Below are 119834 nucleotides of genomic sequence, written 5' to 3'. Positions count from 1 at the left end.
AGGTACCATCACTCCACCACATCTATCGATCTATCTGTATGTGTGTCTGTCTATAAACCTGTCAATCTCTGCTAACTTGAGCACTGTATCTTTGTAGTCTCCCGAGGAGTTTGCTGCTGAGACTGGCTACCACTGTGAAGAGACTAGATTCTTCACGCTTAGCTCTTTGGATGACATTGAGCAAATGGCTGCTAGGCTGATGTTAAGAGACATGGAAGAGCAAAATGAGCTGCAAAACCTGACTGAGCTGGTGAAGAAGATGCTGCAACTAGATGCTCATAAGCGCATCAAACCCGCAGAAGTGCTGCAGCATTCTTTTTTCTGTGCTGACCAGCTAACTGACAGCGAGTAAGTTGTGCATTCAGATGCATCATGCGTAGCTGCGACTGTGTGTGAACTTCAGTGATTTGCTGACTTTGACTGTCCTCCAGTGTCGACTCCTGCTCGTTAATGCAGACCCTGACCACAGAGATTGCTGAGCCACAGATCAGCCTGCAGTGTTCCTCCCCAGACGCAGCAGGAGACCGTGTTGCATCTGAATTAATAACCAACATCAAGAACCAATCAACGTATTATTAATTAATAAATATTTCAATTTAACGTCGTGCATCGATTATTGTCTTTCTTTAGTTCAAAGTCTTATAAATATATGTTCACATAAGACAGCCATTAAGTAACTAACTTGAATATATACCGTATATAATTTACAGTAAATGTATCCTGACATAAAATCAAAAAGCCAGAGAAGATCCTGAACGTTATGCAGTGTGTAACTCTCAGGTAATGCAGAGATCTAAACCTCCATGCAGTATTTCATCTTCACTAAGCTCAGATTTTACTGGATGTTGTCTTGCACATTACCTGCAAAAATGAATGTCATGTTTTGTAAAGTATTTATTCATCCTAATTCTGTCAATTTAGAGTGTTGGAATGATTTCCTAAGTATTGTTTTTGAGTGATTTACAATAAAGACACAAAATGCAGTTTCTTGGGTCAGTCAACAGTGCAACAAGCAGAGTAAACTGGAGACAGGTGCAATAAATATGTGTTTTTGACAAAACTCAGCAGACTATATATTGTGATTTTATTTTGACCACAGGAAGTCAAGTGAAGTCAGTTTTTATTTGTAAAGACCAACATCACAAATTTTCCTCAGTGGGCTTTATAATCTCTACAGCAACACAACATCCTCTATCCTCCCTCTACACCCTCCATTATGGCCAAATTAAAAACCATCTGTCACCTCTATACCGTAGATAAAAATGTTTCTTAAAAATTCTCATTTCATCAAAAATCATTATGGACATGCCTTATTTATTGTATGATACTGAGATTCACAGATGCAGCATCTGCCTCATTAGACTGCACAACATTCATTTCACCAGCAGATGTCAGCCATGTGCACTGTGTTACCTGTGCTGAATCTATTTTCAGTACAACTAATTGAAAAGCCTCAACACCCAAAACCTTTTTACAGTGTTAAAATTCAAGTATATTCACACAGAAAAGTAGTAGTAATAGTAGTAGTAGTTATTATTCAATGTTTTTTTGTGTTTTAAAGAGATCATAATTGAAAATATAGGCATACTTGACAAACAGGCGTGATATAGTAAAATTCTTCTCAATCAATTTGAGAGATTTGAGAATGATTTCTTCCAGTCTGGTGTTTTGATTTTTTGTGGTGAAGCTACCCTTGTTTACATTAGGATATAGTTTCTGATCACTTGTCGCTGTGGAAAATCCTATGAGGGCAAAGCAATTATTAAAGACACAGATGTATGTGAAAGGTACCCTCATATAGTCCATTTCCTTTCCTGTTGGAACTGAGACGTTTTCCTTTCATAGATCTAAGCAGATAACAACTAGGCCTACTTTGAAAAATAAGGAGCATTTTGAATTTATTATAAAACAATTTCACACTATTTCTCTATGTTACATTTTGAAACCTACTTATTATGTGGATATTGACTCCCTTGATGACATCATAAATCATTTAGCATAAGTAGGTGACTGTGTCTGGTCAAACGTAGCTCCCAGATAGACAAAACAAAATATTGAGAGTGGTGTGTTTTTCTCAGGAGAATGTACCCATGACCAAAAGTTTCCTGCTCCAAGAAAAAGATATGCAGGTTGCAGAGCAGTGCAAACTGAATGTGGCTACAAAACAGACTTGCTATTCATGTAGGCCTCTCTATATAAACTGCAGGGATTTACAACCCAGGCAAACGCAATAAACTGTCTGCTGCCTCTGTAACAGAATAGTGCAATGTGTCTATGTGCTTTTTGGTCACAGTAAAGTTCTAATCAGGCTACTTAATGCCCAGTTATTGAACTTTAATCAATCTGTTATCTTTTAACAGTGACATATCCAAGATATGTGACATATCCAAGATATGTCACAGATTCCAGGCTGATCAAATAAAGTCAAGCCCATCAGAATAATATCAGAAGTGAAGAGATTTATGTTAAGAATAGAAGTTTTATTTTAACATACGCTGAAAATCTTCTGGGCTTTTTATTCAGGTAATTTATGACAGATTTTACTTTAAAACTAGGATTATGGATTCAAATGTACACATTTAAGACTGACATGTTTTTTAAGAATCTCATAGTCTGCTGTTCTTGAACTGAGAAGCCCTTGATTCAGCTGCATTTTGCTGGAAGATGCATGGAGAACCCTGTTTCAAATAGTTTTTAAGTCAACAATGTTATTTTAGGATATATAAAATAACATAGGACACAATATGAGAATATTAGCATTGTATTCTCTTTTTTGTTTATTTGTTTTACAAATTCAAATTCCTATAATGTTTTGTGCATGAATTTAGTTAAACAGCCTTTAAAAGTTACAATTAATCTTGATTTGTTACAGTCAACATATTGTCAATTCCTGTCTTAGGGATTTATGTTGAAAGGCTTTACTGCAGGTTCACACTCAGACACCTTGTTGTTAAAGGAGGACTCACAAAATCACCAATACACAGACACACACAGGTTTACTTAAATCACTTTTGGGGTATTTACACAGACTTTCTTGGAGATTTACCCTAACCATAGCCACTACTTGCCTAAACCTAACCTTACCTAACCACTGACTCAAAAGTCAGTCTTTTACCAATCGGAGACATTGCTTTTGTTCCCAATTGCACAAGCCGTCCCCAATCAACAGGTCTTAAGTCTTGCGTGCGTCCCTGAAAGTGACTTAAGTCATAACCCCCCACCACACACACACACACACACACACACACACACACACATAGACGTTTGCGTAGCTATCCTTGTTAGGACATTGCATTGACCTCCATTCATTGTGAACAGCCTAACCCAAACCCTAAACCTAACATTACCCAGGACCTCAAACATGACGTTTTGCCTCATTAGGACAGGTCTTTGGTCCCCGTGAGGAGTGGTCCCGACAAGGTCAGTATTTATACAGGAGAAGGTCCCAATGAGGTAACAAAAACACGCGCGCGCACGCACGCGCGCGCGCACACACACACACACACACACACACACACACACACACACACACACACACACACCAATCACAAGTTACAGCCAACATCACATGGAGAGAGGAGGCGGTTCAACACAGCGGAGCTTCGCCGCAGTTAGAGAGGGGTTTTGGGATTCAGAGAGATAAGGACACTGCAGTGTTTGTGGATTAATTTGTCTCTCTTAAGACTGATCATCGGTCGTTTTTCCGTATCAGGATTTTCTTCGGCTGCAATGTCTCAGGAGACCGCGGCAGGTGTGTATTTTTGTCTGATAACTTGTAACCTTTGAGTAGCTACAATCAAATGACTGTGAATAAATCATGTTTTCCAGCATGTTGAGGACAGTGATAGAGAAGTGTCTGGAGACGGTCTCTGTTTATAATGAATTTCACACGAACTCCGCTCATATTTAGTGTAAAACGTTTCCCTGTTTGCTGACTGACGCCTAGAAAGAAAGTTTTTATTTAAACACAACAGTTGAATACATTGAATACACGAAGCCGGTCTGATGTTCAAAAAGTTTCCTTCGTCTTCTTCGGACCGAGTGGTTACCGCTATCTTGAAGTGACAACCAGTCACAAAAAGTCAGTCAGTTTTATGAAAAAAATGTGTAACTTTGTAGGTTTTATTGATACCGAATTTACCAGTCAACTTAAATGGTCTCATGGTCCTCATAAAGGTTGAACTCGTCGTATATTGAATAGCGATAAGCAAGAAATCGTCCTAATATTGGCTTTTGATGGGAAGTTTCGTGTTCTTTAATTACTTATAGACAGTGATTAAATTTCAAATATGAGACTGCGGAAAATATAAGTTTACATCAGTAGTAACACCAAACATGGCCAAAGAAGTTATAGAGAAAGGAACATTTATTTTTTAAAGTGTGAAATCTGTTATCACAAACTTCAAGTGTAGCTACTAATAAACTAATGATACTAATAAACAAAGTTTCATGTCTTGTTTCATGCCAGGAGTTGCATGTAAGTCACAGCTGAACATACATACTGTGGTGTAGCTGTTTCAGGTCAGCACTCTATAGTATATCACAGTTACATCTCAGGTTATGTTTTGGGTTGTAATTTTTGTTATGACTGTATTAAGATCAAGAGGATACTGAGACTGAATCAGCACTACAGCCTGATGAGATCACCACACACATTGTTCAGAACAGCAGCGCTATAGAGGAGCTGTCCAGCTACACACATTTTCAGCTGATAAAGCCATTCAAACTCCCTGCAGATGCTTTAATGTTAATTTCAAAGGAAATACAGAATCTCATGTACTTGTTGCTAGAGTGTATGTCCTGCTAAACCCCACCTTAGGATGTGTCATAGCTGTGAAACAGTCAGGCATGTTGTGTAATTGCCTTCAGTGTTATGAGTCTTTCTTCTTCTCTGCAGTATCCTTCATCTCTGTTGCGGTGCAGTGTTGGGTCTGAGAACGGAGCTGAACCAAAGGACTACAGGCACCAGGCCTAAGGGCCACTGGACCGAGAAAGCATGCTTGCTGCCATGCTGCGGCAGAGTACTGGTGGAGGATCAGGAGGTGGTGGTGGTGGTGGTGGTGGCAGCAGCAGCAGTGGAGGTGGAACCAAACTCTCTCTAGGTATCTCCCGACTCTCCGGCTCCAGCTTGGGTTCGGCAGGCCCTGCCGGTGTGGGCTCCTGGGTGTCGGGCAGGGCCTCCAAAAGTGGCTCAGTGAGCTCGGACAGCCCTGATATCCCCGCCTCAGACCCAAACTACATTATGCAGCTGGTCAGCGACGTACGCAAGTTTGCTGATGTGCTTCTGCAACTCAAAGAAGTTTTCAACTCCAAAGGTACGTTGGAGAGAAACACTGTCATTGAGGAAAGTTTCAGTGTTCACACTGTTTATTTGTAGCTTGAGCTGGTTTTTTTTTTTTCAACCGAGGACAATAAGTGGGTGGCATAACATGCCCTTTTAACTAAACTAAAGACTTTTTTGAGGTACTGATAATGAGAATTCAGTTGTTAACCTACCTATGTAAATATAGAAGTTATTACAATTCCTTATCATTTATGTTATATTCACAATGCTACTAACTTGAGCAGTATCTGCTGCTTTTTCTCAAAAGTGTCTTTGGAAGTAACCTGTTAATGATTTGTTACCTCAACATTTACCCATTGTGGATGTGGGCTTTTCAATAAGTTACACAAGTATGAATGCTTCCGCCTAACAGCAATGAGATGTTATCGTGTTTCTGTTTCTTGTAATGACATGTACACCGCAGTGTGGTTAAACTCTGCCTCATCTGCACTGTGATTATTATATTTTGGCTCATAAACAAGATGTGCTCTTCCTTTTAAAGTCTGGCAGTGTAGAGGGGAAAAAAAAGTGAATAGTGTAAGCACAGCCAAAGGGATTTATAACGGAATGTAGCTGCCAGTCAACTCTTGTGTACACACTGTTGCTTTCACCACAATGTACACAGTCCCAGGCCTATCTACCTGTTTTGTCCCACCTCTGGCCTTGGCTGTGCGGTCGGTCAACCGGCCTTATCTGTCTTTTTGGTTCTTGCCCCCTGTGCTTCGTTCTGTAAAGTAAAAAAATACAAAATTCCCAAGTCAAACAAGTTATTGCGGTGAGAATTTCGCAGTAAATGGTCAAAGTATTCAGGTCTGCCTAAAAATACTGTGATAATCATCTTTTTGACATTTTGGTGCATGTTTTCTTTACAAATACACCGTGGCCATGTTAAACAACAGCAGAATTCCAGCGGGATCTTTTGATGCCCAAGCTTTTTAGACAGAATAAAACACTCACTAAGCCAATAATTAATAGGTTTCCCTTCGTCAATGATGAAATGAACTATTTCCAAACCATAAGGAAGTGTAGACACAGGGCTGAGATGTACTGCTGTCTGCATGTGTGTGAATGTGTATATTTGTGCAGTTGGTTATGACATTCTTTCCTTGGTGTGTTGAGCGTTTGCTTTTGGATCAGACCCAGATTTGTTAATTCCTGGATCTGATAAGGAAGGTTCCTCGAAATGAGGTGAAGCAGCCATGTGCTGGTGGTGATGGAACCCTTTTTCCTCCCCATTAGCCCTGTGCCATGACACCCAAACTCTGGAAAAAGGAATCCCAGGCTTCTTTTTTTGTTTGTCTGGAGAGGTCAGTAAAGGTGCTTGACCCGGCTGGACAGAGAGCAGGACTTGCAGCAGGCACTTTTCAAGCTTGAGAGACTTTTCGGTGACCTGCCAACATGCCAAAGATCAAAGCAGTAAATCATCACGTGCAATGTGGTTTTGGTCTGTTTAATATCAGATTAAACGTGATCAACATCCGTGTTTTTGCTATGTAACAAGGTTGCATAGCTGTCATACTAGACATTTTACGCTTGCAGCTCGTCATTAAGAAACCGGTTTATAACCTGTGTCCTCTAATAAAATATAATCGCACAGATTGTGAGTAGAAGTAACTCTAAAACCTCAAACCTTAAATGTACTTAAAAAAAACAACAACACACAAAGAACATAACTCAGTGGCTGTCAACCCGAAATGTGCCGCTAATGTAACTGCACACAATTTACAGGTCCAGTAACCACAGGCTCAATTATGCAAATGCAGTCACTGAGATGCCAGCATGTGATTGTCAAGCAGAGTATTCCCATTAGAGAGCTTATTTTGGCTAAATACAGGAAAAGGCAGATTTGGGAAACTGGGTTGATTACAAATTAGAAAACAGACCCGTTCACTGTTGAGGAAAGTAGCAAAGAGACCATTGTGCCTTAAAGTCATTTCAAACTGTGAACTTCTTACCTAATATTCCACTGATCATTAGAAGAATGATATAGATAGATATATGATAGATAAGGCCATTAAAATTGGTCATGTGTCATGCTTTAGATAGAGGAATCAGGGACATTATCTTTTATTATGTTGGTCATATCATGATGGTTTGTGGTCGTCATCAAAAAACATCTTCAAAGTGTCATGGTTGAGGTTTAGCACTCCAGGGCTGTAGCAGAGCGTGCTAACAGATTGTTGGGAATCACTGACTTGTGCTGTGATTGGATGTGATTTAAATCCCTCTCTAATTTATGGCCATATTGTCTCTGCAGCGCATCACAATAGTTCAAACCTCTCATTACCCTGACTACTCACTGAAACCAAAGGGAAGCCTTCTTTTTTTTTTTTTAACCACGCAGAGCAATATTCAGCTTAGGGCCCTGAAGCCTTTGCAACAGTGCCTCAATTCACAGTCAACGATGTGAGTCTGACACCCATTGTCCCAGGAGGTATCTCCAGACTAGCACGCTGTTGCTAACTGGAAGCTTTTGCAGAAATGATACTTTCCCAAGTCAAGAATAGCTGTGGCCTGTGGGATAAGTCCCTGGGGTGTATCTTCAGCCAGTTCCATTAAGCATGTTTTTCATTTTTTTAGCGTGCACATCAACCTTAAATGGTAATTATTGCGTGGTTGTTGTTCAGCTGTGGTTGCAGTCAATGACGCACGCATGGCTGAACTTTGTTTTTTACTAGTGTCTGAGAAGAAATTGTTTATGTGCCTCCATTGTTGTCAGTTCAGTGTTGAGGACCTGTCTGCTCCATAGTGTGACACATATTTACATTCCTTTTTTAAGGTCGCGACCTTGTCCAGTGCCCACTTGTGAAGGACATGTCAGTAATTGGAGGGGATTATTATTTTGAGGTTGGTCCTCACTGGGGTCACAGAGGACGTTTGGAGACCATATGAGCTGTGGAGGTGGTCTCTGTGGCCTTTGTGTTTGATGGTGAATGGGGCCTCTGAAGCTCTCCATCATACTATTAGCGTAACAAACATTTGGCCCCGGCGTGTCTTCATTCAGCAAACAACAGACGCCACACTGTTTTTGAATCAGCTGCTGAGTTTTTTAGAAAGCTCTGGAGAAGATTGTTGTGCATCTCATCGTCTATTTTAGGAGTGAGGGTGCGTTGTTGTGGCTTTCTGTCTGACAAGGACAGGTGTGTCATCAGTGTTTTCATGTTCTGGCTCTGCCAAGCAGAATGATAGCCAATTGTGCACGTCAGCTGCTTAAGAATGAAAACTGCACCAGCAAGCACTTCACTCAGTGTACTTCCCCTCAGTGTAATCTGAACAATTATCAAAATCAGGATCAGTGTCTGGATCAGGCTGTATTGCAATTAAAGAAGATTTGTCTTTTAGTTGAAACAGGTCAGATTTAAGGGATTGTTGTTGGGTTTTTCTGTTTAATAACTTGTTCCCTTTTCAGTATACCTTTAGCAGCTTACCTGTTCATGTATCAAATGGGGCAACCTTTTGTTAATTAGCACCTGCCAGACAGTCTGTTTTTCCCTTGTGTGTCAATTGCTTTTGCATTAATATGTCACCTGGAAAAAAGTAGAGTGTCTGCACACCGGATTATAGCTGCTAAAGTCTTTTTTATCATTGACCGAAAAAGGCAGCCACCATAAATTACACCTTTTCTTTTGATATCTTAAAATTAAGACAAATCTGCATACATAGCACTATTGGTTTCACCCCCCTGCCACCCTTCCTACAGAACAAACACCCACTTGTTGCTTTACGTTCTCTAAATCAGCAATTATGAAACAGACACTGACAAAGTGTGAAATTCAATTGTTGTAAATTGTGTATTTGATCATTTGTTATTTGAGTAAAGTCCTTTGTGTGTGTTTAATGTTAATTTTCAATGCAGCACATGAATGCCAAACTTCAGGTCCATTACAGCTCACTGACAAAGCGCCTCTAGGCCATCCTGCTAGTGGAACCTCACCAATTCTCAAATATTGCGCAATCCCAGACATTCATTCTAGCAGGCATGGCTGTGTATTTAGAATACATCAAAGCTAGGTTTTGTCACACTCCATCATCATTAGTCACTGTTTTAATTTGCCAGTGTTGATGTATGACTCGTATGACTTCCCTCCTTATGTCAGCCCTATATTTTGCTCTGAGTCATAAGCATTGAGTCATAAGTGTCCTCAGTTAATCAGTATAGGTTTTGGAGGCTCTCTTCTCGCTGTGAATGTGTGGTTCTGGGTTTTAATGATTAACAGGTACCTCCTAAAAATGTTCCGCAGGTGTTGAGTAATGTACAGTAAGATACTATACTGCACCTGACCACTCGGTGACTAACAATATTGTGGCAGAGAGCCAATAATGCTCTTGGAGTTTATATTAGTAGAATGTTTGCATTGCATGTTAAAGTGTTTTAGCTTAATTTTTGCACATTTAGTTGAAACATGCTGTAAAGATGTCTTTTTCTCTTTTTATTTTGGAAGCCTCGTAAGTGTTCTGCCATGATGCTAAATCTTTGTGGGAAAGTCGTGCTGGGAAATGCTATTTTAGTGATTTTGTATTCTAAATCACCCCTTGTGAAATACCAGCCTAAAATTAGCCCTACTTGGGCTTTTCACTGACCATTCCAGACTTTCTTAATGGCTGTAACTGCGCTCTGTTTAGACAGTCTATCCCACTGGGTCTGGGATCTGCTTTAAAGCACTGCAAGCTTCTTCTTGCCTCCAAAAAGGTCCTTTTATGGGTCTTTCACTGTTTCCTTATTTAAAGCCACTGTAAATTATCCCAAGCATAAGACAACCAGCCTTCATTACGTTAAAGTTGTCTCTCTTGAAGATCAAGTTACATTCATGCTTTGGGACTCCCTAAATTTAATTTTCCACAGTTCTTGATTTAATCAAAATGTACACTTATCTTGCTACTTAAGCTGCCTAGCAGGATTTATTACATTACCTTAATTGATTTGGGTGATCCTTGTTGAAAAGCACAGCTATTGTTTTAGCATTAACATCAGTTCATGCAGTGCTAGAGTTAGATCTTTGGATTGTTACCCCCTGGGATTAAAGTGCAGAGTTTTGTGACATATGGCATGTCCATTTATCCCCCCCTGTCTTAGGAAACGCAACATGAAATGATGTACAGAGCACCATGGGCTGAAAATCTATCTTCTGGCAATGTGCAATGCGTGCAACCATGGCACGCTGTATACAGGTGGCAAAGCCATGCTAACTTATCAAGTTTAATAGCCCGACTGCACTTGAAGATTTGTAAGTTGTTTTCAAGTTGGAACCCAAGGGAGCTCCCTCTCTGTGTGTCTCTCTCCTTCCTACCCTCTGGAAAGATTTATGGTTATGGGCACTGTTTTTGCTGGGGCAGCTTTGTTCCAGGAGGCTGTCAGTGTCTGCCACACACTTCGATAAACCTCCAGGATTCCCACACTACACATGAGACGCTAAGGACTGTGAACTTTGCTGAAGGGCTGTACTTTAGAAACTCAGTATTGGAGCCTTCTCTGTTTATATTCAGAAGAAAAAGGCTATACAATTATGTCAGAAGAACATTGGTAGTTGCAAACTACCAGATTTTGAGGTTCCAGTGTTTTAAGAACATATCGAGTTACAGTTGATATCTGTTCCTGTCTGTTCTCAGACATGGCAGACAGAAGTACTAATCAAGCTGTTGATATATTTTCTGGTGGCTTGAGCTTTGATACAGCCTCTGCTTGCCAGAACAGAAGACCATATATGAGCAACATGGCTTTTTTTGCTCTGTTATTGGCTGCCCACAGTTGAAGCTCTGTCTAACAGAAAAAGTAATAGGGATATTGAAGATAGTGGTGTGTTGTCCAAACATTTATTCTCTTATAACTGCGAAAGTGGGAACTCTGGATCTTATACCAATATCATATTATGATCTTACCCATATTACTCAGAATAGAGATGGCAGATTAAACCAACACCAATTTGATTGTGTGAACAGAAGACTTCCCCTCATCCTTCTTGGATTAAAGCTTTGAAATAAAGGCAGGTTTATCCTCTGAATAAGCTTAAGTAACCCCTGAATCTGTAGCTTCTATCCCTGCATTGGATTAAAGTAATCTAGAATTAGGCAAGGCAGCATTCATTTGACATCCTGCACTTTTAAACATGTGTGATGCAAGCAATTCATCCATAAATGCAGTTACTTGATTTGCAGATTTTTATGCAATTTCCTTAATTGATTTTTTTGACCATGTTTGTAATTAATAATGTCATCAAGGGCTCATAAAACACAAAATTCATGTTTTTTTCTGGTTGAAAGCTTGACTGGAAAATTGTCATGGGTGACAACAACACAAGTTAATTAGGTAATTAGGTGCTGTATATGAATCATAAATTTGAAAGCTGGAGATCAAAATTGTTGCGCTTCCTCTTGTTCTGCTTGCTGTAAATAAACAACTGGCCATCAAAAGATCATTATAATGATTTTGTTGAAGATACAGGTTTTTCTGGACAACATCAAATATGACATAAACATGCATAGCTCTTAAAACAAAGCCAAACCCATTCTTGTTTGTTTTTGCAAATCCCTATATATCAGGAAGCAAAATAACATTGACTGAACTGATCTCTTGCCCCAACTTTGTGTTTTGTTATATGAGAGCATATCTAGTGAGTTAGAGCATATATAATGAATGATAAGTTCTCTGTAACTCGTTATTGTATTGTGAGTCAACTTTGTGAAGATTTGTGAAGAAGAGTCAGCCATAGTGATCTGGTTAGGTGCTGCAGGTGACAGGTGCTTATTTCAGTTCCAACATGTCATCAAGGTAAGTAATGGCTTTTACCATGCTGTTCTTATCATACTGAAAACAACTTGGACACAACACAGGCTGTGATGGTAGTTACTCATGGTATGGTGCAGATATCCCAGCATCTCTATTAACAAGTCTTGACTGAGACATTGTTTTAAATCCTCACTAATTCTGTAATTGTCAATTTCTTGTCTGCATCATTTGTTTTTGTAATTCACCGTGTATCAGGGGCTATACCCAACATAATTGGCCTTGTTTTTCTGCCATAGCCAACCTTAGGGCATGCTCGCATGTGACTGGGTCAGCCCCATGCTGCGTACAGCTCATAACTTGTTAAAGGCCAATGAAGCTGATGGGAGAGAGAAGGATAACCAGCCGTTGTCTTTGTGTGCAACATTCAGTATGTCTAGGAACTCAGTTGCTGTGCTCAGTGAAAAGAACAGAGGCCCTGTTTGATGTGTAGGTAAACAGACTGAGCGTGAAGCATAGCCAGGACCAATTGGGTTCTGTCCTGTCTTGTGAGACTCAAATTAGGTCCCATTGGGGTGTAGAAGGGCAAAAGAAGAAAGTAAAGCTATTGAGGTGTGATTGAACTCGCCAAAGCTTACAGCACACAAGCAACAATACCTGCATCTCTCTCTTGAATCTGCTTCTCCAAACTGAGAGTGCCCTCCGAGAATAAATACTGTCTTTTCATCTCACCTATTGTTGAGACTGGATTCAGGAGTCTCTAAATGTGCATATTTCATAACAAGCAATGAATAGAGTTGGGGCCCAGTTATGCAGGAGGCCCCTTGGCTTTAAAGTGTGTAGTACCTTTGTCAAGACTGGCAGGTGTAGATCAGCATTGCCTCCACAGCCCTGAATACCTTCACCCCCATGCAAAGCCTGTGTCTGCTCAAGCTGTTAATTGTAACCATGGTAGGAAACAAAACAGTGCCTTGTGCTCACAGAGCACCCTTGTTTTTTTTCTTTTAACTCTTGAGATGTTTTTCTTTACCTCCCAACTGACATATTCTTAAAATACTAGGTATATTTGTCTGCAATTCCCTTTTTTATTATCAGTAATAATCATATGTAAAATTACAGTTGTATACATAAAGAATGCATTTCCCTTAAACCCTTTGATGTTACCCAGAGTTCACAGACACTTGGAATTAGAAAAAGGTTTTATTTAGTACATTTTACTTAATTAAATGCCTTGACAGTAATGAGAGTAACTGTGTTTTGAAGGTCTCTGCAAGCCTCCTGCACAAAGCCCATTCTCTCAGGATTAGGATGCAAGTAAAGCTAAACAGTGTCCTCTTGTTCTCAAAGCTGAGTTTGCCCCCAAAACTTAGCCCCTCACCTCCTAGTTCTGCCCCTTGACAGGTGTACTAAAGGGGCCCATCTTCGCACTTGTTGGACAGATCTCCCAGGTCTCTGGCCTGCTGATGTTCCTTTGCCAACAATACACAATTTGGGGAGCAACTGTAGTCTCTTCAGGATAATGCCTGACCAGCTTGGCTGCCAGCTAGAGGTTGCACGGTGGGGGGATTTGCAGTTTCTCTTAAAGAAAGCATAGTTGGAATGCCAGCCTTCAGAGCTTTGCATCAACAGTAGGCGGTGGTGGTGGTGATGTGGGGGGATATTTAGAGAGAAAGGTTGCCTCTTTCCTCACTGTGACAGACAGCTCCAAAGAGAAATGAAAAAAGGGGAAAAACAAATTCTTCACTCCACACTGGGTATCTCATTTATATGCTAAGAACTAAAGAGAGAAATATCCAAGGGTAAACATGTCTGTTGACTGGAACGAGATCTTGGAACATTTTACCAGTTCATAGTTTAATTGTCAATATCTCATTGGATTTTTATTACCGGAGTTTGCAATATGTGATTATATCTTGTGATCTATTAGTCTATCCTAATGTCAGGCATTTCCTGTCTACAGTCTTCATTGAGCATAATTTTTCATTCTCTTTTGGTATCCTGAGCTAACAGCTAACAAGCTTGACAAAAGCAGTAGCCTGCAGAGTGGAAACATAAAAGCCCCCCACTTGGGTGGAAGGTGCTGTGTGTCTAGCCTAGGGCTCTTTTTTAAATGCTAGTTCTTTGTGCATGCAGTCATGAGAAAAAGAGCTTCAAAGGTGAAGCAACAGGGAATGCCTCACTATAAGCATAGAAGTCCACGAAGGCAAAGTTACCCTGCCTTTTACCAGCTGCATGTAATCTGCTAATCCGTAGAGTGGGCCGCTGGTGGTCTGTCGACAGAGGTGGACCAGGGCCACTGGCCACAGGAAGTATGTTAGGGAGGGGGATATCAAGGGATGTATGGGCCACCCATTGCAGTGACCCTGCCCAAGTGTTAAAGGTTAAGTGGACTCATTTTGCAAGACCCCCTTATAGTTGGGCAAATAGTTCAAATTTGGATTGAAATGATAGGGCATTTTTAGCTTTTGGCATGAATACCCCTTTAAAGATACGACACTGGTGAGAGTGAATTGTGAAAGAATGTGGCATTTCACCCCAGCCAATTAAAGAAGAATCCATTTGAACAAATCAGAGGTTATTGAGTCACACAGTGATTGATTATTAGGCCCACATTTAGTTGCTTTATCTTTTGAGAAGGGGGTGAGTCTCAAAGGATCTCCTTGAAACCTAGCAATACCATAGCCTTTTGATGAATGCACAGTTTCATTGAAACAACTGCCACAACAGAGTCCTAGTTGGTTATTTAGCGGGTGAGTAGCTGGAATGTCCAGCTGTGGTCTGACTCAATAGGACACTTTGAGAGGTTTTGATTGACATTAGTCATGGCTAGCCTGTCCAACATCCTATTTAGCCCCCTTTGCCATGAGCTGCTTCCATTTGATCGGACCTCTGCAGACCCAGTTGTGACATGTTTAGTGATTTCACACTTGCTTTGTGGCAATAAGCACCCCTCCGTTCTCTCAAATGTTGTGAAGCATAAATAATACATTGCTCCCATGATTTGCAATGCATGACTGAGCATAGCTAGGGTCACAGCGAAAGGAATGTTGCCAAGTCATATTGTGTCAGGCCCTAGTGGAAGTTTTGTGCTTCAAAAAGTCATGCCATTGATGCTAAGTCCCAAAAGTGAGAGTTCCCTTATGCTACACGTCAAGAAAAAGCATCAGATCAAATCTTTTTTTTTAGCATTTGCCTTGCATGACAAAAGAATTCTATTTTTCAGGCAAATGTTAAGTATCACAAACCTTTTCACATAAATTGACCTTTGCATCTTAAATATATTGACTCTCCACAAACACCTACCCCCTTCTTTATTTTGTTCTTACCTTGAGTGCAACCAAACTGACACAACTATTAAACTACTTAATGCAAAAAAACCCTTGTTGCACGTACAAGTTTTAAATGTAGATAAACATAAATTCTCTTTGGTTAGGAGGAGAGTCTGAACATTCCTTGCCTGTCCCTGATAACATTTGCCTTGCACAACGTTTGGGTATTGCACGTATTACAAGACGAAATAGAACAAGCTCTCACTGAATCTGTTCAAACATGTTTTGGATGACATCAATGAATGCAACACTACTTTGCTGTGTTATGGCAGGTTACAGGACCTGTAACCTGCCATAACACACCTGTAACTGGAAGGTTACAGGTACGCTAATAGCCAAACTTGACCATGGCATCAACCCTGCAGGTTAACATTAGACTTGAGTAGGGGCTTGGTGGGGTGGGGTACCACGGAAATAATTTCTCCTAAACGCAAAATAGTGATCTAGGGCTAAGGGGTGTAGGAGAACATCACAAATTGAGGAATACTTATTGATAACAGAAAGACAATATTATGACTGCAGGTGTCATGCCCACCATGATTTGCCTCCCAACATACAGCGTGGAGAGTAAGTAATTCAATATTAAATCAACAGTAGTGATGATCTTTCTATATTAGGTCCTTGGGGGCAAAATATTGTCAAATGGGAATCCATGGCCTTATGTTTTTGTAGGTACGTGACATGAGAGGCAGAATGTTTTGGTATTGAGGTGTCATCTCGATGGTGAATGATCCAACAATGTTTTCATTATGGATCCCCCTCCACCCCTCGCTCCTGCAACTCCCGTCCCCGCTCCCAAACAAGAGGCTGGAATGTTGGGTTTCCATGACGCTAATGAAGTAAAAACCTGGCAATGTGTTGCTGGCAGCCTGTGAGCAGCTCCTGATCCGCGGCCTCCTTCTCATCAGGATCAGAGTCTGATCCCCCTGTAGCCTTCATTCACCAGGGCTTATTATGCCCAGGAATGTCTCTCACTCTCTCCTTCTCTCATAACCCCCGCTGAAGCAGAGATGTGGGGTGCAGGGGTAAATTTGGGACAAATCCCAAGGGAGAGTACTACCCCAAATAACACACAACCCCCTTCCTCTTTTTTTCTTCCTCCCATACCCACCAAAACTCCTCCCCTATCACTCCTTACAATCCTCCCACCCCTAACCATCACACATGGACAAAGACACACACAAATACTCCAATCCTTCTCTCCTGTGAAAAGTGAAAAGCTGCCGTTGTGATTTATTGTTCCATAAATGCTTCATGTGGCAGGCCCATGAGGCGACCTGTCCCACTGTTTGCTAGCGGCCCCAGGGACAATAGTGAGTTATCGGCACTCAAACAAGTCCTCACTCAAAATTCTGTGGTCTTCCCTGGGGAAAACAGAATGATCTTCCCAGCAGCTTGTTTGTTTTTTTCCTTGAACAAATATTTGCAAGTTGAAACATCTTCTTCTTCTGTCGTTGCAACTTTTTTCCACAGAATTTTCCTCTCCAGACTTTCCTTCCCGTCTTAAAAATGACAATCTGAAACAAAATGTACTAGTCTGATGTTCCTTTACCAGGCCCTCCCCGGTGGGAACGAGTCCTCTTCTCTTGTCTCGCCCAGAATGGCAGTTGTGGGGTTAAATAATCAGTCTCTGTACATTATCCTGCGTCCTGCTGGGCTGGTGGACGCAACTATAATGTCTTGCTAATTAGCCTCCATTTAGGATGGTCCAATAGGCCACACAACTGCCATTGAAGATTGAAGCCCATGGAGCTTTGCAAAGGAAGACCCTCTGTCTCATGGGCATTCATGGTTTAGGATAGTCCATAATAAACCTCTAGCTTGCCCAAGCTTGATGCCTCTAGGACTCGGGATTCAGTTACCCGGTCATTGAATGGGGTGTATAGCCTGTGTGGGGATGATTTAGGCCATTGTGTGTATTTTGTCATTCAGAGGATAATGTCCATAAATGGGATCTAAACTGACCAAGACCAATTAAGGGCTTAAGGGTTGAAGCAGCTTGTTGTGAACTGTGACCCTTATCAAATCATTGTGGGTTGGGGTCCCCATGTAAGCTTGTGAGAGATAAGGTCTTTGGGAAGACAGTTCTGTTAACTGTAAAGCAAAAATGAATGAAAATTGTTTTTAACATTTTACTAGAGATTTTTTCTAATGTTTTTTAATGTATTTATTTTTTATTTATTTTTTGCATTAACTCAAAATCTTTTTTTTTAAAGCAGACTTCCATTCAAGAATCTACTTGTTTATATAGAGCCAGTAGAAAGGGGGAAAAACTATTCAAAGGTTTGTGAAGGGAATTGAATACAAGAGTACTGTAAGATGTCATACCACCACAAAATCACTTAGCACCATTTCTTTCTTTTACTCATTTTAGTAATTTTTCAAAATGACAAATAATCCAGGCTCCCAACAAAGCAAATGACTTTCACTGCACGTCGGTGTGCATTAATTGTATGGGAGTATTAAGTCTCAGTTTGATGTGTAGTTGTGCCAGAAGCACACCACTGGCCCTTTTCCTGCCTCGTGGGGAGTTGGGCAGCTAAAACAAAAGGAGAAGAGGCTGTTGTCATCAAAAACCACCAGGTTTTCTGTGCAGTAAGGAGCTGTGCGCGACATCTGATGAAGATGGATGAAAATGGTTGCTATGGAGAGGGATAAGACTCTCCAGGTCCTGTGGAGAAGCTTTTGGCCAGCTAGAAGCAACAGGGCATGTTGGCATGGAGTAGTTAATGTTGTCGCGGAACAGTCTTGGATTTCTGCTTGTCTTATGTAATAATGTTGGCAACAGTATAAGTAGCTCATTTTGTGTTTTTACACAATCTGTTTGCTGAGTTTATTTGCTCATGTCCTATTGGATATTTTGGAAGTAATTGTTCACTTGAAATCACCTCTTGACCTCCTTGCAGTGTTATTTTCCAGTCCTTCCCAATCACCACAGGTCTTTTGGTGTATGTTAAGTGGCCATTTGTTGACTGTGCTGATTGGCTGAATTGAAGTTGTCAGTAAAGTGACAGTATATATGGTCCTTTTGGCACATTATGACTGTCATTTCTCATTTATTGAGGGTAAAACAGGAGCTGCCAGAGTCCTATAAGAAAGACATACAGAAACATACAGAGAACACAAGTGTGCTCCTCCCTAGCATGTTTTGTCTTCTGTGTCTTATTTTCAATGCTTCTTACTGGTTGTTTGGTTTTTGTTGTGATGTTGTGACCTGTTAGTCCATGTGAACTTGTCACCTACTAGTCAGTTGGCTGGATTTCCGGGTCAGGCCTCAGCTAGCATTGTCATGGCGGCCATACAGACCCAGCATTATTAGCCCCGCTGGCGGCACTATTTGTCCCACTCCAAAAAAGAGGGCTAACGAATAAAAGAAAAAATGGGAGACAGCTAAAGTCTTTCTGATCCCCCTCTCCATGAAGGGGTAATCCAGGGGTGATCGTCAGCACAAAATGTGGCTTTGACGGCCCCAATCCATTCTGTGTGTGTTTGGGTGTGTGTGTATTTGTTTTTTTATTTTACTGGGAAGTTGTAAGGAGATCTGACGAAGAGACAAGCATTAAAATTAAGTCATTTATACACGTGAGCGAGATGATCACGTTGCAAACATGGTTGCAAACATGACAAGCAATCAACCTGCCAAACCGCCTCCTTTGTTATTTAGTATGATTACAGCCTAGGACTGGAGCATATATTGGTTACAATGCCAATTATGTGTGTGTGTGTGTGTGTGTGTGTGTGTTTTGTATTTGTGTGAGAGAGGGGAGAAGGGACAGAATTATGTCTCCCTCTGCCTCCCAGTTTCTCCCTTATATCAGTCATTTTTGGGAAAGCCACCCACTCTAGCTGAGTCAAAACTGTCACTCTATCCTGTAGTGCTCAGTACATTTCCAATAAGTAGTAAAACACCTTAACCTGAGTTCATGTACTTATTTACAGTTTCTTATTCATGAACTCATTCCTCAACCATGTCAAGAGCTCATAATTAAGATTACTTGATAGCAAAGTGCTTTTTTTATCTTTGTAAATGGTGGTGACTCGCTTTTAGTGAAGTCACATCTCATACACAGGGCCAAACACCTTAGAAACCAGGTTCTCTTTGGTTAACTGACTAGTTAACAGCTAATTGCAAAAAGGGTGCAGTGGGTCATGTTTATTTATGCACTTGGCTGTCAGGTTAGCATCATTTTAGTTCCCTATGTAGGTTTGCTAAGTTGTGTGCAAACCCTCTGTCATCTCTGCTTTACAGCCCAGTTGCCTAGACAGACCATTGACTGCTTTAGTGTTGACCAGAACTGCTGTGAATCGATGGCAGTACTCTGACATGACTGCCATGGTCACCCTTTAGACCAACAAAGCTGGAATGTCATGTAGTAATCCTGTTACCAATGAGGTTGCGCCAGTCATTTTGAAGCAGGGGGATTTTTAAATAGCTGGGTTCTAGGTCTAATCTGCTCAGGATTTACAGCACATGATAAATCGTTAACAAGCCTCAGTCTGGAAATGCAGCAAGTTCCATAATCAGAGCATTTTTTCAGACTGCAGACACAATTCACACCATGGTAGCACATTAAGAACTTGTCATTTTCTAGCCTCTACATAGTTTTTTTTAATAGCAACATGGCTAGTTTGCACCATGACTTGTCATCATTGTGACAGAGGAACACTGGAATGACACCGATCTCTTATCATCTTATTGGTCAAAGGTTAACAAGGCTAATGCATAATGTAAAGGCTGTGAAGAGATCTCACTGCTTGATGTGAAAATGAAGGGTGAGATACAGTATTTAATAGTATACAGTTGAAAATACTGCAGACAGTATTTTCCTATCCAGTAGTCACTTGGTTTACAGGATGTTTGATGTTTTTACAGCCTTTACCAATACTGTAATGTTAAATGGTTGACTGGTAAAAAAAAAACTGAAATGGTAAAAAAAACTTTCCAAAATCCCAATATAACATTATGATTTAAGTAAATTAATACATTTTAAAAAATGGTTTAATTGCCTTTTCTAAAAGTTGTTTGTCGTATTGCAAGTCTATACCATAAACCACATCCATAATAAGTGATATTGAGGGACGTGGCCTAATTATTAATAACTCAAAACCATGAGGCTCCACTAAAACTATCTAATATCACATTGTGAAGGAGGCTACCTGCAGTATATATATGTAGTTCATACACCTAACCAAGAGACTCCTACTATGCAATCTAGGCACACCGTGCTTATTGCAAAGTAGATTCAATGTATTGCTTAGTATACCGACAGTAAACTAAGCAAGTGACAAGTAAAATCAAGGAATCAAAGCATCATGAGGGAAGTTTAGTATACATTATAGTATTTGTCACAATAAAAGTGTCGTTTTAACTTTGCAGAACACCAGGACTGCCTCCATCAGGCGGTCCACGAGCGTCTTGGGGAGCTGCTGCGTGTCCTGAAGGCCATCATCAACAAACACCAGAGCCTCAACTCAGTGGACATCCTCAGTACAGCTGGAACTGTCATTGCCACGGTCAAAGGTGAGTTGTGATGACCAACACATACACACACATAACTCACAGCTTTCCTGTAAAACACCAGCCACTCCTCCACTCTTCCTTTGGTCTGTTTTCTGTCTCTGCTTATCTAATCCCCCCTTCTCCCTTGGCAGTCTTCTCTCCTGGATGCTCACTATTACTATGTCCTTTCTCTCACACTGTCTTTCCAAGTCTTAAAAACAGTTGAAAGAACTTCCCAGGGAATGTTTCTGAGGAGTTTTCTTATAGCTTCAAAGCAATGCAGCTCTTCAGAAGTCATTCATGTGCTTAGAATGCAACAGCGTGTGTTTCAAACCCCATACAGAGAGTAAGAAAATAATATTTGGGAGTCAGATACCTGATTCAAGAGGCAGGGAGAAGCGGGGTATCCTTTGTGCTTTGTCTGCCAGTCCAGAGGGAACTAGACTGAGGAATCCTATTCAATCTCCTATTCTCTGAGATTATGATCTGGCATGCAGGTCAATTCTTAACTTGGCCACCACACAAGAATCCCCTGAGTATACCTTGTCTCAATTTGCATTGCAAAGGGGGGCATAGCTTTTTGAAAAGCCTTCACTTAGTAAGGAATGGTGACATGGTGGACCGAACAAAGCCTGAAGTTGCTCTACATATGAATGTAGCTTACCTTCACTGAAATATTTGGAATGAGTCCACACACACTTGGGTGTGTGCATGCATGTGTGCCATAAACAATTATTAGGTGCATACAAGTTCTGTCTTTCATGCAGTTACTTGACTATTTGTGTGGTATTCAAACATGTTAATGCACAACAGAGACAGCCAGAGAAGGATGTTTTTCAATAAGGAAGCCTTGACAGCTCAATAGTTGTTCTATAGAAGCCTTTTAATTCAGGCTATTAATGCAATTGCATTGATGGATGGAACACTTCTTTAGAATCTCTTATTAATAGTGACTGATTTAAGTACACCAGTGTTGCCTGTGATGAATAGCAATGTAAGAGGTTTAGTATTTATTGTAGTCTTTTCATAAATATGTGCAGGGCAGCATGCTATAACCGCTTTTCTGCCACTAGGTGGCCAAAATTGCTCACATGTTGACCCCCTCACAGTAACAAGGTGATAACAGCTGTACACTTATACCAATATTTTTCACGACCAAAGCACAAAGCTGTTGAGGTTACACATTATAAAGATGTTAATTCCTCTTATGCTAATATTTATGGAGGTGTGTCATTTGACCAGTAGGTTGATTTGTTCTGAATTTTCCTCTTTGAAAAAAGACTAAAACTGTACTGTATGACTGTAAAGATGAGTGAATTTTATATTTTCCAGTGGAGTTTGTATTGTATCTTTACTTCATCACACATGTACAAGTGTTTAAATGAAATAGTTGCTCATAGCGTTTTGTCACTTCTTCCATCTACCATATGTGATGCTGAATATCCACTCGCATGCCTTGCTATGCCTTTGTATTAGTCTTTATTTGAAGAAAAGTTCCTCCCATCCCTGAATTCTGCGTAGGACTTTGCAGCTGATGAGGGTTTCGAGAGTGTTGTGCTTTTCCAGTGAAACAATACCATTTTTCCCCGATGATGTAACTTCCACGTTTGGACCACTGGTTGGGGCCTGAGCGAGCACTGGCATTGTATTCCAGCAAGCCTCAGGATGTCCTGTTGGGGGTAGGGGTTGGACAGAAGAGGAGGAGATGTAACAGCACAAGAGAGTGGCGTGCTTTGAATGGTAGTAGCTAGCTGTTCTGGGCTGACAGAGGCTCCCGGGGCCCCATGGACATTGGGCCACGTCAAAATCCTTTTTTTTTTTTTTCAACATTCTGGCAGAACCTTAAAATTTCCTCTGTCTGAGTCGGGGAAGACAATTTTTGCGATGGATTTATTTCTTTTTCAATTGCTCCTTTTGCTGGATAGAAGAACATATTACTGGACCCCCTAAAGAAACGTAACTTGTCCTGTGGCAAGTTTAAGGTGTTTGGACAGAAAAATCGTGTCTCAATCCCCCACCAAAGTAGTGGTTACAAGTCATTCTATTGGACAGGAGAAATGCTGAAGAAAAGCTTGTTTTGAGGTGGGTAATTTTCCCATATGGAGAACTCTTTCCAAAAAACCTGGATTCAGTAGCTACTTAGGAAGCATTTTAGTATTTGGTAGCCATTGGTAGATGGTTGCTTTGAAACTTTCCAGGGCCTGGCTTTGGTTAAGCCACAACTGTAATCTGTAACGTTTTGGGGCTCATTCCCACTTGTTTTTCATCCATAAATGTCACTGGATAAAGCTCGAAGAAAAGAAAACAAGTGAAGACAGTAGGTTTTCTATTTAAAATGTCTTCTTAGCTTGAGTCTTTGAACTCTAGAAATTGCCATTGTTCCAGTGGAAAGGAAAGACTGAGGAAATCATGGAGGCAGCAGAATGGTCTGTGACATCACTGATTTATTGCTTGGTGTTTGGTCTTATTTTCTGAGCATCTCTTTCCTAGTTTATTTTCTCTCTGCTCAGTCAGGACAGGAAGTTTATTGTGAAGACTGATTACAGCTGTATTTACACTGGTGTTTTTTCCCCTATTCTGTCCTCAATCATCACTGTGTTTAGACTTACAGCAGGAAACTACTGCCTTTCCAGATTACAGCCAAATATATACACCGCTTGCTTATCTTTTCTGATTTAAGGTACAAAGTTGTTTTTGGATGCCTCTGAGGGACTTAACTACCCTGTTTCCATTTTAAACTAGTTGAATCTTGTTGGATATGAAGTGAACTGTTCCCAAGCTCTCATGGGATTTGAGGAGTACTGCATGACTCAAAAGAAATTTTCAGTGGCTCCATACATCATGCAGAGGATGATGAATCATACAATGGAATTCCTGCCTTTAACACAGTAGGATCAGTGGTGCCAGTGCAGGATATCTTCAGTATGCAGGGTTTAGGTTTGCTACCAAAACTTGACTCAACTTGACTCATAACCATTTGACAGGAGTGAACTTTAAGGAGGTGAACGAAGAGAACAAACAGAAGCTTTTTGGGGAGATCTACACCGCTATTGACACATTGGCGTTCACGTTTGGCAATGTGTAAGTATGATGACTTGAGTTATCTAAATTGTTTTAAATAAACCTCTGCACATGTTCTCTCTTCTCTGATCAGTTTCACTCTTTCTCAACCCAGTTGGTTGTTTTCTGTTTCTCTTTTACTTCAGAGTGTCTGACTTCCTTATGGGAGATGTAGAGAATGGATCAGTGTTGGGGCTCCCCCTAACTAAGAGAAGCAGGGTAAGACAAGTGCAATATATATATTCTGTCGCTCTATCAATCCCCCATGAATGAAATGTCTAATTTATTCAGCACAAGTGAGGTATCAAATTGGCAGTTGTTATTCATACCTTTTACTGTTAGGTCATTCACTGTCACATGAACACCAGGATATGGCCTACTGCACCTGAATTGTCAAGCAAAATATATGAGAAATTACCCAGCAGAGTTCAGAGCTCAGAGGGGTTAAGCAAGTGCTTTGCAGCTTGACGCACTTTCCCGAAATGGCCTCCGGTTTTATAACTGGTCTACAGAGGAAGCTGAGGTTCTGATAAGTCTTGTTTGAAGCATGTTAGCAGAGCGTAGCATGCCTTGAGTAGGAAATTCATCCTCCCTATTGTTGATTTTTTTTTTTTCATCTGTCTGTTTTTCAGTCTTTTGAGAACCTCTCAGTGGAATCTGGAGGATCCGGTCCCGAGAAAGATGATCCGCCAGGTAAGACAGATCTCTATAACACCACCAGAGCACAGCTACTGTGCTCTGGTGCTGCTCTGTGAAAGTGTGGGGAGAAACTAATCCTGGTAAATTTGTCGGAAACAAGCTTATTCATAAAGCTTAAACTGGGCTATTGTTGCTGCTTTATTGGTCTGGGTTATGAGGTTTGTTTGTGCTGGGTCAGAGCAGTGTTTGTGGGGTTATTTGGGGTAAGAGCACTGCTAGCTCTCAAATCTTGATGAACACTTATTAATCCATGCAGCAGTAGGTTTCCTGTCAGCATTACTTACCTTCAAATGGTATTAGCCCATATCAAGCTCACCCAAGGTCAATGTGGGCTTTTCATGCTGACTCACAATCACAGATGTTGCTTTACACATTTGTAGTATGTCCAGCAGTGGTGAGAGGTGTGTTGGATGTCATGGCGGTCATGGTTAAACCCATCTTTTACAACCTCCCTTGTGGGATTTCTGTGATTGTCACAGGGCCGTCTCCACCGGTTCGGGTCGAAGAGGTGGACAGGACGCTGCAGCGGCAGGACAGTGGGGTGGAGTCGGCGTTGCTCTATGCCAAGGCCTGGTCAAAGTACACCAAAGAGCTGCTGGCATGGGTGGAGAAGCGTCTCAATATGGGTGAGTTAGGGCAGAGTTAGGAGCCGTGGCGTGGAGTATTTCTGACATGTTGGGAGGCAGCAGCTAAGTAGCACCTGTCACACTGCTGTCATATGTTAACATCATGGACCCTGTATTTAACTTAAGCGCTTAACTACTTGAGTCATACTAAAGACTGGCTAGTCCTGTCAAGGTATCTTTAAAAGATGTTTTCATGTACATGACATGCAAATTGTGGTTCTTAAAAAGCAACGTCTTAAATACTACTTCAAAGTAATTCAAGGTTTTCTTTGTCATGATAAATTAAAATAATGATATTGATGATGGTGATATGATATTGACTGATACTTACTACTTACATACTACTTACTACTAATAAGCAGACTTCACATAAAAATACACCATGAAATCAGACTGGCAGCTGTCAGTTTTACTTTTCATTACATTATACCTACGCAAAGGCCCACTTTCAAGCTGATGTAGGATAAACCTACTAGAAGTATTGTTCATATTCATATTTCCTTCATAGTTTCAGTTTTCATCAGCTTTGTTTATTGGGAAATATTTCTCCAGCTTTTTTGGTTCATTTGGTCTTAAATATAGCTCAAGGCAGCACATTGTGGCTGAACATTTCTTGAATTAGTTTAAATCTTATGTCTTTGATAGCTATACTCTACACATTATGTCTTAGCTAGGGCACAAATGTTAGAAATAATTGGGGCCAATTTCCTTAGACCTTTTATTTAGTCACCTGAGCCGGACTTAAAACAATACAGTCTTATTCAGGCTCAAGGTTGCGTATGCAGTGTGAGAACTTTTGTTCAGCACACTGGTTAATGAATGGTTTCGGTCTAATACTTAGTCACTCAGCCAGTCAACACAGTGACACAAAGCACTCAGTCAAGTTGTACAGTACATGTGTTCTCAGGTAAACAGACATCTTGTTTGTTTAACACATCCACTGTGGGTAATGCTTTATTTACTGATTGAATTTTATAGATTTGTCTCATGACTCAACACTGCATATAATTTAATCAGACAATGCTTAAATGGTTATCTGTTAGCCTTGTATTTAGGAAAGATATAACCGTTAATGTAACATTAAAGGTTCTTCAGCACAATGCAAATACTTCTACATAAAATACTGAAAATTTCCAGGCCTGTAAAGCCATAGAGCACTGTATGAACGTCTCTCTATATGTTGTTAATTGTATGTGTGTCCATTTGCAGATATCGAGTGCGCAAAGAGTTACGCCAAAATGGCAGAATCTGCCAAGACGCTTGCAAGTCAACAGGTAGATTTTGTGCAGACAGTTGCAACTAATTTGATTTGCACTGTCATTAAAATTTTGCTAACACATCTTAGCTGTTAGAGGTTGACATTAAGACTTTCTCCTCCTCCTTCAAGGAATTCATGCCTTTCCGAGAGATCTACATGACTGCTTTCAAAAATGACATTGAATACAGCCAGCTGGTACTTCACACTGCAGCAGTACTCCAAAGCAACAAATTCACGCAGGTAATGCAACAAACCAAGTGATGCTTTTCTGAATTTTGTTTGGGTTGATAATAGTATATTGATAACAACAGGACTTACTGACTGTGTGTGTCGGTGTGTGTATGTGTATGTTATGTTTTTCTTTCCAGCCTCTCCTGGCTAGAAAGAATGAGCTGGACAAACTACGAAAAGAGGTCAAGGAACAGTGGCAGAGAGAGCAAAAGAAAATGGTGAGTTGAAAGTACCTCATATACAGAAAATCATACACCTGTGTTGTTTTGACATTTTTTTATACAGTTTCTACGTTTTTGCACATATGTACAGTATGTGTGGTATTATGTTTATGTCTGTCTGCCTGTGTATGAACCTAATATGCGTTTATCTCCAGCATGAGGCAGACAGTGCTCTGAGGAAGGCTCGGCTGCTGCAGGCTCAGCGGCAGGAGGAGTATGAAAAGGCCAAGGTGTCCACCAGCCGCCTGGAGGAGGAGCAGATTGGAGGAGGAGGGGGAGCAGCGGCGGTTAAACAACTAGAGAAGAGACGCAGGCTGGAGGAGGAGGCCCTGCAGAAGGTACAGCACCTCCTCTGTTGGGCCTTTGGCTCTTTTTATTGTGGTACAATGTAGATTCCTATGGGCCATGAACCCATCTTATAGGCTTTTCCCCATTTTTTTATTCTGCTTATTTGTTGTTTTGTCATTTTTAATTTACATTACATTTATTGAACGACAAATAAAACAACATAGAAAACTGAGGAAAGACAAATGAAAGTATTTTTTTGTTTTGTTTTGATGTTGTCCTCCTGTTCTTCTGTGGTTCTGTTAGCCTCTCCCATCACTCACACTTTATTCCTTTGAACTGGTGATTGTTGGAACTTAAACAGTTGAAACTAAACTTCCATCATATAACCATCGTGATTGAAACAATCAGGATTGAGAAGTATAATGAATTATCTTCCTCTGTTGGCAGGCTGAGGAGGCCAGGGAGCACTGCAAAGCTTGTCAGATTGATGTCAGTGAGAAGAGAGTCGATCTGGTAAACACCAAGAGTGAGATCATCACTCAGCTGCGAGAGATGGTCTCCCAGTGCGACCTCACCCTCAAGGCTGTAAGTTCAGTTTTTTTGTGCTGTAAATTTTTATTTGAAGTTTAGACCAAATGAAATTAAGTTCTACATCTTGGACAGACTGATGTGGAGGCACTAGCTTATAGTTCCTGGCTATTGACTCACCTTTCTCATGTAGAACTAATGCCTCCAGTATCTTACTTAGTTGATTAGTGCTGGAGATGGTCTGCTTCCTACTATTGAAGACTGTCGCTGTAATCTTACAGTGAAATGTGTGGAGACAGTGCAATAGAATAATTTTGTTTTTTCTTGTTTCAGGTGACAGTCAATTGGTTCCAGCTACAGCAGGCCCAGGTTGTATCTCTCCCCGTCAATCACCAGAGTCTGTGTGAAAATGCCAAGCTTTATGAGCCGGGCCAGCGATACATCGACTTTGTCAGGAGTTTGCCCACCGACGGACCTCGCCTGGAGTCCCACTCGTTTGATTCAGCTGTTTCACCAAATACAGGGTGAGACATTGACACACTGCCACTACATGACGCTATCTCTAAAGACACCCATTAGACCAATAGTCAAAAACAAAAACTAAAACATGGTGTTTTTCCACTACTGACAAAAAAAAAATTGAGAACATGGATGTTTTAAATAGTCACAAGTAGGGCTCAAAAGAAAACAGATACTTGATAAAGAATTTATGAACATCCTTATCTTTATGAAAAATCTGAAAAATAAAGGCATGTGCCCAGTAAGGCAACATGCGCTAATCAAACACAACCCGTATCATACAGCTGGTTTCTTACTGTAAATCCACAGCTCATGAACCTTACTGGAATATCACCAAAGTCTGGTGCTTAACATTAAGGGGATTTAACCAGATTTAACTAGGTCAACCTCCTTAATTATCAGTGTTTATGTTTACATTCTCAGATCTTATCAAGGAAATGACAGAGTTATTTTTCCAAGACAGCTGCACAGGGGGCCCTGGGAGGGGTTCACAGTGCCAAGCAAAGTCTGTTTACTATAGTTTCAGTATAGTTTAATTAATTTGAAATTATCAATCACAGTTTAAATGTAAAGAAATTAATATTCTAATGCGAGGTTTCAGTCTCTCCACATGTACAATGTAGACAGTTATACCATAATTTCTATATCAACACTTAAAGCTTGGATCATAGGATTCTGTGGGAATATGAATGTTGAATAAGAATAAACAAGTGGTTATAAATACTATGAAATGGAGTAACTACAGTCTAATACTCTGTGGTGCTATATTGGTGAAAGGTGGGGTGGTCGAGTGAGTGAGGGAGCTTGTTTTGGTAAGTGCAAAACAATTGGGTTAGTCAGAGCTTCCTGCGGAAAAGACTGCAGTCACAGGAGAGAGGAGCTGGGGCTTATCATCAATTTCACTAAACTTTTTTTAAAAGTGACCTTTTCAGTAACTTTTAGACTAAACGCACATTGTTTCTAACTATCGATTAAAAACATGGTTGTCATTCTGTTGTAGATTTGTGCAATTTTTAGTATCCATGTCTTTTTCAATGTTTTCAACCAAAGCTTTGGTTGAAAAAAGTTAGTTTCCTTTTGAGTGAGTTTTGTTGACACAGGTTTGTGGTCACACACACACACACACACACACACACACACACACACACACACACACACACCAGACATGGAAATAAGAGAGTGCTTTGTTCTCACTTCGTTTTCTCCCTCTACTCCCCACCCCCCAACTCTGATCTCTCTGATCAAAAGAATTCAGCTTGGGAGAGAGGAAATGTAACATAGACACACATATGTTTAAATATAGACGGCTGACCTACATACTGTATGTTCTGAGATCCAGTAGGGTACTCGGGTTAGATTTGGTTTTATTGGCTCGTACTTGCAAGTCTGTCTAAATCTGTTAATCATCGTTAAACCCAGATTAAGTGCTCACTTTGATAGTAAGGTGGGGCTGATCTCATGATTTCATGATTATTTAGGGATCTGATTGAAATGCAAATACTGCAGCGCATTGTAGGAATTACAGATATTCACCTAAATTTAAAGTTGTGTGAAGGTTAGACAAGATTCTGACTATTATTGCTCATCTTAAATGTGAATACTGTTAAATTTCAATTTAGTTTATCATTCCACAAATCAGGTATAAATTAGATTGAATAGAAGATTTGTGCTTTTAAAGTTTTTTTATAGTGTGGAGTTTTTCCTTATCTGAATCAAGAGTCTATGGATAGAAGAAGATGTAACAAAATGAACTTGACTGAATTATATTATGATACTCCTGAAAACAAAGAATATTTTCACAAAAACTCACTCATGGTGTCTACTGTAGTTTTCTGAGGTTTGATCAAACTGCCCAGTTATTATCTTTTTACTAAAAGTCTGAAATTGAGTATCGACATCACACTAGATTTTTAGGATATGATTTTATTCAACAGAATCAATGATGTCATCCCTGGAAACTTGCAGAAAACCTCCCTCATCCTGCCAAAATGAAATTTATTGCTGTTGGATTGGGACTTACTAACCTGCTCACAGTACAATTCTGGAGAATTTTAAAATGCTTTTCATCTTGGAAATGTTACAGATTTAAAGATATTTAACAAATGTCCAAAACAGCTTTGCTATCTGTGTTTTAACCTTTAAAAACAGATGTTGCTCAAACCTCAGGTGCCTCTATGGTACTTTGAGTTCAGTACCAACAAATGTCATTATTTTCATATTTTCTGTAATTTCCCTCCCCAGAATGCCTCTCTCCAAGCGCTCACTAAGTGGCAGCCACTCATCCCACAGTAATCTGTCACAGGCATCCGTGACCTCTGACCTCCTGGGTACGGATGACGTGGACAGTCCCATCAATGCCCAACATGCCAAGATTGCAGAAAGGCGCTCCAACAGTAGCATTGACATCCAAGGTACAAAGGTTTTCATTTAGCCCATAAGCTATTGCTATTCTTTGACCTGTTGAAATGTCTCAGTCAACGAAATGGCCAAACACAGTCAAGCATGATACTGACTCTGACAAGTTACTGAAATCATCTGCTGTGAACATCAGGTGTTGGTGTCAGTCTGGCCATCCTGAATCCGAAAGCAAAGGCTACTTTGAAGAGCTATCATTCTGCCCTGTTTACCAATCTTGGAGGGTAAATTTTACTGTGGAACAGAGATATGACCTTCTGCATTGCCACTAGTCTTAGTACATCAAAATTCAGAAGAGCCAGATATAAGCGAAAATGGCAAGATATGTAGCGAAAGTGGGATAAGTTAACAGAAGCTTTAGACTGTAGCTATGTATGCAAGTTGGATCCAGCCAGATCCTTACATTCAGCATCGGGCTAATAAGTGCAAGAGTGGCTAATGGGCTCACAACTTCTAGTCCCATTCAGGTGATTACATAGCAGTAGTGAGCTCTATAGGAAAACAATACTAAATGTTAATGAGTGTTAATTGGCCATTATACTCTTGCAGGTTGGTTGTGTGTTTTGTGTGTGTGTATGTGTGTGTCGTTTCAGAGATTCAACCCTTAGATGAAATAGGAAATCTTTAGATAGCCCTGCAATGCCTGTAGTCAGATGATAGGATCATTAAACACAGAGATATGCACATGCATAGCCACTGAAAACAAGTTCAATTATGACTGTATTAATTTCAAGGGTCATTAAGTAATCTATGACTTTAATTAAACTACTGTTGGAAACAGAGATTTCAGTGTCATTGATATTATATGGATGTTGTCTTTTGTTTTTTGTCCAGCTCTCCGGATTCAGGGCCCGTTTCGTCCCTGGGCCTCGGCCAGCCAGGGTGGAGGGATGTGCAGCGACTCTGAAAGTGCTGGAGGGAGCAGTGAGTCTCGGTCAATGGACTCACCCACTGCAAGCCCAGGTGGGGACAAGAGTTTGTTATCTAAGAGAGAGTTTGTTGAGCTTTCAAATTTGGCTTTCTTCACAAGACAAAGGATTTTCAATGAATAACACATGACAAAAAAAACCACAGACTGTATGTAAAGTATCTCTTGAATGAATATGCTAAGAGTTTTTCATATTGTCTAAATGGTCAGGTTTCTTATTAATTGATAAAAAGTCATAAAGTGTCCAGATTATTTTTATTCATAAAACTTTTAATTCACTATGTTGTCATAGGCTCCATTAAAATCATGAATCAATGGGTGTTCATGTTTATTACTTAATAGCTAAATAACAGGATAGTTATGTAACAACTGTACTTCTGCATAAGTCTTTGCAAGCTGTCACATGTCTGCTATCATGGAAAAAAACAAAAAAGTTGACTTCCTGTAAAGACTTTATGTTTGCCGCCTAGCTGAGAAAGCCAAACCACCTGGTTTCCTCCATTTGTTACACACCTAGCTCTGCATTTCAGGTGTATCAGTCTGATGTCATTGATAAAACAACCATCTGTTATAGATGATAGACAGGAAGCACATTCCTCAGGGCTGATTGTCTTAAGAGCCCCCTGGGCCTTTAAATTTTTTTTTCCAGTGAACCTGAAGTTCATCCAACGTTGTTGCCATGTTATCTGAGAATCAAGGCGCTTAGCAACCACTGACAGTGGTGACTCTTTGTTGAGCATTATGCAACTGTGTTAGTCTACAATGTACACAAGCACATACAGTGTTTTGCTTCGGTGGAGGTTTTTTTTTCCAGTGTTTCCTCTGTTGCTGTGCTACAGCATATGTGTCACAGTGTAATGTTCCTGTACAGATGTGCTTAGAAATCCTAAATCAGGGTGTGGAAGCCTCCTCTGAATGTTTACAGAGGGGAATTTCATTGTGTCAGTGCATGTCAGTAAATGTAGCTTAAGACCTTTTGAAATGCATCCTCGTTATCAGGTGACCTTTTAAACATGACACTTCAAACTGCACCATGTGTCCCCTTTCACTGATTACAATATGACAATGACAACAGATCTGTTGCAGCCTAAAGGGGTACAATACACATACTATTGAATATTTACTTGTCTGACTGAAATCTATCTTACACAAGTTTCAGTATAAGAATTTATCATCTACCATGTGTCACATTTTTTAGTGAACAGTGTCTGTCTCTGCCTGGTGGAAGATTGTAGGTTGTCAGTGCACTATTAGCAATATATCAAAATAGTGGAAATAGAGATGATGTTAATTCCAGTTGTACTAGCAGCCCCCACTCCCAACCCTTCACCCATCCTCCAGAGTGTTTTCCTGATGAGCTGCCTTAAATGGGCTCATCAGAAAATGAAAATGGAGCCTATTAGAAATCATTGATCATTCAATAGAGGTGTGAATCACCTACAAACCCCTACTGTGAATTGAATTATCAGCAACATGAAGTGGACCACACCTTTTCATTTGGTGCATTAAATTCTGAGTCCAGGGCTCAGTACTTCTCATTCCATCACTCTAGTGATGTAGACCACAGGAGACTGAAAAAAAGAGAATTGACAAGAGTTGGCTTGGTGTGATTGTGGAGATGTGGACTTACTGGTGTGTGCTTCCTTACTGTTCAGGAGACTTCAAGAGGAGATTACCCAGAACCCCCTCCACCGGCACCATGTCGTCTGCTGATGACCTAGATGAGAGAGAGCCTCCCTCGCCCTCTGATAATGGTGAGTTACATATTTTACACCACGCTTTATAAAACCATTTGTACCTCATGCTCTGTATATACTGTACATTATCTGGCCTGTTAGTTCTTGAAGTACCCATTTATTTATTGTGCATACTTTTTCCAGCATTTGTCTCCCAGGAAGTTCATTTAGAGTACTCTCTTATTCATACTTAATTGTAACTTCTTTCTCTTTTTCTACTCTGCAGGTTTAAGTGAGATGGTAATAGAGACAGCCAGCTCTCCAGGTCCCTTTAGAAACACACAGATGTCCAAGGCTGCTCAAACCCACAAGTTGAGGAAACTTCGAGCGCCCTCAAAGTGTCGAGAATGCGATGGCCTCGTGGTGTTTCATGGAGCAGAGTGCGAGGAGGTAACCTTGGTTTCTTTTCTTTTATATCATCTTTTTTTTTAGATCTAATAGAATGAAAATGCAACCCAACCATAACCCTCTATTTGGAGCTTTAGTGAAAGCAGTGTGCCCACAGCATTTAGAGCATTACAAGTTCCAAGATGAACATTGCCAAAGTTTCACAACAGCTTCTTTATCACTCATGGTGAGCAGAAATCAAACAAAAACAAAAGCGAGACACCACCTCTCCCCTCATCAAAATATTTGAATAAAGGGAAAAGTTGAAACTGGCCACAAGCTCCCCTCAGAGACCAAATCCACCAACTGGTCTCAGTCGGGGGAGTGGGCAGTGGAAACTGAGGACCTTTTGTTCAACTTCTGAGGAGTCCCTTCCATCACCCCTGTGCCCCCCCGCTGTTTATTTTAGATCCAGTTTCTTTCCATATTTATTAGATACTGTACACAGAACAAAACAATAAAAAATGTTTCATGGAAACATTTTTAAAAATTGGTTATGTAAGCTGGTAGACGCATTGACAAGCAACTGACACAAGAATGCAACTCCGCAGTGTGTTGGAATCATTCCCTGGATTTGGTTCAAGGGGTTACAAGAGGTGAAGCTTTATTTGTTGGCTTTTTTGTGTCAATTCAAGGGGTAGTTAACAAAAAAGCTTCTTTTGTGAGTGCATATTTTTGTGCCCAAGCTGTAAAAAGCTTGAACCAGCTGGATTTAATGGTTTGAATGGGTTTAGTAGGAGAGATGTAGAAACAGCCGTGTCCATGGGTCCCTTAATAATCTGAAAGCCTTGAATGAATTAAGTTTCAGTATTAAATAGTCTATTAAAACTTTATGTGTGTTACATTTGTTACTGTGGCTCTTAAAAACATGCAGCTCTAACAAGAGATTTGAATGGGGTCATGGGATATTTTCCTCTCTTATATAGTAGTATTACTTACTTACATAGTCCAAGTAAGTGTGTGTTTGTAGGATCACATGTTTTGCTGCAATTCCTCAACTTTGTTACTTTATGTTTATGTTGTTTTTTTTATTGCTCTGATTGGTTGTGTCACATTATGATGTGTAAGGTTTATCTTGGATTTATCCTTTTGCTTCTGCTACCATAACACTCAAAATGTCTAACAGGGAAAACACAGTTTCAATTTAATCCCTGTCTGTCAGCTGTGCGTTGAAAAATGTTGAACCTAATAACTGAGATACTGATTGTGTCAACTTGTGTGCAGTGTTCGTTAGCCTGCCATAAGAAGTGTCTGGAAACCCTGGCCATCCAGTGTGGCCATAAGAAGCTCCAGGGGAGGCTGCACCTCTTTGGCATCGACTTTACGCAGGCAGCTAAGAACAGCCAGGACAGCATCCCCTTCATCATACGGAAGTGTACATCGGAAATAGAGAACAGAGCGCTCAACATCAAGGTATTTTCAGTCAAATATGATAGATGTTCAGCATTTTAACCATAAAATTATTATTGCTAGATCACTAGAGTTTAATTACCTCTACCAGATGGATGTTTGATAGAAAATAAATGCTAATAAGGTTCCTTTTTTAAAACCAAATAATTTTGCATGCATTTGCTGTAAATATTTTTATTTTTTTAATGTTTTTTTGGTGTATCCTTTTAATAATCCTGCAGCTGTCCTGTGCTTACCCACATTCACCATAGTAATCCAGGAAATGCATCTAATTTTCCTGTGTTGAATGCATTTTGTTTTTGTGCTGTGAAGGGGATCTACCGTGTGAACGGTGCCAAGTCACGGGTAGAGAAGTTGTGCCAAGCGTTTGAGAATGGCAAGGACCTGGTGGAGCTCTCTGAGCTTTACCCCCATGACATCAGCAACGTACTCAAACTCTACCTGAGACAGGTAGGCTGCTGTTGAAGGTTTATCTTTAACAACATAGGAAGACAACTTACAGTGTTTAGGCACCTGTACAAAGCCAGCAAAAACCCAAACAAGGACAGGACATGGTTAAAAGTGTGTTTTACGGGAACAAAACCACAGTAGTTGTATTTGTTTGTCTTTGTTTATTTTTGGTACATATCTCCCACCTCTTATCCCATAATTGCTTATCTCATTTCTAATTCTGTCCCACTTGTCTATTTACTTACATATTTTGGTGCTCTGTTTATTATCAGCTTCTTTGTTTCATTTGTTTTACTTACTCTTTTTTTCCCTCCACACTTTCCTTTGCAGCTTCCAGAGCCTCTCATCCTGTTCCGCTACTATAATGACTTCATCGGCTTGGCCAAGGAAAGCCAGAGCATCATCCTGGAGGAACTGGAGGCCTTTCGGCTCAGTCCCACTCCAGTGACCCCAGCCCAGGTCAGTGTGGAACTCAACCGGGTCCTCTTCAAGATCAAGGATCTACTGAGGCAGCTGCCACCTGCGCATTACAAGACACTGCAGTTCCTCATAGAGCATCTGCACCGGTAGGCACTACTGCTGCTGCTCAGTGTGTAATTGATTTGTGCGGCTTGTCTTTTTACAAGTAGGAATGTGAATCTTATTCGTAGACAGAATCTCAGTGAAGCATTCAGTACAGGAAAAAATTGCTTTAAACAGTTCACAAGTGATCATTTTAGTATTAATTAGTCTTCTCCTCCTTTTCCTTCCTCTCTAGGGTGACAGAGCAATCAGAGGAGAATAAGATGACAGCGAGCAACCTGGGTATCATCTTTGGCCCAACACTGATCAAGCCAAGACAGGCGGATGCGGAAGTGTCCCTTTCCTCTCTGGTGGATTACCCCTATCAGGCACTCATCGTGGAGCTCCTCATCAGACACTACCAGATGATCTTTGACACCCCACTCAGTCCCCTGTGTGGCACTTCACCCACGGAGGTCGATGCCCACCCCCGCCTCACCCAACAGGAGAAGGAGCGGCAGCTGAGCAGGCACTCTAAGTCGCTGGGAGACATTAAGGAGGTAAGGCGAGAGGCATAACAGAAAATGGCGTATTCTCTCTTAAACACAGTGCTTTTACTTGTTTTCATGCTAAAAATAGATTGTTTTGTTAATATCGTACAGTTGTGAAATTCTCATGGAACATAAAGTGGTACATTGATCCTTTGTTTTCTGTCCTTGTCCATCTTACCATTACAGCAGAGCTCTAAGGTGTATAAGAGGCATTCCTCCATAATTCCTTCTTCCCATTTGTTGGCGGAGGTTCAGGAGACCACGCCAAGCCTCGATGGAAGTGACTATGAACCTGGTCAGTATTTTTACAAAGCCAGATAATCAAAGAAATATAATTCATCCCCCTGTTATTCATAGTCCAAAAATACAGTATTTTTTGTTGGGTATTATATAAGACAGTTTCTTAAGTACACACTTGTTTTACTTGTCAATATGTTTATGTTTAATATCTTGTTTCCCTTTTTATTTAAAGTTGATGATGTGGATTCAGAGGCCTTCAATGGGGTTTTGTCATCGAGTGTCCCTGAGGGTCCGAAACCTGGTGAGCGAGGGCTCTGTCGCTCTCAGCATATCACCATCACCAGGGTGCAACTTCGACATCCTCGCAGCAAACTCTCCTCGCGGCCAGTTAGCATGCCAGCAGAGCGGATCCTCAACAGAGGCCAAGTGGACGAGAATAACAGCCGGAACAGCATTGACGAAGATGACAGGAGAGGAGGCAGTTGCAACCAGTCCATTGAAGAGGTGGATGAAAGTGAGAAAACAAAATTGCGAGCAGGGACACATTACCGGAGTACATTTATTGACACCCAGACGTTGCGCAGAACTTGGGACAAACAGTACAAGCACCATGATGTTGTTTCCAGAACAGTAAGAATCGTATCCAGTTCGTCCACAGAAAGCACAGCAGTGGATGCCAGCAACTTATCAGCTTCTGTACCAGTATCATCAAACTTCTCCCTTGGAACTTCTGGGAGCTCTATTAGCACCATCTACCCCAACAGACCTTACACTGTCGCAGTGCGACCCAGCAGGACTTTAAGAAGGGAGGACAATGTAACAAAGTACAGCCCTGTCACAACAGCTTTCAGGCCTCCCAGGACTCTCCAGCCTCCCCCTGGAACTTTCTACAAGCCCCCATCAGGGAGCAAAACCAAAGCGCTGCAGGACTGTGTGTTAGCCAACAGTGCTGAGGAAGAAGATGAGGAAGAAGAAGAGGAGGAGGAGGATGAGGAGGAGGAGGAGGAAGAGGAGGATGAGGATGAGGAATTAGGGATTGAGATAGAGGTGTCTGTAGATGAGCCTCTTGAGGAGGACATTGAGGCTGAGCAGGCAGCCATGTCTCAGTCTCCCAGCCCTAGCCCTGAGGAACTGGGCCCAAACCAGGCCAAACCAGTGTACCAGAGACTAAGGCCCAGACGCCTCCAAGAGGTAGAACACCGAGAGGCTCATTTTGTGTGATCCTCTTGATGCCCATAGCATCTTGGGCCATCACAGATGAAAGACACGGTGCTTGAATGTGCCATATATTCTATTAGAGAAAGAATAAGAAACATCTGCATTGACTCTGCAAAGAAAATGACTAGATGTACTATGATTTATGGGCACTGTGTGGAGAAGTAATGTACCTTTGGTCCTCAAAAGACAAACAGGATGCACTTGAAATACTGTATATTTTTTAACACGATTCACCAATATTTCATTTACCAATCACTTGCTCAGTACACCCTGACACCAGGTCGGAATATTTATAATTCTTTTTGAAACTGTGCAATTACGTTTTGTTTGAATATTTTGTATAACGTTCTTACAGACTCACTATCTATGTATGTTTATATACCAAAAAGCTATATTTGAATCGTTACAATAATGCATGTAGCCACAACAATGAAAAAAAAAAGTTTGGTGCACTTATCTGACATCAATACTCTTCCACAAATCTTTTCTGAGTTGTGTTTCTACTTACTGTGAGTCAGAATGTTTTAAACTGTTACACATAGGCTATAATTAATCATTTTGCTAATAACTTGTGTATAAAGCAATGTAATTACTTTTGTCACATGCTGTACGGGGTATCTGTATTGGCATTCGGCAATGCTATGAAGCGCCAGTTGCAAAGGGTATACATCCACTTGTTTTTATACTGTTGAACATGTATTGTGTCAACTTACACTGATCTGAAAAGCTTTTAGAAATGCCATTGGATTCAATCATGGCATTATCTTTCTTACTTCAATATACCATTTCTTGATAGCCAAAGCTGTTTTTTTTTTCTTTTTACAACTGAAATAGTTTTATTAATGACCTAAACCTTACAGGTTCTTTGTAAGTAATAGGAAGCGCATCATTTATTTAAATGGTATCTGTTTTTCATGGTAATCTACACGGTTGACAGAATGTTGAAGAGTTCAATGTAAAAAACAGGTACATGAAAACAAACACCCTTTTGTAACTTATTAAAATATATCTGACAACTTCCAACCATGATGGTCTGTTTTCTTGTTTCCTGCAATTTTTTTAAAAACCTGCAACAACTTAATTTAACAAAGAAGACTTATTCCTATGATTACTAGAAGTTATGCAATGTTCATCTCTTGTTTATGACAAAAAGCTTGATCCATTTAACACAGTAATCTGATTTTGGCTTTTACCAAGCAGTATGATGGCCTGTGAATTTTTAGAGAACTCTAGTTCTTTTTAATTAAAATTTACATATTTATTCCTTAACAGAGGAAGGATTATAACAGTGGTAGGATTATATGCAACGGAGGCCAGGTGGTTAGGTCATGAAGGCCTCTACAAATGGATGAGAGGCGTTAGCAGTCTCCCAGCACTGAGAAAGGAGATTAAATCAATCTGCTTAACTATTCACAAGGTCTGGAAACTAGCTGTGTTTGCAACCCCAAGGAGCACTCGGTAGAATATGTGGTGTTATGCTGTATTCATTAGATATCAATCTTCAGTGCAAGTGTTCTTCTGAGGTAAGTGATATGTTACACTGGACAACAGCTATGTTTTGAAATTTAGACTTAAGTATATATAATTAGTCATATAATAGCCTTAAAATTGTTCTGTAGTTGTAAAGGTAATTTTGTTTCATACACCAGGTATGGACCATGTTCAGAGTTGTTTGCTGGTGGAAGTAACTATGAATAGTACTGAGAGCATGTTTATAGATGGTGGAAAGGTTTATAATAGTTACGCTGACCATGTGAAGTGTCTTGAGCTCATTAACCTCATTACAGAGCTGCTAGCCTTCACATAGGGCACTCACTGGATGAATGGACGGACGCCTCTGTGATGTACATGGCTGTTCATCTGCTAAATTAAATGCAAATTATTTTTAAAGTTAATGAATGTTTTTGTCAAGTATGCGTTGGCTTTATGTAGTTGATAAGAGTACTGTGGACTGGTTGAATACAGGCTTGTAGGCTGGTGCCAGCCCCTGCAGGGGTGAAAAGGAGGAGCCATGGGGGCAGGAACACAGGTCAAACTCCTGCTGTGGAAGAACTGGACCATCCGCAGGAGGCAGAGGGTAAAATCCTCTCATCTATCATTTACACACTACATTTATCCCTGTGAGGGGTGCTGGTAGCCAAAATGCCTTTAAGTGTAATTTTATGCCGATGATACCAACTTTAAAGGCGTATTATTCTGAGTCATAGCACCCATATTTCTGTCATCTATATTTGTACAATACATTGTCAAATATCTCAGCAAAAGAACTACTCCACTGCTGCCATTTCCTGACAGCTTAATGTGATTATTTGTATCTAACATGTTAGCTAAATCAGATTTTCTGATTTATTTCTGAGGTAGAGTTATTAGCTATTTTTTTCTGAAGGTATATTGTTAATTCAAGTCAAGTCATTTTATTTAAATATTTAAAATACAAAAATAGCATTAAAGGGTTTTACTGTCTGCACAATATATACAGTAACTAAACAAAAAATAAAGTAACTAATCATTTTTAAAGCATCCAACTGAATATGAAATTTGCAGGGTTGCAGACTTTGATAATTTGATGGGCCAGATACTAAGAAATCATTAATATAATATTAAATTGATTGTAATGTATAGTAGCATTCACTATCGCCTGAGTAAGAACATAGTGCTGGTGCATTGTTGGCCTATTGCACCAGTTTGTATACTGTCTGGAAGTTTACTTTTTTTGCACACTTTTATACACCAAAGACTTAAGTTAACATCTGGTAAACAAATGACTGCTTTCAAACACCATTTAGAATAAAATGCACATTTAGAAAGTTGCTGTTGTGTATTTAAACTTTCCAACCAGGTGCGTTTCTTCATGGAAATCATGTGGCCTGTTATTCTGTTCATGGGACTAGTGTGGCTAAGAAGAGTGAACCCACTCTACCGTCAACATGAATGTAAGCAAAGAATTCTTTGTTAGAAAATACCACTAGCTTTTCAATCCACAGAGACAGAAATACAGTATCCTCTGTGGTCTATGGAGTCCTATTCATAAATGTTGATTAATGACTTGTTTAAGCACTGAAAGCCAACAGCATCTCCTTACCTCAGGCCACTTCCCCAACAAGGCCATGCCCTCCACGGGTGTCTTGCCATGGATCCAGGGAATCTTCTGTAATGCCAACAACCCTTGTTTCCAGTATCCCACCCGCGGTGAATCCCCTGGCCTGGTGTCCAACTACAACAACTCCATGTGAGCACCACCCTGGGCTGGTAGTGGGAGATCATTTTAGGCAAGAGGTGTTGAATTCCTAGGAAACATTAGATCTAAGACGAAAGGGCAGAATTATGCAATGAGGTCAAAAAGAATGTGTTGATTGATGATTACTGGTGATGTTTTACTGTTTCCAAGCCTCATTGTGTGGATGCATTCATATGTGACTATACAATATATGCTGTTAATCTGCGCCTTCTCCTCTCTGAATATATTTACAGGGAAACAAGACTAAATGTGTGTAACCTGTTATTGAACTTGCTCCTCAGATTGGCTCGCTTCTATTCGGATGCTCAGGAGCTTCTTTTTAGTGACCCAGAATTTCTGCAGCTTGAGCGCCTCTGGAGGGAACTGAATTCCATGAGCAACTTCATGGACACCCTGCAGACTCGTCCTGAACAGGTCTTAGGTCAGTGCTACAAGCTTTCATCAACATATTGCAAAAACGTCATTGTCAACCATGGTCAGTCAGGTTGGTCTGATGAGTTGGGAATCATGGTTAAAATCCTGTAATGTAGTGCAATTTTTTGTCTGATGTTTAAATGATATGTCTGAAGAAGATGAGTTTGTTTCCCGGTACTTTCTCAAAGATGTCAAAGATATCATGAAACATTTACAGTTTTGGTGAGCTAATCGTGTGGGATGGACAAGTCTTATTTGTGCTGCAGCTTTAATAGAAATTGAAAACACAAGCAAGTGAACAAAACAGGCAACCAACAAGGTGGCTACTTCTTGTTATGAATTCACAATGTACCTCTTGCAACACACTTTTTCCCATCAGCCTGTCTGTGTATCTGTAAAGTGTAACAGGATTACATCACATGGGTTTAAGAAAGGCCCGTAACGTAAGCTGCTTTCTGTCTCCACTAGTGTGTTATTTATTTAGTGGGAAAGCAATTCACGTGCCCCATGAGAGATCAAAAACCACTGGTCCCATCTCAAGGGACACCATGCTAACAATTCTCTATTCATATCAACATATACATACACATCTGTGTTGTATATACAGTATGTTACCCTGCTGGCAAAATAAATCTTTATGATGGGAGTGGAATGAAGCTAAGTGCATTCCAGCTTGTGGATGGTTACGTCTGGCTGCTCTTCATGCTGCCGCTCTCATAGTGAAATATGGAAATGGACTAACAGAGCTAACAGAGATACAGATCCACATTCCACCAGGGCTCAAGTTCCCATGAGCCCCAGGAAGGAAAATTGAATCATGTTGAGAAACAAGTTATGTAATTGATGAAATATACTCCTCATGACTGGTCATATGAAACAGAAAATGGCAATTGTTTGAGTGGATGTTCATTTCATATGTGAGACCCTTGATTATGAGCAAGTTGTGTGTGTGCATGTCCCATTAATGTGTGCATGCACGTGTGTCCATAGGTCCATCAGGTGTATGTACCCCATAATAATGTAGCCAAAAAGAGAGGCCTTTTGTCTGATGGCCAGTGATGGTCCAGTGGTGGATATCCTAAAATGAACATGTTTTTTAGCATGAAAAAGAAATTGAAGATAGAAGCCACTTGATGCTGCTGCTGATGACAAATGCTCCTAGAAACTCAATGATATAAGACATTAATGAAAGATTTCTAATCTAAAGCAGACACGTTTTGCCATCTTGGCAAGAAACATGCTTTCAGGACTTTTCTAGGCCCATTTCTTATATCCTATGGGCTCCTGAAATCAATATTTTCCCAATCTTCTCTCCTTTTTTTTATTTTTGGTTTCTTTGTGGCGGGTGCCATGAGAACTTCTTCCCAAGGCAGCTTAATCTAGGGTTGAACCTGGATTGTGGCCACACCAACATGTTGCTTATCAAAGCAAAATATTCAAGCACAGACAGGCCACAGGAAATAATGACACAGTGCAGAGGTGGGGTGTCTTCATTCTACAATCCTGTCCTTTTAATGCGGCAGATTTGTCACAACTTGTCGAAAATATGTGGCACTAGGAATCTGTATTTTTCCAGTTTATCCAGTGCCTGACTCAAAATGAGGCTTAATAAATCACATCCTGGTAGACATTGCATAGTCAGTAACCTCCACAGCACATGAATATATAATAAAAAATTGAAAACAATAGAGTGTGCTTTGTGGAGCTCAGAAGACAAGAGGTTATGTAAAACGTCATTTTGGTGACAGTAGTGGTCTGCTGTTGTTCTAACTGGATCAGTCTGTGGCTTTTCATTCACATGAACTGCCTCTCTCTCTGTGCAGGCCGAGGAGTAAAGGTGGAGACTATCCTAAAAGACGATGAAACTCTGACATCATTCCTGCTGAGAGACATTCCTCTGACAGAGTCTGTGGTGTATCAGCTAGTCAATGCTCAAATCAGGCCTGAACAGGTACACAGACACTCACACACATGCATAAAAACACAAAAACACAATAGGGTTGAACGGCCAAGGGTCTGTACACTGTGTATCATTTTAACATGAATAAATAAATACCACATTCATTTTGACATTTTGGCATTTAAGGAGCTGACATGCAGTATGATGAATAAACAATACCAGTCAAAAGTTTGGACAAACATTCTTATTCAAGTGAATGGGACGGTATGTCCAAACTTTTGCCTGGTGTTGTATCTGTTTCAGTGCTATTAGTTATTCAGGATGAAAAACACCTGGAAGAAATCTCCCTTTGGCGATCTTAATACAGCAAAACATGCATACATGCATGCATGCCACTTTATTCAGACATACTGTATGTGGCCAGCTGGTATCGACAGACACCCTCCTCTTCCTCCTGAGGTTTCAAACATTCGCTGAATCATTTCACCTGTGTGGCTAATCAGGGGGCAGGTTGTTGGATGCCGTCCTTCAGTTTGGTCACTGCCTGACAATGATGTGAGGGGTCATCATTTGAACTTACAAGTTTTAAGATGAATGCAACTTTCTATACTCACTTCCCAGCATGCATTGCACAAGAAGGTTAAAGCCAGACACTTCTACTTATAGACAGACGAATACAGACACATCTATGAGCTGTTTAGAGTTTCACAGTTACACTTAACATCACCTCATAATATAAAAGCCATATGTTAGAGTAGAGGCACAATATACATTATGAAAGTGTAAAGGAAATGTATGTATTTATTTATAGGGGACAGTGCACATTAATCAACACAGGCATTTTAATAACATCAACTTAAATGTGCTAGGGTTAGCTCAACAGTTAATTTGCACCCGTAGTTCCAGCTCAACTTAAAATTGACAAATGGATAAAACACTTCATACATAGCTGAATTACAATCAAATGAAGAGGAAGAGGAAAAAATTGAGAAAATAGTGTCACACTCTTCACTCTTTGACCTAACAACCTGAAACAAACAATACAATGCGACAGATATAAAACATGAGTTAATCAATAAAAAATGTAATTCATGAGCACATATCAGAGTAGATTTTAACCATATTTTGATTTTTAAAAGCGCTGTCTGCAGCACACTTCATCATTTCCATAGGTAGAGTATTTCAAATGCATGATACACACAAAATATAAACTATATGTCGAAGTGTGTTTTACTTGAGTTGCAGTGTTTTGAAAATTGTCATTCAGTGTTCTCTTTGATTTTGGAAGCCATTTAGATTCAGGAAACAGAAGAGAAACTACTTACCTTAAGACATCACAGTGCAATGACATCAGTATCTAAATCCTGAGGTTCTGTTTTGAAATCACCCGAACATCTCCTGTCCACTTTATTCCAGTTTGCCTTTGGGGTCCCAGACTTGCATTTAAAGGACATCGCCTGCAACCTGAACCTGCTAGAGCGATTCCTTATTTTCCCCAGCCGCAGAGGACTCTATGCTGTTCGCAACGCCATGTGCATCCTTACCCCACAGCGGCTGCAGATCATCGAGGACAAATTCTACGCCAATGTCGACTTTTTCAAGCTCTTCCGGCTGGTAAGTGTTGGTTTATCCTGGGATTTAGAGGACTGATAAGGATGTTACTATAAAGGGATTGCAACTGCTGATCTCATCTAATGGTTTACCATTAAAAATACCTCTATTCTGCCATTATCATACTGGGAGCCCTTTCTCCACATTTACACACTGTTCATAACAGTTCCAGTACGACTCTTTTAATCCATCCATTGTAGTCCTGACAGTGTAAAGCTTATAGAACCATTATTATAAATTAGTTACATGCACACATTTGCATTCGGAAGAGTTATAGAGTTGTGGTTGGATGAGTCCCATTTGGGAGGTTTCCATGTTTATTCATTTAGTTGCATCAATCTTGAAGCGCTCAGTCAGACACAGCTGAGCCAACTGCAGGCTGAATGAGCTGAGATTAAGATGGCATACAGCAATAAAGGGTTTGGCAGGATGTGACACTTGCAAAATAGTTATCAAGTAATGTTATATAAGTGGAAACCTATAGCCACATCGTGCGTGTCATTAATTCATACTTTAATGCAGCTGTCAAGTTACTTTAATGAAGAGATTTTTTTCAAATTGTGTAACTGATCCATGAAAATCATTGCAAACCTTATAAATTGAAATATCACAACATGTATATTGGGTTACTTATTTAGGTTAATGACAACAATATGTTTTCATGGACTACAGTTTAACAGCCCTTTTTATTACACCCTGACTGTGCAAAACATTGGCGGTGCAGTGATGTAGTGGCTCCAGTCATCATATAGCTTCAGCTCAGCATCAGACAGATGTCTCTCTTATTCTGTGCATTCTGTTTTTTAGCTCCTGGTTGCAGCTTATGTCTTTATTTACATTAGAAGTTTCACAACGCACGTGTGGATCAAAACTTAACAAGCTCGAACAAGACACAGACACAACGGATAAATGACTGTTAGCATTTTTATGACGTCTCTGACTCATAGGTTGGGAGAAACACTTCTCAGGGAAATGCAAGTTGCCTTTGTTGTCTGTGTAGATAAACTTGCGTACATTGCATAATTCTCCAGTCATTAAAAACACTATGTTGCAAAAAGACAGTTGTTTATATTAGAGATGATTTTCAACTGACAATTTTTTTTTTTTTAAAGGGTGGAACAGTGGTAATAATTATATTACCCTGCAGTGACTGTTGCACTCATGACTATACATGTTGTAGATAAAGGATTTTATGCAGAGTAATTTAATTTTATATACTGTAAATAAGCATCTATAATCTTTTCTACGAATGAAAAATACAATCAATACATAGATACAAGGGGTGAAAAAACATCAGTCAGTAACTCCTGGTGTTTGAAAGGAAACAGCATTTATTTTCTCACAACTTTAGATTAAATTTAGAATAAATATATTCTCCTAATCTTAGAAATAACAGATAACAATAACAATAAGATGCAAATACTGAAGAAAATGCAGGCCAAGTTCAAGTTATTTGCTATTTATTGTGTGTATATTATAATATCTTAATATAATGTCTGAATATAGCATACAAACTAGAGACTAAATTTGAAAACTTCAAAAAAAAAAAAAATCCAAAAACTGAATTGACATTGGAAGGCCTTTCAGCAGGGCCTTACTGCATTTATCTGCAAAAAGCTGAATTTTGCACTGAAGACTGAAGAGCGTTAAGAGCGGGCTGCAGCTCTGCCAGCAAGCTTCAAATAGGTTGAGTAGGAGTGGAGCAGAGAACTTGTGAAACAGCCGTACGCATTAGCTGAGCAGGCAGACTTGCCCTCTTTCTGTAATTAGCTTAGTGAAGAGACACTCCTCTCTTTAGTAATCACGGGCACCGAGAGTAAACACGGGCCACAATGAGACTAAAGGCAACAATGGCTGCCCTTTGCCTCATCTTCATCCAGGCGCAATCACACGGGACTATTTGCCTGTCAGTCTGTCTGTCTGTCTGTCTCTGCTGCAAAAAGTTCTTCTATACACATAATTTGGAGCTGTTTAATTCCCTACTGGACTTCAGAAATCCATTTTAGTCCGATCACACACTCTCTCCCTCTCTCACACACACACACACTGAGATAGACAGAAATGTCAGAAAGGAAGGATGTCTCCTCTGGCAGTTCTGTGTCTTGGCCTCGTGCTGCTTCCTGAACCTTTAGCCTATTGTGTTGTGAGCTGGCTGGAAGATCTCTGAGCAAACCAGCAAATACTCAAGAGAAAGCAGTGCTCAGCAATTATAAGGCCCTGCTGTGGGGGAAGCACATATATGAATGATGAAGGCAGTCTTTTCAGGTATATTTCTCTCTAGATTTTATCACCTAATTTTCCCACTGTTTATAACACAAGCTGTTTATCATCAATATCAATCTGGATACTTTTAACTTCATATATGTTGCTTGGTCAGACTGCATATTGGCTGTTATCAAGGGACATTATCAGTTCTTATCCTTCTTGCTCTTCAAAACAAACTACGTGGTGCCAGTAATATCTTGGGTTTATGGGAAATATGATGTTAATTCTGAGAGACAAAATACAATTGATCAGCAGTTATGTTTTCACTTAGTAGGGGTGAAAAACTATATTTAAGTATTCACATTAAAACAACGCCTTTATGTTTCTCTCTAGCTTCCTCGTGTGCTGGACAACCACTCCGAAGGCATTGACATTCACTTCTGGGTACGGGTCGTCTCTGCCTCCTCGGACAAACTGCGAGAGGTGAGGCATGGCTCACGCGGCCCCAGTCCAGCTCCATTCAAAAGTTCACCGCCTGCTATTTTTAGCTGTCAGGAAACAGTTGCTTCCTCTTGCCTGAGTTTTTACGTAAACACAGACAGTAAGGGGATATCATTTAGTGCGTATGAGGAAGGCTAAATCCAGAACAGGCTTCTTTTGCCTCAAAAACAGATACATCATCATTATGGGACCATCCCAATGGAAACAGCAGTGACGCTGAAAGAGCAGGTGAAGCCTTCAGACATGAAAGTTAATGGAAAAAGTTGAACATCAGTGGTGTTTAAATGATTTGTTAGTATTTGTGTGTCTTTCTCTCACTGACATAAAGTCTATGCTCATTCTTATTGTTTTTCTCAGATTACTTTCATCAGTTTAACTATAATTTTCACCTCCGTGAACTGTCTTCTTGCTTGGTTTAGTAAACATTAGCTCAGTCATTAGTAGATAAGTTATATGCAGTGGATCAGTTCAGTAGCAAGTGTGACTTAAAGTTAGGATGAACAGTCGGATTTAGTTTGTGCAGCCATGTAATTTGTGGTGTACCTGTATTTTGAACATTCAGTGTACATGTGTGCCCTAAAATACTGTTATGTTTGTTATGTATGTTTCCATGCGACACTCAGTGTAGCTGACGGTCCGACATCCTGTTGGCGAGACTCTTGTCTCTGTCAAGACCACAGACAGTCGAGACAGAAAACTCACTCATACCCCACCTTTGTATCAGATCAAAGGTTCCATTTGTAAAATAAAAATGTGTAACAAAACAAGGCCTAAAAAAATCCAATACGTTGCAAGTAGAACACATTTATAGTTCAAGGTAGCATAGCATTGCTGTCCTGTGAAAACCACATCTCCCCAAATTGTCAGCTTTTTATAAACTAAGAAAAACAGCCCCGTTTTTGACATTATGACAATGCATTTTTCAGATCCATGGTTTATTTAGCTTAAGAAGTAGGAGACTTCTTTGAACTCATAAAGGAACACATAATCCCTCAATTGATCAAAAAATTAAAAATCTCAGAATTCCCAGACACATGGTTTTCACTGGACAGTGACAACAGGTAGAGAGACTGTCTTTTGTGAAAATATAAAAAAAAGACTGCAGGTACAGTTGGGTCCAACGGGAATGAGAAAGACTTTATTATATGTGTTGACTGTGTTTAAAAAAAAATCCTCTTTTGTCTTTTGTAGATAATATGAAGGTTTTTACATATCCTGTAAATTGTAATCTCCTTGATAATTTACATGTAACAGGGTTTGTTATGGTCAGTTATATAGTAAATTGTTCGTTTTGGGAGATGCAGTTGACTAAAATTAGAAATTTTGACTTTTTAATCCATCAATTTTTTCAGTGCAGTTGCATATTGTTTATATAGTAGCCTACTGATTATTCAAGTGGAAAAGTTCCCACTGCCAGTCACAGTGTATATGAGAAAATGAATAGACTTTTACTTATGAAACCCTGGACACCCAAAATGATTGCTGTTATATTACATCTAAAAGCTGGCGTCATCTCTGTTTTCACTTCAGCCCTGTTTTCCTTGTGTTATCTTATCCGCCCCACAGTTGTTCCAGAGGAATAGTTCCAAGGAGCTCCTCCAGGTCATGACTCCTCTCTTCCAGGACAATCTGTCCTTCAGGCAGGTGATGGCCGCTGCCTCCAGCCTGGTATGTGGCTACACTGAGGGGGCTTTCTCCAGAGTCACCTCCTTTAACTGGTATGAGGATAATAACTACAAAGCCTTCCTGGGCATCAGCAGCGGCAGGGCACAGGACCACTACACATACGACAACAGCACCAGTGAGTAGAACATATCAGGTAACACAGGGCACAAACTATTTTGGACGGTATGCATAACAAATGTATCCATCATAGGAAAATATTGACTGATGTATTGAAATAATTTTCTGAGATGTTTTCGTAAAGCAGTTCAGATTATTACTCAGAAAGTCAGTAACTGACAGCATGAAGCATCCCAAAAAATTTGGTGGAAAGGCCAAAAAGAACCAGTTAAGTTCAAGGGCACATTCTTTTCCAGCTGCATCACCATTTGGTCATCCCTCAAGATCTTTTTGGATCTTACTTTCTGGCTCATGACAAATAGAAGCAAACTTTTTCCATTTCTCTGAATTCCTTTGTTCAGGATGATTCACTGTTTGTATTTTTCCAGTTTGTTTGGTTTATAAATGAACAATTTATTCTCATTTTCTCCTACACATTTCATTCAATCTTCACATGATTTGACACATGCTGAATGGGCATGAAAACAATATATACAGTTGTTTTTTTGATATGCAGTACTCTCCAATTATTCTCCTATAAGTGCTTGCAAAATTATAGCATGCGTGGTGTGTTTGACAGGAAAATTGACAATGTAGTCTGGTTTGTTTATCTTACTTGTCTTATTTTGCAATAGAATGTATGCAGTATATAACATATCATCTTGCCTTCCAGCTCCTTTCTGCAATGATCTGATGAAAGAACTGGAGTCCAATCCTGTCTCCAGGATTGTGTGGAACTCTGTCAAGCCCATGCTGATGGGACGGATCCTCTACGCTCCGGACTCACCAGCTGCCAGAAAGATCATACGAAACGTAAGCATCATTGAGCAGGTGGCAGTTTAGTTTAATACATTTAAGATAGATAAGAAGATAGTTCAACTGGACACTGGATGAATCATTTTGCTAGGCAAGTTTGGTAGGAAGTCATTTCAGTTTCAGGGGTTATTTGGAATAAGTAAATAGCAGGAAAACAGTGGAACCTCGAATATGTAGGAGAAATAAAGAATAAATACAAATAAAGAAGATTTCACAGATTACCACCTAACATTACTCAATGACATCCATATCTGCGATTTTCTTTGGAGTAGACAAGCACACTGCAAGGAACAATGCGTTTTCCCTCAAAAGGGGATCAGCTTTCCTCATGTCATGTCCAAGCCTTTGTATCTAGATGTAGATACGTGTTGGTGAAAGCCCTTCAGGGGGGCAGCAGTCATGGATGGCTTGGTTGCAATGGAGGAACACAAGCCGATCGGCTGTGGTGACTACCACACAGTCTACTGGCGCCATGGCCTTTTCAGCGTTATGTAAGCACCAGAGTCTGTCCTTAAAGACGTGTGATCACACACAAAGAGAGACACACACTCGTGTTTCCTCTTCTCTGACCTTTAATGCCCCCTTTGTTTTCCTCTTCCCACAGATTGGGATCTTAATTGCACTAAGAAAGTAATGGCCAAAGAGGTTAATCCATTACTTTACAAGACCAGCAACATGGCCTCAACAGGCTCTTTGTTGTCATGCTCTCAACTTTGTCATGTTTATTTCATAAGAAACTCCACATGAAGCACCACGCATTTAAATATATGTTGTAGTGCTTTATGTGACTGCTCTTGTGTAACGTTGAACTGTGTGGGTCTTATCTGCATCCTGCTATCACTGCTCTTTTATGTTGTGGCTCAACAGAAACTGGAGCGACACAGAAGTCTTTGATATATATTCAAAAGTGAAATACTACTAAGAAATGGCAGAAACACAACACTGTAAAAACAAAAGATAATTTAAATGATTCATCTTCAAATCCTTTTCATATTATTATCCAACAACTTACAAGTATACTGTAGCTGTGTGTGTGCTGGTACTCTTACATAATGTTACTCTGGAAGTTGGACCCTGTCATTGCCATAAATCAAGAGGCTAAATCACATATCATATATTTATAACACTGCATATGTCTTGTATTCATTTACAGAGTATCAGGGAGTTCACCATTTTGATGACTGCAACAGTGATCTTTGGCTATGAAACATATTGTAGATATGGGTGTATTTATTCAGGTATTTCATGTTTAGCTCAGCAGGTAGTTTCGCCGGAAATATTTGCAGACTACTTGATGTGTTTATCACCACCTTACATAAGAGCAAACATGCATCTGAAGTGTTTCATTAAGTTTAGTACTTAGTACTTGTGGAAATGAACTTGATACAAGTTTCCACTTTGTTGCGATATTAGATTTACTACTGCATATGTAGGCATAATATGCTAAGTTATGCGCAGAACTAGAGCTTCAATGAGTCAATTAACCAATAAATCAATTGTCAGAAAATTAAAAAAAGAAAAACTATTTTGATAATCGATTTATTGTTTCAGTCATTTTTCAAGCCTCTAAAATGTGAAGATCTGCTGTTTTTCCTTTTCATATATGACAGTTAATTGAATATCTTAACATTTTAGATTTAGTCAGACAAGCAAGAAATTTGATGCCATCTCTGTGGCCTCTGAGAAATTGTGAATCTCATTTTTTTAAATATTTTTTAACATTTCAGATCATTTCATAGACTAAACGATAACTAGCCTAATCAAGAAAATAATTGGCAGATTCATCGATAATGAAAATAATCGTTAGTTGCAGCCCCATACAGAACATCACGTATCTGCAGTATCGACAGCCACGGGATCCCTCGCTGAAGAAATTACCTTAAGGACCCCCGCCCAAACCTCCTCCTGCTTTTGCTTGCTGTTTTAAACTGCCTCGGGGAATGAGGAAGCGCTCACTTGTGGGAACCTGACTGGGATTCACTGGGCAGGCTGAATGCATTCGGCCAGTTGTCACCAACGGCCTCCATTGTCACCCCGGCTCCATTGTCCCCATTGTCACCCAAAATCAGACACACACAAGAGGAAGGCGTTTAATTGGGTGTACTCTTGAGCGCTTTCATCCCCCACTGCACATGACTGAATACTGAAATAGCCAGCCTTTGGTATTCGCCACACAAAGCACTGTACCCACACACATCCAGGGTTTTAACGATAAGCGTGCAGTAAATATTTGACGATTTGGCACCGAGTGCATTTGTTGCACAGTTGCTGGTTATCTGAACAGGGCCCGCGGGAATTCTTTGTGTGAGAATGTGTGTGTTGTCTTTGCAAAGCCTGTTTTCGCAGGGAGTTTAATGTGGGAATGGTATGTAGCGGGAGATTAGGAGAACTGTGACAGTGTGTGTGTTTGACTTTCTGAGTGTTTTGTACACATATGCACGTGTTGACTCCATATTCTCCCCAACATGTTAATTTCTTCTACACATATGTGCAAAATAAGTGTATTAGCATGTGTGTGCAGATGTGAGAATTGGTGAGAATAGTTGTGCGTGATTATTTTGGAGAATAATTTCCTGTCCTTCTAATCTTGACACACACACACACACACACACACCCACACATTTCCATCTCTCCTGTAGGCAAACACTACATTTGAGGAGCTGGAGAGGCTGAGGATGATGGGGAGGGCCTGGGAGGAAGTGGCTCCACAGATCTGGACTTTCTTCCAAGATGGAATCCAGATCAAGATGATCCGGGTAGGACAACAATACAGTGTCATCAGTATAACGATGATTACCTGCCTTCTTGTTGCCATCCAATGCCAGCCATATGTTCCTTTGAATGAGGTGATTAATGATGTTGTTGTTATTTCATCCTGATCTTTTCCGTGCTGGTATTTTTCGCTGAGGTCTCAGGAGTTCACAAAGTTTCCTGCTTGAATATAAAACCTTATCTCACCAAAATATGCCATCTCTTTCCCTTTTCCATCCATCCTTCTCTCTTTAACACGGTATATGTCACTGTCTGCATCCTCCATTATTTCCTTTCCTTTTTCTTCTTTGTTTACCTGTTGTGGACTGTTTATTGTCTACTGGTGTCTCAGCAATGTCCTCTCGCTCTTGATAGGAAAAAAAAACAACAGGCTATATTAAGGTTATTCCCCTATTTCCTTTTTTGTTTTAGGACACTATCTGCAATCCATCAGTGATGGATTTCATTGACAGGAGTTTAGAGGAGGCGCCATTCTCCTCCAAACACATCCTCAACTTCCTGTACAACGGCCCACCAGAGGACCGTCCAGCTGACCTGCCTGATTTTGACTGGCGGGACATCTTCAACCTCACTGACCGGGTCATTCGGATGCTCAATCAATATGGAGACGTGAGTGGGCATCGTGGTTTTGTTTGTCCAGTGTACTGTAGAGTAGGAGCATTGCAGTATCTCCTTTTAGCATGTCCTTCATCTTGGTGGAGGTGAAATTTATTTGCCTCGCAAATTCCACTGTCTGGATTTTGGGAAATGTGTATATAATTATACTGACTAGTCAAAAGGGGGCTCCACATTTCCAGATGAAAATAAGGTGTCAGGATTTTTTTGCTAACTTTTTCTTTAACCTTTTTGTTCTATTGGACCTTGACTTTAAGAATGCAGATAGTTTCTTTACATTTCACTTCACCTGAAATGTCAAGTTCTAGGACAAGCCTATTCACGAAATAATCCAATTGCGCGCAGGTCCTGTCACATGCTGATTTCAATACCCTGGTTGTCCTGGTCAGTACCACTCTGGACGTGATGTGAGCATTTAGATAAGCTGTCTAAGGCTCTTTAATTTGTCCCCTGTCCAGAGACATGGAAGTCTACCCAGGTGGGCGAGAGCCAGAGCAACACACTAGCTGTCGAGTCTCTTTTGTTTACTGCTGATGGAGTGGAGGGTAAAAAAAAACAACCCCAAAACATCATGAACCTTCTCTTGTGAGGGCCCTCCACATTTAAGTGGGCCAATGCATTTGAAACAAAGTTCAAATCACCCCTTTCCCTGCGAAGGCTAATCGGGATGAGAGGCCTATCGCGCTGGGGGGTGACACGGGGGGCACCTGGGGGCATGGCTGGGTGGATGGTTGGTGCTCTTTGTTTTTGTCCAAGTTGAAGCTTACAGCACTTCAGTGTGACAGGGAGAGTGGGAACGACTGAGGCCGATTAGATACAGCTGTCACTCCGTCCACCATCCTTTATAAAGCAACAACAATGACCGTGGGCTTGAAGGCCTCTTGGCTGCACGTTGGTGGCATGCATGCGTATCACGCCAACAGTGGGCCAGTAGTGTTAGCAGGTGAATGCTTTGGCAGATTAAGGGATGGTCTTTGAAATTTGACTCACTTGTTGTGCATGTTTAATGTATTTTGCGCCTGGAAATGCATATATGCATGTATTTTGAATGCGTGTCTGTGTTTGCCAGCAAATCGCCAGTGTGTAATATAGGTTTGGGAGGGTATGTGTGCATGGGATCTCAGGGGTAAATAGTTGTTTTGGACTGTTTTCTCTTGGACCAAGGCCCTCCCTATTTGCATTAGCCTACAGTGAATGGCTATATCAGACACGCTTTGCGGGGAATAGACAGCCACTGGTGAAGTGTCACTGGAAATGTGGATCATACTGACTCAAGCCAACACTGGCATCGCTGGCCTTTCTCACATTTAAAAAAAAACATACTGACCCTTTGTTCAGCTAAATTCTAAGACCAAAGACTTAAAAAGAAGGCATGTTGAGGTCTTCTTTTCTTTTAAGTCTGATTAATTGAAAATACATTAGCAGATAGAAATATAAAACTATTTAAGAACTGCAGGACTTTTGATCGCTGTATTGTTCACCTCTATGGAAACAGTTATGCTATGCCATGCTATGCTATGCTTCACTGTGTGAAACTAGTAATCACCAAAGTCTAAAATGTGTTTCTAAGTGATGCAGTCATTTTTTAAATGCAGTTGCAGTCCAATGCAGTTCTGTTAAACTCTACCTGTTAAATGCTGTTTGGATGATGTTCATCTGACACCCAGGAGTTACCCTGGTCTAAGATCAGGCCTTTTATATGGCTGTTCCCTGCGTTGTTCATCCTCTCTCCCCTAGTGTGTGATCCTGGATAAATTTGTACCTCTGCCTGACGAGGACGCCGTCACTCATCGGGCCCTGGACCTACTGGAGGACAGCAAGCTCTGGGCAGGCCTTGTCTTCGTAAATATGTATCCCTGGACCAACAATGTCCCGCCTCATGTAAAATTCAAGATCCGTATGGATATTGATACAGTGGAGCGCACCAATAAGGTCAAAGACAGGTTAGAATCAAAGAGGAGTGCAATGATGGGTTTAGTGCAATAATGATAAACTTAGAGACTTAGTATGTGTGTTTTGTTCAGGTATTGGGACCCAGGCCCCAGAGCTGATCCCATGGATGATCTCCGCTATGTTTGGGGTGGCTTTGCATACCTCCAGGACATAATAGAGCATGCAATCATCAAGACACAGACAGGAAAGGAGTGGCCACTGGGTGTTTACCTACAGCAGATGCCCTACCCTTGTTATGTGGATGATCTGTGAGTGAAACACACACATACAGACAGACACAGTTGTGATCAGTGATCAGGAACCATAAACTGATGAGATCCAGGAATGTGTCTGGAAATTTGATTCTAACTGTACAAGAATTGCAGGGAGGATTTTAATTAGTCTCCATAAAATCTCCTGCGGATTTTATAATATTAGTTTTTATAAATTTAAATGATACTCAAGTAATTTCTGTCACATTTTACAGAGATGAAAGAATCCAAAACATTCACCACTTTCTGTATGGCAACTACACTAATTTACTTACTTCTAGTTTTTTATTTTATCTCATCTTATTTCTCCTCTCTCTTCTCCCAGCTTCATGCTGACATTGAACCGCTGTTTTCCCATCTTCATGGTACTGGCCTGGGTCTACTCTGTGTCCATGATTGTCAAAAGTATTGTTCTAGAGAAGGAACTCCGCCTCAAGGAGACCCTGAAGGCCATGGGGGTCACTAATGGCGTCATCTGGTCCACCTGGTTTATTGACAGCTTCCTCATGATGGGCACCAGCACCGCTCTCCTCACTGCCATCATCATGGTGCGGAAAAATTTACTGAAATGCGTCTCATTCATTTGTCATCTTATTTGTCTAATACATGTTATGTTTTGGCAGGTGGAATTTTTTACTATTCATTGTCTTGCCACAATTCCACTTGTGGAGACACTTAATCCGCCTAATGAGTCTTAATGATTAATTCAGTGTTTCTCTGATCATGTTAACTTCTCTGGATATAAATGTTAAGATATCACCAGTTTTACTGTGAAGCATTATCAGATCTTGTATCTTGAATAATGAATTAGTGTTAGGGGCCTCACTGACTGCATACTTACAAATCATTAATGAAATAACTGTGAATGTCATGACATCATGGGAATAATGTCAACTTCGCAGGAATGGGCTTGTCAATGATTAACACTTGTACCATGTAGAAGTCAGAGGTCCTTTTCATGTAGTCAGCCAGCAGCTCGGCTGACATATTACAGTGGGCTGTTGTGACCTCTAGTGGAAGGTTTGTGTAAACCTTTTACATGTATGTTTTATACCAAGATGATCCAAATAATGTGAGAAAAGTGTATCTGTATTTCATGTCACTAATTTTGTGTTTATTAGTTCTTATTTCCCTTAAAGTTGACTAAAAACTACTTTTACATTTTGTTTAAGATCACAACATTTCCAAAGACACCAAATAGACCGAATTTTAAGTCTGATTGAAATGCAAAATACACATTGTAAATTAGAGCTGCAACAATTAATCGATTAGTTGAGAACTATTAAATTAATAGTCATTTTGATCATGGATTTATTGTTTTGAGTCATTTTAAGAAAAAACAACAACAAAATTTTCTGATTCCAGCCTTCTTATATGAATATTTTCTGGTTTCTTCAGTCTTTCAACATCTTTCACCATTTTTGGACATTTTGTGGACCAAACAACTAGTTGATTTATCGAGAAAATAGATTAATCGATAATGAAAATTCGGGTACTACTGTAGATTGTTGCCATTTGATTGTAAAAATGTGGTGTCCTGGAACTGGATGTTTTGTGAATTTTTAGGATTATATATATATATAAGCTATCCAGATACATGATATACTGTCTTGTTTTATCATCAGTCTGGAATTTGAAAGGAAAAGCAACATTTAAGCGATTAACCAGTGTATCCATAGCAACTTGCTCCAAAGCAATCAAATCAGTTTTTTTTAAGTGTTTTTCTTTCACTTACTTCTGCCAAATGATTTTTTAAAAGAAGCATTTATATGAGGACAACCTATGTTTGGTATTCACTGAACTTGTAAACATCTCCCTGCATGTTTCTCTCCATCTCTGGCCTGCAGGGAGGAAGGGTACTAAACTACAGCGACCCCCTCATCCTCTTCCTCTTTCTGCTCACCTTCACCACGGCCACCATCATGCAGTGCTTCCTTCTCAGTGTCTTCTTCAACCAGGCCAATCTGGCTGCAGCCTGCTGCGGCATCGTTTACTTCACCCTTTACCTCCCGCACATCTTCTGCTTCGCCTGGCAGGATCGCATCACTAAAGACATGAAGATCCTGGCGGTGGGTGTCTCATCTCAGCATCTCCTCCCTCCAACAAGAGGGACAAAAGACAATTCTAATGTTGGATTAAATCTCCCTATGGATAAGAATTCCTAAGAATAAGGATAAAAGTTTAGACACAACAAAGACACATAAAAAGTTCTAATAATAAAAAACAAAATTACAAATGTATTGAATTTTTAAAGAGAGTTAGAACCATTAGTAAACCTCTCATGCCTCCTCCTCCGTCAGAGTTTGCTGTCCCAAGTGGCGTTTGGCTTTGGGACAGAGTACCTGTCGCGGTATGAAGAGCAGGGTCTGGGTCTACAGTGGGACAACATCCAGACCAGTCCTCTGGAGGGGGATGAGTTCTCCTTCCTCACCTCCATCTGCATGATGGGCCTGGACACTGTGCTTTATGGTGTTCTGGCCTGGTACCTGGACAACGTCTTCCCTGGTCAGTGTGTTAGAGAGACACACACTTTAGCCATATAGAATGACCTGGTGGATACTGGCATATTACTTTTACACTTTTACAGATCATGTATGTGTGTTAGATATAGAATGATAATTGATGAAAAATCCCAACTTGGCTATTTCCCATAAAAACATATATCATTTTGACTTTTTTCCATATTTACTGCAGCTCAGGTGCTTTTCTTTCCTTTCCATTACAGGACAGTATGGAATTAGCCGACCATTTTATTTTCCCTTCCTGCCATGTTATTGGCTCAACACTGTGGCTCCAGCTTCAGGTAAGCTTATCGTCATTTACATTACTGTAACAACATAGGGAGATATTTATCCTAAAAGAGGATATATTGTGTGCAAAAACATATATGTGTGATTGCTGTTTTTAAAATAGCAATAGTGTGTGTGTTATCTGGTGACTTAACACACCGATAAAAGTCTGAGGTCTGTTATACAGTGGGTTCTTTTTTGTCTCCAAAGACAACAAGTTGGAGTTTGATAAAAAAGGCTTTGATAACCTGGCAAACAAGGAGCAGGGAGAGCAGCAGAAAAAAGATGAGGAGGAAAACCAAAACGAGGAGAAAAACCAGGAGAAACCCAAAATTCTGGAGGAGACGGCCTCATGCGAACACCAGGATCAGCGTGAGAAGCTGGGGCAGGAAAACCAGGAGAAAGATGGTATAATAGTTTGGTTTTTATTGTTTGGTCCTGATGTCTTTCATCAGAATTTAAAGTTGTGTGGAGAACAGAAAAGTGCAATTTACAACTGGCACACTTTTACTTTGTAACTTACATCATCACACATTACAGCTACAGCTTCTGATATCTGAAGAACAACTGAACTTGTACTGAAGAAATATTTCTCCAAGCTAACAGTTGCTAATTCTCTCTCTCTCCTGCCGTCCCCTTAACTCTCACTTTGACTCTCTCCCAGTCCTATTCATTGTGTGGGAGCTCAATGCCCTTGTGTATGTTTGCACTTGCTGGCATATGTGAACACACACACTCTTACCTCCTCACTTCCATGCTTAGTTAATAAGTCATAGAAACTGTTTTCTTTACATTCCAATCCCCTGATCTCATTTATGTACCTTTCACACTTGTCGCTTTCCGAAAAGAGAGAGTGATATGAGATGTTGATATGTTAGTCACCTTTTTAATTGAAATTTGGTTCAACTTTTTGATAATCCTTCTATTGCTTTGTTTACTTGCCAGACATTCTTTCCATGGTGGATTTTATTACGCCTTTGTTTCTGTGTTTCAAGGATGACTCATTATTGACCAGAATATTTCTATGTTATCTGAAGTACTATTGAATGTACAGAAGAAACAGTACAGAAGCAGTATTATACTAACATAGTATACTGTATGTGATTGTCTTGACTTTGCAGGGCAGTCATTCTTTGAGGCAGAGCCAGCTGACCTGGTGAAGGGTGTCTGTATCCAGGACCTGGTCAAGGTGTTTGGAGGTAGCTCCAGCCCGGCAGTGGATGGCCTCAGCCTCAGCTTCTATGAGAGCCAGATTACTGCCTTTCTGGGCCACAATGGCGCTGGGAAGACCACCACCATGTATGTAACCCAGATGCTGTACATGCAAGCATACTCACACACCCACATGATTGATGCCGAACATGTAAAAAAAAAAAAAGTCAAATTCTCTCCACTTGAATTGCACAGAGGAACAACATGTTTGACTCCTCTTATTTCTCTCTTTGTCTCTCTCCCTCAGGTCTATCTTGACTGGCATGTTCCCTCCCACCTCAGGCACAGCCACTATTTATGGCAAAGACATCCGCACCGACATGGACACCATCCGTCTGTCTCTGGGAATGTGCCCTCAACACAACATCCTTTTTCAGCAGTATGTAACTTTCCACACACATTGTCACAACATGTTTTATGAACAAAAACATGTTCTTTTTGAGCCTGTACACAGGATTTTACTCTATGCCACAATTGAGTATTCACCATGATGCTATAAGTGTAAAGCACGCCCTTTTTTATAGGTCTAATTGGGTTACTGCCTTCCTCTCTTTCTCTTGTTCTCTCTCAGTATGAGTGTAGCGGAGCATATCCTCTTCTACTCCCTGCTGAAAGGCCGTCCAATAGCAGAGGCCGAGGAGGAGGTGGAGAACATGCTGCAGGATCTGGGTCTACCCCACAAGAGAGATGAACTGATCCAGAACCTCTCAGGTTAATGCTCACTATTATATAAACTACACACCTACACACACACATACTAATATGTGCATCATCAGTACTTTATGGTGTTCTTCTCCAGGGGGCATGCAGAGGAAGTTGTCCGTTGCATTGGCGTTTGTTGGTGGGGCTAAGGTGGTGATCCTGGATGAGCCCACCTCAGGGGTGGATCCCTACTCCAGACGTTCCATTTGGGACCTGCTGCTCAAATACCGTGCAGGTAACACTGACCTCTGCTGGCTAGATGAGGGTACAAAAAGCCCATTAGCTCATTATGTACACAGATTCTTTCCCAATATCATCAGACAAATTACAGTCTCATATTTCTACATAATTGTTCTGCATCATAGCCAACATACACACTACTAATTGTAATCATCATGCAAAGAATGCAAAATGCTCCAACCAAGTTTTATTAATAGGTATCCTTTGATACTTGATAACTATTGTTCTATATTACTTGAGCCTTGTCCATCACACAATTAGAAGAGATCTTAGATTAACATCATTATAAATAAAGTAGCAGTGATGTTTGTCTATTTTGTATGCTGAAGTTAGATGATGAACAGACCTGACAGATTTGTCAAGTCAGGCAACAAATAATTCAACTTGTGCTCTGCAGAAAACATTGCATCATTACTGCCACTATTGACAGCAAGCCTGACACAGTAGTTCTTCCAGTAAACCTGATACTCAGCAAACTGTGGAACATCCTGCACCAAAGCTGATGTGAATGCAGAAACAGACTGTCTGGTTTTCTTCAAATTTAAAGAACAACAATTATGTCAAATATTCTTGGGCTTCTCTATGCTAAACATGAACGAGAGTTTTTTTATGCCCTATTCTTTCATAATACAGCAGTATTTAAGATCTTGACTGAGCAAAGAGAGAAAGTTTATCCTAAGTCATAATTATCAAACATTTTGAAGTGGATGCTGATCTATGTAAAGATCCTATCCCTTCATTCAAATTTTCTTTCCGTCTTTCTTTCTTCATCCCTTCTTCACTGTCTCTCTCTGTCCTCTGTTGCAGGGCGCACTGTGATTATGTCCACCCACCACATGGACGAGGCCGACCTGCTGAGTGACCGGGTGGCTATCATCTCTCAGGGCCGCCTCTACTGCTGCGGTTCCCCCATCTTCCTTAAGAATTGTTTTGGCGCTGGTTTCTACCTCACTCTTGTGCGACGAATGAAACATGACACTAAGGTGGGAACTTATTAAACCGGAGTTTGTGTGCATTCAGCTTTTAATATTTTGTTTAAAGGTTGATTTAATATACTATATTAATAATTACTGTTTGGTAGAAAAACACTGTACTGTACTGCATAGTCTTTCACAGTAAACTCCTTCAAATCCACCAACAGCATCCAATTTTTAAATAAAAGACATTAAACATCAGACTTATATGATGGTTTCACCTTCACGAGTCCCCCTGTGACTTGGATGCAAATGAGTCCCTGTGAGACTAAGGGTGAGCCAAAATGAATGCAGGAGAGATAAATTATGTCATACTGTTAAAAATAAATGATGGTTTCTGGTAACGTTTTTGCTGCAGGCCAGCTGTGACTGCACAGAAGATTGCTCCTGTAAATGTTCAAAGTGCTCAAAGTTTAAAGCGAGCCAGGAGGAGAGCCAGGCCCCAGACAGGCAGATGGATGGTAAGGTCACCATTAGTTCCATTGTAGAGATCAGTATGTTATCCCAAATACATTATCAGTCTCCTTAAACCTATTTTAGTTTATTCAGCTTCTAAATTAATGATACAATGGAACATAATCTATCTGTCATTTTGGTGAATAGTGCCTTTGTATGAGATTGTAGTCAGTGTACTTACTGTAGCTGCTATCAACACACCCTGTATTTACCGCACTCTATGACATACTGTACTGTAGGCCCTCGGTAGCACTGTAAAAGTCAAAAGGACATGGAGTTTTACCCAATAATATGCCGCAATTTAATGTTTTTCTTCTGTTTTCCCTTATTTCCTCCTGTGATTTTGCAATTTTCATACATTTCTACTTAACATGCCACCTATCAGTTGTCAGATATTCTTTTTTCTTGGCTGTATCTTTCAGTGACAAGACATAAATTAAATGGAAATTGGATAAGGCAAAATAAGCCTATATTGCTCCATCTCCAGGTAACATAGAAAGAATCGCAGCCCTGGTTCATCATCACGTGCCGCAGGCTCGTCTGATTGAGGCCATTGGCCAAGAGCTGACCTACCTGCTGCCCAATCGTAACTTCCAGCCCAGGGCCTACGCTAGTCTCTTCAGGGAGCTGGAGGAAACCCTTGTAGACATCGGCCTCAGCAGCTTCGGTGTGTCCGATACATCGCTGGAAGAGGTGGGTGGAGGTGATAGCTAAACAGGAGTAATCATAGGACTGCTAGTATTTGCTGTCTTTGGTGTAACAGGAACATACAATTAATAAATAGACATGGTTGTGATTTATTAGGAAAATCTAAAAAGTAATTCACGTTTGTAAATTTACATTGTGGCCCCTGATCTTGAAAAAATGAGACAATAGATCAAACTGACACATACTGCCCTCTGAATAGGGGAGATTCTTAGTTATTGAAGTGCAAATGATATTTTCATTTTTGTTGCAAAGCAGTAACTTGATAGCAAGTAAAAAAGAGAAACAAGCAGCAGAGTTTCATTGAGGCAATCTGTCATACACTCACTCGCTGACTTTCACCTTCACACTGATTAGGTTTCGTTACATAAAGCTGTTCCCTTGCTCTGTTCACAAAGAGTATCTTGTGTTTTCTTGCAGATTTTCCTAAAAGTCACCGCTGATGGCACCAACAGGAAATGTATTCAAGGTAAAAAAAAAAAAAAAAGAAAAAGAAAAAGAAGAACAGCACAAAGATTTGGTAGCGTTTTTTTTTTTTATTGATTTGTGATGTGTCTCAATGTGTAGTTGTGTCTCTTGTAGCCCTCTTCTATCCATCTCCCCCTCATCATGTGAGCTGTATCCTTTGTGTCCCATTGTCTACCTCTCTCAGACAAGAAATCATTGCGGCAGATTTCTCGAGCTAGTCTCTGTGGATTGAACAGAGTGGCGATTGATGTGGAACCACCCGAAGGTGATAGTGGCTTTCAGGTTACAGCTCTGGTCATTTGCTGCTGTTGTGGGGAAAAAACATATCAATGTCTGTAATTAAAGAAGGTTGAATTACAGTTGCATTAGCTTTTTAAGACTAAACCTATTCAACTTTTCTTTATTTAATTATTTAAAAAAGACATAAAGGTCAACTGAGAAAGTCTTGAAAAGTGATTTTTCCTGACAACAGCATTATGCAGAGGGCTTCAGCTTGGGCATTTTGACTAGTGAGCAGCTTGAATATATATTTTGATCTGGCGCTATCATCAGCACACTAGTAAGATGCAAAAAAGGCTGCATCATATACCTAAAGGCTTGTAGAGCAATGCTGATAAACATTTTTTTCAAGGGTTTTTTTTTTTTTGCGACTGAATGTCCACAGAAGACTAAACATGCGCTGCTTGCTGGCTGGCCTCTTACATATAGCACTGACATTACATGTGCAAGTCAAACTGTGCAACTTGACATGAGCTCTGTATTCCAGAGACAGATGGGGACATGCAAAACAATGGCCAGGCCCCCTGTGACGTCCCAGAAGGCAGTACAGGCAGAGGATCCTACCAGGTCAGAGGCCTGTGTCTGACCCTCAAACAGTTCTTAGCTCTGCTGATCAAGAGGCTGCATCACGCCACACGCTCCTGCAAAGACTTCTTCGCCCAGGTAAAATCTTAAACTAGGTTACTTACAGTAAATCGGCGGAAATCGTTGTCTCAGTCATATTGTTATATTCAGTTTGGCTATCTGAACTACAGTTGATGACTCTGATGATCCTCATTGGAGTATTGCATATTTTGTGTGGTTTTTAAATCAAAGTTGTTTCTGTCTCTGCTAGATTGTGTTACCAGCCAGTTTTATTTTCCTGGTGCTGACATTCACTCTGATTGTTCCACCTTTTGGAGAGTATCCAAGTCTGACCCTCAGTCCCTGGATGTACGGGAGACAGTACACATTCTTCAGGTGCGCATAAGATCACCTAGCTCCATTTAACAGTCACAAGACTTTTTAATTGGATTTCTAAATGTCTCTAAATAAAATATGTATAAATTGGACTGAAGTTCCTGATGTTGGTGATTGCATTTTTCATTATTTTGCCCATGGCAGTAATGAGCGTCCTATGGATGCTCAGATGAGATACTTCGCTGAGGTGTTGCTTGACAAGCCTGGCTTTGGGACTCGCTGCATGGTAGATGAACCACTGGAGTGAGTAGCCCTCACAGTTTTGCTGCTGTTTTTTTACACTTATAACTGACACAGATGCATTTGACTACATGGGTGAATTTCTCCCACTGGTAGAGATTTCCCGTGTAACAACATCACAACAGAGTGGGAGATGCCACTGGTTAATCCTGCCCTAATAGATATGCTGGGTGGCCCAGAGTGGAACCCCCTCAGACCGTCTCCAGACTGTCAGTGCAGCACAGCCAGGAAGCTCACCATGCTGCCTGTGTGCCCCGAGGGAGCCGGAGGCCTGCCACCTCCACAGGTGGGTGGTTGGGACAGTATGTACACACAGAAATAAATAATCTTCCCTCTCAAGTACACTACTGATTCTGAATCACTTCTACTTATTGAACGGAGAAGTGCATACATTTATATGTCCAGCGTCTCAGTGTCTGAGTGTCTTAAATAAAATGTATGTTATTTGTGCATCAGAGGATCCAGTCAACAGGAGATGTCCTCATGGATCTAACAGGCAGGAACATCTCTGACTACCTGGTGAAAACCTACCCCAGCCTCATCAGAACTAGGTATTTGATTCTTTGTACTAATTGAAAACTATACCACAATGTTGAAAAGACAACAAAACTCATTAAAATTGAAATGTATTCTAATATGAGAAAGAATTCAATAGCTCTTTGTGTGATCTCTTTTCAGCCTGAAGAGCAAATATTGGGTAAATGAACAAAGGTAACTTCAAATTTGTCAGACTACATTTAGATTAAAATGTGACTGTTTTACATGCATTTCTTATTACATATATGGATGTGTGTGTATTACTGCAGTTCTCCCTCCAGTGGTTGTAATCGTGTAGTGTACTTTTGGTCTACAGTAGCAGGAGTTATAGTAAAGCTTTGCAGATGTCAGCAGGGTTTTCTCTGTGGTGTCCAGGTATGGAGGTATATCAGTGGGAGGACAGCTTCCTGTTTTAGAGCTGCAGCCAAAGACCATCCAGGATGTAGCAGCTCAGCTGGGACGACTGCTCAACGTTACTGGGGTATGGCTTTAAAACTCAACAAGCTGTGTTTGCTTATGTGTGTGTCTACTGTTATCTGTTTGTGTATATACTGTATGTGTCTATGGCTCTTTGCTGATTTCTTTTGTAAAGGCCCTTTGAATTTTTGATTGCAGGGCAAATACTCCAAACAAACACTGAAGGACATAGGAACATTCCTCAGATACATGGAGACACAAAACAATGTCAAGGTAAGTACAAGAAAACCTCACCAACCAGATGAAACTGTTTTTAAAAAGAGGTGTTTATTTTTTTAAGTAAATGCTTAGTTAATATAAGACACTTCTATGCTATTAACATTATAAATCTGCTGCAGTCAAAGTATAACATTCACTGTCTTTGCACAGGTGTGGTACAACAATAAGGGCTGGCATGCCATGGTATCTTTCATGAACGTGGCCAACAATGCCATCCTCCGTGCAAACCTGCCCAAAGGAGCTAACCTGGACGAGTATGGAATCACTGCCATCAACCACCCTCTGAACCTTACCAAAGAGCAGCTATCTGAGATCACTGTGTGAGTAAACAATGGCTAGACAGCCAGATACTACTTTTCCAATTATACTTCAAGGTCTGGAACTTAACTTGTGTTTCTGTAGAAAAGTAAAGTGGAGTTCATAAGAGGCAGAACTGGAGTGTCATGCTTCTTACACTTACGTTTGATTTGAACTTTAAAGGAAAGAAAATCTCCCTTTAGATCCCCCTATACTGGTAGAAAGCATCAATTTGCGATGCCACATGCGTTTGTACAAGATTAAGGACTAACACCAAAATATTATTTTTAGATATCTTAACATTTACTCCTGATTTTTATCTGAACTTTTTCCTCTCATTTTCCCCCCAGCCTGACTACCTCAGTGGATGCAGTGGTGGCCATCTGTGTCATCTTCGCCATGTCCTTTGTCCCAGCCAGCTTCGTCCTCTATCTCATCCAAGAGAGGGTCACCCAGGCCAAACACCTGCAGTTCGTCAGTGGTGTCAGTCCCCTGGTCTACTGGATGGCCAATTTTCTCTGGGACATGGTACAGTAATCCCCTCTGTGACTGTATAAATGCCTGGGAAATGTCAATGATAATGTTCGTATGATGTTCATAAGAACAACCAGGATAAAGAAAGCCTATGTGAATTGTTTATTCTCTTTTTGATTATGAAATAGCTTTGTAGACAATGGTATCTGGAGTGACTGTGTTCTTTCTTCAGGTGAATTACTCCATCAGTGCTGCGATGGTGGTGAGAATTTTCATCTTTTTTGATAAGAAGTGCTACACCTCACCGACCAACCTCCAACCACTTATTGCCCTACTTATGCTTTACGGGTAGGTCTTTGTTTTTCAAAGTTTTACACTGCATTTTGTCAGGTCTATTTTTAACAACATTACAAAATGTGGGGAAAACAAGACATTCAGAATCACCATAGCACTGCTACAGCTGGACTGTTGTAAAGTGGTTATTATCACTTCTGAAATGATGAAGCCACTAGCAGATAATTTGTGCCATTATTCAGTATTTTCACATTTATATCCACCAGCAAACTTTTTACCTTCATTAGATGTCAGCCTATAAGCTTCACCATTTTCCTCTGCTAGAAGCTTATTAACTTCATAGCATTTAGTTTGCTGGGTCAGCATTTTTGTGAAATATCGACTAAGACCAAGAACAAATCTTCCTCATTACCGCTCTGTCAAAAAGGGAATGTAAAGCCTAATTTGGGAATTGATTCCACACCAACTTGCTGATTTTTAAAAACAGGGCACTGCTGAATAAATGGGTCTTGAAATACTACTAAGTTCGACTACCGTCTAACAGGACACATGAGTACAGATGCCTCACTTCATTCACTCTAAATGTGAGCTAGTGTCATCACCAGATTGTTGTTACAGTCCTGTGGGTTAAGTTTACTGCACAGCTCACACTAGCTGATGACACACCCAGCCAAGTCCCCGAGTATCAGAAATGTCAATATATTCTACACAATATCTCGTTTCAAAGGTCACATTCAAACTGACAAACTTCTGTTCGCATATCACATTATTTGCACCCTGTATTTTTGCCATAATGGTATGTACTCTTTTGCCTCATACATTTATAACCCCTCATAATGCGGGGTTCCATGCTTTTCAATCTTTAATTGATTTAATTCAATTTAATTGATTTAATTCTATCTTGAAAATTGTTTAATACACAAATGTAAAATGCAGTGTAGAAACAAGTTGGTGCTTCCAATCTTCTTGGCAATCATAATTTTTGTTTGTGGTATTTTGTGTCCAAATTAAGGTGGAAATGACTTATTGATGATGACATTTATTATCTTTGATAATCTAAAATGTGTAATCTACAATCATACAAAATACAGGGACTACATATCTAATCCTAAATTACATCCACCTCTGCAAAGTCTGTGTCCAGCATTAGATTCTGACATTCATTGTGCGTAACTGATGCATTTCTTGATCTCTCTCTCTCTTTCTCTCTCAGCTGGTCTGTTACCCCCATGATGTACCCCATGTCATATTTATTCAGCATCCCCAGCACAGCCTACGTGTCTTTGTCATGTATCAACCTCTTCATTGGCATCAACAGCAGCGCCATCACCTTCATCCTGGACCTTTTTGAGGGCACCACAGTAAGACCTATTAGCTTGTTTCTGTAAATGCATCTTCCATACATCCTCCATCTCACCCTACTGCCATTTGTTTGATTTCTGTCTAGGCTCTGTACAGGTTTAACCAGCTGTTGAAGACTGTTCTGCTCATCTTCCCCCATTACTGCCTGGGCCGAGGCCTGATAGACATGGCCATGAACCAGGCCGTGACTGATATCTATGCTCGCTTTGGTAATCACAAAACACACGCATACTCATACACCTTGCAGTCCAGCAAACAAATACTTGCAGCAACAAATTTCTCCAAATGTCAACCACTATCTCAACACCCTGAACGAATGTTGGGTCATTGCGTGCGTTAGAAACGTGATACCTTACACTTGCCATTAAGGCCCGAAGTTGCCCTGAAGTAACACAACCTTCTAACCACATGTGCACCAAATGCTCTACAACAAATTCTCCAGTAGTGATGTGCAAGAATTTATTAGAGAGGTAGAAATAGAATAATAAATAGAAATATGAAATATTACTTAATTATAATCACTAGAGTTATTTTGTCATGTTTTCTTTTCTTTTTTTTTTTTTTTTTTTACATCTATTTATCTTTTCTGTGTTTTCAAATTACCTCAACTCACTGACCAGGATACTGTGTCTTCCATATGAAATAGGCTGTAGGAACTCTGCTCAGAAATGAAGGAATAAACGAAGAAAAAAACAAACAAACAAAAAATATCATTATTTGCTTGCAGTTTTAAGACTTTCTAATGGCGCATATAAAACAGTGTCACTGACTCATTGTTATTCCTCAGGTGAGGACTACAGCCCAGACCCCTATCACTGGAACTTTATTGGGAAGAACCTATTCTTCATGGCTGTTGAGGGATTTGTCTATTTCATCCTTAACATTCTCCTCCAGTATCGCTTCTTCCTGGATCACTGGTAAGCATACTAGAGCTTGAATTAGGATGCCAGATTTGTTCCAGTAAGGATTTGTTCAAGAAAAGACGACGTGTCTGATAATATGATCTGACTCTTGCATAGATTGATTCAAAGTTGATTTGCTGTCTAGCTCATTGCCTGGTATTCCATTGGCAGGATATCAGATTGCCCAAAGCCTCCTATTTTAGACGAGGATATGGATGTAGCCGAGGAAAGAGAGCGAATCTGCAAAAGTGGAAAAACAAATGACATTTTATGTATACGAGACCTGTCCAAGGTGAGATGTTTATCTTTTCAAAACATCATCAGGTATGGACAATGGAAAAAATGCTGAAATTAATGTTTAAAAACAAAATCCAAAATTTGAATATCATACTCCATTTGTCATAGTGCAGCTCTCTCTGTCTCTCTCATTATTTCCTTTATACCGGTATTCCATCTTTCTACTTGATTTGTTCTCATCTTTTCTTTGCCAGACGTACACAGGAACGATGATCCCTGCTGTGAACCGAATCTGCATTGGAGTATCACCTGGAGAGGTTCGTATGGTTAAACGTATATGATTTACACCACAAAAGGAAACATGCTGATCACTTTATAGCTTATGTATCTTATTTTTCTCTTGATCCTCGGCAGTGCTTTGGTCTCCTGGGTGTAAATGGAGCAGGGAAGACCACCACATTTAAGATGTTGACTGGGGACATTGATGTCACCTCAGGAGAAGCCTCAGTTACTGGTCACAGGTTTGTAATATAAAGTCATACAAAGAGGAAGTAACCAGTATGAAACTTGAAGGTCGAAATCAACATTGAGGCTGATAATAGTTTATATTTTGTGCAAATAATCTGAATTCTTCATTTACACACGAAACATCAAGTGTTTTCCCTTAAATCTTATTATAGGTGAAAAAGAATCTCTGGTATTAGGATCTCTAAACTACAGATATACTAACAGTCTCTATGGGACACAGGATCACAATGGAAATTGCTTTCTCAATCCATGTTATCATTTTCTTGCCAACAGAGAGTAATCTGAATTAGTTCTTTAATAAATACTTGATGAACAAACTGTATTGAATAATTATCTTACTGAGAATCAACTATTTGAGACCATATCAGAAGGAACTCTTCCTCATGGTTCGGTTTGTTTCAACTTTGTTCTCCTTGCAGCATTTTGACCAACATCCTGGACGTCCACCAGAACATGGGATACTGCCCACAGTTTGACGCCATAGATGAGCTGCTGACAGGCAGAGAACACCTACACCTCTACGCCCGCCTCCGCGGAGTCCCAGAGGCTGAGATCAGCAGGGTGAGATGGAGCTTTTGCCATGCCAGGAAACCGATACAGTGATCAAAAACTGGATCTGGCAATAGCACGCAGTACTGTAAAATAATAAAAATGATACATGTGAGAGATATAAACTTTGACCTATTTAATGCCTCTGGTCAAAGAATTAAACAAGTGTACATACCTTTATGATCTACAAATCTGCCAATGTTTGTGCATGTATCAAGTATGCAGCTTCACTTTACTAAAGTTTGACTGAATTCTAACACACGGCACTTATCCTCTTCTTGCACAGGTTGCAGAGTGGGCCATCCAGAAGCTGGGTCTGTCAGAGTATGCAGGCCAAAGTGCTGGGACCTACAGTGGAGGTAACAAGAGGAAACTCTCCACAGCAATTGCCATGATAGGCTGCCCTGCTCTGGTGCTGCTGGTGAGGCCAACATTATTAACAGTACTGGGTTTGGATTAGAGGTTTAGGATGAGGATCACAGTAGAATAAGCATGGTTAGTTGAAATACGAGATGCTAGATGTGTCTGTGTTTGTTGTTACTCTTCAGGATGAACCTACTACAGGCATGGACCCTCTCTCCAGACGCTTCCTCTGGAACTCCATCATGAGTGTTATTCAGGACAAACGAGCTGTGGTCCTCACCTCACACAGGTAAGCTATCAGGTGTGTGTATGTGTTTATGTGTGCATTCATGCATATTTATAAGCACAGGATTTAATAGACGATTGTGTGTCTCTTTTCACAGTATGGAGGAATGTGAGGCTCTGTGTACCCGCTTAGCCATTATGGTTAACGGATCCTTCAAGTGTTTGGGAACCATTCAGCATCTCAAATACAAGTTGGTCATTTTGCTTTATCAAGTATTGCTGATCAAATTACAAAATGTTGTCTTTTACACCAAAAATCCTTGCAACAAAGAATTAAAAATCCATTCAGCGTTCTATGGATTTGCTAATCTTTGATTTTACTTTATCTACCTTACTTTGGTGTGAATGTAGATTTGGTGATGGCTACGTGGTGACCATGAAGATCAGGGCAGCTAAGCCTGGTTGTGCCCCAGACCTGAACCTTGCCGAAGCTTTCATGGAGAGCACCTTCCCTGGCTGCATTCAGAGGGAGAAACACTACAACACCTTACAGTACAAGATCTCCTCCTCCTCCCTGGCTAGGATCTTTCAAATGGTCCTGGCTAACAAAGACAAGCTCAACATAGAGGACTACTCTGTTTCACAGACCACTCTTGACCAGGTAAATGAGCATAGAAAAACAGCATAATGGATTATACAGTGGGGAATATTGAGTGCACATTTCCTTTCAGATTTTAACTTGGCTCAGTCAAATTAGTCTACATGTGAATAATTCATTTTTAAAAATATATTACAGCAATGCTTTTTGCTTCACCATTTGACTAATATTTAATTCTGTTATTCTTTCTTCATTATATGTCTTATGTCCACCTGATGCTCTAAAAAAACCTTCCTATGTTGTTCATTTGGATGTTTCTGTGTCCTTTTAGGTGTTTGTGAATTTCGCCAAGCAGCAGTCAAGAGAAGATGACACTATTGTGTTGCATCCAAAAGCTGCTGGGGCGCAGCGGTATATTGATACCACATCCATCAAAAGTTTGGGGAAGTGAACTTTACTTAAGAACCTCAATTGGAAGACAGTCAACAGTTTTCATTTCAGGGGCTGCCATGTTTGTAGAATTCGGGCTGAATGCTTGTAGGCAGAACCAGAGCCTCCTCTACAAGTGTGATAATCTACAGATGTTTCACTATAGTGTCATCACAAGAGACAAGTGACTGGTATATGGTCAATTTTGGGATACAAGTCTACATTTGTCATCCACATGTGGAGGAGCCTTTAGAATGGGGCAGCCCTTGTTGATGTATTGTGTTGGATCAATCCTTGAAATGCAGTCTGTGAATGAGGCAGCCCCTTAAATGGAACATTATGTATGTCCTGTTTGACTGATGATTTGACATGTGGCAGTACTACACATGTTCAACATTGCTTTTCTGGTAAACAGGGTTAGTGGGCTTTGAATTTGGAAAGAGTGTAGCATTTACAGTATGTGCCTGCTATATGCTCCATGTTCTGCTCACCTTCTAGGCCTTGCAAGCTAAATGAAACAGCTTTAGATTCATGACAAGGACCATGACTTTGAGTGATGAAATGTTGAAGAAGTACAATATCAGCTTGTAATGAGAGTTTGATGAAGAAAGCATTGGTCCTGTGCATTTGCTTCAGATGCCAAGTAAGCTTATCTTTTTTTTGCCTTCTTTAGATATGAGAAATAAGCACTCTGACAAGCATAGTTTTAGCACTTTATTGATGCAGCAGTAATTGAAGCATCACATTTTTTACCAAGATGTTGGCAATCTGCAAAAAAAAAAAAAAATCCGCCAGTGCAATACAGTTAATAATTGTTACAAAATCCTCTTGCTGCTATGAAATTCATTTCGATACAATGTAAAAAATTTTTTTTTGCAACTAATGTGTTCGACCTTTGCGCTTCATCATGTGTGCGACTTTGTTAAACTGTCTGTACTGTATTCCACCACCACCTGGTGTCATTAGAGGAAGATGACAAAATGTCATAAAAGTGATGTTTCTGAGAGGAGCATCATGTCAAATAAAGTTACACTTTTCCTTAAGACACATTGTCTGACTTGAGATTACTTACATTCACTTTTATAGAAAACAGTTTTAACAAAACCTGAGATTAGACAGTAAAGGTTAGAGAACCACTGCAGTAGCCCTCTGCATGTTAATGCCAGAAGTCACATTTCTACAGTATTCTTTCCTCTTCTTTGAAGAAAACAATCTAAGATATACAGTGGAGAACCTTAGTATTAGTATAATTAAATGTCTGCTTTGATCAGCATTCATCCTGAGAGCTTACATAAAAGTGATGTTGCACTCTTAAATGGATGCCATGACATTTTAAATTTGAGCTTGTTGGTTTGCTTCCACAGGCACTTAATTATGATGAGTATGTTTTATTCCTTTCACTTAACCTGAAAACTTAATTAGTGCTAGAAGCATTAATCATCAAAGGAAGTAACACAACTAATAAGCCAATTTGCATTGACCACTTCTCACTGGTTTAAATAAGCGTTGCTAAAATGCTGACATGCCATCCTGAAGGAGCCAAATACCAATAAATCCAATGATTATGTATAACCAATGTGAATATGACAGCAATGAAGATTTATAATATTATTAATAAGTTCATATAAAAAAGCCAAATCAAACTCCAAGGAAGAAACTTAAACCCAGTGTTGAAACTTAAAAGACTATTAAAATGTTCCCAGCATTTTTTTAAGTGCTACAGTATATTGCCATGAAATTATTGCTTCCATTTCCACCTCTTTCCGTCCATTCATCGATAGTAAGGAACCTTGCATAGTGCTGAAAACCTCTTTGTTGTGAAAAACACTCATCTGGGGTGAATATACACCTGTATATGCTGCAATAGTCCATGTTTCAACAGCAATCAGAGAATCAACGGTATTATAGCCATCCGGAGGCTGGGATAGTCCTTGAACTCCCTGCTGTAGGTTCTGTGCTTCCCTTTGGCCCAGATGGTCATCTGAATGAACCCCAATAATGTGTACAAGGCCACTGGAAGACAAAACGTACAAACATTGGACCATACAGATTTTGGTAGAAAATTACTGATACACTAAGTGGATTCATGTGAAGAAAAGATAATGTGCACACCTGGCAGACACTGGGTCATGATGGAAAAGCTCACCCAAGCTCCAACCTACAGTATGTGTCAAATATGCAGGAGGACAAAGAGGTAAACATACAAGCATGGGCGATATTTATTGCCGTGATGAATTAGTATAAATATTCTGTATTACCTCATATGTGTAATTTGGACAGGATACAAATAAAAATAGCCATGTGAAGGGGTTCTTAGTTGGCATAGGGAACTTTCTGCCCCTGGATCCTGAGGAACAGTGGTGAGAACGGTAGAAAAAGTAGTTTATTTAGGTGATATAACATTTAGTATTTCTTGTGGTGATGAAAATATGACATGCATGCTTTCAATTTGGATCACAGTGGTATTATGGAGCACCAAATGATCGACTTAGAGCATGTGAAATGTGGACAATCTCAGTCAAAACTTAGTGTATTCCTCCTTTAGCTTCTTCTATGTTTAAACAAATATATGTTGTGCTATATTCTGGAAGTAAACATAATAAAGCTCAACAACTCACCTTCTCCTCTGAGATTATTCAGAGTCAAGTGAATGGAGAAGTTGCCCAGTTCACATATCTAGAGCAGATACACACCCTGTCATATGCAATACTGTATCTACACTGAATTAATATCAGACCTGAGTATATATCAGTATACGTACCACAAACAAGACTAATGCATAGTTCACTTGCAGTTCTCCATATGCTGTGAAGAGAGATAGTCTAGCCTTGATAAGCTACAGGAAATAGAGAGAAATGAGATTGTGTGTATGTGTGTGTGTGGTGTGTGTACTTACATGGAGGTGTATAAAGAGGGTGGTTGATGTAGTAGGCCAACCAAGCTGAGAAACTCCAATAATAGGCACAATTCTGAGAGGGGACAAAAACAATAAAGATGTATGAATATGTGAAAATAAAAACAAAACAAAACTGTTCATTACGTTTTGTACAATAATCCTGTTGATTAAAATATAAAAAAAATAAATAAATTGATTTTTTACTTCAAAGTGGTGCTCATAACTGTGAACTCTGGAGGTTCATCAGTACCTTATAGGACAGCTGTCTCATCACTGATGGTATAATAAACCTAACATTTGTCTGGATATTAAATTACTCTGTAATTAGGGAGGCAGAACATTCAAGGAAAGGTGTTCAAGGTCTGATTGTCCTTTTAACATTTACTGTAACATTTACTAATGGAATGTATATTATTAAACTACTTAAATACACACAATAGAATAGCTGCTTCTCCTCATCTAGACACTGTTCTGGAAACTGTCTGTATTAGAAATCTTTTCCCAGTTCTTAGGCGAAATTCAGAACCACAGCAGCTGGCACGGGACAATGAAAAGAAGACATATTTTAAAAGAGGTGAGTATATTCAGAGGCTCTTCTTTTCAAGGGCAGTCATATCCTCACCCTGACTATTGTCCTGAGAGGCATGGTCCCGTGGGCGAAACGATGCACAAAGATAGTCTCTATCAACCTCTTCATGTAGTGGAAGGTGTGACAGGCACAGGCTAGTCTGAGAGACAGAGAGGAGAGCAGGGATGAGGTTACAAGTACAAATACATATAAAGAAATGACTGAGTTGAATATGCTCTTGTTCCAGTATGAACTTCATTGCACTATTTTTGTAGCAGATTGTAAATTTGAGATGAGAAAAGATGAAACTTTAATGATTCCTGTGGACCAAAGCAGCAAAGAAAGTGAAATTTACTGTGAATATGGTACCTTCCATGTATTAATTTTACGACATAGCATTTTAACTTTATGTAATTTATTTGGTGGAGGGGAATGACCATTTAATGTCCACCTACTGCTGGGCCCAGCTATCCTGTGTGACACTATAATATATAACCAATGACCAGATCAACACTGATTTCAGACTTACACTGAATGTTAACTTCACACTTCACAAAGGCAGACTTTACACTTGGTTACTTTTGGAGAAAATTAATCAAACTCATGGCAGTAAATGTATTATAACAAGTCTGAATGTAGGTTTAAAGCCACAGCCTGTGCTGTTGTCGAGGTTTCTTTTTCCCACTTACGTTACAACAGGATGGGGACTGGAGGTAAAGGCATATATGTGTGAATAAATGTACGGAACCCGGAAATAAAACAGGAGGTAGGTAAGAAGAGGCCCAATGTACTCTGCCAGAAACACCTGCAAACAAAAGAAAAAAAACAACAACCTGTAACACCTCATCTATTGCTCTGTTTAAAAAAACAAAACAAAAAAAACAAAAACAATGTAAAAAGGTGATATGCAAACTACACAGGAAAAAATGTATACCATATAGTTATAAGTAAACGTAAAAAGCAAAAAAGGGAAATATTTTTAAACTAATTTTGGATCCTTTGCTTTCCATCCCAAACAAGGGTTCAGCCAGATATCCCAACATTAAGTACTAATTATGTACTAAAATTACATCAGTTTACATTAATTTCATGTTCCAGACACAATTTTTTTCAGCTGCCTTGAATATATGACAGTATTTGCACATCACTAATCTCTGATTGTGCCCTCCTTCTTACCATAGTCCAACCTAACTGTGGACCAAGATCTCTGAAATACATGGTGGCAGTGGTCCCGACAGGTAGACTCTGTAAGATTTCATTGTCTCTGAGTGATTTCCCCTCTGAAAAAGAAGGAAAAAAATATTTTATATGTGCAAATTTAACTTAATCTCAAATTGTAGTATAAAATAATTCTTCTATCCTCTGGAAACATCATGTTACTGAATAAGCACGCTTCCTAGAACTGAGAAACAACATTTTGAGGTTCCAAGATGAATTTCAACAGGAAGACTGCTGCAGGGTTTCGGGGCCCTTTATTCTTAAGTCTGGGTCAGGGTACTGTTAGCAAAGTTTTGCTGTGAGATCTGAGGTTGCGTGAAAGGGCACAAAAGTTGACAGATGTAAGCTAGACCATGTAGTGCTTTAAAAGTAATGAGTAAAACTGTAAAATCAATATTGATATTAACTGAAAGCCAATGCAAAGAGGCTAAAATGGGGGTCATGTGATCTCTTTTGTTTGATCCAGTTAACAATCTGGCTGCAGCATTGTGTATAACTTGAAGGCGTGAGTGCACTTTACTGTTCAGGCAGGTAAAGAGTGAATTACAATATTCAATTCTTGAGAAAGTAATGTATGAATAACTTTCTCCAAGTCAGAGAATGATAGAACTGATCTGATTTTTGAAACCATTCACGGTAGATAAAAACAAGACTGAACTACCTTATTAACATGATGATCAAAAGTTAAATTGGAATCAAAGATGACTCCTAAATTTCTGGCATTAGGCTTAACGGAAAGCGCTAGGTTAAGACATGTCACTGAAATATGATGTGTCCAATGACCCGAATAAAAATATTTCTGATTTTTCTTCATTGAGTTGGAGGAAGTCAGTTGGCAATAATAGTCATATGATTATGAGTAACCTATGCAAGCATTGTAAAGACGCTTTGTGGCACTTCTGATGCATGTCTGATCAGTCTTTCCACACACGTTCTCCCTACCTGAAAACTCATGGGGGCACAGCCACAGATAATATGCTGTACTAATTGGATGACATTTTTAGAATAACCTCAAGGGGAACTGGCCCAGATGGCTTTTAACCAAATCTCTAATTTGTGCTTTTTAGTAACCAGACAGTCCGCAGTCCATTCAAAACAGCTTCATCAAGAATATCATAATACTATAATACTTTATACTGTATGTGCTGTATTTGCCTTTGCTGTTTTTGCTAAAATGAATGGAAAAATGGTGCACATTAGACAATCTAGCTTTTATGGTGAAAAGAAAGAAAGAGACAAAAAGACAAAAAAAGACAAGGGTTTCCATGGTGATGGTGGCTTTGTAAAGATGTGGCAGACTCTTTATGTCTTTCATTCACCTCCAGAGGGAAGGTTATTGCAAATGTTATTTAACATTCTGGATCGCACTGTGTAATGGCTGTGATTTTATTTCAAAATCCCCCATTTCATTCCCCCATTTATTACATCTAGGTTTTACAAAATGCATTTTCATTTACATTTATTCATTTGGCAGAGAGGTTCAATCCAAGCTACAGTGGATCAAGGAGAAGCCTTTGAGATTAAGTGCCTCAGCACTCAGTTCCATGTTCCACCTGACACAAATGCCACAAGGCTGCAGGTGCATGAAGTAATGTATAACTGCCTAGCAGATATAATATATCAGATATAAGCAGACATAATAGGTTTCAGTATAAGCCCTGTGAAAACAATAAGCCTGAGTTAACTGCACTCTAAATGCACCTGCCTCATTTTTCAGTTATTTCAGTAGCTTTGCTCGACATGCATGTCTTTTAAAGGTGCAGTGTGTAGAATTTAGTGGCATCTAGCAGAACAGACTTAGCAGAAATGGAATATAACTATGTTTTAATTAGTGTATAGTCACCTGAAACTAAGAATCGTTGTGGTTTTTGTTAACTTAGAATGAGCCCTTTATATCTGCATAGGGAGTGGGTCCCCTTCCACGGAGGCCACCATGTTGCACTGCCATGTTTCTACAGTAGCCCAGAACAGACAAACCAAATACTGGCTCTAGAGAGGGTCTTATGCGTTTTTCCTGAGTGTTGCGCCCACTGTAGGTTCCCTACACGCTTGGAAGTGGAAGGGGAAAGGAAGGGGTATTCAGTTGGTTGCAATCTGCAACCTCACCACTAGATGCCACTAAATCCTACACACTGCACCTTTAAATGATATACTTCACATTATGGACATGGACTGTTTGAGATGCTGCACTGGTGAACTAAACTGGACTGCATACAAGAGTGGCAAAAGTTTTGAAGACATTCTAGTCCCTTCTGATTTGAGAAGCCATCCCAAAGTCCATGAAAACCTGAATTCTCCTTGTTATTCATGCACTTCATTGCAATAACACAACCTGCACTAAAGAGTTCAGGCATCCCTGTTCAGGACAGACCTTTAATGTAAAGGGATGCATTACTTGTGCCACCAGTGGGGTTGTTGCTGAAATGCCCATATGGCTTGATGTGCGTGGGGAAGACGAAGTGACAATTGAAAATTCAGATTTGAGTACACAAAAGCGCTATTAGGAGACAGGATCTAAATTCTCCTGTAGCAAAACATTTTCTAGAACACAGCCACACAATTTCTAGTCTAGAATTGCAATAGGTGAGGTGGCAATCTGGATCTATTGCTTTTAAAATGTGAAACTCCTTGAATACATAAATTAAACACACTATCGCCACATGGACTGAATGGAGAGCTAGACTTGAGATGTTTCCTTACAAGCTAAGTTGAGCTGCAATTATTTAACTTGTAAATGTATAAAATGTGGTATAAAATGCTTTTTGAATAAAGAAGAGGCTGATGAAACGAGCAGATCTTTGTGCAGTCCTCCTCCCTCAAGCAGTTCCCGGGCCACCAGCACCAGCATAAATTTGATAGTTGGAAACTGGACGTGTCTCAACATCAAAGTCACATCACAAATTGCACCAGATGACAAAACAAAAGTGCCTGGATGGATATTTCTCAATAGATGAATTTTAACACCATAGAATATAGACAAGCTCTTGGAATTATGATGCTAAATATGCATCCCTACTTAGCCAAATCACATTATGAGACTGCAGCGCAGAACAGCATCACATTTCCAGTAGATGAGACAGCTGGGATAGTTGGTGAACATAAGAACACAGTCTGTAGTTTACAGACATTACCTCATAGTAATTTGTGGGTAATGAAGTCCACATTTTAAACAATAAACAGTTACCACCCACAGAAACCACATTTCCTAACACAGCTTCACTGTTGTTTATGAAACACTAACACATACTCATAATGTTAATAATCACAACATGACTACTTACTGGGATCGAGCTTCAGTGCCTGCCTTGCTGGATACCAGTGAGGATCTGAGCAGATCAAACACACACACACACACACACACACACACACACACACACACACACACACACACACACATACACAGGGTTGGGCAGAGATGGCATTGCACAGATTTTGGCCTCAGGCCCAATAATAATTGATCACAATGGAATAACGTTGAGCTCTGCTGCTCTGATAGATGCTGACAGCCTCAGGCTTGGGAAACATTTGGTAACATTTCACATCTCTCTGAGGAAGGGATGCAATATGATGCACTGTGAGATTATTCACTTATTAGTGTATTAATCATCATTTCTATCTGAGAACCATATAACTTTGAATTTTATTTCACAGTCAAAGTGCAATAAAAGAAAAATAACAGCACAAAAATATATTATTACAGCTAAATTCAATGAACCTGCAGTTTTATATAAGAATGTTATACATTTTTATTTTGCTATCAGAGATCATGATAAAAAAATAAAGGCCAACACAAAACCATTGTACATTGTAATAATACTCACATGATTTGTGAAAAAGATTCTTGATGTCTCCTATAGTTGAATAAGGGTCCACCTGAATGGAAATATGAAACCTTGATGTATTATCAGTGACAGTTGACAGGTTGACAGCGCTTCATGTGTTAAATAGTCTTGTATTGCTCTCTTTTTGGCACAAAGGATTCATTTAAACCACTAACAATATGTGGGCATATACCTTATCTAAAAAACAAAGCTGCTCCCTTGTCTTGGCATCCAGAATCTCCACCTGCAGAAAACATAAGATGTACAGTATGTGTGTTTGCCAAAAATGATACACAAAAGCCAGCTAGTGAATTTTACACATATTTCCGAGACTGCAGTTAATTCATGCCTCGTATTCACTGCAAATTCAGGATGTGGTAAATTTGATGGTGGCTACTACTGTGCAAACCACAGGCAGTAAAAGCCGGACCTACTCTTGCATCAATCTAAGAATAAGTTTTAAAGGTTGACCTAATCCATTATCACATGACTGGAAGAATGTTAAAGGCTGTAAAGTTGAAAAAGCATAAACTGTCTAATAGTGTTTAAATACTTCTTTTCTGGTTCTTATCCCTGTTGCAAGAGCAAGCAAGAGGCTTATAGGAAATGTGGTCTCAATTTTAAAGACATAAAATCGAATCGCAGCCCCTTTGAATAAAATATGGACAACTGGAAAGAAAATTGATGCCTGCATGACAACCTTGTCCAACAAAATAATCCTCAGAGAAATACGATTAGTTTTTTTGATCCAACCAGAAATATACCAATGAAAATAAAACACAGCCGACACTCCAAGTGTGTCCAGTTTTCCTGATCGAGTACAGTTACTCTCAATCTGAATAATGAGGCTGGGAGAAAAAAAGCGAGCGTGTTGTCCTGCTGGTCTCTTGCGCACGTCTTTTTCATCTTAATTAGACCATGTCAGTAGTGATGTACAGCATATGCGAGGAGGATGGTGGGTGGCGGCCCACAATTTGCCCTGAAACTGTGCTGCTCAGCAGAGCTGTCCCAGCTAAATTGGTTCCCTTACTGGACAGTGTAATAACCTGCTAATGGATACCTAAAGATTTGCTGAGTGCACAGTCGAGAAAGAGAGAATGAGAATGAGAGAGAGAGAGAGAGAGAACTCTACACATATACCATCTGCTGTTTGTACTGCAAAAAACACAAGGTTGGTAAGTCATTTAATCTTTTTTCCAGACTTTTTAGCCTGATGGTATTTACGTCAAATTATCTTATCTTCCTAAAGTCAGTATTTCTCTTTTTGGCAGTGGAACCTTTGTTAAGAGATTGTAATTGAACAAAAAAAGAGTTAATTGTCTTCTTTTTGTCAAACAAATGTCTTAATGACATTCGCCTGAAGGCAAAATTACCTGAGTTTACCTGAATTTCCTGAAACCATCAAAATCTGCTATTGTAGTGAGATTTTAGCTAAAAAAAACCCCTGCAATAAACTTTACAATTCCTGATATAAAATCTTAGTATTTAATCTTGTCAGTGTTTTTTCAGTGCGTGTTCATGCAGTACAGGATCTGAGCACGGGACATGCTGACGGCTCAGTAAAAGGCATCCTGGGAGATGGTTTGTTTTGCTTTCCATCTGTTAACCTTCCCAACTGCATTCTAGGGGCACATGCTGATGCATTTGCGTGTTCACGAAGAGCATCAAGGGTGTCATTAGGGCTGTGCGAAGTGAAACAGTGTGCACTCGTTTGTGCTGTGCCCTTGTAAATCTTATTATCAGACGCCTTTGTCCCCTCATGGGGATACGGGGCACTGCTGACAGCACAGGTCATACAGGCCATGTACGTGCTTGTGAGGGTTTATGTGAGGGGAATTCAAGTGGTTTTTCAAATGAACACTCTTTGAATGCACAGTGTTTTTAAACTCTTGAGTTTGACATCAAAGGTAATCTGGTTTGTAATTTTCACTGTATCTCCCTTTAGTCACCCAAGCACTGTAATGGATAACAACTGAAGAAGTCTCTTAGCCATAATAGCTCCTCTTAATGTGAAAGCTGATGAATGTAGTGGGTAATCTTGAACCGAAGGATCATTACTTCAAACGCTGAGCATGATAGTAGCTGCATATGGCTGCCCAGCGTTTGCCATTATTCCTCTTGCTTTCACAGTCACTGAAACTGGACAGAATTTCTCTTTCAATCAAGGGAAGTAGCCTAATCAATGAAGCACTCAGCTGACTCTTTGCATGCTGCCAGTTGACAGCCTGCCCTAAATTTTCCACAAGCATCAGTCTCAGTACACTCTTAGGAAGTCCTCGATCAGCTTTCCCTGACTCTTTGTTCAAACCTTTTTTCAAGTGCAAAGAAGGGTGCTAAGCCCTCAATATATTTTTGCCTGTTCAAAAGTCTCAAAAACCTGAAAACACTTTTTCAGAGATTTAGATGAGAAGATCAATACCACTTTCATGTCTGTTCAATATGAAGCTATAGCCATCAGCCAGTTAGCTTAGCTTAGCGAAAAAACAGGGAAAACAGGGGCTAGCCTGGCTCTGTCTGAAAGTAGCAAAATCTGCCTAGCAGCACCTGTAAAGCAGTAAGTCAATGCAACTGACCAAGAAATAGGCTAGCAAATAACTGCTGTTTTTACACTTCAGTTTTTGTACAAAGTAAACAAAGATACAACTTATTAATAAGTGAGCTTCAGAGGTGCTGGTAGGGGAATTTTGCCACTTTTCGACAGAGCCAGGCTAGCTGTTTCCAGCCTTTATGCTAAACTAAGCTAAACAGGTGCTAGTGTTAGCTTATTTACCGTACAAATATGATGGTGATTCCTTTAAAGTAGTACATTTGTACATTAAAAACAACGACAAAAAAAAATCTTTTTATCAGCAGATGAAGTTTGCTCATAATGAACTTTAATGCTAAAGTACAACATTGTTAGTTAAGGTTTTTGTCAGAATTCACTTTGTTTATTGTGAATATAATAGTAACAGAATTTGCAGTACAAATTCCCCTTGACATCAAGCTTGAAAAACTTGTATCTTTCTCATGAACCATCTAAATATTTGCTAAATTTGCTCACAGCTTTTATGTAACAGCTACTGAGAGCATGGCACACTTCCCAGAGCATGTTGTAAATCAGCACAAGTTCATAGGCCTGCTGACAGCAAATTACTACCCTGTTCAATAGTGCTCATCAGGCCCTGTGAGACAAGACTAGAAGCCAAGAGAAAAATCATGACTTGTTTACTCTAAATCTGACACAGAAACTTTGACTTCATAAACTCTCCTGAGACTTTAAACTTCTTCTGTATTTTTGGAATTCAGAAAACCATAATTGTGTCTCTCTAACTCATCATAAGGCTGCTGACCAAAATTATTACTCTAATGTCAGAGTGACACTTTAAAGTGATAGTTTATCATGCTTAACCAAACAGATCATCCTGTTTTTTTGCAGTAAACGATGCTCCAAGCCAGGTGCCACAGTGTTTGCTAAGTTTCTGGAGATATTTTTGAAGAATCAAAATCATTAAAACAATGAAGAAGAAGAAGAAATTATTAATGTGACTTCCCAAATTCTGCTTTACCTCTTCTAAATATCTCTCAAAAAGAGTCTCGTGCTCAGCTGAGGCCTTATGAAAAAAGTTTACTTTCTTCCAATTCTTTATCACAAAGTGGAAATTAGAAGTCTCAGTTAATGCATTTTATGGCACTTAACCTTAATGCTGTACATTTCGACTTACCTCAAAGAAGGTGGTCCGGCTCATGGTGGTGGACTATTATTATTATGTCCTCTGTGTACAAGCTGAAAAAATGACCTTAAACATCAGTTTGAGCAAACACACTCACACACACTCATTCCTCACATACATGCAGAAGTAGTTCCTCTCCTTTCGAGGACAAACCCTGGACTGACCCCTTATTTTTCCCAGCCTCCTTTTCTCTCTCTCTCTCTCTCTCGCTCTCTCTCTCTCTCTCTCTCTCTCTCTCTCTCTCTCTCTCTCTCTCTCACACACACACACACACACACACACACACACACACACACACACACACATTCACACTCTCACTCGCTCTATCTCTCCTCTCTGAGATGGGACACAGTATCACCAGAGGCACTCCAGAAACTCTGCACATGGTCTCCCTCCTGCTTTCCTTTCCTGCTTTCCCCTCTATCTCCTTTCTGCCAAAATATCTTTGGAGAAATCACTTGGCAGAGCCTGGCTTGGCTCGAATAAGCAGATACCCACCTGAGATTGAGACAGCTGAACAACACAAGAATGTAGGCGGATATCAAGGATAATAAACTGAACAAGATGATAAAAAGCTTTGGAGAAACAGGGCCATTGCAGGAGCAAATAACAGGAACAACAAAGAAAGCAGTAACATATACTGAATTCCACTTGTGAAAAAGGCTAAAAACACTAAAACATAAAACATGAAACCTATAAGAAAATACCATTCTAGTAATGTCTTCCACCAAATGCCAGCAAGTGTTATGACATGAAGCACCTTCGCCTTCAGCTGCAGTGCTTAGTTGTGTCAGCAGAAGATGAACCCACCAAGGCTGGACTGAGCACCAAAATATCCCACACATGTAGAGGTTGAACTACTAGGGTCAAACTGTACTCCACACATATGAAAGTTAAAGATATAAATTCATTTAAGGGTGCTTGAAGTTAAGTTAGAGTATGTCGTTTATGAAAGAATATAAGAAATTGTTTAAACTGGAAGTGGTGTTCATGCAAAAGTGCTCTTTAAATTTCATGTTAATGAACTGACTATTAGAGTTTAATAATGCGGTCATGGGGTTGGTGTCATGAACTCTATAACAGTGTTCTTCAGCCACAGTGCTCAGTGGTTCATGAACCACTTTTTATGAAGCAGGTCTTTCTAGCACATCCATATATTTCAAGTTTTTCGTTTATGGTTTCTTATAGACTCTCTTTGTAAAATATGAGAGCAATGGGAGAAAGCCTGCTGGTGTTTATGTAACTCGGGATGCACCACATCACATTCTTTCCAACAATATCCCTCTATGTTGGTTATATACCTGTGCTCGTGTATAGAGGGTTGTTATTTTTTCCTCAAAAAATAACTTTGTTTACTGATTTATTGTGTAGGTCTGTATTTTTAGCTGGTTTTATAATGAATGCTGTAGCAGTAAGTGCTTTATATCCATGAAGAGAGCAGCTTATTAAGATTGCTGCTTGATGAAATATTTTTTGCATCAGGCAGCAATTGCTTTTTCAGTTTTTCACTTGTACGGAATAAAAGAAGAGGTGCTATAGCCTGTTGTACTGTATTGTACAATTGTACCAGATTTATTATCTTTATGCACATCTGAAACTTAATGCAGGGCCACCAACCATATATTTCAAGATGATTATTACAGTGAAACAGCATTTTAGAGTCTAAACATATTTTGTGTACACTGCCAGTGGTACTGAGTCAAATACTGTTTTTTTATTTTAGGTTTTATATTAGATGCATTTAGACTTAAGATATAGATAAACACAAATACATGTCTGAATTATGAATGACTGAAGCTGTTTAGTGTAGGAGACAAAATGTTATTTCCCCTGTCATGCACAGCCTTGGTGAGAAATTTCTCCAAGTTGCATTTTGTGTTTTCTTCGCCTGCCTGGCAAGGTTTTCTTTTTAGCCTGCTTTGCCCTCTAGTCTCGCACATGTGCTTGCTCAGCGGTGTTTTTCTCCACTTGTCCCCTTGAAAAGTGGATTCAGACAATGAAAATCAAGTTGAGCATGTATTCATGCTGCTATTGTGCTGCCTGAGGGGATTCAATTTGTGGAGGAAAGGGGGCTCGTACATACAAAGCTGGACCAGACCCTAAAGGCCTCAGGAAAATATACACCAACAGAATTCCGTTAAGCATGAGACAGAGTGACAGACAGCAAGAAGACAGACTGTACATGGTGATGAGGCATTTGTACAGTCTGTTATTTACTAACTAGTCTACTATATAGAAATGAGCAGTTAACTGACTCAAGTGCTAATGCCAGAGCGGTATGGTTGGATAAGACTGTGATATATTTTATGTGAGAGAGACAAATGCAAAACATGCAAAAATCTTCTCTTTATGCAGCCCCATCTAAAAATACCTAACCTACTGACAGCATCCACATGAGATTTGAAACTTTCTCTCTGTGGACTCTGTATACTCTTACTCTGACTATACCCTTTTAAATGACACCAATGTCTTTGAAATAGACATAGGAGAACAAAATATATAAAAAGAGGTATAAACCATTACCAAATCTCAGTATCATTTATAAATCATTTTTTCTCAGTTATTTAGAAAAAATCCATTATTGAAATTCTGATTAAAATGCTTCAGCAGCGACACTTGCAGGGCTGGTAAGAGGGGAAAGCAGTGTTTCCCCTAGGTTGACAGCTTTGGAGCGGCGGGGGGTTGTCATATGTGGGGGCATGACATTTCTCTGTTAAAGAGTGGCTGACATTGACACTAAAATGAGAATTTCTGGTCCACCTTAAAAGTCAGTCCACCTTAAGTGAGCCTGGTCAAGTTAAGCTAACGTGTTGTTGCTAACTTCGGGGCTAACCTCCTTCGATAGATGAGTATTTTCTTTGTCTTGAGGAGCTGCAGCATTTATTAACTGACAAACTGTAGTCTGTACTGTACATTTACTGCCAGATTGACAACTTACTGCTAAACTTTTGCTCTGCTCCGCTTGCGTTCACATCATGTTTCTGCTGCTCACCCTCTGTGCTCGCGCAACTACACACGCACATTTACACACACACGCACTGCCTTATTCCTTAACGGAGCAACGCTACTCTTGCAAAAACACGAAGATGTCCTTTGAAGAACGAAGAGAGTGAGGATGACTAAAAAATCCACAATAACATAGGGTGTTGCACAGTGTGCGAGAGAAAATCATTAGTAGCTCGTTGACATTAATGATCGCCTGAAATTTTAGCAGCGGCGCTCATAATTTTGCAGCAGCGGGATCTCTTAAATCAATTTATTGGCCAAAACATGTAAAATGATGCTCCAGCGGAGGACGTCTTCCCTAACCAATCAACAACCAGAATACAATATTGACATTGCGTTGGTCCAATTAGTTTCCAGATTTCATCTTCAACTCTCTGCCACTGTATGCGGTACAGTGGTAGATTCATACAGTAGCATATCAGAAAGGGAATTATAATGTGCAAATTGTGAACTACTTTTAAACACGTCACTAAAAAATTACATTTTATTTAGGCCTTTTCAACAGAGTCCAAATTTCCTGTTTTCAGATTTATGTTTCCCTTTTTTTTTTATCAAGCAGTAGATAGCTACTTGCATTAGCCAACACAACAGTTAGCTCGTTGTAGCAGCCCTGAAGGACTGTTAAGCTAACGGCAAGAATAGATTCCAGCTGTCTGAGCTGGACCCACGGCGGGACTAACCCGTGAAATAAACCAGGCATGCACATGGCGTGTCACATCGGCGGGGTTTAGTACCTGCTACACTAGCTCTGTCTACGTCCCTGCATGCATATTGAGTTTTGCCAAGTGATAATGCAGTTGGTTATGCAGGGTTTGGAAGTGTAGCCTATATGAACTGGCACAGTACTGGTAACAGTTTGAACATGTCAGCTTTGTAGGATATGTTTTGTATGTCTTGCATATAGATAAGAATGTGTAAGTCATGTATTTGATACATGCATTAATACTTTTTGATGTGAACCTTCACTTTTAGATCTGTGAATGTTTTTAGTGTTCAGTCTTTCTAGTGTTCAGCACTGATCTGAACCTGTATCACATTATGAGCCTTGTGGTACATTATTTCTGTATACTAAGAAAATACATAGGAAACACTTGTAAATCCTGTGATATGTTTTTTTTTGATGAGAACATAAATCTGAAGTTAAAGTTAACTTTGTTGGTAAAATGACACATTTTAAACCACTCCAGGGCTAAAAAGACCACTTCTTTGTTCAGAAACAATATGTGCTAAATGTCTTTAAAGAAGCAGCTTTTTCTCACTCAGTGTTTTTGAATGCAAATTGTTTTATATGCCATTCAGTGAATGGCATATAATGATATAGTTTGTTGTAGATTCCATGTTACCTTCTGTTTGAATATGGGTTGCTATAATTTGACAGGTTATGCTGTGAATTATGTTGGTGGTTGGTGTTTTAAAATCTTGTTCTAAGTGCCCCTTTTTAACTTTTGGATCCGCCCCTCTAAAGGTCTCCGCACTGCCCTGCATTTGAACATAAGAACATAACATAACTTGAACATAAGAAAGTAGAGAGAAATAGCCAACTAGTGTAAAATAACATGATGCTGTGGGTTGGTTTTCCTCCTGTCCTCCCTAATTTTTTGAGTCACCAGCCACCACTGAGTAAATGGTACACCTAGAGGAGTTCAAAAGATATATTTCTACTAGTTAAGTGTAGCTTTGAGGTGCTTTAATAAATGGGAAATGCTTTTGAAATTTCAAAGGTACTATAGCTATCTGTATTCTAGAGTAATATATGCACATAATGTACATCTTTAATCTTGTTGTTATGGTTAATTGAAATTATAGTGTCTATTATGAAAAATTTTATTAATCTAAGAAAGGGGAAGACTTTGCTTTTAAGCAAGTGTAAAAGGGACTTTACTATTAAACGTCCTATGTGTAAGGTTTAGGGGGATCAATTGACAGAAATACTAGCAGAAATGGAATGTAATATTCGTAAGCATGTTTTAATTAGTGTATAATCACTTGAAAATAACAATAGATGTGTTTTCATTACCTTAAAATGAACCCTTTATATCTACATAGGGTGCATGTCCTCTTCCATGGAGCCCACCGCTATGTTTCTACAGTAGCCCAGAATGGACAAACCAAATACTGGCTTTAAAGAGGGTGTTTTTCACAAGTTTCGTGGCCACCGCAGGATCTCCTACATGCTTGGAAGGGGAGGGGGAGGGGAGGAGTTATCAGTTGGTTGCAATCTCCAACCTCACCATTAGATGACACTAAATCTTACACACTGTTCCTTTAACTACCCTGAAATCAGCAACTGTATATTGACTCTTACAGGAGACTCACACCCGAGCAACTGCCAAAGGAGTGTTGATTCTGACTCTGGCTATGGTTCAATCTTTGCAGTGGTCTGCAGCTGCAGCTGATCGTTTGCCTCACTTCAGGTCAACAATTCCCCCATGACCAACTCGTCTATCCATGACATATCGAAATTGAATGGCCAGATTAGTGAAGTATCAAAGTATTCAGATCTAATGGGAAGACTGCCATGAGTGCTGAGTGTTCCTTGCATAACTGGAAACTATACACTGGTTTGAAACATGCATAGAAGAAAGATACGCAACTTTTGTAAAACAGGGTAATTTACACAAAAAGTCTGTTTTGAGTTAATTATATGAGTGCATGTGACTGATAACATAAATTATGAGAAATCCTGCTTCTTTATTATTAATGCAGGCTATCCACGTCCGTGAACAACCATTTTCCAACACTACAATTACTACTTATTTAATAAATGCTGAATGTGTTCCATTATACATCACATACTGGATACACCCCTACCCTCAAATGTCCCCATAGGCCTCCTCCATGCAGGATGAGACTGTCCTCTGCTGGTCAGTGTTGCCAGTGCCTCTGGGTGACGTCAATTACGAGTAGCCTATTATCTGCTACTGTATTCTCCCAAGCTTTATACTACAAGCTTCAGTCACTGAATTAATAATTTTTTGAATTTGTTTCAAGGGACATATATATATATATATATATATATATATATATATATATATATATATATATGTATACAGTATGAGGAAGAAGTTTTAGGGGAGTTTATGGAGCTCAGTCATGATGTTTCTTGTTTCTTTGCACTTTAAAGCTTAGTAATGGTAGTTGCTTTCAATGATCAAAAGTTTGAGTCTACATTAGAGCCAGGGCATGTCGCCCGCAGGTCTGGAGGGTCATTATTGACTTTTCCATCAGTCTGCATCACCCTCTAACCTCTGAGGATGACAGCTCATTGTCGTACAGGGGCTTTTTTTAAACTTGTGGTTGTTGTTGGTCTTATAAATGAGCAGCCCACAGTCTGGTGTTGAAATGTGCAAATTCGATGGAAAGGGGCCGGAGGCTATAGTTAATGCAATCGGCACACTGCAGGGTGAGGGGGTGTGATGGTGGCTGGTCCCTGCAGAGATTTGATGCTGTGGCCCCGTGTATATAAAGTGCATAGCTGTGAACCTCTGAAGTTTGGTGTTAAAGTGATGAATATGCTGTTTTGATGGTGGAGAAAACTGAAGAAAACACTGTCTATGAGACATGTGTGAGCATTGACATATAAATATACAACATGACTGCATGGAAACACACAAGCGTTTTTTCTTTTTTTTTTTTTCCTCAAGGGCCCATGAAGGCACTTGTCTAATTTGCACCTGCTTACCCCATGGAGACATCCATTTAGTACTATAGTGCATATTATCCTTACAAGTTTTAATTTTTCTCCCAGGAATCATGACTCAATCATCACAAATCAGTAGTCAATAAACTTAATTGCAGTCCACCTATTTTATTACATAGAGAGGCTTGTGGGAGAACCTTGCAGCAGTTCTCCCAGCTGGTCCCCATGTAAGCGTCTTATGCCAGTGCTTGAAGGGTTACAAAGGTATGGACTGGAATACAAATAAACCTTGCACAGCATGCTTTGAATTAAATCTGGTGCATGCTTAAAGTAATTGATTAATTAATTTTATAGTCTAGCAATTACACTGTTCAACCTCTTCACACTCTGCAGAGTGCCAGCTGCAAATTGCAATCTATAAACTAATCTACAGTATAGAAAATATATATTACTCTAATATGGTCTACTGCACATTATTTGTTTGTGTTCTGCAGTACAAATGGTGTTTCTCCAGTAGGGGGAGATGGTGACCTGGCACTCGCGGTACAGGGATCCGGAAGGATCAGTTACAGGATAGACCAGGGATCTCTTTAATTCTTAATCACAGATTCTAGTTTGTGTTGAGGTATATAGCTCATGAGGGAGATGATTATGTCTACTTGTTCTTCTTTATGTGAAGATGGAGTAAACTGAACTGAAAGTGAACTGTAGAGGTCTATAGTTCTGCTGCAGGTGTATCTGAATTTGCTCAGACTTTAGAAGATGAAATAATTATTCCTGGTGGAGAATCAACACAGTAATTAATACACATCATTACACACATTACAAGTAAATAATATCAAAACAGTGGATGGTAAAAGTTCACCAGTAGAGAATAATACATAATCAACATTGTGCCTTCTTTTATAATTATTTTCCCCCCCAGAGGAGATACTTATGGTTTTCTTACATGGACAGTGATATGTAACTATTTGTATGTATGCAATTAAGGATGGAACAATGTTGTTTTGACTGAATTAGTAGTACATGTGAATAAGGAAGTAAAACGTATCCACTTTAATTTAGGTTGTGTTGTATAAGTTAAGTTGAAGTTGAAGTCATCAGTTACATTATGTGTATGTGTACCAACAACTGACCGCTCGCTGAGCCCCCCTTGTTGATATGCCAAGCTTTCAAGCTTTCCGTTCTGCACATATGCAGTTTATAATGATGGATGGTGGCAGATATGCTATTCATAGTCATTTCTGAAACAATGGGTCTTTGATTAGAGGTAGACAAATGCAGGCCGTTCATTTCCGTTCACTGCCGTTCGCGTTGTTGATTTTATCGGCTGAAATTAAATGTTACAAACAGATTTTATCAGATTTAGCTTGCTAGCAAATTAAACGTTAGCTTCAAAAACTGATTGAAAAAGCTCCTGCACACTGTCTGTCATTACTGCTGGAATATTTATTAGTTTACGAAACCAACCCAAACGTCATTAACTAATAAATATTCCAACAGTAAGCGAGACAGTGTGCAGGAGTGCTTTCATTTTGAATTAAGACGAGAACTCTATAAAGGGCTCTTAAATATGCATTTGAGGGCTACAAACATGCTAGTGAAGACTAGAAGGCTAAAGCTGCTATTTACTTAAATGTAACAAGAGGACAGGCTTTCAGGATGAGTACTAACCAATGTGTTTGGTGAATGTAACACTATATATCGACTGTAACACTATACTGATTGAATAATGATTTTGGCTGGGTTTGACCTCCAAATCTGACAGAGCCGCTAATGATAGCCTGATATAGTAGCACTGAGGACGAACTCCCACACATAATAATAATACTAACAATAATAATAAATTTATTTAGTACAGCAACTACAGAAATAAAATTCACAAAGTGCTTCACAAGAGTAGAAGTTAAAAATAAGACCATAAAACATACAAACAAACAAAAACATAAGCCACAAGTTAAAGTTAACATATAAACAAAACACAGGCAACAGGGTATCCCAAAAGAAACACACAAACGAGCAGTCATTAGACATCTTAAGGTGAGACAAAGGCCAATTTGAAAAGATGGGTCTTCAGTTGCTTTTTAAAGGCTTCTACAGAGACCGCAGACCATATGTCTAAAGGAAGAGACTTCCACAGTGTTGGAGCCACTACTTCAAAGGCATGATCACCTTTTGTTTTCAGTCAAGAGTGAGGAGCAACCAGTAAGCCCTGGTCAGAAGACCTAAGTTACCTACTGGCGATATAGGGATGGAGGAGGTCATAGATGTACTCAGGTGCTTGTCCATGCAGGGCTCTATATGTGAAAACAAGACTGTGAATACTGCACAGTGGCTTTGCAAGACATGACCAGGGCTTATTTCAATTTTACCTCACAAAATAATATAGTATGAAACACTCTTTGGCCTTAAAGTAACGCTGGGTTAATTGTTATACTGTTGGCTAACTGGACATGTTAAGCTGGGCAGACACTGTCTGTTAACACAATCTCCTACGTTGTGTTAACTCTCACTACGTTTTAATCATGCCTTTCTGCACAACCAGAACCTGAAACTTTTATGCTCACACTGTACGGATCATTGGATGGGTGTCGTGCCAGGGTACTTACCCTCTGATAGGAAGTGTGCCCCTGGCCTCGGGAGCGTGCATGCTACATCACTACGCTTTGATTTCACCTAAGCAGATGAAAAATAGCAACATGTGGATTGTTTATTCAATCATTTCAGTATTGTAGTTTTATCAACAAGGTTTAGCAAAGTAACACATGGCTCATCTTTCAATATAAATGCTTTTATTCTTCTGTACGTGTTATCAAACTTCATATTATTCATTGCACTGAACTGTGAATGTCTACTGAAAAACCAAGGCAATCATATCTTTTTCCTCCTATAATCTGACAATGTTATAATGTACCATGTAGTCGATTATTTAGTCACTCTATATTACTGTTTGGAAGCTAGATCCAAACATGCTGTGATTCAACCTTTTGTAAGGAATTTGTTCATTCAAATACATGTTTGATACTGTAAAGTCAAGATCACTGTAATCATTTTAACACATTGCTCGCCTCAATTCTTGCCTACAGATTATACCTACATATTATACCTAATAACCTCAGTGAATATGGAGATGTTTCCTCTTTCCTAGCAAAAGTTATAGGGGGATATACATTCTTGCAGTCCAAAGCGTTGTCTGTCGGTATATGTAGTCCCCTCCAACAATCCATCTCCAGGACACGTGATTCCTTTGTCATCAGTAATGCAAATTAGGTGAGGTCAGGGGTTAGGATTAATTGAGGTTGCAAGTCAATAAACGTATTGTCAGCATTTCAGAGGAATCGGCTAATTTGATTTGACCATTAACTAAAACATGGTAAGAGAATGGATCTGCGGGATTATGAGCAGATAGTTAAGTATAAACTGAAAAGTGAATGTCTAGTGCATTTCACAAAAAGAGGGGCTGATGAGGCAAGTACTTTTTTTGTTGACTTTCATGTCAGCCCTACTGGGGCACACTGTGACCAGACCAAAGCAAAAGAAACCATATCCAGGAGATTTTACCAGCCAGGAACATCAGTAGACATCAACAAGTGGGTAAGTCAGCACTACATACAAACTGTACATTCTATGATAAGCATTTCTCATTTCATGGACAAAACCATTTCTCTGGAACTTCTTTTCTATATCCTTCAAAATGATTTATAAAAACTTTACCATACTATATATTTAGCATGTGTTTATTAATAAATTGCCATCTTTACACAACGTGTCATCAGGTTTCCCAATGCTCAGCACGTCAGGCCAGTACTGTATTGAAACAGAATATACTCCCATAAAAGGTGAGTTCATCCAAACACAGTAAAAAGCTTTCTTTTTAAAAAAGTGTGTAAAAGGTATATGACTTAAAGAAAATATGTGTTTGATGAAAAAAAAAGTTGTAAAATAGATGCTGTGAATTTTATACCAATAATATTTATATCAAGAATATTTTGATTGTTCAGAAACAGTATAAATTAAGCAGTGCCTGGAAGAAAACTATTTTAGTGTGAAAATCTTTTACTATATAAGATTTCTCAGCTATTTGAATTGGTGGGGATGGACCATTGGGAAACTAATGGAAACCAAGAATGGACATCAATACATATGCGTGATGATCGAGAATTTCACAAAATGGCCACAGGCTTACCCTTTAATGTCAAAGGCGGCCAAGGAAGTGACACAATGCATAATTGAATTTGTCCATCAGTTTTAAGCCTCCAAGAGATTCTTACTGACCAGGAGAAAGAATTTGTCAATGCTGTAAGTACTTCAGTCCTAGGCAGAAATTGTGTCTGGACATCAGTACATATGCGTGATGGTCGACTATTTGACAAAACGGCCACAGGCTTACCCTTTAATGTCAAAGGCGGCCAAGGAAGTGACACAATGCATAATTAAATTTGTCCATCAAGTTTGAAGCCCCCAAAAGATTCTTACTGGCCAGGGGAAAGAATTTGTCAATGCCATAAGCACTTCAGTCAGAAATTGTCTACATGTTGTTGATATATTAAATATTACTTTAGAAATATCTGTTTCAATTCAGATAGCACCTCATTTTGGTTCTGACATCTTGTTTATTTTGTTCTTGTAATATTTTTATAACTTCTTGTTGTACATGCAATTAGTGTATTTCTTCAAACAATTTTCCCTAATGGTTGCAGATCAACAAGAGAATGTGTGAAATTCTCAACATCTAAAGAAGCCTCTGCTTGCTCCACCATCCACAAAGAATGGCTTGGTCTATCTATCTATCTATCTATCTATCTATCTATCTATTTATCTATCTATCTGTCTATCAGTCCATCTATAGTAATAAGAGACATGCAAAACTCACCTTCGTGTGAGGTTTTAATTTTAACAGCAAATAATGTCTTTTTGTTCAAAGTTTGACAACACCGTGGAGGACATAGTAGGACAGGAAGATTTGGACATTTAGTGACAACAGGAGCTAATGGAACTTGTCAAAGCCAATCTTGTCAAGGGACAAGAAAAAACAAGGGGCAAAATAAAGTCAAGTGACAAAACATCAGACTTCAAAGTCAGGGACAAAGTTTGAAGACAGAACATAGGGAGCCAACAGAGAAGGGGGGGTGGGGGGGTGTTGGAAGCCAGATTTTAAAGACCATTTATTGTTATGGCAATCCAGGGTAAAAGCACCGATCTCCAGGATGAGAATGGGGAAATCTTCCACAAAATTAACCAATAAAGTTGATCATAGAGGACATATCCAGAGTGCCACACCGAGGTGTTAAAAAGTAAGGGAAAGCTTCACTGGTTGCTCCACCATCTTCATCTCCATCGCAACCAGCAGCCCCACCACCATCATCATCCCCACTATGTTCTCCAGCCCCAACCCTCAAGCTGTTCCAGAGAAATGTACGATTTCTTTTTAATTTTAATCAAAGAGATGTCGATTTCCAAGCACATTGTTCTCATAATTATCTCTCTATCACCCTTAATGATTTACATGAGACCTTGACTGTATATATGTTGTGGACAATGTGGTCACAATAATGTATGTAGTGAGGCATTAGATAGGAGATTTGTTGATGCATTTTAATTGCCACTTAGTTTTTCCACATTAATTTACTAGATTTTTTGCTTGGGCAGGAAAGGTTGTCCATGTCCTCCTCTCTAAGGTCCTAATATGGAGTTGGTAAGTGAGGTACAATGATCTTATTTAAACATGATGTGCGTTTTTGGAGAATACATGTATAGGTTTATGTCAGAGTCTGCTCTCCCCCTCACCTGTTGCTGTGGGAATCATCCAATCATCCAATCATTCAGTCTCACTCTCTGCTCTGCCACACCCCTCATTAGTTCAACCACCTTCACCTAGCGCTCCCACCTGCTCATCATCTGCAATCAGCCAGTATATAAGCTGCCTCGGCCCACTCCCTCCTTGTCAGATTGTCTACGCTACTATGCTCAGTCATCTTGCTCTCTTCACCGGACTGCCTTCCTGGTTTCTGATCAGCTTGTCTTCGACCATCGCCCCTCGTCTCTGCCCCGGTAAACCCACCGGCCTTCTGTCCCTGACTCTGAGTTCTGCCTGCCTGTTCCCTGGTCTTTGTCCGCTGTGGGAGTGGAAGATCGGGGTTCAAAAACTGTGTTTCTCCGACCGTGCTAATATTGCCTTGACATCGTGTGAAATAAAGACTGCAAAGTTTATACCCGTGTCATTTGTGCTGCTATTGGGTCCAACCTATACCCGTTACAGGTTAAACTATTGTATATCAGCTATAGAGCTATCAATGTATTTTTTCTGGAAAACAATATCATAATCTGTTGTTTAACCCCTTAACATCCACCCTTTTTATAGAATTTTCTCCTATTTGGCATACTCAAATGGAAAAGCTTATAACAGAAGAACTGTAAGGCCACGGTGCATGTATTAGGCTTCATTTGACAAGTGATATCTTCTAGTTTCACGAAATGTGCTTGTTTAGCATGTGGATAAAACATTAACAAAACTACATCAGTTCAAATAAAGCTCCAAAAAGTGTTTTTGGTCCTCGTCTATAATGAGTCACATTTGAATAACAATAATTAGGACATGCTTTATGCCAGAACTATGCAGAACACCACATGCCTTCTACATCTTTTCAACCCGTATAAAATTCCAGGCCTCTAGGTCTAACCTTATGGGAGCGAGGGAGTTTTTAGTTAGTGGTGTCACTGTTGTCCTTGAACCTCTCCAATCATCTCCAATTGGCCAAATTGTGCCAATTGCTTTGACTCATTACTGTGTGATGCCACCGCTTACAACTGGCTTAAGCGGGTTGCCGGTGACCCGGTGGATGTTAAAGGGTTAAAATTTCATCACAGTCACATTCCAACAACCTTTTTTGCTCAATTTTAGATTAAAAACTTGGAGTACAAAATCATGGTGGAAATTATAAATGAGCATCATCACTGGACAGTAGCGGTAAAATTATACGCATAAAACATCATATAAATCTGCAACTGTATTATGTCACAGTAGAAACATGCAGTGCATATGGTTCCTAATACACTTGAGTGAGTAAAAAAATAACGTGTAATTTTTTTCATGGAAAAGTTATGTAGGTCATTTACCCACAAGAAAAGAAGTCCCTATTCCTGGATCCACTGGGGGAGTCTAAGAAAGACATCAAAAGATGTTTGGAAACAACAAGGTAAGGATAGCTGTTAAAATTAAACATTATTAACATTTCAACGTGTAATTAAGTATGTCCACTGTCAGTTGAAAACTGACATTGAAGTTTTTGTTATATATAAAAAACTTGTATGTCCCAGCGGCATTGACCCCTGCAACACATAATATTTTATTAATATTATAATGTCTTTCTTCAGGGCATTCATGCCAAACAAGGGATGCAATGTCTCAAGGTGGACATGTGACACAGACCCACATCACAAACAATTTGATGGCTCCTTATGTGGAGTCTTTGCCTTGAAAGTGCTTTTACTATTCAGAGCAGTGTCCTCACCCTCACATTACTCTATTATGCCACTATTGTTCAGTTTATAATGTTACCCAAAACAAAGACCATAATATGTTTTTTACACAACCAATGACTGTAACAAAGAAGTTATTCACTGACAGCAGTTTTGTGTCTTTGTATGGTGATATGTAGGTTCTTTGTTACAGGTACAGATTTGGAACCTCTTTAATGTAATCATCTTAAAATGTCTGTCAGTTTGCAGAACAAAAGGAGACAGTAGGTTTTCCTGCTACAGAAGATCATCACAGTCATCACCAAACAGCAGCAAATCGCCATCACTCTCCTCCTAAAGACTGGAACTGTAAGTAATATGCTATCAGGGGATGTTTGGGCAATCTAAAGAATTGTTCTTACAATTGCTGTAAAAACATACAATGCGGTTGTCATAGTTATTCTAAAGTTACCCAAATAGTATGACAATGTGGATACATGACAAGAGAATAAGCAGGCATACTCTGTTTCTTTTTTCTTTTTTCTTTTTTCTTTAACAGATGACCTGACAGACACGTCGCTTCTGTGAGGAAGAGGAGCATGAGATGAACTTAAATTGGATAACTAAATCACTTACACAACTTATAAATATGAAATGAAATATGTTCTGTCATAAAGTTATTAAGAATTCCTCTTGTAGAGTTATGATGGATTTTTCTATTTTACTAAGGACTAACATTTTAATATTATTTTATCTCTATGTGACATATATTAAAAAGATAACATCAATAACACAAGAATGAAAACATGCAGCTTCTTACTGAAAACATCTTATCTTAAACTCAAACTCTTTGTTTTCTAGAGTCAGAGTCAGATCTGTTTGTGGTGGTTCCACCATATGTGCGTTCGAGGCCCATCAGCAGTAGAGGCTTTCATTTGTTCTGCTTGTGTCACTGTAGAGGCATCATCTGAGCGTTATAGACTGATACGTTTTGTGGCAGCTTGAAAATGCAGTGTGAGAACTTGATGCTGTATTTCTACTGCTTCCACACCTGTTTATGTCCAGTGCATCTGCTTCTTATGTGCATATGTGCATGTGCCTTAAGAGAGTCCTTTTTGAAATGTTATTATTATTTATTTTACTTTTTATTATGTTATTTTTTTATTTATTTAATTTTCTCATTTTATTATTATATAATAGTCACTGTTTTTATACATTACCACTACAGCAGGTTAGGTTTATTATTAGTAATATACATGTCATTATCATTATTCAACTTGTATATATATTTAAGTTGATGTACAATTGACCTTTTTTCTAGTACATTTGCGTGTATCTGTATACATATGTGTATTTTTTTCCTTTTCCTTTCTTTTAAATCTATTTGCACAAATGGAAATGCTTATGTATCATGTAACATATTACATATTGCAATTGCATCAACTTTCAATAAAACAAATCTTTACAAAAACAAAAATGCAGTGTGAGAGAATGTGTATCCCCCTATAACCTTTGCTATATCACCATATTCACCAAAGGCATTAGGCATGACCTGATATACAAAAGAAAACATTTGATGGTAGGGCAGAGTCTGTGCATTACAGAGGGGGTTACATGTTTTGGTAGACTGCATGTCCAGCCTGTTAGGCAAAGTACCTTAATGGCTTTGTGTTATGAAAAGTGCTATATAAGTGCAATACATTATTATGATGATAATTATTAGGATTATTATTATTTCCCTTTAAGGAGTTTACAATATCCTAAGGAAGGCTATCATTTGCAGTGGAAAAGTGGATTACAGGAACAAAATATTGTTTACAATGCTGCATTCAGTTAAATGTACATTTCAAGTCAAGTAGATGTAACTGAGTGATCGATGATGAGTAAAATGATTAAAGTGATCTTGATTTTACAGTAGCAAATGTGTATTTGAATGAACAAATTCCTTACAAAAGGTTGAATCACAGCATGTTTGGATCTAGCCTCTAAGCAGTACAGAACGACTAAATAATTGACTACATGGTGCATTATAACATTGTTAGATTATAGGAGCAAAAAGATATGATTGCCTTGGTTCGATAACACGTACAGATGAATAGAAGCATTTATTTTGATAGATGAGCCATGTGTTACTTTGCAAAACCTCACTGATAAAATTACAGTACTAAAATGATGAATTAAACAATCCACATGTTGCTATTTTTCATTTGCTGAAGTGGAACCAAAGTGTAGTAATGCAGCATGCATGCTACCACGGCCAGGGGCACACTTCCTATCAGAGGGTAAGTACCCTGGCACGAAAACTGTCATGATGTGCTTGCTCACACTAAACATAAACATGGAACCCTCAGTCGGTTTTGTCCAGTCACATTCCAATACAGTCACATTCCTCAGAGCGCCTCCATAGCCAAATGGTTAGTGCACATGCCACATAACTGCAACATCCCTGGTTTGATTCCAGCCAGAGACCTTTGATACATGTCAACACAACATGTCAAATACTGCTCTAAGGATATTAACACAAGCTAACTACAGTTTATAACACATCTCTTGACCACCGCCATGTGCGAAATCTGGACTGTGGAACTGCTCAAACTGCAAGACAACTGACTAAAATGTCTGACATGCCAGAAATCCATCTGATTGCTTGACAGCCAAGGCGCTCAGGCAATTAATCAGGCATTGTGACCCTCTTCAAACTGCAAATCAAACAACGGGAAGTCTCAAAAAATTTGGCCTGGTTCTAAAATTAGCCTGGGGAGTTTATATGTCTGTCCGGTTTTAATGTTTGCAGTTTACGGTAGATTTTAAGCCAGCTGAGGAGGAGGAATAAAGCTTGTCCCGTGACATTTGACTCAGACTCTATAAAACCGACATGGAGATACACCAGCAGGCCACCAGGCAACTTCCATGTGGTCCCAATAGCCGCTCCACCTTTGATTTAAGTCATTTCTTACACCTTTGCTCTTTTGAAGAATGAAGAAAAATACACAATCATCCAAACTGTCTGATTAGTTGCATGCACACTGCTTCAACATGCAGAAAAATCCAAAGCTTGGTGGGCCTCCCATGCATAGATGCGATTGCTTTGCTATGATTGGATAATTGCTGTTTGGGGGAGGGATTTATTAAACAGTATATAACCGAATGAGTCTGCATTATACTTAAAAGAGAGCCTGCTGACAAGTATTGATTGGTTCGTTTTTTTTGTCCCTCTTCTTATTTTCACTTCAAAGCATGTGATGCTGCTGTTCAGAATTTTTCTCCCACGCTTCATCAGTGAAGTACCAAATGAAGCGAGAGGATACTACAAAGAGCTGGTTACACTAATATACCTCTCAAGGCAAAAACAACCTTTCGTTTTAATCCTGAGAAAACTAATGGGTTGTTCAGAAGAAATAATGAGAATTCTGTGAAATGACCTTAATGAAAATCCATTTGCAGGGAAAATAGGAAGACTCTAGACTGCCAGGTAAGTTCACGTTCATCACAGTACAATGTCAGATTGATTGATTTTTGCTCAGGCTGCAAAATATATTGCCAATTAACATGATTGATCAAACCATCTGATTCAGACCAAATCAATTCAAGTTTAGCAAAAAGGTGATTAAAAAAAACATAATCACTGTATCTTACAGAGTACAAACATCTGAGCTAATGCTCTAATAACAACACCAAGGGATTCAGTGGAGATACAGAGAAGAATGGCTAATAGTTATAAAATGTGTTTTTTTGGAATTATTACTACTGCAAGTGTTACTCTCGATTTTAATAAACAAACTTTTAATGCAGAACTTATTCAAAAGTGTTTGCTCATTCACTTTGTATGCATTCTTTATGATTACATTTTAATAGTTGCTCCATCATACATACAAAATAAAAAGTTACACTCTAATATACACATAATCATCCACTGGCCTCATCTATAAGTCTGCTGAGTGTAAACAATAGAGGCTGCAACAATAATGTCTGTTGCTAACAACACTGAAGTCTGCATCACAACAAAGATGAAGTAAATGTTTCGCCACATTAACTGCAGATATGAGGCTCTCATAAGGAGGGATGTCATTGCTGCTTTTTGTTGTCTTGTCAATGCTACAGGGGAAAGATATTACCATTGCTGCGGAAGAGATCCCAAGTAATCAGTCAACATATTACGATGTGTCACTGCAACCTCACACATCATTGTTTTCATTAGTTTAACTCTCGTAATGTCATCTTCATTGTCCAGACGGATGGTAAAACAGTCAGTTATGGTGGCAGCCATTGTAAAGATTTTATTGCAGCCCCTAGACGGTGGAAGAGCCTCTCCCCAACCAGCTGAACCCCCCCCACCACTGATCTTCATCATTATCCATCTTCAAATCCAGCTACATATATTGTATAAAGGCCATTGTTATTCTTTGGCATCTGCTTTTTTTGAGATCATTTGGTATGGTCTGTTTGATCTGTCTTTGCTACCAATTGTTACTTTTATAGCAGTGGTTCTTAACCTTTTTAGTGTCAAGGACCTCCAGATTGATACACATCAGGCTGCAGACTTGTATTTGATATAATATAGTCTCAGGGATCCCCATCTGATTAGATTTAGTTATTCCATAACTGTCTATACTGTAGATTGGCAGATTAATAGTGAAGAGTGTGAAACCTATGAACAGAATAGTCATTCTCTCATTGGACTAACTACTAGTCAATTAAATAATCTTGAAATTAAAATATTTGCCATTTTTCTTGGGACCCCCTGGAACCCCCTCAAGGACCCCTGGGGGTACCCGGACCCCAGGTTGAGAACCAGTATAATTAATTAAACTTGATTATTACTTGAATCATGTTAACACACAGGTCTCAAGTAGTTACCAGACCCTTTAACAGCAATGTCTGTTGTAAATCTAGGCTTTTTCCCCCTACATTCTTTCCCTCGGGTGGTTTAGCAAATAGACATCTACCAAAGGTTCAGTCTCCTGTGCTTCACACATCTATGCATTAGTTTGTTGATATGGTGGGTGATGAAAGATCTTTAGTGAGTCTTACTTTGTCTTGACTCGAAAGGAATAGTTAAATAAATGGTGGCTTATTCACTGTCTTGCTGATAGATGAGGAGATCGATACCACTGTCATGTCCAGGGCTGCCAAGTTTTAACTTTAGCTTCGAGTGGGATTTGCAAGATTTAAAATTATATTTATAAAAACATTATGTAGCCTAAAATGGTAGTAGGTTGCAGGCTACTATGTGATCTTCAAGGTCAAACAAGGACACGCTATTTATATAAATGAAATAGCCTTAAAACACATCATAAGATGATTTGATTAATTAAACCTGGTTGCACAATATTAAACCTGAGGGTTGCTATTCTTCATACTCACAAGGCCATCTTCAATGTCAAACAAACAACAAAGTACAAACAATTTGGATGAATGAAATGGCCTCACAACAAACCTAAAAACCTGTTACTGGGAATCACGAGAAAATTTCAGAGCGCCAGAGACACACAGCATCCCTGTAACCATAGAAACTCACTCTCACTCCTGCCTGCGTGCACACAGCACGAGAGGAGAGGGAGAGACACTGTTGCTGCCAGAGGAGCCGCTGACTGAGATTACTCTGAGCAGCATGCATGCAAATACATTACAATATAATAGATGTGTGTATATTTCTTGCTTTCCCCCTGATGATCTGAATAACTTGCTGCTGTGCTGTGTTGCTGTCGCGCTGTGCTGCTCTGTCTTTTCTGTCCACGCGCTGTCAGTGTCCTCTTTTCGGGCCATGATGTTATCAGTTATGAATTTGTTTTTCACTGTGTGAGAAAATGGACGTGTGGAGTAAGAGCGTGTGAAATATGTCAGTTGCTTGAGTCTCATGGTCAATGAGACTTGGCAGCCCTGGTTATGTCTGTATAGAAAATATGAAGCTACCGCCAGCGATTGTTTAGCTTAGCTTAGCACAAAGACTGGGAACAGCCAGTCTGGCTGCAATGGCAAAAAGAATCAGCCTACTAGCACCCATACAGCACACTAATTAACACATTATATCTCATTTGACTGGTTTTGTTACCTTTGGACAGAGTCAGGCTGGCTGTTTTCCCGTTTCCAGTGTTTGTGCTAATCTAAGATAGCCAGCTGAAAATACGTTTATTCGCTTTCTGCAAATAAACGTATTTTCCCAAATTTTGAAACAACACTTTAATGCTAGTTAAATTAAGCAAACCAGCTGCTGGCTATAGCTTCATATTTAGCATACAAATGTGAGTGTGATATCAATCTTCTCAACTATAAGCATATTTACCAAAATATCAAGCTAGTCCTTCGACTGACTAATGAACTTAACCTGGACTCTGCTAAAATGGTGCTAGCATGGATACAGCAGCAGCCAGACCTCCTGCACACTCATTCACAAATCACACAACATCAACAGGTGACTAAACAACCACTCAATTAAAAACTAGATCAATTCCAAATGAATGAGTGAGTCCGGACAGCTCACTGTAACTTCAACAAGCAAACTACCCACAACACATTATATGATCTCTGCTGCATTCTTGTTAAGGAGATAAATTCACGAAAAAGCCACAAGACATTTAACCATCAGAGATCTATGGATGAAATTAGCAACCAAAGAGACAAAGAGAGAAGTTGTGTCTGACCCACGTTAACTGATGTCTTCTTTATTTCATGTTTGTTAGTTAACAGAACTTTGTGGCTGCTGGTTGACTCATGGATGTATAAAGAGAACTGGATACAGCGTCGGAGGCATGGCCCCGTTCATTCCCATGAAAGTTGCTCAGTCGCACATTAAGCCAAAAAAGTTCAACTTCCGCGTGTAAAATTACCCGAATCTTCCGGGATCACTGGGCCCATAGAACAAGCACATTAGTGGCTTTCACCGGCTGAGCCGGCTACATCCGGTTTAGCCCTCCGGCTAACTTGAATGGGGATAAAACAATTCAATCGCGCAGCTCTTTTAGAAATGTGATCGGACCGAATGAATCAAATTCAGATAGTGAGATTTCACAGGGATTGTGATGCTCAAAAAAAGGTATCCGCTGATTTACGGACATCTCTTTCACAATGTAAGTCTATGGAAAAAAGTCTTTTCGGACCCAATAGCATCACGTGACATTATAATTACACGGTTTGGCCGCTATGTCAAATTGGCCTCGCAGCCTGGCGCTGTTCCTGGAGGCTTAGGTTAACCAGTCTGATTTCACTAGCAACAATGACAACCAAGCTCACTCTCCTAGTTGTTTCTCTGGTTGTTTCTCTCTCCTGAGCCTGCCGCTGCTGCACCCCCCAGTCCAGATCCTTTCTCACCGTTAGCTTAACAACAGTCCTTAACAGTCATTCAGGGCTGCTACAACAAGCTAACTTCTATGTTGGCTAACGGAAGCAGCTATCTACTGCTTAATAAAAGAAGTGAAACATAATTTATCTATATCTTACTAGTCTTCTCGATAGTTTGTCACACTCACGTAAGTTACGGTGGTAGAGAACTGAAGATGAAATCCGGAAACTATCATCGGACCAACACGATGATTCTGGTTGTTGATTGGTTAGGGAGGACGTTCTCCCTTGGAACATCATTTTATGTGTCTTGGCCAATCATAGATTAGCATGAAAAAAATGAAGTACATTAAATTGATGTAGGAGATCCTGCCCCCCCCCCCCACCACCACCACTTCACACACACTGCTCTTTCTCCTTCCACCCTGCAGGTGTCACTGTTGAAGCATTTTAATCAGAATTTCAATAATGGATTTTTTCCAAAGACGTGAGAAAAAATATTTTATAAATAATACTGAGATTTAGTAATGGTTTATTTCAACCAAATGTTCTTTTTTATATTTTGATCTCCCTGTTGCCTCTCAAAAAATAGAGAAAGAGCAATCTCCTCTGCCTCTATGGACCAGCCTCCACTGATACATATAGTTCATTTAAATACTTAAATAAGGAAAACAATTTGTAATTTGTGCTTAAGATACAATCCAACCATATCATCTTTAGTCATTTTCAGACAGTGGGGAGCAGAAGGGGAGAGACAACAAGACAAAAATCAAGACTGAAGCACTATGTGTCTAGGTTGTTTTCTTTTCCAGTATGAGAGCCAGTCCAGGGACTATATCAATGCAAGTGGCATTTCATGTCAAACAGTAGCTACTGCAGCATTATCTGCACTTCTTCACAAATTTACCCTTCAAGATCCCTTCAAACTCCCATTTCAGTAAAGGTGCAGTAAATAAGATTTGTACTGTACCAAAGTACAAAATGACCATAACACAGGCCTATCTGTGCGGGTTTGATAGAGTTGTCGATCAATACCAATGACTCAATGATTACCTGGCTCAGCACTGAAAATTCTGACTTTTAAAACTCACTTTCTGACCTGTCCTCTGCTTTCATATTATATAACTAAAATCCATTTCCAACTGTTCAACCATGGTGCTACACTGTGCTACAAGTGAAGCTTCAGCATTGTTAAACAATACCAAAACTAAAGAGTTCAGCATTCAAACCAAAAAATTAAATGACTAAGCAATATTATCGTATTCTATGATGAGATATTACCACTTCGCTCATTTTCATGGATCTCTGGTGTAACTGTCTTCAAAACTGACCTTAAATCAGTTTATATGACAACTACTGTTCCAGTAATTTGTAGATGTGGCAGTTCTTTGATCACCTTTGGAGATTAGTAAAGTAATTCAGTGATTCATGGCTGCCTTATATCAAATTAAATAGGACGAGTTTAAACGAATCAACACATCTGCTTACATTATCAATGATTTACTCTACAAATATCACATTTATGAAAGTCGCTTTCTGAATAACTAACATTGTCAGAATATATTGCCATGTACCTATATGCTATGCAATAACAATGGGATGTGTTACTGTAGAGAGGAATGATAAGATGCCAAGAATATCAACAAGCATCTGAATAACAGAAAAAATATTGTGAAAATAACCACACAATTGATTTTATCTGAAAAGCAACTGAGAAGAAAGCAAATGAAAAGCAGAAACCAAATTTTAAAAAATCTCTACATTCTTTATTTGAATTGAAAAAAGCATTTCTGTCACTGTTAACAACAAGTATCCAACAAATGCTTCAGAATTCTCAGCAGGGCTTTGGGATAAAATCTAATCCAAGACCTTGACCTGTGAGGGCTTACTGTGCATGTTGGCGGGCAATGAGATGTTGCACTCCTCTGACTGCCTTGTTAACTAAGAGCCACCTGGGAGAAAATCATGGTGTTAAACTGCGAGAAGAGACCCTCAGTTAAAATGAGGAAATAGAGATGACCTTCTGGGTAATATCCAGCAGTGTGTGGTAAAGGTCAGAATCAGAGGAGCAGGAAAGTGGAACAGCTAAGACAGACATGAGTGAAAGTCACTGCCACAGGATGTTCCAACCCACATGGAAAGGAGAGACTAAAAACCCTGCGCTACATCAAGCAAAGAGAAAGGTACAGTAACAGACAGCTGAAAGAAAATGACAAGCTACACATGGAGGTAGATTTGGAAGAGTGAAGCACATGTGAAGGGAAAAAGGCAGCCAGAGACATCAGATAAGAACCTGGAAAACAAGAGCACCTTAATGGATAACTTCAGAATTCCATTAGAGGAGAAACACAATGACGCTGAAGGGATAAAAGACAGGACAAGGACGAAGTATTTGAAGAAAAAAAAAGACAAATTACAGATAAAAATCGATAATTGTGCGCAGAGGAGATTAAAGTGGAGTGTAAAAAAACGGCCAGGAGACAACTGGAGGAAAAAAAAACAGAAAATGTTGAAGTTGGTGAAAATACAAAAATGTTGCCGTAACACTTCTCACTGGAGATTTTTCAACGTCAGAAACTTTCTGTATTGTTGCTTGATGTTAACTGATAATCATTTTTGTCTGACTTCTTTGTGCACACAAAGCCTCGCAGAAAGACGGCGGCAGAGAAGGCACAGAATAAATTGGTTGGGGAAAAAAAGCCTTTATTCTAAAGTCAAAGACATAAACAGTATCAAAAACTATAATACTAATATTTATTATTATTATCATTATTCAAGTACCCCAGTGTGTTTTGTGTTGTAATTCCAAAGTGAACAAAAATACCATTAAGAGTGCCACATGGTGATAGTTTGTACTGTGTGTGCGTGTGTGTGTGTGTGTGTGTGTTGCGGCTGAACAGATGGCTCCCTCTGTGACCTCACAATGGTGGTCTGCATTCAGCCGTGAAATGTCTACTGCGACGATAAACATGTGTCTTTGCAATTTTACTGTCCTTTCTTTTCCTCAAGACAGACATCCATCCCAGCCTGTCTTCACAAAAAAAACAACAAAAAATAAAAACCCGACAGTATAGGTTGAAAACTCAGCAGACAAAAGCAACCTATAGTTATGTTTACGCCATTTAGTGGCCATAGTAAATATGACCTGGGCAAGTGACGCAGTTCAGATGACGTCAATATAAGGTGACAAATTTCCATATTAGGAGGAGGCAAGTTGGGTGGATAGATAGATACATGGAACTGGTTTTTGTGTCTAAACCTAACCAGACCTTAACCAAATCCAAATGCAAACACTACTGATGCTGCTGATTCAATATCTGCAGACAAAGAAATACATTGCATTTTCTTTTTGCAAAGCATGAGAAAACGTGGCTTACTTTACAGAATTTAGGGACCTTTATCACCTTGCTCTCCATCGGAGCTCTTGGATACATAATGGTGGATTCAGTTTTCCTCTTATATGCTTGCATCTTTAATAACAATGTTTAACACTGATTGATATTCTGTTTCTTTGTGAATGACTGACTTTTGTTATTGTGCTGTGGTGCATTCATGTGTTGTTACTGTTGGCTGATGAACAGCAGCCTTTTAATGGATGAAGCTACCAAATTCACATAGTTTGTTTCTTCTGTCATTGACTTCTCAGTGACAGGACTTAGCTTTTAAGGCATACGTACAATAGGACTGGACTTGACATGCTTGGCTCAGGCCCACAATACATCCATCTCGCACATGTAGCTAGTCAAATTCACAAAGTTAACAGGGTTGTTCTTTTTCTCTGAAATGTTCTTCCCATCATTATGTGACAATCTCAGGTCCAAAGAGAAAAGTGAGAAAAAAAAGGATACATACTGTTCTGTATGTATGTATGGCAAACTAGTTTTAAAAAGTAAAGTTGTAAGCAGTGTACATCAAAACAGTGTTTTCAAGTCATGTTCATTTCAGCATGCAGAAGTCTGTGTGCCGATTTATCCTTGGACACTGGAGCACATCAGAAGGAAAAGAAGGGGATATGGGCAGCGCATGGACTAAGGTCAGATTGTACGGTCACCCATTTCTTTTTTGATCATGTCTTTGATTTTTCTAAAGCATTTTACACCACTGGCTCGCACAGTGAGCTTATGTGTGTTTAGAGTCTCTTGTGTTCCTTACGAGCAAGTCTTTGCAGTAAAGTGATACTGCCTCTGTATAAGCTCCCTGAAGGAGCTTATTTTTGTAATCCCTTTGTTGAAATCTGGAATGCATATCCAATGTCTGTTTGTCAGTCTCAGTCTCATCCGGTGCCTTTTGAAATTGTCCAAAAGGATGTTTCTAATGCTGGAGGAAATTAGAGCCCCTAGAACTGCATCACCACGGTGAGTTATATTATAGACAAAGTGAGAAAATGACCATCTAAATGTTTTCTTTGTTTTAACTGAAAAATACTGATTTCTAATTTTATTAATTTAAGGTTTATTTCTGGTCCCACAGTCCTAAAAATTAGTTGGCATAGCTTGGTGCATATAGAAGCATCCCATTGTAACAATGCCAATCACAACCAAAAATATTTTTGCATAGATTTTTAAAATATTTTAACACTATCCAGTCAGTGTCTTCATTTTCATTTTTTTTCATCCAGAATATGCATCATATCCTGAGGCACTAAATGTAAACTGTGGATCAAAGGTTTAATAGAAATCTCAGCAAACCATGACAGTGTGGTTGTATTGTTTCCACTAATAATGGGTCAGTAGTTTTGCATGTTTTGGTCCATTAACTGTGAAGTGCATATACTTTACATTGCTGTCAACCATTTTCCAAAGCATATATAAGTTTATAGATTGATCTCTACCTGCAAGGCAGCCATTAGTGTCAGTTAATTTCAATATCCAAAGAAAATCAACTAGCTTGGGAAAGGTAATCCATCACAACCATCCAACCATACAGTACAACCATTCAACAACTGTGCCACACCCAACATGCCTGTGTGTGTGTGTGTGTGTGTGTGTGTGTGTGTGTGTGTGTGTGTGTGTGTGCGCGTGTGTGTACAAAATCACTTCAAAATACTCATGTTCAGTTAAAAGATCCATTAAGATCATGCTATATGTGTCAAAATACTACAGCAAAATGCATAATAACACAAAATTATACAAACTATATAAAATCAAATTCTAAGGACATAGCTCTATTTTCCTGCAGTTGCAAAGCCAGCGCTGGGGCGAACACAGTCTTAATGCAATTTTCCTAGGGTGCAAGTCTAGGAAAATTACAAATCTATCAATTGAACGTATTAGCACTGAGGTAGGAGGAAAGGCACAGCTGAGGTTGTGTTTATGCTGATTAGGTGCAATTTTGGTGCTCATTTAGGCACCAAATTGCATTTGAGTTAAAACCTGCTCAGACTGCCTCTTATTGCGAATGCAGATGCAATTTTCATGGCTTCAGTTGACAGAGACACAAGCACACAAACAATAAACAACAGGATTGGTCAGGATCAATGGTAATTAATGTTCCATATTTTCGAAACATCAGTCTGGAAAGCTGTCACAGTTGTCCTCAGGATACATCCTGAGCTCCATCAAATCTGTCTGGACATTTTAATCAAACAAAGTTCAAACTCAGTTTAGAGAATCATAACAATTTTTTCTGTCATGTCACAAGTATTATTACAGTGAGTTTTCAGTTTTGCCACTAGCAATAAAGTCTAAAAATATTTGCAGTTGTGGGTTCTGCGCATGGTTGTGTATCCATATAATCAGTGTGTAAAATACCCAGGTTTAAACATGTGAGGTAGTTTTTTTCTTCGGATTGAGTCTACCACGGTCCTGTTTGCAAACCTGTGCTCGCCCGGCACATGCAAAGCTCAACACAAACTGATCTGTTAGCCAATTATCTCTAAATTAATTCCAATCTGATCCGTTAATATAAAACCTAACCTGATCAGGTCTGACAGAGGAACACACTCACACCTCTCCAAAATCTACTTTAGGCACAGCTGGCACAGCAGGGACACATTCATTTATTGTGTAAATGTTTGTCAATGAAACTATAATAGAACTTGTGCATTGGGTTGCCTAGCATTTGCATTGGACTCATTTATCTCTATTTGACTTAAAATTATAAATGAGAACTCTGGTAGATGGATAGGAGGAGTAAAACTGCAGAGGTTAAATGTATTAATTATTCTGTATTAATTGTTTGCACAAAGTAAGTGGCAGCACCGGTATGCCAGCAGCTGCAGCACACGTGAGAACACATCGGCATTCTAAATTTTGTATCTGTTTATTTAAAGGTATAATATGTAAGTTTTCCACATTAAAATTTCAAAAAATGACTAGATCTATGTTGTGTATTTACATTATCCCAAATGTTTCCAACAATTATCAAACTCAGAGAAACGTGCGTTGGGGTTGTGGTTGTCTGCCAGAAACAGTCAAAATAAATTGGCGATCTATCTGGTTTTAGCCACATTTTTAAGATACACTTTTTAGATCTTAGTCGTTTTTAACTGTATCTTTTAACCAGATGAAGGATTTTAGTCATTGGACGTCTGAATCTTAAGTTATCAGAAAAACAAGCTCAGCGAACGTTAACGGCAACTTGACTCGCAGCCCCTCCGGACGCCCTGTGTCCACCGATTTGTGTCAGAGAAACACTGATTATTAACGTGAAACTGCTATATTCAGTGTTTTTACCTGTTTTAATCACCGGGTCCGTTTCTTTTGGAGAGGAGGAGCCTTCTGTGGATAATTCGGCTTCCTGTAAAAACCTCCTGAATGATGAACGGCATAGGAATCCTAACCAGGAGAAGCTGACTGCAATGACGAAGACAACAACACCCATGATCCCACGCTATTTCACGTCATCAAACTCTGTCTTTTGTTATTGTTTTGAATGAGAGTTTAAATGTATTAATTATCCTATATTAATTGTTTGCACAAAATAAGCAGCAGCACTGGTACGCCAGCAGCTGCAGCACACATGAGAACACATCAGCTTTATTTTCATTCTACCACTGTGTTCCAAATCATTATGCAAGTGACGTATCAGTAGGATTTCATTTCACTTAGTTTTTAGTTTTTCAATTAAAGTTTTTGCCTGTTTTATTTGTCTTATCTTAACTGGTATCAATCTCTGGTGTGTTAATTAGTTTGCAAGGTGATCTTAATTAAAGGGAAACATACTCAAAGAGGTTGCTCCTAATTCTTAAGCAAATCTCAGTTCTCATGCAATATGGGGAGGAAGAAAGATCTTTCATGAGATAAACAGCATTAAATAGTGCAAAAGGCATCAAAGCAATCGATATTTTGCAAAAACTGAAGAGAGATCATCGAACTGTTTTGTATGTGATTCAGAGCACAGATGAGTTTGGTCAGATAAAGGCTTATTAAGGAAAATTTCTGTCAGGCAAATTAATAGTGTTAAAAGGGCACTGATGAATGCTGTGCTACACTGGACGGTCCAGGTGGATGGAGTTTTGGATGGTTGGTGAATGGCCACCCTGTTCCAACAAGACTTCAACGTCAGCAAGGAGGTGGCAGAATGATGTTTTGGGCTGGAATATGGATCCCAGAGGATGTCAAAATGACCTCCACAAAATATGTGGAATTCCTTACCGACCATTTCCTGCCATGGTATAAAAGGAAGAATCGTGCCTTACAGAATAAAATTATTTTCATGCAGGACAATGCATCACCATTGAGTCTTTGGTTGCTATGGGCATAAAGGGAGAAAAAACCATGCTGTGGCCACCATCATCCCCTGACCTCAACCCTGTTGAGCACCTTTTGAGCATCCTTAAAAAGAAGATCTATGAGAGAGGGCGGCAGTATTCCTCAAAATAGCAGCTCTGAGAGGCAATACTGGCATCTTCAAATGAAATACAGGCAGAAACTATACATAAACTTACGAGTTCAATGGATGAGAGAATTGTTAAAGTGATCTCAAAGAAGTGCTCATATATTAATATGTAACTAGATCTGTAAATGTTTTTTTTAAAATTGCATTTATTTTTTGAAAACTGATCTGTTCATGCAACAAATATAACAGATTTCTGTTTTGAATTTGTTGTGACCTCTTGTTTTCAAACTGGTGCATAATAATTTGCAACAATGTATTTTGTCATCATCAGTAGTAGACAAGTGGACCCAAACTATGCCAGCAAAATGCCCCCCACAGCATAACAGAGCCACCAGATCCCCTCACTGTAGGGGTCAAACATTCAGACCTGTACTGGTTTTTCCTCTAATTTGTCACCCGTCTGTAGCTCCTCCACATCCACTTAAGACACTCACCATCAGAAACACCATCAGAGTCTTTGAATTTTTAAATTACTGTAACTTAAATATAAACGCCTGTCACAAATAATGGCCTGTCTCTAATAAAGGTTAAGTGCGCTATGCTGTTCAAATAAATACATGCCCAGGCTATTATTGTAGGTTTTATGTGCATGATCAATGTAACTAGCTACTTCTATGGATCTGGCTGGGGATAATTTAATTCACGTGAGGCAGTGAACACAGTCTGGTTATGTTGTTTAACCTTTTATTCTGCTGATGTGCGACTTTTTCTTACAAGGCATCTGCCTTGTAAGAAATTACTTACAAGGCATCTGTCACAGGACTAGTCTATGGTCCTAGCAGTCACCGGCCACCAGACTCACTCACTTGAGATGCAACTCATGAGCTACAGAGATGGAATCTGGGAAACGTAGTCCAATAGCAAGCAAAGGTATCAGGATGAAGTAAACCACTAGCTTCATTTCAGGACACATAGGGGGAACATAAACAAAACCTTCAAAAAGTGTTGTGTTTATGTTTGAATTATTTCATAAGTGGAGTTGGCTTCTATCAAATATATATTTTCAGTTACATTATTTATTTAGAAATAATTTACTTTGGGGGACAACTTCATGTTTTTCAGAAGTTGGAGGGGACTCAGAGTCCATGCTGAGTCCCCTGAGATCTGCGCCCAAGGTCATAGGTACACAGGGCTAAACCTCTCTCCTCCCAACTGACAGAAGGGTAAAAGACCACTGTTATTAATTACAAGAGACAAGGCCACCATCGGGTACCCCTTCCCACAATGTTCAGTCACTCTGCGACAAAGTTGCAAATGTCAAGTTCCTGATGGAGTATAACAGCACTTGTCTTCTTGCTTTAATGGAAACATGGCTCAAAGAACAAGACTCACATTCCGATTTGGAAATCAAGGGCTTTGGAGTACCATTCCGCCTTGACAGAGACTCCACAGTGACTCCACAGTGACCAGTAAATCATTCGGTGGAGGCTTGTGTCTCTATGTTAACAAAAATTGGTGCAACACTGTGGTTGTTAGGGAGACATAGTGCACCCCCTTTTATTTACAGAGGGAATTTCCACACTCATAGGTGCCTGAGCAATGGAGTAAGTGGAGCAAATGCATCCCCATTATTCAATTAGGGGGAGCAAAGTTATGGTTTTGCTACCCCACTTTTTGTCTTTTTAAAAATAAATTGATCATCATACAGTCCCCGCAATCAGGTGATTATATTTAAGCAGCCTATATCAGTGGTCATTTTTGTATTTTCAGCAACTGACAAAAACAAGTAATAAAAAAATCTGATGTTTTCGACAACCCTTTGAGTTGGTTCAGTCCAACCCGTAGCGAGAGACAGACAGACAGAGTGGAGCTTTTCCTCACAGCATTAAAATGTCTGAATTAACAAGCAGTCAAATGTTCAGAGTTGGAAAGTAACTTGTTTAGACTTATGCAAAATACTATACTTTAGTTTCAGTTTTTTTTATGATGATGCATCATTCCGTGTAATGATCTCTCATCAGGCTGCTCTGTGCTGTGCTTTCATTATTATGATTATTCTCTCATTTTCTCATACAGGTTAAATGAGAGCTGCAAGTTCACTCTAAGGGGAAGTAAGGTCTAGTCCTCAACTAAAATAGCCTTTTTAAGTCTTTAGAAGCAAAAATCACTTCCTGAGTTGTGCATTAAAATAGTCCTTGATTTGAGATAATGTTGATTAAAATGATCTGCTGTTGAAGTTATGATTATTCATTCCTGTATAACATTACAACTATGTCAGCTAATGGTGCTAATAGCTACCACTAGAACCTGTATGTGGGATTGGAATTAGACAATTGTTGTGAGGCCATTTCATTCATCCAAATTGTTTTTACTTTGTTGCAATGGTTAGACTTTGAAGATGCCTTGTGAGAAGTGAGAATAGTAATCCTCACATTTAACATTGGTTAACCAGGTTTATTTATACAAATCATATGGTGATGTGTTGTAAGACTATTTCATTTATATAAATTGTTTGTTATTGTTTGACCTTGAAGATGGCAAAGTAGCCTGCAACCTGCAACATTTTAGGCTACATAATGTTTTTATGAATATAATTTCAAATATGAAATAGACATTCTTCTAAAAATCTTTCCTGTCCTGATCCACCCAATTATATACCGTTCTTGATGCATTCCTGGTTTTCATAGCACCCTCAATCTAACTAATCTAGACTACTGCAGGTGACTGTTTCTTGACTTAATTCAAGAGGTTAAGTGGTGTAGAAATGCAGGAAATTTGTTTTTCTTTTTCTGAGGGAGGACCCCAAGACCACCAATTATGTATCTTTGCTTCCCCATTTTAATACATGACCATGCACCTATGTCCACAGTTATTTGTCATGCTTGTTTATATTCACCTGAAGGCTAATGTTGACACAGCTACTCGGGCTATGGTTAAAACAGTGCAACGGATTCAGGGGATAGCACCGTACGCACCGAACTTTGATATGGGAGATTTTAATAACTGCAACCAGGAAAGTCTGGGTAATTTTTACGAGTATGTTACTTGTCCGACATGACTCACGAAATGCCTGGACCTCTGTTATGGATCTGTGAAGGGTGCTTACAAATCTCATCGTAGAGCTCCACTCGGTATGTCAGATCACAAAGTAGTTTATTTAGTTCCGTCCTACAAACCAGTCCTGAAGAGAAACAAGCTGGAACGGCGTTTAGTTCCAGTCTGGTCTGAGAAGTCTATACAATACCTCCAGGAATGTTACAGCTGTACCGACCGGGACTTGTTTATGAATGTTTGTGTTGATTTGGATGAACTGACAGAGACTATGTCTGCATATATTACCTTTTGTGAGGACTTGGTCACTGCCCAGAAATCATTTTTCCATTTATCAAAATAATAAACCATGGGTCTCCAAATCTGTCAAAAACACAATTATCCAGCGGAATATTAGTTTTAACCAGAATGATGTGACTCAGTACAGGGAACTTCAGAAACAAGTCACCAAGGAACTTCAGATCACAAAATATAATTATAAATATAATGTAGAGAAGTTGCTCAGCACTGCAAATTCACACTCTGCTTGGGATGGAGTGAAATCCATGATGGGGATGCAGTCCAAGAAGTGTCCCATCTCCCTAAATTGCAAGCCTGATCGTGATCTCTCAAATGAACTGAACATTTTTTATAATTGTTTTAACAATTTTAGTGATCCATGATTTTAATGCGGTGCTGTCAGTTTTTAAAAATTCTGTTTCCAAGCAGAACAGTTTGCACTTTGAAACTTTTCCAGGATGGAAAGGAAAGGAAAGGTCCCGGCCCTGATGGTATTGGAGGTTGTATCCTTAAAAATTGTGCTGAACAGTTGGCAGATATATTCTGTTTTATTTTTAAGTTGTCTCTCCAACTCCATAGGGTTTCTTGTGTTTGGAAGTATTCCATTATTGTACCTGTGCCAAAAAACAATTCTCCAAAGCAACTGAATGACTACAGGCCTGTGGCGCTTACATCTTTGGTTATGAAATCACTTGAGAGGATTGTGAAGGATGAGCTTCTGAACACAGTGCAGGCAAATATGGATCTGCTTCAATTTGTCTATAGGTCTGGCAGGGGTGTTGACAATGTAACGAGCACCCTAATTAACATGATTCTGTCACAACTTGAGGGTGCATTCATTTACAGCAAATTATTAAAACATAAATTTATTTACAGCAAATTAATAAAAAAATAATACATTTATTTACAGCAAATCAGTTGAACAATTGAACAAATTAGGGGGGGGGGGGGGGGGGGGGAAGTTAAAACTGAAGCCACAACGCGGTCGTTGATGGGGAGAGAAGTTTTCAACTGGGTTGCACATCAGACGCAGGTGTGTCCTGTGCCACTGACTGTGCTGCCTTCAGGTGCAGCCCCTAGAGACAGGAAAACACAGAGCAGCAACAAGGCAAGCAAGCAATAGGGTGTCTGTTTTTTCATTATCTGTATGTGGCTTTTCTTTACTAACTACATCATGATTGACTGTAGGAAAAAATAGCAATTCTTTCACATGATATAGGTTTATGTATTAATTCAGTAAATACATAAAGTTGCACATTATTTTTCAACAATACATTTTTTAAATGTTTTTTTAATGCCAAGTTGAACAGTTGATAAAAGTTGTTTGATGAACAGTTCAACTCATTAGTTGTCTTCATCATCAGAGAAGAAAAGGTGGAAAGGCCTTGTGATCCATCTGAAGAGGCGTCTCAACCAGCTGTCATTCCCAGCATCGGTGTCAGGCTGGATGACGGCGTCTTCCACATTATTCTCCATTCTGGCAGGGTCATTTTGTGTCAGGGCAGTTTCTTGAGCACAGGAGGCAGTTACAGTTGTGGCCAGTACTTATTTTAATAATAAATATATTTCTTTAAAAGTGATATACAAAATAAAAATATGTTTGATCCCTGAAGAAGGCTGCCACAAAGGGATATTGAACGTTTAGGTAGAAAATATTGTATTTATTTATAACATATTAGTAAAATATAATACATTAATTTACAGCAAATTATTTAAAATAATATATTCATTTACAGAGAAATTGTAGAAAATTAATCATTAATTTACAGCAAACTAGTTGAAAATAATACATTCATTTACAGAAAAATGGTAGAAAATTAATCATTAATTTACAGAAAAATGGTAGAAAATATTTTTACAACAAATTAGTGAAAAATAAGAAAGGATAAAACAGAAGCCACAATGTGGTCGTCTGTAAGGAGTGTTGATGAAAGTTGTTGTGTGATCAAGTGCTGAAATTATTGTCCTCTCCATCACCAGAGAATAAACGGCGGAACGGCCCTGTGATCCATCTGAAGAGGCGTCTTAACCAGCTGTCATTCCTAGCATCAGTGTCAGGGGGGACGATGGCCTCTTCCAGGTCATTCTCCATTTTGGCAGGGTCATTCTGTGTCAGGGCAGTTCCTGGAGCATGGGAGGCAGTTACAGTTGTGGTCCTGCGATGTTTAAGATGCCTCCTTGGTCCTGAAGTTTGGAATGAGGAAAGCTTCCAGTTGACTTGGGGCTCATCCTGCTCAGTGTCCGGTATAGTGAAGGTGTTGGGGTGGGAGATCTGATGGCTGGTGCGATTGAAAAGAGGATGCTGCAGAACCTCCAGGGGTTTAATACGCAGGTCTGCGTCCAGCTGCAGCATCTTATTGACCAGGTCTAATAATAGACGCTGGTCTCTCTGAGGTCCCCTGTTCATGACTATG

The 119834-nt window shown here is 39.5% G+C and overlaps 4 protein-coding genes and 2 long non-coding RNA genes across 11 annotated transcripts in view; 4 read left to right on the top strand and 2 right to left on the bottom strand.

Moving 5' to 3' along the window:
• LOC137172920 (homeodomain-interacting protein kinase 2-like) overlaps nt 1-600 on the top strand; it is a 3037-nt gene extending 2437 nt beyond the window's left edge. The window contains exons 6-8 of the mRNA XM_067577539.1: nt 1-2; nt 98-348; nt 432-600. The exon at nt 1-2 is cut by the window's left edge and continues 109 nt beyond it. Coding sequence (XP_067433640.1) covers nt 1-2; nt 98-348; nt 432-579 — 401 coding nt within the window. The 3' untranslated portion in view covers nt 580-600. The remainder of the gene's footprint in view (nt 3-97; nt 349-431) is intronic.
• A 2996-nt stretch (nt 601-3596) lies between these two features.
• LOC137172918 (rho GTPase-activating protein 29-like) lies at nt 3597-39087 on the top strand. 3 transcript variants are annotated; one of them, XM_067577537.1, is made up of 23 exons: nt 3597-3751; nt 4898-5315; nt 20751-20894; nt 23858-23954; nt 24080-24152; nt 24566-24626; nt 25112-25258; nt 26468-26532; nt 26646-26756; nt 26885-26965; nt 27124-27306; nt 27704-27841; nt 28118-28308; nt 30545-30714; nt 31553-31681; nt 33302-33400; nt 33609-33772; nt 34994-35182; nt 35492-35629; nt 35960-36195; nt 36387-36690; nt 36871-36976; nt 37154-39087. In XM_067577537.1, the coding sequence occupies exons 2-23, from the start codon at nt 4997-4999 to the stop codon at nt 38140-38142; spliced, it is 4134 nt and encodes a 1377-aa protein (XP_067433638.1). In that variant the 5' UTR covers nt 3597-3751; nt 4898-4996; the 3' UTR covers nt 38143-39087. The 3 variants fall into 3 exon arrangements, with proteins under 3 accessions (XP_067433638.1, XP_067433637.1, XP_067433639.1); XM_067577536.1 differs by having other exon boundaries at nt 36868-36976; XM_067577538.1 differs by lacking the exons at nt 3597-3751; nt 4898-5315; nt 20751-20894 and adding an exon at nt 21901-22955 and having other exon boundaries at nt 36868-36976.
• Nucleotides 39088-39560: 473 nt separating this feature from the next.
• Nucleotides 39561-73756, top strand: LOC137173055 (retinal-specific phospholipid-transporting ATPase ABCA4-like). The gene is made up of 51 exons (XM_067577740.1): nt 39561-39662; nt 40105-40216; nt 40979-41072; nt 41227-41368; nt 41659-41798; nt 43615-43742; nt 45108-45305; nt 47901-47990; nt 49575-49809; nt 50464-50603; nt 53246-53362; nt 53790-53987; nt 55731-55936; nt 56018-56194; nt 56523-56745; nt 58045-58266; nt 58498-58702; nt 58923-59000; nt 59197-59394; nt 60108-60285; nt 60446-60577; nt 60770-60909; nt 60998-61135; nt 61948-62123; nt 62473-62575; nt 63058-63263; nt 63696-63744; nt 63928-64008; nt 64510-64685; nt 64858-64982; nt 65127-65225; nt 65319-65508; nt 65679-65773; nt 65901-65933; nt 66135-66240; nt 66375-66449; nt 66606-66775; nt 67103-67280; nt 67459-67574; nt 68734-68881; nt 68968-69091; nt 69670-69799; nt 69956-70076; nt 70276-70338; nt 70436-70542; nt 70969-71110; nt 71385-71519; nt 71647-71750; nt 71845-71937; nt 72098-72347; nt 72616-73756. Exons 2-51 carry the CDS (start codon nt 40151-40153, stop codon nt 72733-72735), a joined length of 6960 nt encoding a protein of 2319 aa, XP_067433841.1. The 5' UTR covers nt 39561-39662; nt 40105-40150; the 3' UTR covers nt 72736-73756.
• On the bottom strand, nt 73413-87384 carry tecrl2a (trans-2,3-enoyl-CoA reductase-like 2a). The gene is made up of 13 exons (XM_067577741.1): nt 84921-87384; nt 81410-81460; nt 81217-81268; nt 80677-80721; nt 77354-77457; nt 76867-76982; nt 76232-76337; nt 75610-75682; nt 75475-75518; nt 75332-75389; nt 74972-75060; nt 74826-74871; nt 73413-74726 (listed from the first exon to the last, which is right to left on the bottom strand). Exons 1-13 carry the CDS (start codon nt 84942-84944, stop codon nt 74599-74601), a joined length of 936 nt encoding a protein of 311 aa, XP_067433842.1. The 5' UTR covers nt 84945-87384; the 3' UTR covers nt 73413-74598.
• Nucleotides 87385-91582: 4198 nt separating this feature from the next.
• LOC137173151 (uncharacterized) lies at nt 91583-94795 on the bottom strand. Its single transcript, XR_010925111.1, has 2 exons — nt 94185-94795; nt 91583-93872 (listed from the first exon to the last, which is right to left on the bottom strand). It is a non-coding gene; the product is annotated as an uncharacterized lncRNA (long non-coding RNA).
• A 419-nt stretch (nt 94796-95214) lies between these two features.
• LOC137173575 (uncharacterized) lies at nt 95215-100994 on the top strand. Of its 4 annotated transcripts, XR_010925207.1 has the most exons (7): nt 95215-95414; nt 96500-96990; nt 97225-97279; nt 98477-98542; nt 98675-98771; nt 99297-99402; nt 99593-100994. It is a non-coding gene; the product is annotated as an uncharacterized lncRNA (long non-coding RNA). The 4 variants fall into 4 exon arrangements; XR_010925205.1 differs by having other exon boundaries at nt 95215-96990; XR_010925208.1 differs by lacking the exon at nt 98477-98542 and adding an exon at nt 97835-98424 and having other exon boundaries at nt 95215-96990; nt 97225-97332.
• The last annotated feature ends 18840 nt before the right edge of the window (nt 100995-119834 follow it).

Source organism: Thunnus thynnus, chromosome 21 (assembly GCF_963924715.1).
Source record: "Thunnus thynnus chromosome 21, fThuThy2.1, whole genome shotgun sequence".
NCBI classification, from domain to species: domain Eukaryota; kingdom Metazoa; phylum Chordata; class Actinopteri; order Scombriformes; family Scombridae; genus Thunnus; species Thunnus thynnus.
This window is presented reverse-complemented; position numbering and strand designations above follow the sequence as displayed.

What these genes read in the sequence shown, in the direction of transcription:
- tecrl2a (XM_067577741.1), bottom strand. Translation starts at nt 84,944, where the DNA reads ATGAGCCGGACCACCTTCTTTGAG. An exon ending in AGCTTTGTTTTTTAGATAAG is followed by an intron (nt 81,269 to 81,409) that starts GTATATGCCCAC and finishes ATTTCCATTCAG; the next exon opens with GTGGACCCTTATTCAACTAT. An exon ending in GAATAATCTCAGAGGAGAAG is followed by an intron (nt 75,061 to 75,331) that starts GTGAGTTGTTGA and finishes ACTGTTCCTCAG; the next exon opens with GATCCAGGGGCAGAAAGTTC.
- LOC137173055 (XM_067577740.1), top strand. Translation starts at nt 40,151, where the DNA reads ATGGGGGCAGGAACACAGGTCAAACTCCTGCTGTGGAAGAACTGGACC. An exon ending in GGAAAACCAGGAGAAAGATG is followed by an intron (nt 59,395 to 60,107) that starts GTATAATAGTTT and finishes TTGACTTTGCAG; the next exon opens with GGCAGTCATTCTTTGAGGCA. An exon ending in TGATGTGGAACCACCCGAAG is followed by an intron (nt 64,009 to 64,509) that starts GTGATAGTGGCT and finishes TCTGTATTCCAG; the next exon opens with AGACAGATGGGGACATGCAA.
- LOC137172918 (XM_067577536.1), top strand. Translation starts at nt 4,997, where the DNA reads ATGCTTGCTGCCATGCTGCGGCAGAGTACTGGTGGAGGATCAGGAGGT. An exon ending in AGGAGGAGGCCCTGCAGAAG is followed by an intron (nt 27,307 to 27,703) that starts GTACAGCACCTC and finishes CTCTGTTGGCAG; the next exon opens with GCTGAGGAGGCCAGGGAGCA. An exon ending in CTCACCCACTGCAAGCCCAG is followed by an intron (nt 31,682 to 33,301) that starts GTGGGGACAAGA and finishes CTTACTGTTCAG; the next exon opens with GAGACTTCAAGAGGAGATTA.